We start from the raw sequence: 122,776 nt of genomic DNA, 5'->3' as shown, positions 1-122,776 counted from the left end.
CAATTTCCCACAAATTCCACATTTCCTCATTCACAGGCAAACAAGTATATAAATGCTTACTCGTTTGAAATGATCAATATGTATGTTGCATGTGCAGTGAGAGTCTGAATGAAAGCCAATTTAGGTCAATGGAAAGAATCCCTTTGACTTCAATGAACTTTGGGTCCAGCCTCAAGCACATACACAAATTGGTCTTAGTGTTTCCAAATGTGGCTCTTAAAGCTATCCAGATCCATATTTTTTATTTAATAACCTTGGATACTTTAAAATATAGGAAAGAATGAATCATCTTTTATGATCGGTTATATAAAATTTATTATTGACATAAGATACAGAATTAACTCTTCTGGATGCATTTAAAACCAGACTGCACAAAGCAGTAGGAAATATAGTAGAGAATAATCCTGCAGTGTCAGTGTGGATGGAACTGAATGACCTAAGAGGTCTAATTTACATAAATCAAATTCACTCCAGTAAAATTGAATCAGCTTACTCCAGTGTTGACTTTAACTCTCTGACTCTATTGGCCATGTTCTTGGCTGCACCCAGTATCCACCAAAGAACAGGTATGAAGCAACAGAGCTCCAGCAGTGCCTTTTTCCCTGCTCATGCTCCCATTGCCAGGGGCTGCAGGGGCATGGTGCAGTGGCTGGGTATGCCATCTCTATGACATCTGGGAAATGTTCAACCCTGAGAGAATCCTCAGCTGGAGAGAGCCATAATTTTTTCTCTCTCTTTGCATCACAGAGAAATCAAAGGGGCTGGATCAAGGAAGATAATTTGGTCCTATGATTCCAGTAGGAAAATAAAGTTAAGACTATGGATAAAATTTTCAAAAGCGTCTAAGGGCTTGTTTATATGGCATGGCAAAAGGTATCAGAGGGGTGAGATTTGTAAAGCACACTAACTGTTCTCTGGCATGCTCTAAAAGGTACATAGTTCGTGTTAACATGGTCATGTTTCAAACAAGTTTCAAACAGAAATACATTAACCCAAACTAGTTATTTTTTGGAGCAGGCCAGCAGGATCTACATGGGGCAGTTAGAGTGCAACACATCAAAGTGCTTTACAAATCATACCTCTTCAGAGCTCTTTAATGGTACCATGTAGACACCATTTTCAAAAGTGACTTTGTCCCAGATCCTTGACTGTATTTAGGTGCCTAAGTCATTTTTTAAACTGGGCATTTAGGCACTTTTGAAATGTTATCTCATTTCTTGCTCTCTGAGTAGTTACTTGGACAGAACATCTCTTGACCTCATGGCAGGGTTTTATAAGGTCTGTTGTAAGAACTATATTAAGTAAAGTACTAGCCCATATTGAGACAATTGTATATTTAATAGGCTGGAAAGTCTTTGAAAGCGTGCATCTAAAAGTATTTTGCTACTTAAATAGTAGAATGATAAGATACATTGTTTACTTTTATGGTCAATAAAGTAAAGCCTGTTTTCAGATGTAATGCTCTTATGCAGTTGCCAATAGCTAACATGAGACTTTAGACCGATTTTATCCTTGTGACGTTCAATGGAACAAATATCCCATCGTTTGCAGATAAGAATCATTGAGGGATCAGTTTCAGAGTGACACAGTTGTTTCAAAATTCACCTTGGTATAACTTTTCCCTCAGACTTTATCTAAAAAAAGCAATCTGCCTGGCTAATGAGTTAAAGGGGTTAAAAGAATATATATGGTCCTTGTTCTTATGTATGCATATGAATAATTATTATTAAAATACTACATGATTCTTGTATTTACACATACAGATATATAATGTGCAACAGTTCATAAAAACATATATTATGTTATTATTTTTATATTTAGGTAATATAAAATCAATACATTTATTATATGTCTGTACGATTCATAACTTGGATGTCATCCCCAGAGATGTGGTGAGTTTATATACTGGAAAAAATTAATCAAACTCTTAAATACATACAAAAGGAATGTAGTGGGGAAACTTCAATACCAATATACTATAAGGAAAACCCAGAGCTTTATTTATTTTACCGTCAATCTCTTGATTTGTTCCCACTGCATTGTGTGCTAAGAAAGTGAAAGTGCTTCATATTTAGTAGACAAGATTGCAATAAGGCTTATTTGAAGGTGAGCTGCATTGCTTTAAAAATTGTTTGAAATCCTTAGTCATTCAGAGTTTGATCCGGCTCCCATTTTAGCCACTGGAAAAGCTCCCATTGGCTCGAATAGTACAAGATCAAATCTGAAAGACTTTATCCTGTATACCTTATATATTGTGACGGTGCAAGGCCAGATGGCTATAGAAAAGAAGTGGGAGATAGATATATTAGCCTCAGGTTAAACAAATCCCTGGTACCAGGATAAGTAAATGGCAGCTGCTCCAGCTCAATTAAGACACCTGGGGCCAATTAAGAGCTTTCCAGAAGGCAGGGAGGATGCTAGGTTTATTGGGACACCTGAAGCCAATCAGGGGCTGTCTGAAACTAGTTAAAAGCCTCCCAGTTAGTTAGGTGGGTGTGCATGTCAGGGTCTGTAAGAAGTTGTACTGTTGGAGAGACTGAGCTGTGCACACCATATCAATCACAAGGAAGGAGGGCCTGAGGTAAGGGTGAAGTGGAGCTTGAGGAAGTGGGGGCTGCTGTGGGGAAGGAGCCCAGGAAATTGTACATGTCCTGTTCTTAAAAGGTCAGCTACCATAGCTAATACTATTAGGGTCCCTGGGCTGGAGCCCGGAGTAGAGGGTGGGCCTGGGCTTCCCTCCTTTGCCCCCCTGATTAATCACTGAGACTGGGAGACAACAGAGACTGTGCAAGGGAGGGTTACTTCTCCTCACCTCCCTCGCTGGCTTATGATGAATATGGCTCAGTAGACTGATCCTTGTTCCTAGAGGGAGAAGGGTTAAGTGGAGGGTCACAGTGAGCCTCTGAGGCTAGCGAAATCTGTCAGGAAACGCAGGACCCACGGAGACAAGGACAGAGCTTTGTCACAATATGTAAGTAATTTCATAAAGGCAGTGAAATTAGTTGTGTGACTCAAGTGTTCCAGAATCAAGTGCTAACAGAATATGGGCCTGATCCTGCAACTGTCACTTACATGAATAATGCTTGTGAACATGAGCTCTGGTCCTACTGAAGTCAATGGTAGAGCTCCCTTTAATTGCATGCATGCAGGATCAGGCCCACCAGTAGTCCCATCAACTTCAGTGGGGCTACTCATCTGAGTAAGAATTAATCATGTTAGTAATGGTTTGCAGCAGCAGGTCTTATTAGTGAAGACGTAATGAGACAAAATGACTTCTGTTTGCTGTGAGTACCAAACATGAAACCATTTTTGGCAACTTATTTTGACTCCTACACAGCCCCTAAACAACTAGATTGGCTATTTATAACCTGAGCCAATTATCCCAAACTGGCTAGGGTTGTACTGAATGTTTACTTTCTTAGATTGTAACACCACTGTCCTTGAACAGAAACTTAAGAAGGAAAGGAGATGAAAGGACAATGTGAATACATTTTCTTTTTTTTCTTGCAGTTGCTGTGGACTTTCTCTTTAATAAATCTCTTCTGAATCCTCACTCATTGTAAGTAAGTGCAGATTGATCATACATTATCTGATTGTATTTAACAGAGATGAATCAGTAGAATTGCACACATGCAGTATATAGCACATGGATAGAGATGGCCTAAGTGGCAAAGATTGGATCTGGATCTAGCTCCAAAATCTGGGGTGTTCAGATCCAGGCATTTGTCTCAAGCCTATCTCTATATGCCAATATTTGATTTTGAATTTGATAGTAAGCCAGCAACTGCAGTGATTCTTGTGGGCAAACGGGAAATCCCTCAGTTTTCTAAAAGCTTTCATCTTGAGTCACCACTCTCAGAAATCCCTTCTCCTTAACTGAGTGATTATATAAAGGGCATGGTTCTTTAGTTCTTGTCTCTGTAACAAGTCTTGGTTTTACAGCAGTTGTGTTAGTGGCAGTGGAGAAAGAAAAGGGACCATTGGCCTCTTGGGACAAATTTCCATAGGGTAATGTTATGGGAGCACTTGGTTTGTACATGCCACTATATCTATATGTAGAGGTGCTGGAACTAAGGGTGCTGGGAGTGCTGCACTCCCTGGCTTGAAGTGGTTTCCATCATATACAGGGTTTACAGTTTGTTTCAATGGCTCTCAGCACCCCCCTATACAAATTATTCCAGTGCCCCTGCCTATCTGTAAAAATTAGTTGCTTGCACACAGGGCCGGTGCAAGGATGTTTCGCGCCCTAGGCGAAACTTCCACTTTGCGCCCTCCCCTCCCTGTGCCCCCGCCCGGAGGCGCCCTCCCGCAGCAGCTTCCCCCCCCCCCGCCCTGAGGCACCCCCTTTGCGGCAGCTCCCCACCCTGAGGCACCCCCCTGCCCCAGCTCATCCCTGCTCCATGCACGAGCACCCCAAGCACGCCATCGCTGCTTCACTTCTCCCGCCTCCCAGGCTTGCGGCGCCAATCAGCTTAGGTGTGCTCGGGGAGGAGGCGGGGCAGGGGTGAGCTGGGGCGGGGAGTTCCCCTGCGTGCTGCCTCCCCCCAGCCCTGCTCGCACAGCTACCTGTTCATTTATATGATTATTTGATTCACATTTGCAAATACACAAATGCTGATTTTTATGTTTTTAACAGCTCTGTGTAAATTTCTGCATATGTTCATGTTACCTCTGAACATTTGGCTTTTTGTGCTGTGTTTCAGGTGGGGTGGGATTTTTTTTTTCCTTTTTGTTTTTTGCTCGTTTTTTTTGCTGGACAGTACCCCACTCTCATTGTAGCTACAGCAGAAACAGAAATTGAAGAAGCAACAGCAGACCCTCTAGGTCTGCCTTGTTTGATGTTTAAGAACTGCAGAATAAGAGTCCCACTTAGGGTGGGAGATCCATTTTCTTTTATCAGCTATTAACTGATAAATCATTGTGATCAATTTTTGCTCAGTGGCTGGGTGTGACCTGTGAGTGGTTTTTCTGTAGTCTCTGGAAGTTCATATTGAAATGAACTTCTGAAGAGGAGGTCAGAGCAGAGCAGTTCTATCTGGGTACATTTTAGCATAAAAGGATGTGACAGGTGAATCTTATGCTTGTGCTATGCTAATGGAAAATGAAATGAATGGCAAACTAGAAGGAAAGTGATAATTCTTTGATCTTATATTTATATAAGGATTCTTATCTGAAGTTTCTTAAAGTACTTTAGAAACCAAAAAGTACAAATTATACACAGGGATTTTTTCATTTTTCACTAAGACCTAGTCTACACTACACAGTTTTGTTGACAAGTCAGGTTTCATCAACAAAATAACAGAGCTGTACACATTACAATCAGGGCCGGCTCCAGACCCCAGCACGCCAAGCAGGCGCATGGGGCGGCATTTCGTGGCAGGGTGGCATTTGGCTCCAGCATGACTGCGGAGGGTCCCCTCTTCCCGCGGCTCCACTTGAGCTCCCGCAGGCATGACTGCAGCGGGTGCGCTGGTCCCGCGGCTCGGACGGAGCTCCCGCAGGCATGCCTGCGGATGCTCCACCAGAGCCGCGGGACCAGCGCACCCGCCGCAGACACTTCTGTCCCGGCCGCGGGACCGGGGAAGGGCGGCGCGGCGCGCTGCCCTGCTTGGGGCAGCGTAATTTCTAGAGCCGCCCCTGATTACAATGTTCCCCCCACCGATTTAACTCTCCTGCTACGCCGACGTAATAAAACTACCTCAACAAGCAGCATAGAGCTTTTTTTTTTTGAGCTGCGCAATGTCGGTATAGACATTACACTTTCTTATGTCACCCTAAGTGGCCTCCAGGAGGTGTCCCACAATGCCCATCATGACCGCTCTGGTAAGCAGTTTCTACTCTGTTGCCCTGCAGCCAGATACACAGACATTTGCCCCTTCCTCTTTAAAGGCCCAGGAATTTTTGAAATTCCACTTCCTGTTTGCTCAGCTCAGAGAGCTCACATCGCATCTTCCCAGCTGACCATGCCAGCTTTCCTCAGAAAATGGGCTCCAATGTGGAGTACACTGGAGTTACTGGATCTGTTGGGTCTGTGGGGAGAGAAAGCAGTGCAGACACAGCTTCGATTCAGCTGTAGGAACTTTGATGCCTACAAGCAGATTGCTCATGGCATGGATGAGAAGGGGAACAAAAGGGACACACAGCAGTGCCATGCTAAGATCAAGGAGCTGAGGCAGGCATACCAGAAGGCTAGGGAGGCCAACCATTGCTCTGGTGCAGCACTGAAAACATGCCACTTCTACAAGGAGCTGCTCGCCATCCTCGGTGGCGACCCCTTCTCTATTGCTGAGAGCCCTGCAGATACTTCAGGGGGAATGAAGGCAGCAGCCAGCAGAGTCAACCCTGAGGATGAAGTAGTGGATGAGGAGGTCAAGTTGGAGGAGAATGTGGGACAGGTAACAGGCTCATCTGGTGACGTGGTAAGCCAGGAACTCTTTTTGACTCAGGCGGGATGTAGCCAATCCCAGCAGTCTGGCTCTGGCATACTTGAAGCAGGAGGCGGGAGCTGCAGTAAGTACTCATTTTTCTGCAGCCCATGCAGAACTGCCTTCCTTGCCATCCCCAAATTCCCCACACACATTGCGCTCATGTTCCCAGCCCATCGCAGTACCCCTTGCACTCCACTCATAGGGACATTTTCCATAGTGACAGCTGGATTTACACACAGATGTGAGATCCTCACTTCAGAGAAATGTAAAAGCAACAAAGAATCCTGTGGCACCTTATAGACTAACAGACGTTTTGCAGCATGAGCTTTCGTGGGTGAATACCCACTTCTTCAGATGCAAGTGGTGGAAATTTCCAGGGGCAGGTTTATATATGCAAGCAAGAAGCAAGCTAGAGATAACGAGGTTAGATCAATCAGGGAGGATGGGGCCCTGTTCTAGCAGTTGAGGTGTGAAAACCAAGGGAGGAGAAACTGGTTCTGTAATTGGCAAGCCATTCACAGTCTTTGTTTAATCCTGAGCTGATGGTGTCAAATTTGCAGATGAACTGGAGCTCAGCAGTTTCTCTTTGAAGTCTGGTCCTGAAGTTTTTTTGCTGCAGGATGGCCACCTTAAGATCTGCTATTGTGTGGCCAGGGAGGTTGAAGTGTTCTCCTACAGGTTTTTGTATATTGCCATTCCTAATATCTGATTTGTGTCCATTTATCCTTTTCCTTAGAGACTGTCCAGTTTGGCCGATGTACATAGCAGAGGGGCACTGCTGGCATATGATGGCATATATTACATTGGTGGACGTGCAGGTGAATGAACCAGTGATGGTGTGGCTGATCTGGTTAGGTCCTGTGATGGTGTTGCTGGTGTAGATATGTGGGCAGAGTTGGCATCGAGGTTTGTTGCATGGGTTGGTTCCTGAGCTAGAGTTACTATGGTGCGGTGTGCAGTTACTGGTGAGAATATGCTTCAGGTTGGAAGCATGGTGAGAATATGCTTCAGGAACTCTCACTGAAGGACTGTCTGGATATGTGGACTCTCTACTCAGACCCTATGCCACCAGCACGCCCAGCTATCTCCGTGACACCACTGATTTCCTGAGGAAACTACAATGCATTGGTGAACTTCCAGAAAACACCATCCTGGCCACCATGGATGTAGAGGCTCTCTACACCAACATCCCACACGCTGATGGAATACAAGCTGTCAGGAACAGTATCCCTGATGATGCCACAGCACAACTGGTTGCTGAGCTCTGTGCCTTTATCCTCAGACACAACTATTTCAAATTTGATGACAATATATATCTCCAGATCAGTGGCACCGCTATGGGCACCCGCATGGCCCCACAATATGCCAATATTTTTATGGCTGACCTGGAACAACGCTTCCTCAGCTCCTGTCCACTCACGCCCCTTCTCTACCTACGCTACATTGATGACATCTTCATCATCTGGACCCATGGGAAGGAGACTCTGGAAAAATTCCACCAAGATTTCAACAGCTTCCACCCCACCATCAACCTCAGCCTGGACCAATCTACACGGGAGGTCCACTTCCTAGACACTACGGTGCAAATAATTGATGGTCACATTAACACCACCCTATACCGAAAACCTACCGACCGCTATGCCTACCTTCATGCCTCCAGCTTCCATCCCGGGCACACCACAAGATCCATTGTCTACAGCCAAGCACTGAGGTACAACCGCATCCGCTCTAACCCCACAGACAGAGACCAACACCTACAAAATCTCCACCAAGCATTCTCAAAACTACAGTACCCGCACGAGGAAATAAGGAGACAGATCAACAGAGCCAGACGTGTACCCAGAAGCCTCCTACTGCAAGACAAACCCAAGAAAGAAACCAACAGGACTCCACTGGCCATCACATACAGTCCCCAGCTCAAACCCCTCCAGCGCATCATCAGGGATCTACAACCCATCCTGGAGAATGATCCCACACTTTCACAGGCCTTGGGTGGCAGGCCAGTCCTCGCCCACAGACAACCTGCCAACCTGAAGCATATTCTCACCAGTAACTGCACACCGCACCATAGTAACTCTAGCTCAGGAACCAACCCATGCAACAAACCTCGATGCCAACTCTGCCCACATATCTACACCAGCAACACCATCACAGGACCTAACCAGATCAGCCACACCATCACTGGTTCATTCACCTGCACGTCCACCAATGTAATATATGCCATCATATGCCAGCAGTGCCCCTCTGCTATGTACATCGGCCAAACTGGACAGTCTCTAAGGAAAAGGATAAATGGACACAAATCAGATATTAGGAATGGCAATATACAAAAACCTGTAGGAGAACACTTCAACCTCCCTGGCCACACAATAGCAGATCTTAAGGTGGCCATCCTGCAGCAAAAAAACTTCAGGACCAGACTTCAAAGAGAAACTGCTGAGCTCCAGTTCATCTGCAAATTTGACACCATCAGCTCAGGATTAAACAAAGACTGTGAATGGCTTGCCAATTACAGAACCAGTTTCTCCTCCCTTGGTTTTCACACCTCAACTGCTAGAACAGGGCCCCATCCTCCCTGATTGATCTAACCTCGTTATCTCTAGCTTGCTTCTTGCTTGCATATATAAACCTGCCCCTGGAAATTTCCACCACTTGCATCTGAAGAAGTGGGTATTCACCCACGAAAGCTCATGCTGCAAAACGTCTGTTAGTCTATAAGGTGCCACAGGATTCTTTGTTGCTTTTACAGATCCAGACTAACACGGCTACCCCTCTGATACTTCAGAGAAATGTTAATCTGTGTACTTCTGTTTAATAAAAATTTAGGCTTTACTTGTGACCTACACAGGGTGGTTGCAACAGAAATTCATACACAGGCAATTGGCACATTTGAAGACTACAGTTAATGCTCAGGAAGGAATCATTCATACAGGGGTCATTCAAGGTAGCAAGTAAACAATGCCTGGCTCAATTCATTGCAGAAAGACATTCCTGGTACTGGGGCTCACTGTCAAAATGCTGCTTCAAATCCACCCTGATTTGACTAGCCCATCATTGGGTGCCTTTAACAACCCTGGTGTCTGGCAGCTCAAAATCAGCCACAAGGCTATCCACCTCAACGCTCCCCCCCTGGGGAAACTTTTCCCTCTTGACTTCACAAATGTTATGCAGAGCACAGGGGGCTGCTATGCCCATGGGAATATTTTCCTAACTGATATCTAACCTGCCAAAAAGGCAGCACCAGTGACCCTTTAATCTGCCAAGCACACATTCTGTGGTCATTCTGCACCTGCTGAGCCTGCTGTTGAAGTGCTCCTTGGCACTGTCAAGGTTTCCAGTGTATGACTTCATGAGCCAGGAGAGTATGGGGTAGGCTGGATCTCCCAGGATCACTATAGGCATTTCCACATCTCCTGTTGGAATCTTCTGTTCTGGAAAGAAAGTACCTGCATGCAGCTTTCTATACAGGCTAGTGTTCCTGAAGATGTGTGTGTCATGCACCTTCCCTGACCACACTGCATGTATGTCAGTGAAATGACTCCAGTCATCCACCAGGGCCTGCAATACCACAGAGAAGTAGCCATTTGTTGATGTACTCCATCACAAGATGGTCTGGGGCCAAAATTGGGATGTGTGCCATCTGTCACCCTGCTGAAGTTAGGGAATCCCATGGCCGCGAAGCCATCCTCGATTTCCTGCACATGGCCCAGAGTCGCAGTCCTTTGTTGGAGGAGGAATTAATGGCCCTGAACACTTGCATGGCCACAACCCCCACAGTGGACTCCCCAACTCCAAAGTGATTTGTGACTGATTGGTAGCACTCTGGAGTTGCCACCTTCCACACAGTGATTGCCACTTGCTTTCCCACCATTAGGGCAGCTCTCATTTTGGGGTCCTTGTGCCGCAGGGAAGGGGTGAGTTCCACACAGAGTTCAAGGAAGGTGGCTACTGCTCATCATCCCATACCTGCATCACAATCCAATCCCACCGTTTGGTGCTTGTTTCCCGAGCTCATAGTGATGGTCCATTGTGTGCAGCTGCTCCGTGAATGCCAGCATCAATCTTGAATTGTTTCTTTCCATGGCACACATCAGGGCAAGCCCTACGGATTCCTGTTCAAATTCACAGCTCATGAAATACTGCAGGATCAGCCGCGTTGTGTTCATAGTGCTTATCACAAGACTGGTGAGCAGTGCAGTATCCATGCTTTCAGGCAAAGACGGTGGGTGCAAAGTTTACAGGGGCAGTTGAAAAATGGCACAACATGCAGATGTAAGCCCTTGGAATTATGGGATGGAGAAAACTGCATCATGAGATGTGATTCCACCCCCATGATGCACTGCGATCCATTCCCAGAATTCCTAGCAGGAGAAGGTGGTGGTTTGCACAGTGGGATAGCTACCCATGGTGCACTGCTCTCTCTGTCAGTGCTAGAGCACCAACTGTGGATGCACTTCATCGACACAAGGAGCATTGTGTGAACATGCACAAGCAATGTACTTACAGCAGTTTATGATCATCTATGTCAGTGGTTCTCAAAGCTGGGCCACCGCTTGCACAGGGAAAGCCCCTGGTGGGCTGGGCCGGTTTGTTTACCTGCTGCATCCGCAGGTTTGGCTGATCACGGCTCCCAATAGCCGCAGTTTGCTGCTCCAGGCCAATGGGAGCTGCAGGAAGGGCAGCCAGCACATCCCTTGGCCTGCACCGCTTCCCGCCACGCCCATTGGCCTGGAGTGGCGAACCGTGGCCAGTGGGAGCCGCGATCGGCCGAACCTGTGGATGCGACAGGTAAACAAACCAGCCCAGCCCACCAGGGGCTTTCCCTGAACAAGCGGCAGACCAGCTTTGAGAACCACTGATCTATGTAACTTAAGTCAACTTAACTCTGTGGTGTAGACATGGCCTAAATTGCAGCCACCAGCTGTACCTTGTAAAACAAGCCAGCTTATTAACAATACACAGCAGCACTACAGTGAAGAATATGCTATCTAGTAGAAACTGCACAGGGAGGTTAGGTCAGAAGAATGTAATTATCCAGTTTTACCCTAGGTATTGTGGCTAAGACAAGTGACATAGGATCTGTAAGTAGCACATGTCAAAACATTGATGTCGTCTCCATCAGCACAGTGCTCTTTAAACCATGGTAGAGCATTGGTGCAGTACATACAGAAATCACCTAATGTTGCTTTTTTTCAAGGCAAATAATGCAAAACTACTGAATTTCACTTGGTGTTTTTCCCCTTACGCTATACCCCACAAATTGGCCTAGGTTAGCACAAAAATTGGGCCCAGTTTGGTGTGTTTCTTGCCGAGCCGAACACTAAAGTTCAATAAAATATGTGTGTAACTGAGGAAAAAGTGGTCAGTTTTGGGTTTGTAATGAAACGGAAAACTAGGAGAATTTAATTTGTACTGGATGTCTCTACAGCAGTTCCCCGACAGCTCTGGTGGATGGAAAAATTCCCATATGTTCTCCATCTCTAATTCTTAGGTCACACAGTGTACAACCCTGTCCAGTTTGTAAACGTGCCAGAGCTTTTTATGGCCAGCCAATGATTATTGCCTTGGAATTGAGCCCTATGGATATCCAGATTGCCAGTCCTCCCACAACTGCACATATGTCTGGCAATTATCAAGTTTAGGTCTAGACCTGATGTAAACAAATAATGAATGTTTGTTCGATGATAATTAAATGTTGTCAGAGGCTGGATTCTAAAAAATGCAATTGTGTATAATTGTGCTGGTTTCCATCAACACATAATTTACTAAACAGTTGCCAAGGTGTTCAGTTAATGAAGAGCAGATTAATCAAAACACTCTCATGCAAGTACATTTGTTTCAAAGTTAAGCATTACTTAGAGTTTGCTAATAAATTTCCTGCTATGTTAGTACTTATTTAAGAGAGCACAAAAATAAGAGATGCACAAAGAAAACAGTACTTATGTGTGCTCCTTCTAATTAATCAGAGCTGTTAATTAAAGTACAGTTCTGTTCTGAAAAGCTATTGTGTAGAAATGGTATTTTCATACTTCACAGATCTTCTGCCTATCTATATTCAGAGTCATAGCTGCTGACTTTAATGCCAATACATATTTGCTGGTTTTTACTCCTGCTAGCCCTAGATAGCCAACCTTGCGAAAGAGGGAATGAGCAGTATTCTATTCCTTTTAGTGTATCAGCAACAGAATTGCTTTCTAAATTCCAGTCAGTGACAACTGTGCAACCCCGCTGTTGTCAATGGGGTTGCAAAGGTGTCACTGAAGTCATAATTAGAACACAATGGGGTTCCACAGGTGTAACTGAGGTCCTAATTTGGCCTGGAGTACCTTGATTACTGTTGATTATGTGCCAGGAAGGAAGAGCCCAGTTTGACTCAGAGCCCATGTTGAGTTTTCAAGACTGGCCAGTGGAGGGGGGAAAAAACCCTCTTTACTTGTAAATTGATCGCAGTTAGGATGGAAGTCTTTGAGAGATAATAAATATGGAGCCTAACCATGCTAATTTTACAGAGCAGAACTGCACTTTAGATGAGGAAGAGACCCAAGTTAAAAGACTGTAGGAAGAAATTAGTGTGCAATAAATGGTCAAAGAGACTGAATGCAGGATTCAGAATAATAAGACTAAAATTTTATTTTTATTTTGGTAATTATTTCCTGGATTAATCCCTGATTTATGGGCTGAACCCTCACCCTACTGAATCACTGGCGGGGGGGAAAACTCCCAGTGGCTTCAGTGGGACAAGGCCTGGACACTAAGGGCTAGTCTACACTAGAAGCACTACAGAGGCACAGCTGCATTGATGCTGCTGTATCCATGTCTAAGCCAATGGGAGAGAGCTCTCCTGTCGGCATAATAAAACCACCTCTGCGAGCAGCTGTAGCTATGTTGACAGGAGAAGCACTTCTTCCGATATAGCGCTGTCCATATCAGCGCTTAGGTCGGTATAACTTATGTCACTCAGGGTATGTCTTCACTACCGGCTGTATCGGCGGGTAGCAATCGATTTCTCGAGGATCGATATATCACGTCTAGATGAGACGCGATATATCGATCCCCAAACGCGCTCCTGTTGACTCCAACTCCACCAACGCGAACGGCGGTAGCGGAGTCGACAGGGGGAGCCGCGGACGTCGATCCCGCGCCATGAGGACGGTAGGTAACTCGATCTAAGATACTTCGATTTCAGCTACACTATTCACGTAGCTGAAGTTGCGTATCTTAGATCGATTTCCCCCCCCCCCCAGTGTAGACCAGCCCTCAGGGGAGTGGCTTATTCACAGCCCTGAGCAACATAAGTTATACTGACACAACCTGTAGTGTAGATAAGCCCTAAGAAAATAAAGAGTTGTTTAGACATACATAAGCTGTGTTAATATTTGTATGTACACTCTTCAATGCACTTGTAACTTTATGGGAATGTGAATATATATATAAACCAATTTGGAAACCAGTGGTAGTCATTTTCCAGACATATTCCATGACTATATAGGGCTCATCCTCTTGTTGCTCAGGAAGATTCTCAGGGTATGTCTACGCTGGAGCTGTAAGGTATAATTTTCAACTTGGGCAGACATATACATGCTAGCTTTGACTGATCTGGCATGCTAAAAATATCAGCATAGCTGCAAGTGCATGGGTGGTGGGATGGGCTAGCTGTCCTGAGTACAATCCCATCGGAAACCCTAGGTACATACTCAGGTGGCTAACCCATTATGCCACCTGTACAACCATGGCTATGTTTCTATTTTTAGAGCACTAACTTGATCAAAGCCAGGCAGGTTATATCTACCCAAGCTGGACATTACACCTCTTGCTCCAGTGTAGATAATCCTATTACTTGCTTCAGGCTTTCCAGAGCAGTTTCCCCCCAGCTATCAAAATGGAATGTGCAGCCTCACCCAAGTCTATTAATTACTCATCCAGTACAGTGGACACCTTTTCCCCCAAAGATCAAGAACATCTCCTCTGCAATGTATCTACTCTAAACTGGATTCTAGCACATTCAGAGTTGCAGGTTCACTGGCACATGTACATCTCCTGCAATACTACCCTATCTCCAAGCCTCCACATTACACCCAGAAACCTGTAACCTGTTTATTTTCAAGCTAATTTTATGTCCAGGCCAGTTGGGCGATTAATGAATATCTATCCATCTATGGCATTTCTGAGGTGTGTATCACCAGGGTATCTAAATGTCATTATAACTTTAATGAACAGCTGCTTCCCATTAAAAATAACTCTCACTCCTATTGCTTAAATTAAACTAGTTTAAAGTAAAAGGAACATTTAGTTTAGGCAGGGGTTAGCTGCTATTTATATCCAAAAGTCAAACTTATCCTAGACTAAGGGTTAGTTTCAAATTATGCTTTTTCTGCTGCTTTGATAGCTTGCTTGAAAGTGCTCCATGATAGTGGGATCCAGACAGAAGAGATGTTAAAAACAAGTCCATGCATCACCATTTTTGTCATCTTTATAATCTGGATATTTGTGCAAGGGGACTGAACTGTGCTCTTTATTAAAGCACTTCCAATGTTTGCATTTTATATTTAAGATATCAACATAGGTGCTGCTGGACAGAGGATAATTGGGCCATTTTATCATGTCCAGGCACTATGTCTTTCCTTAGAAGGCTAAATAAAATTGTCAGGTCTTTAGTTCTTATTATCTCTGCAACAAGTCTTAGTTTTACAGCAGTTGGTTTAATAAGGAAGGAGAAGGGTTGGAGCAGCTTGACAGCAGAATGGCATCAATTAGTGGCTTTGATGATTTTTGAATGCTCAATTATCAAAACTCACTAGGGTGCCAGATACAAACTTACTTGAGTTAGATATGCTAGGAGTATTCTAATCCTTCTGCCACATGATTAAGGGCAGCAAAACAGAGCCGGGTTCAATATACCTAGGGTACTTTTTGACAAATAACTAAACCAGCTCAAGCCACTGACCAGAAACCTAGAAAATCTAATTTATCCTCCCTGAGTTCCTTTAAGAGGCAGAAATTCCCCACTCTCACTCTGAGACTGTATACAAAGAAATCTTTATTTGGGGGAAGGGAACAGTCATAATTTGGCAAAACACAGCAACAGAATCTATATGCAAAGAAATAATAAAATACCCTCCTTCCAGTAACTTTAGCAGGAGTCTACCTAACTCCCTTCTCACCCAACAGTGAGTGGTGGTAGTCCTTTGGCTGCACAACTTCATACCTCCACCAAACCCCATTCCTGCAGCTAGCAGCAGTCTGTGAGCCTCTTTACAGGTCCCAAACGAGCTGCTTGCCTAATCCCGCCAGGAGGTGCCACCACCTAACCCAGTACAGTGATTCAGCTTTATCAAGAGGTTGAATAGACAGGGTCTCACTGGAGTCCACTCAGCTCTGCTGCTGTCCTCCATGTCATCTCCTGCCGTGGAATTCTCCGTGGTAGCTCTTGCAACAAAGTCCTCAGTCTGAGTCGTCTCTTGCTATGGAGCCTTCTATGCTATCTCTTGCAGCAAAGTCTTCACAGGAGGGGAAGAAAAACACTTACAACTCTTGAGCAGAGTCCTGGCTGTTTGGAAATGAGCTCTTTGCCACAAGGACACAGCTCTTTCACCAGAGCATTTCTGGGAGCCCAATATTCCCTAAAATACAGGTTCATGTATATGATGATTTCCCATGTGCTGTTAGAGGAATTGTGGATAGGTAGCCTAAGCAAATGAAGCTGTGCATGTTAGCACATTTCCCCAGCTGAGGGAGTAGAGAGCTCTTTCCCCTTTGAAGCTTCTGGCCAGAGGGTTTGCATTATGCATTTCCGGTGTCGTCTTCCTCTGCTTTTGAGTGCTTTGCAAAGTCAAGAGAGGCCCAAATGCAAATCCTGTTCTAAACATTCTCAAATTTTGAAGTTTTAAAAAGAGGATTTGGAACCAACGTTGTGGCTTATGTCCATACCTTGTGGTGGCTCACACCAGAAATCAACTCAACCCTAGTTCCAGCTATGTTCCATGGAGGCTCTACCTTTGGGTACCTGAGCATTCTCTCCCTCAGAAAATAAGAAAAATAAAGTAGAGTAAGATAAGTGTACTTTTATTGAAATCCTATGAGTCATTCACAGCTGTTAACGCACTGGAATAGCTCCTAGAGATGAAAGATGCAGCTGCTCTGGGGACCCAGGGCCTGATTCTGTTCTCACGCCAGGGTAAATAGAGTAACTCCAGTCAAACCAAAGAAGTTATACCAGTGTAAAGCTCAGGTAAGTCAGAGCAGAGTCAAACCCCCAGACTTGCACTGGGGGGCTCCAAAGCAGCAGCAGCTGCTGGATTTCATTGAACAACCATGCCAGCAACTATACTTAAGGGGCATCTGCAAACCTAAAGCAAATTAGAAGGCCCCATCTAAAATCTGGACCTGGAGTAGCAACTGACAATATCCTTGAACCAGCCAAGGTTCACTGAAAATTTGTTTATGGCTGCAAGTTCTCCATGGAACATATTTGAGATTTCCCTTCCCCACTCTACCTGGATATCTGTGAACGTTTCTAGGCTGCTTGTAGTGCGCAGCTAAGTTCTAATTCTTTGAAACATCTGGATAACTGGAGTTACAGATAAATTCATATAGAAATGGATTTCATTTTGGATTGGGGACAGGGGGGATGAATCTATATTTGGGATCTTCTGAAATTCAGATAATTAGAGTTTACATGCATTTGGAATATGAGCCTGGTTTGTTGGGATAAAGGTCAAGTCAGATGGTAGAAATTACATAATACTGCTGCTAGGCTCAGCCAATCCAGACCGATCTCATGTGATCAGGAGGGTCAGCACAGCACAGCAAAAGTCCATTTCTGTCAGTTTCTCAAAAAGAAAAAGAAGCCGAATTTCAGTTGAATTGTCTGTGCTAGCTGGAAAAATCTAACTTTTCCCTCTCAGCCCCCAAACACTCCCCAACCCTAATACCGCGCCCCCCCCCACACACACACTCTTTCTCCTAGTCTAGCCCCTGTGCCTGGCTGGCTGGCAGGCAGGCATTGGCCTAGTTAACACAGTTATTACCTTCTATAATTCCTTTAGGATCTGACTTTATATTTGGCCTAGCAGTTACTCTAGTTATTACAAAGGGATATGTACACATTCTCTTGTGATATCAGCCTGTGGCCTACAGCATATTATTGCTGGATGGAAGCCTACACACAGTACACTCTTGTAATTTCCTCAGTTATTGGGAAGTATTTTTAGTATTGTTACAATTTAACATTTAATCTGGTAGAATTATGTTCTATTTTTATAGGGGAAATGTGTTGATACCATAGATAGGAGTTAAACATCAGACTGAAGGGGTAGTGCATTATTCCTTGATGGAGTTTGGGGCATGGGATGCGAAGCAGGGTGGGGAGAGAGCCCCTCCCAGCCTTACCAATTACACTGCATGTCTTCATATCAATCAGTCCATCATTCTATCTATCGGATATCTTATTATTAGATACCAGAAGCTGAAATGTGAGTTGGATTTGGCTGGGCCTTTATATCTGATATCCATATGTGGTGGTGGTAGAACAGTAGTTACTGGAGTCAAGGACACTGACTTCTGTCATGTGCTGGTGGTATGAACATTTTATAACCCTAGCCAATGTCAGGTGATTGGGGCTAGAAAATATAGTTCAGACTCACTTGTCAGCACCCGTGCATAACTCACCTTTATTCCACAGTGTAAGAAGAAAACTAAATCCTTGGCAAAAAATGGAGGAGATGAAGCCACTTGAATCTCCCTCTCTGAAGGGAACCTAGTAGATAGCTGTAAGAGGATGGTTGCAGTGCTTCCAATTTTTCCCGGAAGCAAATGTCATTATCAGACAAGGAAAGGCCTACATCTGCCAGGTCCAGAGGCACTGGAGAGCTAAAGTTCGGCTTAACAATTGCAGATTGTTTTCTTTTCTAAAACTTTTGATTTGCTCATCTTCAGTCCTGTGACTGTCTGAGTTTAGTGCACAGGTCAGATTCAGCAGTGATTGGCAACACTAGCAACACTGCCTCTTGCAGACTCAGAGGCTGACTACACGTGTACAACAAAACACAGTCTTGGGTAAATATGAACATGGGATTGTGTGTTGGCACATTGTTTATGAATATGTGGCTGTGATGCATGAACAAAACCAGACTCCAGGGATCACTCAAAAGAATGTTGTATGATTTGGAATTTGGAGGCAGAAGTGTCTGGGATGGTTGGTAGGGGAGATGATTGCTTAAAGATATTTAAAAAATGTGTATGGGATTTTAGATTTCTTCCAAAAGTCCCTTTTGAATGTTCAAGAATCTGTATCTGATGGTCTAGTTTATGTGTATGCTATCACTGCTACCCACTGCCTGGTGGGTGTCACTCCTGTTCATTATCTGAAGAAGTGCATCCTGTCTTGCATCTGAAGAAGTGGGTATTCACCCACGAAAGCTCATGCTGTAAAACGTCTGTTAGTCTATCAGGTGCCACAGGACTCTTTGCTACTCCTGTTCATGTGCATGATTTCTGTTTACCGAGAGAGTTAGCAAAGCTGCTCCTTTAATTCACCAGATACAGGACTGAATTTTGAAGATGAAATTCGTGATTTCTATTCCTGATACCATGTGTATGCAGTTGGGTTGACTTCTGTAGTAATTATACGTTTGAGGCCATGGATCATTAAACACACTTCAAACAAGCAGCTCCAGTAGAAATATGCATTCTCTACATCTTGGGACTGCACCTGAATTCAACCTCAGAATGACCTTGGCAGCTTGGATATAACTTCGGATTGGAAAATTTCAGTGCTACCTGCAAAACCAGATATTTTTGAAATGACTGAAAACCATCTCTGGGAAAATTTGCAATTATTGCAAGTAGTCATTGATCTGGAGAGAGTGAATGTGTGAGAATGATTCTGTAGTCCAGTGGCTATAATACCCCCTGCTCCAATTAATATTCAATTATTTATGCAAAGTGGAACAGCTTCAGCAGAATAGACTGAGAGAGCCCTGCTCCACAGGCCAGTGGTTAGGGCATTCTCCTGATACATGATGTGGGAGCTCTACATTCAAATCCCTGCCTTGTATCAAGCAGAGAGGGGAATAGAATCTGTGTCTTCCCACATCCTGGTGAATGCTCCAATGATTAGGCTAAAGGGGGGAAGGGAGGGGATGGTTACTGGGTATTCTTCTGGCCATTTTCTGTGAGTTTAGCCAAGCTCTGAATGCATCTATTGGACTGGTCCCTGAAGGCAAGCTAGGTGGGGAATGTCTCATTTGTGAATACCACTAAGGTTTGGGCATAAGTAAGGTGGAGAGTTGCTGGGGGGTGTCAGGACTTAAGCAGCTATATGTGTGCTCATCCACTGAAATTTAGGCACCAAGGGGAACTTTAATGATGGAAACCTAGGCACCTACTGGGTTAGGCTGAGCAGTGGTTTTGTGAATATCAGTGCTGCCTCAGTGTTGGACATAGGCATTTAAAATGTCTGTTAGGCATCTCAGTTCCCTTTTTGAATCCCACCCTTAATGGAATCCCTGGACGTGATGGGAAGAGCAAAAGATTTCCCCCTCCCTTATATGAATAGGCAGTTCATTATGGGAAAATATTTGAACAAAATGCTAGCAAATACTTCTAGGATTATGTATTGAAACCCATTCAATGGTAACCTGGAAATACTGTAAACTTATTTTGTGCAATTTAAGCCATTAAATACATTTTGTTTCTTCAGTGGTACATAATTTCACACATTACAACAGTTGCACTGGCCTGAATCATTAGTTAATTGATTCTGCAACAGTTTTTAATTAATGGCCATCCATCTATAGAAGCACCATGCAAAGGGAATGGTTTTCCCCCACACACTGTAAGTAAAGCATCGGTGACAATGTTAGAATAGATTCCTAGATTTTAAGACAAGAAAGGACCATTATGATCATCTAGGGCTTCTAGGCTAATCTCCTGGAGAACATGGAATGTCACTCAGTGATGCCTTGATCACGACCACTAACCTGAAGCTGAAGTAAAGCACTTTATTTTATAAAGAGACATCCAATTTTGATTTAATGACTCCAAGTAATGGGGAGTTTAATAGGCATGAGATCCCGAAAGGCAGGAGAGGTGGCAGGAAAGTAATATCTAACTTCTAGAATCCAAACGACTATAACCACAACACTTGGCTTCAAAGAGAAAATTCGACAACAAATGATTAGTGTGTGTCAAAGTGCTTTTTGCTGAGTGCATGAGACACTGGAAAAAAGCCTTGGTAAACAATACTATTTCCTTATCCCAGGCACCTGTGCATCTCTGCAGTTAGGTCGTTTGCTCTTTAACTTGGAAGTATAAAGTGTCTGGACGGTGCTATTAGAGCTAATTATTTTCTAGAGTCCCTGCTGCACAGTCAGCAAGAATACTCTTACAGTTCTTTTTTATGAGCGTTTGGAGACATAAACACCTCCACAGGTTTCAGTGCTGTGTCGTATGACAGTTAGCAGCAGGGCGGGGGAGAGTGTCTAGGCAGTAAATACACCAGCAATCTGATTACAGAGAAAGATCTGAAACAACAGCTACGCCGATGGAAAGTTCAACAGTTGTCTTTGCACTGGTTGGTGCATTTTTTCAATAAGAACTGGAAATAGTTCTTGTATATCAACATCCTGCTATGAGAAAATTTAAAAAATGAAAAAGAATAGAGATCAATGGCAGGAGGCACCAACCACATAAATGCGTCTCCCGCTAAAAGGTGTACCTTCTTATATACAGAATCTTTCATCTCTAGGTAACTGGGCCAGACCCAACCCTTGGCAGTAATGATAAAAAAAAAAAAGGGTATAAAACGATGTGGGAGGATGAGGCCTTGAAACATAAACCCTTGTATCAGAGACCCAGTATGAGGCCTAAGGCCTGAACTAAAGTAATGGTCAAGACTTTGCTAACATAAAGTAAAGTTAAACTGTGAGCCAGAGGCAGGCTCTGCTCACAGAAGCTGGCAAGGAAAGGACTGATGTTGCAAAAATATACATACCTAAAAGGTACTGGACACTAGAGATACCAGAACACTCCAATACTTGCACATTCCATAAACATAACAAGGAACAGGCTGACCCATCCTAAAGACAGGGGAAAAAGGGTAATATGATGGATAGAGTTGTTTTGTTCAAACCAACATGTACAAGGTGAGAGGCGGCACCTTGCTATGTGGAGGAGTTGCACCTCAATATGTCAGGAATGATGTGTAACTTGTTTGTACCTGTGTATAAGAATGCATCCCTGGGGCAGTGTCTCTGTCCAGCCTAGGGGGCAGTGGAGTGTCCCACCACTGACTGAGCTGTGTCCATTGTCAGGGAGCACATATGTACTAGCAGAACTGTAGACATCTGATCTGGGGAGCTAGAGGCTGTGTTTCATTTGGCAATAAACCTGGCCAGGTGCCTTTGTACCTTATCGGAGTCTGTGGTCATTGGGGGTTCTCTCGGGGTCTAATTTGTCGGTGATCCGCAGAGCCGGAGCAGTTCACAGAGGGAACATACACATATATCAACATTGAACAGACCAGAGCACCATACTGGTGATGTCTGACAACAAATGATGGCTATTTTTTTGACCTATTGGAAATAAATTTCTGGTCTCTGTTCAGTTCCGTATGAGCAGAGAACTCTACATCACAAAATTCACTTCTCCACCTGGCACTCATTGGCCTGGTTGTTGAAAGCCTTAAAAGAGATACGAAGGCTAACTATCCCTGTCAGCTATGAGATGGTCCATTTAAACCAGGATTGAGGGAAATTGGCAGGTCTGTTTAAGGGAAGTTTGCCTTCAGGCTAACCTTCTTCTGTTAATAAATGCAAGATATGTGTCTCCTGCTCTGCCAATCTGGCACTTAAAATGTGAAGAGTGTCTTGTAACATCAAGATATACTGTATCTCCAGCTCTGGAGAATTTACAGTAGACATTGGGGCTGGGAGGCAAAGTATTATTTAAAAAGTGGCATGTTAATAGAAATATTTTATAGATCAATCATAGCCATGAGAGCTTTAGAAGTGAGGGAAATATGATTTCTATATCAAATATCTGTCAATGCAGAAATGTTCTTAGTGAGTACCTAACATTTACTGTTGACTATGTAATAATGTTATCAGGATTACATTAGCAGTGAAATACACAACTATTCCATGAAAGAGCACCTGGTATCCTTGCCACAACCTCTGGTCCATACGTCCATAAATACATTCCCTAGCACATGGAAAAGAAGAGCATAGTGAACATGAAGGCAAAAGCTGTTTAAACAGAACATAAGAATGGCCATATTGGATCAGACAAAGGTCCATCTAGCCCAGTATCCTGTCTACTGACAGTGGCCAATGCCAGGTGCCCCAGAGGGAGTGAACCTAACAGGCAATGATCAAGTGATCTCTCTCCTGCCATCCATCTCCACCCTCTGACAAACAGAAGCTAGGGACACCATTCCTTACCCATCCTGGCTAATAGCCATTAATGGACTTAACCTCCATGATTCCTGGTCCTCTGCTTATGTGGGCGGGAGTGTAGAGGGGCATAAGAACAGAAAGGATAAGGAGCTAATCCTGAAGTCCTTCCTTGCTCAGGCTCAGATTGCTTCTTCACACAGAGATAGTCACTAACAGGAGAGGAATTCAAAGTCCTATAGATGTCATATAGGAGTGAGATCTCCCCACCTGTGGATCTGCAGGGAAAGGACCTCAAGTATGTCAAGGCAGGAGCCAGCTGCCAATGATATTTCTGATTTTTATTCTAGTCCATGACCCTCTCCGCTACCTCCCAGCCTTCTGTCAACGCAACATAGCTGGATTGGCCTAAGGCTGCTCAACAGCAGTCAGATAATGGACCTTATCACAAACTTAAACAAAGACTGTGAATGGCTTGCCAACTACAGAACCAGTTTCTCCTCCCTTGGTTTTCACTCAACTGCTAGAACAGGGCCTCATCCTCCCTGATTGAACTAACCTCGTTATCTCTAGCTTGCTTCTTGCTTGCATATATAAACCTGCCCCTGGAAATTTCCACTACTTGCATCCGAAGAAGTGGGTATTCACCCACGAAAGCTCATGCTGCAAAACGTCTGTTATGGCTTGGCTACACTTACAAATTTGCAGCGCTGCAGCAGGGTGTGAAAACACACCCTCTGCAGCGCTGCAAATTGCGGCGCTACAAAGCGCCAGTGTAGTCAAAGCCCCAGCGCTGGGAGCCGCGCTCCCAGCGCTGTCCGTTATTCCCCACAGGGAAGTGGAGTACGGACAGCGCTGGGAGAGTTTTCTCCCAGCGCTGGCGCTTTGATTACACTTAAGCGCTTCAAAGCGCTGCCGCGGCAGCGCTGCCGCGGCAGCGCTTTGAAATGCAAGTGTAGCCAAAGCCTGAGTCTATAAGGTGCCACAGGATTCTTTGCTGCTTCTACAGAACCAGACTAACATGGCTACCCCTCTGATAACGGACCTTGGGATAGTTAGTACTGCTTCAGCCAGCATTAACTTTCATTCCATTGTCATAATACTTACAAATCACTTCTGCCTGATGTGATGGAACTGGAATGTCTCTGTAATAACTTATGAATACTATATGTTGACCTGGCTATTGAGTTGTTTACCATATTACTATATTGGTTTAGTTTAATAGGGGGCTGTAAGGAAAACCAACCAGGAAGGGAAAGAATGACTCAGGATAAGCCACTTCTTCACAAATACTGCAGGGTTATTAAGGGAGAGTGCCAGGACAGGAAAAAGCCCAGGAACACAGGAGAGCAAAAGGAAGATAGCAGTTTGAAAAAGAGCACTCTCTCAAGACGGGGGAGTTGTTCGAGGGGAGCAGACTGACACCAGCATCTGCTGGGTTGTCTGAAGAAGTTAGGCCTGCCTAGGCTGCTAACAGGGGTTGATAAGAATTTAGGTAAGAGACATGCATGTAGTAGACTAGCTGAGGGTTAAAGTTCTTTTTCTCTAATGCTTTGTTCCTACAATGAACATAAACAGTACTTTGGTTTGAAGAAGGTTGTTCTGTCACTGAATACCACTGGTCAGACTCCTGAAATGAAGACCCACAGATATCTGAACTCAGTCAGACTTGCTGGGTAAGCGTGGTTGATACACCGGATACTGTAGCCCAAGGCTGGTTTAAGAGGGGGGAATTGTGGTTCCACCACAAGAGAGGTGAAGGGGTGCCAGGGACAGAGGTGCAGACAGTCCTGTAACTGGGACACCTGGCCTTGGCTAGGCACCTGGAGAGTTGTGACTTCTGCTGTTCTGCTAAACTTTGTTTCTTTTAGTGTAACATTAACCTTGCAACTCACTCCCACCCATTTTCAGATTTATCAACCTGTTGCAGCCTGTCTGACATGGACATTGTGAGCTGTCTGTGGCAGGGGCTGTCTTCTTGTTAACTGCACAGTATTTAGCAAAATGGGGCCTGGTCCTTGACTAGGATTCCAGGGTAATATAATACAAAAAGAATTCTTATTATTATTAGCATTGGGCTACCTCTAGATGGTGCTATGGAGCATGACCAGACCCTCACTCTGCCCTTTTCACCTTTCACCTCATCACCAAACTCTCCAATTCTTTTCTGAGCAGAGTTCCAGTGGAACAGCTGTGCCTGGAAGGGGGAACTGGGCCTGGAGTGAAATCCTTATAGTGTACAGATCCCTGGAATAGGGTCTGAGCCTTAATTTCTACTTAGTCCTTATTCAGATAAAATTCCCACAGACTCAGCAGGAGTATTGCCTGAATAAACACCTCAGGGTTTGTCCCATAAAGCTGTTACATTTTAAAATATATCTTAAAGAAATTTTGCCTCATCTAGAAATTCACACTGAAAATCTGCAGAGTCATATAAGATCTTTATAAGGGTTTGAAAGCTGATGGCTGTATTGCAAAATAGCCTTTCTCCCACATTCATGTTCAGATCTCAGGCACTGAAATTGCTGAGGCGCCTGAAACTTTTGGAAACTGAGCGGCCTGGTGTTTGACATGGTAAAATGTGCAGGATGTTTAAAAAGGATGATGAGATGGTTGTATGCTGCTCTGCTCGCTGAAGGAAAGGATAGAAAGGGTGGAGGTGGATGGAAACTGGAAACATTGGCTTGTTTGAATTTGTATTGAGAGTTTTGTTTATGATCTTCTGTATGAACAGCAGTGTATGACTCAATAAAAGAAATTGCTTGATTCTTTTTTAAGACATTGCTATTGTATTTAGTGTTGGCACTTGAGTTAAACTCTGCAATTTGGAATCATAGAATCGGAGTTGAATCAATACACTAACATAAATGAAACTTTTTCCTAGAAGCAGATAACATGAAATTATCTCTCTGAGCTAACTGAATCTATATTTAATGTCCCATGCCCCTTCACCATGCTGTTAGCCTGACAATACCATCTTGTTTTATAGTATTGTCAGTGGTAAATGGAAACTCAGGGACCTTAAACTCTCATTTCTTCCCAGCTTTTAAGAGTTTGTTCCACAGCGGAAGTGTGTGTGACTGGGGCAAGGTGCAAAATGAGCCAAGACAGAGGGGAATGCAGTAACTTATTAAGGGATTTGTCAGTGAAATACTGTAATCTTCCACCTATCCTGCACACTCACTCTGTGTAAAATAATTGTTAGATTCTGGAAATAAACCAGCACAAAGCGATAGGGAAGCTGGATGCTGTTATTTATTTCCCCTCTAGCAGTAAGATTTTGGGAGGCCAACAGCTGTTACGGAAGATAAGTCCCTGATTCCTTTTAATCTTCACAGCTATGGCTGACTTCCATCTCACCTTCTGAACAGAAAGTTGCACACTACACTATTGAGGAAGTTTTCAAGGTTTATGTTTAGGAAACTGATGTGGTGGCATTTTGTTTCTCCTCCTGCTCTCTTTTTTCAGTAACAATACCCCAGCTGCAGTATTTACAGTTAAGTGAAAGGCACTGCAGGTATAGTGTGACACAGAAAGGTTAGGTTAAAGACATCTCAGGTATAGCGGAAGGCAGGAAGGGCAGGCTAAAGACACTGCTGTGGAAGATCGTGTAATGCAGGAGGCTGTGCTGGCCAGTGGCCACAGCTATCTAGTTTCCCTTCCCAGTAAATTAAAGGCTCTTTTCTTTATTGTCACCTATTTTTTTTCATTATCATAAGAATCTCTGATTCTGGCCAAATAGCTTCGCCTATGCATAAATTAAGGGGATCGTCCTAGTGCGGTAATGTTTTCTCTCCTAAGTAGGAATGCAGAGGAAATTCCTATTTACCTAATATGGACTGCTGCTGTTTGTTAATCTATTAGCATCTTCAAAGCACCTATTCAGAATCTGACTCCATGGACCTCACTTTCTAAGGTGTGCTGGTGACTAATTTCCCAATGGAGGAGTAAATGGATAGCATGAAGCTTGGTATTATTTTGTTTGAGAGTTAAAATACAGAGGGAGAGCAGAGATTTCCTCCCCTCCTTCAAACTTAAGTCATTATAGGAGACTCAAGCTGACAGTCTGACATCACAAGTGAAATAAATTATCCAAGTCTCTGGGAGTAATTGTCCATGGCACAAAACAGCCACACAACTCATAAATCAAGGGTTCTGCAGGTAGAGGGGGATCTGCACCCATGGAGATACATGGCAAAGCCTGCTTGCTATAGGGTTCTAGCCGTGCAATTCTAGGCAGCATGGCTTACGAATAAAATTGGCTGATGGCCTTATTGATTCAGATACTATGGTGATGAATACAGTATAAGAACCTATTTAGAATGGATTAGAATAGAATTTATCCAGTGTGTTAAATCCAAATATTCTTAAGGGGTCAGGTAGGAAGAGATAAAAGTGGTTCTCTCTTTTCCTTTTGCTCTCTTAACTTCGCATTTCCCCTCTATTTTATCACAGTCCCCATACCCAACTCCCAACCCTACTCTGATTCACTCCCTAGTGTGAAAAAAGACTAAATAGGAATATCAGTTCATCTTCCTTTCAGTTTTAACAGACAAATAGAAATGTAAGGGCTATGGAAAATATAGCAATTTTAAAACAATTTTGATTAATTATTTTTACCACATTTTACCCTGACCTTCAAACCTTTCTTCCACTGCAGTAATTCACAAGGGGAGCTTTTCTAAAGCCAAAAATAATTTTCCTGGTATAAAATGAACCTGCTTTTCATGCAGACGCAGAGGCTAGGTAATGGGACATGGATCTTTTCACTTTCAAGTCAGTGAATCAAATCTGACCCAAGGCCAAAAATCTTTACATTCTAATAGCTACCCAGCAGCCAGTATGACGAGAGTTGGTGATCTCAGTCCATTTCTTAATGGAAAGGTGTCCTCACCATAAAAATACCCAATGTCACAACTGGTTTCTTTGTTGGCAGTTTCAGCAGAGACCAAAGACTGAATGAGCCCCAGAGAATTAATTACCTTAGCAGTGATCCTGTTCAGACTGGACTAACCCACACTGATGAGAATCCAATTACCAGTTCACTGCCAGTCCAGGGCTTTTCAATTCACTAGTAGACAAAATTGCCTCTCACTAGAAACTGAGATCTGGTCTACACTCCAGACTTACATTGGTATAACTACATTGCTCAGGGGTGTAAAAATCCATAGTTATACTGACCTAACCCCCGGTGTAGGCAGCACTATGTTGGAGGGAGAGCTTCTCCCGTTAACATAGCTACCACTTCTCAGGGAGGTGGATTAAGTATGGGCGGGAGGGCTCTCTCCTGTCAGCATAAAGTGTCTTCATTAAAGCACTACAGTGGTGTAGCTGTGCCAGTGCAGCGTTTTAAGTGCAGACCTGGTCTCACAGTTAGCACTTGTTATTTATACAGCTCTCAGAAGTTTGCTAGGTGCTTCCCAAGACAAACAGAAAGTCCAAATCCCTGCCTCAGTGTTTTTTCCAATCTAACAACAACATAATCAAAACTCAGCAATGAAGATGTTTTTTTCTGAAACCAGCCAAAAGTTCATTCCTTTATTTCACATGCAACTCTTGTTTGAATCACATTAGTATATAATTGCATAATATGAAAGAGCTGCATTCCTGGGGAGGTGGGGGAGTCATCCATTGCTATCTGTCATTCATTCTGGGCCTTGAATCTCTCTATTTTTGTGCTTCCTGACTTATTAAGCTAAAGCTGACACCAGCTGTGTAAAATGGCACAAAATTGCTATTCTTCCACAAAAAGTGAGTCATTGACATGACTAAAAGAAATAAGATTATCTTTCCAAACAGACACTAAATAAAAAGAGTGGGAATACAAAATGGAAAAATCAGCACTTCTTTTTTAAAAAAAAAAATCCCTCCAAACTTTTGTTTACTTTCAATCTTGCACAATATGGACCTGACCGAAGAAGTGCTGGACACTTACAGGTGCTATAGAAACCAATGGGGTTTTCAAATAGTCAGCATGTCTCTGGCTTAGGCCCAGTAAAAGTTAAAAGTAAGGTATGGCAAAGCACTTGGGATAAGATTAGTACCAGCTGAAGCCTTCACCCAAAATTTGTGTTAAGTCTTTAATAGAGTTTGGAAAATGTATTTTATATTCTTACCCACCTCATATTGTCTTCATTTTTTGGTGCCTCTGTGTATGTTCCAGACAGGACTGGTAGCAGCAGTACCTAAATACCACGAGAAAGCCTGGTCTCATGAGGTCTAGACCACACTATAAAGTTCAGGGCCCCAATGATCCCTTGGAGCCCACGGCATGATTTTACGTGTCCCCCAGGAATGAAAATGTGGTTCTTAGATGCTCCACAATTGATTTCCAGTACAGCAGCAGCATGAATGGGATCAGGCCAAATCCAGATCTGCTGTGATCGGAGAGTGATAAGTAAAACTATTCTAGCAGGAGAGTCCTTACTGCATCGACTGATGAATTAATCAACAGAATTTGTAAAGCCTCAATGTATGCAAAGCTTGCTCTATGCTTGGGGTCTTACCAGATCCTCTTAGCAGGAGATTCTGGATATTTAACTGCCTTTAACCTTCACCAGGGACCTTACACTCCAACCTGCATAGAAAGAGAGAAGTTACTCCAAATAGATAGGTGGCTTTTGAAGAGCTACTTCTTATCCTTGCCTTGTACTATGGGATAGGTGGGGGTGTAGAAGGAATTGGGCTACCAAACTATATGTAGGCCAAGGATCTATAGGTAAAACTGACAGAAGACTCTTACAGCTGAGGCACTATGCAGCTATTGTACATGCCACATTTATCTTTGTTCTCCATCTGTATCAGCAGCACAGGGGGCTCTTTTACTGTTGTTGATTCCTCCTGAAAACCAAAAGGGCCAACTGGCACGGGTTTTGCAGGACCCAAAGACTGGCTTTGACCACCATCAAATCTAGGTGATGTTCAAAATCCAAACTTGCTCCTGGACCAGAATTTACCAGTGACCCCTAACTCTATACTGTGCTGAAATGCAGGCTGGACTACTGGAGGAAGGATTTGTCTTGTGGTTAAAGGACATCACTGGCATGCTCCCCGATTGCTCCCTGAGGATGTGTGCACTCAGCAGCAGCACTTACTGCTGTCTTGAAAAGTAACACAGGTTCCCTGGGCCTTGATGGTAAATGCTAGCAGGGATATGTTCCCTTGCACATGCCCTCAGCCTGACTGGCCATGCCCCCTTAATATGAAAAGTCCTAGTTGATGCATTTATTCTATCTGCTTTCCCCTGGATTTTATTCCCCCTGTGTTCTTTTGCCAGGTACTCAAGGAGGGAAAGAAGCTGTCTGCCAGCACTCCTTCCCCTGCCCCTCAGGTCTAGCCAGAAATACTGGTCTTATGCTGGCTGTTTCTGTTGTTTCCTGAATGTTTGAATCTAATGTGAAAGCACTTGATCTGTCAGCTACAACTCCCTGGGTCAACATATTAAATATTTGATCGACTTCTCATTTTATCACCAAATAAACTGTATAAAGATGAATGAACTTCTCTTAGTTCCTCTCCCTTCCCTCCCACAAAAATCAATCAAGATGAGTCTGGTTCCCTCCCTCAACACCATAAAGCCAATTTTATTACAGCTACTGAGTTTTGCTCTTACTGGCCTATTTCTGTTACAATATATTATTTCGTATATTCTATGGATCATCCCCCAGGCTTTGATTTCTGACAGCAGACTCGGCCTCACTTCATCAATGAAGATTGTAAAGGTTACAGGCAGGATTCCTGCTGAGTTAACGATTGGCAGATCATTACAGCTTTCATCAGGCTTAGTGGAGAAAGAAATGCTGAAATGTGCCCACTGTATCTCCTCAAGTGTGACTTCATCTGATTTTACCCGTAGCGCAGAGTCTAGCATGGTAGGACTAAGCTAGAAGCTCTCCAAGGAAAATCCGTGGAGGCACAGAGAGTAGTGTTGATGATTCAATAGGTGACACTTTTGACTTGAGCCAGTATCAAGCCACTGCCTTCGCCAGTTATGCGGTGCAGCGCTATCATGTAAGGTGTAACACGAGTCCCAATTTTCCTTAAAATTTATAGGCATTTTTTTGCAAGACTGAGCAAAAAATGCCTATAGAGCCAGATTCAGCCAGAGATTTGGGAGAGGTCTGGAAAATGCTGGAATAAGACTAGAGTGGGGGGAGTTTCTGGAGTAATTGTTGGCATAGGTATCTAATATAAAATAACAAAACTCTGATCATTCATATATAATGTAAGTAAAAATATATTTTATACTAGTATCAGCAAAAACATGGGACAGCATCAAAGACTGTAAGGGTTAACTCTAGGGATGGGAAGACTCACTTTGCTAGAACCCACTCAAAAATTACAGAATGAATTCTGGCCAAATTGAAGTTTAACGACAAAACCCCCATTGAATTCAATAGGCCCAGGATTTCACCTGCAGGCCCTAAATTTAGAAGAGAACTTGAACTATTCATGTACAGCAAAATGTGAGATCTAAGATGTTGGAATTTAGCCTCAGCCCCAGACATCCCGCCTTTTTTGGCACCAGTTGGCAAGAGCAAACAGGACAAATGACCAGTTTTGCCGAAAAGGGGTGAGTGTGTGGGGATGGGGTGAGCAGTGGGGCTCAGGCCAACCCTGCACAGGGGGGGCGGAGAGGCTTGGGCCAGCTCTGCATCACACAGGGGGTAGAGGGGGAGGGCGCTCAGGCCAACTCTGTGTGGAGGCCAGGAGTATGGTCACCCTACCACTGACTCCGTCTTCTGGCCAGGCCAGGGCCGGGGCCTCAGGGGAGAAGAGGAGGGCCAGGGTGGCAGGGGCCCCTGAGGTGCAGAGGAGGAGCAAGGGGTGGAGTCAGTGTTCCAGCACACCTGCAGGGTCCCCAAATTGGCTGGGGTCCCCTCAGCCCATGCGGTAATCCGCCACTGGAGACAAGGGCACAGAGCTCTTGCAAGCTGAGAAAGATGGGTCCTTCAATTAAAGGGGGATCAATGTCTCTGGAAACTGAATATAGGTGAGAAACCTGCTTAGGAAAGATAGTACCTTGCTAGACTAAGCTTTTGACTTTTAGATGTGTGTGTTTGCTTTGGTTTTACTCATAGCGCTTTCTAACATTATGCCTCTTACGTGGCATCATTTAACCAATATCCTATTGTTAATAAATTTGTTTTATTTTTAATAAAAACCAATTCAGTGCTGTGTTTAAAGGGAAAGGTGTTAATAAATTAATTAAAGTTAATAAATTATTCTATGCTTTTTTTTCCTTTAGAGAAAAACGGACCTTATCATTTCTCTGAACTGTCCAGGAAACGGCTAGACATTACAGTACACATGAATTTGGGAAAATTCAGAACTGGAAGTGTGTTGGGGTCACCTTGCTGCCTAAGTGGGGCTGTGGACAGGCTGTTGGGGCCAGAGCTGCTGAACCAGGGCTGTCTAGCACACACAGAGGGTATGACCTGCATGCTTTTAGGCATAACATCCTACGTTTGGAGCTACAGCAGCAAAACATTGTGAGGTACCTAGGGTTACAGGGCAAATGGTGACACAATCCTTGACTGGTCTGTATTGCACTTCAAGCCCCATAACAAAGTCACCTGATATAAATAATTCCAGAAGATCTCAGTTTGGTAGTATTCAGTAATTACTGCTTCTTCAGTTATTCATCCTGGCTTCTACCCAGGCATGAGGAGGGATTTCTTGATTCTTTATCAATTGGAAACCCAAGAACTCTTATGAAAATTTATTTTCCTCCTCTTTAAAAGGCAGCTATATAGCAAATTGTTCTGCAAAGAATAATATTAGTGCATCCTCTTCAATCAGCTCGGTCTTTGTGCCCAGAAACTGTGAATAGTGCAGAACTGGATCCCCCAGTGGCAAAGTTGTTGCAGGCACAACTGGTTACTTCAATGAAGAAAGCACAAAGACAAGCATTAAATCTGCTGAATTGCCTGTATGTAATTTCACCTTCTCAAAGTGTCTCTACCTTTGATTTTGTGATCAATACAGTATGTGGGCCATCATCAAGGAGTGATTCTTTGTATTTTGGGGATCAAGTGAGGTCAAATGGTCAATGGCAGAGTGGGGGCAATTGCAGTAACCACAGTAAAATTTCCCAAAAGGCGCTGCAGGATCCTGTGGATCTGTGTTGTTAATAAGTAAATGCAAGGATTCTCTTCTGCCCCATCACCATCAATCCAATTCAGTCTTGTGGAATTCGAGAGATTAGTCTGATGAGGGGCAGGCATAACAACTGAATCAGTAGATAGTATATGCAATATTTAAAACAGGGCTGACTCAGAATTGTACAAGAAGTGTTTTTCCCAACTGTTTATGTCCTGTGTAACCCCTATTAGTGGCCTCAAGACTTAGGTCACTAGTGATCAAGCATTTTCCAGTGCTCTCTATGGGTATGTCTACACTACGGGATTATTCCGATTTTACATAAACCGGTTTTTTAAAACAGATTGTATAAAGTCGAGTGCACGCGGCCACACTAAGCACATTAATTTGGTGGTGTGCATCCATGTACCGAGGCTAGCGTCGATTTCCAGAGCATTGCATTGTGGGTAGCTATCCCATAGTTCCCGCAGTCTCCCCCGCCCATTGGAATTCTGGGTTGAGATCACAATGCATGATGGAGCAAAAACAGTGTCGCGGGTGATTCTGGGTAAATGTCGTCACTCAATCCTTCCTCCAGGAAAGCAACGGCAGACAATCATTTCGCGCCCTTTTTCTCTGGATTGCTCTGGCAGATGCCATAGCATGGTAACCATGGAGCCCATTTAGCCTTTTTTCACTGTCACCGTATGTGTACTGAATGCTGCTGACAGAGGCAGTACTGCAGTGCTACAGAGCAGCATTAATTTGCCTTTGCAAGGTAGCAGAGACAGTTACCAGCCCTATTGCACCGTCTGCTGCTTTGGGAATTGGCGATGACGGTTACCAGTCATATTGTGCCGTCTGCTGCTGCCATGGGTGCTCTTGGCTGGCCTCACTGAGGTTGGCCAGGGGCGCATGGACAAAAATGGGAATAACTTCCCAGGTCATTCCCTTCTTTATGTTTTGTCTAAAAATAGAGCCAGTCCTGCCTAGAATATGGGGCAAGTCTACTAGAGAACCAGAGAACACAGCCGCTCTGGGTCAGAGCCCCAGATATCCCACAGAAATGATGAGCTGCATGCCATTCTAGGGGGTGCCCCTGCAACAACCCCACCCGTTGCTTCCCTCCTCCCACACCCCTCCTGGGCTACCGTGGCAGTTATCTCCCATTTGTGTGATGAAGTAATAAAGAATGCAGGAATAAGAAACACTGACTTTTTAGTGAGATAAAATGAGGGGGAGGCAGCCTCCAGCTGCTATGATATTCCAGGCAGGACATCTCCATTACTCATTAAAGGGTGTGGGGGGAGAGGAGCACAGCCTCCCGCTGCTATGATAGTCCAGAATCTCCATTAGACATGAAAGGGACGGGGGGGAGAGGAGCTCAGCCTCCAGCTGCTATGATGAGGACGGTTACCAGCCCTATTGCACCATCTGCCAGGACTGAATCTCCAGGACACAAAGCTTAAAGAAGGGAATGACTGGGAGTCATTCCCATTTTTGCCCAGGTGCCCCTGGCCGACCTCACCAAGGCCAGCCAGGAGCACTCACAGGATGATGATGAGGACGGCTATCAGTCATTTTGTACCGTACCGTCTACCACCGGGGAGGGGAGAGGAGAGGAGACGATGCTGCTGTTTAGCGATGCAGCACCCCTTCTACCAGCAGCATCCAGTAGACATACGGTGACATTGAAAAGAGGCGAGAAACGATTTTTTTCCCTTTTCTTTGAGGGGGGAAGGAGAGGTAAATTGATGACATATTCCCTGAACCACTGGCGACAATGTTTTTGACCCTTCAGGCATTGGGAGCTCAGCCAAGAATGCAAATGCTTTTCGGAGACTGCAGGAACTGTGGGATAGCTCGAGTCCTCAGTCCCCCCTCCCTCCCTCCCTTCATGAGCATCCATTTGATTCTTTGGCTTTCCATTACGCTTGTCACACAGCACTGTGTTGAGTCCCTGCTGTGGCCTCTGTCTATCATAGCCTGGAGATTTTTTCAAATGCTTTGGCATTTCGTCTTCTGCAACGGAGCTCTGATAGAACAGATTTGTCTCCCCATACAGCGATCAGATCCAGTATCTCCCGTACGGTCCATGCTGGAGCTCTTTTTGGATTTGGGACTGCATGGCCACCCGTGCTGATCAGCGCTCCACGCTGGACAAGCAGGAAATGAAATTCAAAAGTTCGCGGGGCTTTTCCTGTCTACCTGGCCAGTGCATCCGAGTTCAGATTGCTTTCCAGAGTGGTCACAATGGTGCACTGTGGGATACTGCCCGGAGGCGAATACTGTCAAATTGCGGCCACACTAACCCTAATCCGACATGGCAATACCGATTTCAGCGCTACTCCCCTCGTCGGGTAGGAGTACAGAAATCGGTTTTAAGAGCCCTTTATATCGATATAAAGGGCTTCGTTGTGTGGACGGGTGCAGGGTTAAATCGGTTTAACGCTGCTAAATTCGGTATAAATGCGTAGTGTAGACCAGGCCTATGACAAAACATTCAGGAAACTTGGAGTAAAGCCTTGTGTTTGATATTCACACAGATCTTCAACCTCAAGCCCTGTCAGTCATCATTTAAGACCAAGTGAAACACTTGGGAAAGTACTGCATGTGCTATGGGTGTCTGTGACATCAAAGAAAGTTTTCTGAGGCAGCCTTCTTAGTGCGTTTGATGCTAATATTCACCCATTACCCATCTGCACAGTTCAGTCAAATTATGTCGAGCCAAATTCATCCCCGCTGTAGCTTCATGCTTGGTTTCTTCTTGGAACGGTCTAGTTTAGGGCCTTTATTGTGCCTTTAAGGCAGAGCTCAGAACTAGGAGTGATAGGGAGCCAGGCCTCTCTGTTGGGAGCTCTGTAAAGCATTGCTCCTCAAGGTGGCCTGCTGCCTTTTGGAGCTGCCCGGTAACTGACATATACTCCCCTCCATGGCTGGTGATTTTATCTGCATTCTTTGTCAGGATATCAAGTAGCTGCTGAATTACTGGTTCCCTTGCTACAGTAACCTGAGAAAGAAAGTAGCCCTTAGGAAGGTCTGCCACATGCTGACTGGGGGAACAGGACTTTAAGAAGTTACTTATGTCCTTTTCTATCCCCACTCTCCCCAGTTTATAGAGTACAGCAAACTTGTCTTTCTATAAAGGGCTTTAACAGATTTTCTCAACTATGGCCAAGGAACACTTGCCGCAGCAAAGAAAGGGAGGGTGTAAAGGTGCCCATTGCAGTTCTTGACCCTGGGCTGCTCCATGCTCAGCCAGTCCCCTGGTACACCTTAAAACAGCCTGAGCTTTCTAAGGGCAGGTCTACACTAAGGGCGGGGGTTGAACTAGGGTACGCAAGTTCAGCTACATGAATAGCGTAGCTGAACTCGAAGTACCCTAGTTCGAACTACTTACCCGTCCAGACACCGCGGGATCGAAGTCCGCAGCTCCAAGGTCGACTCCGCCACCGCCGTTTGCAGTGGTGGAGTACCGGAGTCGACCGGAGCGCACGGGGAGTTCGAACTATCGTGTCTAGATTAGACGCGATAGTTCGAACTCTGAGAAGTCGAACTCACCGCGTTGACCCGGCAGGTAAGTGTAGACTAGCCCTAAGAGTCAGAAGTTTGATCTGATAAGTATTCAGAAGACTGGGTGCATAGCCTCCTAATTTTCTAAGATGGGAAACCTCAGCAGCTCCCATTCCTCACCATGACCTGGTACGTCCCCATGGTCTATCTTGTGATTGCACTCTCAGAGAGCTGGGCACAATTTTTTGGCCAAAATCTTTTCCTCCAAAAAAATGCAGATTTGGGTTGACTGAGGAATTTCATGAATTTGGGTTGAATTTGTTTTGGTTGGGGGAAAAAAACAATTTTTTTGTTTGTAAAAATTAAAACTTAATATTATGATGCTTTGCTTGTATTATCATAGTACAGACCAGACCCCCATTGTGTTAGGGGCTGTACAAACACAGAGCAAAAAGGCATTCCTCGCCTCAAAGAGCTGACAATCTAAGTATAAGACAAGAGATGACAGATGGATACAGATAAGGGAATGGAAGGAAACAATGAGACAATACTGGTTGGCATGATTGGCAGTAGTCTCAACACAGCAGCAGCCTAACCGCTGTCAAGTTTTTTGTGGGCATCACTGCAAAGGAGAGTGTTAAGGAGGGATTTGAAAGAGGATAATGAGTTCAGTTTGTGGATGTTTATAGGGAGTTTGTCCCAAACGTGAGGGCACCAGAAGCAAGCAGGTGCTTGAACATAAAAGCGGCCATACTGGGTCAGACCAAAGGTCCATCTAACAGTATCCTGTCTACCGACAGTGGCCAGTGCCAGGTTTTTCAGAGGGAATGAACTGCAGGGCCGGCTTTAGGGCAATTCCACCGATTCCCGGGAATCAGGCCCTGCGCATAAGAGGGCCCTGCAGCATCTGGAAGAGGGGCTCCGCACCCTTCACTGAAGTGCCGCTAGAAACAGCAGCAACTGATTGAGCTACCACCGAATTGCTGCCACTATCTTCGGCAGCAGCTCAATCTCTGCTGCTGTCTTTGGCGACATTTCGACGGCAGCTCTTTCAAATCAGGCCCCGCACATCCTAAAGCCGGCCATGATGAATAGAACAGGTAATCATCAAGTGATCCATCCCCTGTCATGCTTATTTGAACATTCAACAAGTGGGCAAACAAGAATGGCATCACGGGCCTATCAGAGGCCAGAGTTGATCACTCAATATTTTCTAAATGAAACATTTTGATTTTTTAATTTGAAATGCCTTTTCATTTCACGTTTTACAGCAGGTTAAAAAAACCCTCAAAACAAAATGAAATGTTTTGTTCAAACCCATTAGTCCCTAACTTCTTCCCTCCTTGAAAACCAACACAACAGCTAAACTAGACCTCCACAAAGCCTACCAGCTCCCCTAGACCCACTCCTCCTCACGCCAATGGCCTCTTACTGTGATGATCTGATTTGCAGGGTCATCCCCCCATGCATACTCTCTCAGTACGGTAGGAATCTTCTAGGTTTGGGGGAAGCTCCAGCCTCTTCCCCTTTCTGGAACGCAACTTTCCCTTTTCCAGGGAAGTTATTGAGAAGTTTGTGACAAGTTGCCATCTGAAATTCTTAGATATCCTTACCCCAGCCAGCTCCCCTGAGTATAGCATAGCAAATAACTGCGTCTCATTGCATGATAGCCTCTTCCTGGCAAAGGAAAATAGCGTGGTGTCCATGCTGATTCTTTTGTATCTGCCAGCAACCTTATATATCATCAACTACTAGGTTTTATTAACTCATCTATAGACCCTGGGAGGGATCATATCATTCAGCAGCAGCTTTGTTCTTTCCTTGCTGCATGCAGAGGTTGCATGGGGGCAGTTTTGAGTAATTGCTCATCTCTGCTATATGATCTCTGAAGCATGGTTCCAGGAAGCTCTGTTTTGCTACCTTCTCCTGTTCCTTATGGGTGTGTGGAAATTGTGAAGGGATTTGGACTGCACTTCCATTAGTGTAAGGATGGCACTCAGCTCTAGATTTCAATTTAATCAAGTCCAAATAATGAGATGTCTTTGCTTTTTCAGTGCCTAGCTGAAACTGGGGTTTGGATGAGAGCCAGATGGCTAATGCTTAGTCTGGACAGCATGGAGGTTATTGTAGTTGAGTGAGGAAGGATCTTGAGGTGATGGTTTCTGCACCCCCAGTATTCAAGTGTTTGTCCACTTCCTACCAAAGTGGTTCTCAGTTTGGGGTGACTTTACTTCTTCTGGAATCCCAAGTGGCACTGATGGTCAAGAGTGCCTCTTTCTGTCTGTATTTAGCTATGCATTTATGACCTTTTCTTTCAGATCCTATGGCCCATGCCTTTGTGACTGCTGGGAAACAACTGTTCATATAGCATGCAAATGCTCACCTCTTGAGTTGTGTTAGCTGGAGGGTACACAATACAAAAGCCCTTTGCTAGCTGTGCTAACTTCCTATTTGGTTCTGGATGCAATTTAGGTGTTTTAGAGTATAAACAGGGCTTAGGCCCTAGGTATCTGAGACACTGCCTCTCTTCCTATGATCTTCCCTGCTCAGGGCTAGGGTTAAAGCTACTACCTAGCCCCATATATTTTTAGAATTGTAGGACTGTGGTCTAGTTCATGTCTTTCATTATATTTAGGGCTCAGTGTACTACCATGTTGTTTATCAGCGTCCAGCTAGGCATTCATAGCTTTGTTCTTCCAATATGGATTTGCAGTCAAAACAGAAATGTTGGCAACCTAGGAAAAGGAGGTAGGCGTTTGGTGAAGCAGTGTCATCGATGCCCATCAGAACTTACCTTAGGAGATGATGGTAAAGAATCATACCATTGCTTGTCTCTATGTATGATGCCCAGGGCAGTGGCATGTGAATTTGTGGTCTTCTAAGCCCTCTAACATTACTTGCAGCTATAGTCTCTGCCTCTCAGCCTGAAAATGCGAACAATAATGTCAGAAAGCAAACTGGTTCTGATGATGGTGTTTATTTTGTATATACAATGGATGAGAGTCTTTCTTATCCATTATCAACATTCGGGCCATGTCCATATGTTTATGTATTAGTCTATTTGTGCCCTATACATCTGCCCTATACATCTTTTGCAAATGCCCATTCAGTGCAAGTATGTGTATTTATTTTGGGGACATAACAGGTTAATATATTCCTGTGCATGCTTTATTTTGTTCCTATTTAAAATTTAACATTATCCTGTGGTGTTAAGACTGTTATCAGATTTCTAGGCTTAATGAGCCAGAGAAACTAGAACACAACAAATGTTCTTCCATGGATTTAGAACAATGTAGTAATTTTTTAAAAGAGACCACTTGCTGTTCCTTGGGTTTCAATTTTTTTTCTTAAATAAAAATGTGGATTATGTTGATTCCAAGAACTAAACATAGAATAATACATTTTAGGTGCATGTTAATTGATGCATTGGTTGCTGTGGTGAATATCTCTCCTGGGTAAATAACACTGACTTATATGGCACGTAAAGGCTGGCCTCATGTCCTGGTGGCAGAATAATGCACCATCACCATATGAGGGTACAGTTTTGGGTCCCAAGCTCAGTTTTGCTGAGCTTGCATTGCTTTTGAATGACATGATACCCTCCACTGGCCGATCGACAGAGCAACATTATTAGGGATCCAGGACCAGAGGGAGCATTGTACAGCTTTTTTTGGCTATTCTACAGAGAAGGTCATTGCTGTGCCTCTTAGACTGGGGGAATAAAGGAGGAAAACTTCTATGAACATTGAAAAATGCTCACCAAAAATATCCAATGTGAAATACTTAGTTTATTTATATCTTAACATTTTTTAAATAAATCTATAGGCGCCTATCCAGTAATAGCCAGACTTCAGGTAAGGAACTCTGCCCCCTTTCTTGTCTTTATTATTATAACTGCTTACATTTTGTACCCCAAATAGCTGAAGTTCTGTACAAACTTCTAGGAAGACATAGTCTCTGCCTTGATCTGAGGGTGAAATCCTGACTCTGTTGAAGTCAATAGCAACCCTGCCCCACTCACTGACTTCTGCCTGGCCATCATTCCACCCTTACAGTCAAAAGAAAGCTAAGAGTGGAGAGGGAACAACATCAAAGCACTTTTCAAAAATCTATCATGTTACGCCTGGCCTCAATTCTGCAAATATGCAAATGAGTTAGGCATGCGACTAAATGCAAAAATGGGATTGGTGCAGTGTTAAAGTCACAAGGTTAAAGACACAAAGTCAGAAATGTGAAGTATCAACAGCAGTGTTATGTCAGTGTCGAAGAAAAACTTAGTTCTCGCTTTTTGTTTGGGTGCAGCAAAATTAAATACTTTATTATTTCTCCAGTAATTACCATGGAGGGAGAGAGTGCCATAGGACACAGGGTCCTGGACAGGTCTCTCAACTGGTAAACAATTACATCAAGCCTTTATAACTTCGTTACAGACAAGCTTAGACAATCATGGAGACAGTAAAAAGCAACAAATACATTTTGTTTATACATAAGCTTTTCTGCTATCTTACTAGAAAAAGCAAGACTGCACATTGCAAGGTCGTAATACTTTCACACAGTTCACTCTGTCTTACATTATCTTGCTTCTACAAATCTCACGTCATAAGGGTCACAGTATGGCCTGACTCTTGCTAACTAACATTCATTAAGATCTCTTCAAAACCTTGTTAATTATTTACTGGCTTCCACATCAGCCAGACACAGGTGTATTACTTTCTATTTTCTGATAAAAGGTGCAATATAATACAATATATTACTCTTTTCCAAAGTAAAATGCATTTAACAAAATGCTGATTTCTTCATTTTCTTTTTGCATGACATTTTCTCATTTAACTGTGCAACCTTACCATTTCATTCCCATTGTTTGTAGTTAATGTATGTATGTGATCAAGCAAATGCTTGCTTTATTGCCAAAGAGGTCGCTTAACTAATATTTACCTTTCTGCCACTCTTACTATTGATTTACTTAAGAAAAATCTACAACGCTGTCTTTATTATCTAGATTTACTTTTATCTCAAAACAACTCACTATTATAAATAGACAAGGCTACAAACAAACCCCTTTGAAACATGGGTACCTGAAAGATTGCCATTATTAAACAGATTCTGAAGAGAAGAAGTGCTAACAATGATTCAATGTAACTGTATTCAATGGCTTTCAAAAAGTGAAATGGGACAATAGGAATTTAGTTGAGTAATGCAGTCAGCCATTACTGCTAGGTTTGCTGATCTGAAATTATTCTGCTGACTTCTATAAATAACAGAAGTCATCTGAATAAGTGGGGTTTTTACTCACACACGCTTATGCCCAAATAGAACTGTTAGTCTTTAGGGTGCCACCTGACTCCTTGTTGTTTTTGTGGATACAGACTACCACGGCTGCCCCTCTGATACTTGGCAGTAATTTACCTTGGCTCAGACTGTGCTCTTTTTCCTTATAAAAGAGATTCCATTGCTCCATATTCAGAAGGGAGTCTAAGTCCAGGGTGGGCCCAAGTTGGTGAAATGTACATCTTCTTCCAATACCCTCAATGAGTGTTATACAATCTAGACTCTCTATCTCACTCACACACACATTAGTACATTATTGTAAGTGGTCTAAAATGCCAATTATTTTTCTGCAGAATGCTTTCAATCATTTTTCTTCTTTTTATAAATTGATTGTGGATATTTTCTAATGAAAACATTAAATGAAAACCTGAAACACTGTTTGCTTCTGAAAGCATTTTTCAGTTAAAAACAAAGCTTAGTTTTCAAAAAACAAACCCTTAAATTTTTACCAAGAATGCCCCCCCCAAAAAAACAACCGATATTTGAATGAAAAAATGACAATGTTTATGATAAATTGTTGCATTATGATTTCTGGTTGTCAACAAACAAAACTGGAAAATTGTGACCAAAATGAAAATTTGCCATTACAATTTTACAATTTTATTGAAAAAATGTTTTGTGAAAAAATGTTGACCAGCTCAAGGAAGTAGATCTAGAGGAATCCATGTTAATGTAAGGAGTCTAATTTAAACCACTTTGCACATCACCTCTGAATCGGAACTAACCTATGTGATTCTTCTTTCACTCCATGAAGTAACTCCATGAAAAGAATGGAATTGCACTGGTGGAAGTGGGAGAAAAATTACGCACAATAGTTTCAGTGGATTACTCCTTTAAGAAAGGCAAGCAGGAATTGTCCCCTTTTTGAGGCATCCATACATTTTCAGTTTTGTTTAATAATAAATGGGAGGGTTTCCAAAAAGCTGGTTAGGTGAGGCTAGTGTGTGGCTTTAAAACCTTTCACTGGATTTTTCTTCAGCTCTGTGGAAAATGGTTTGTTCAACAGTTGTGATTAGTTTCTGTAAATGAATGAATTTTTAGTCATTGGAGTTCCATACTATTTAAGTTTATGCAGACATAGGGTATTTATTAAAGCCTCTCTGTTCATGGTAAATTATAGGTGGCAGAAATATGAGGCAATATATGAAAATACAATTTAAACAAAGCTATTTTTACCCCTAGTAGGTCTGATTTGCTTGAATTCACTATTGGATCAAATCATCACAAAAGATAGGGCTGTGCATTCTAGTTCACAGGAGCAACAGCATTCTGGTAAAGCTTGGTATTCATATTTGCTTCTTACCAGCCATTTATAATGTCTTAGAGAGTCATTTATGAGTGCAAAAAACACAGGAACTAGTGTCCTCATTATATTTCCATCATACATGAACTGAAATATCATGAGAAGATTGGATCCTATGTTGTTTTAGCCCCAAAATTGGTTCCCTTGGGTGTTTAAAAAGCTTTTGGAAAAATGTTAACACAAATACACATATTAGACCCTAAGTAATTTGTCCTCTACAGACCAAAATAGAGGACTGTGTTTTGTATTCATTATTGATAAAAATAGAATTAGTTGCATTGGTGAAATATATACAGAAGTATTAGGTGCATGGTGTGCAACTGATACATACCAAAGTTGAAACATCCGTTTCTCTTTGTAAAGAGAATATGAGTAAGTCTGTAAAGGTCTCATAATGCTCAACTCATCCTTAATACAAACCAGAAAAGTGTCTTCTCCTGTTAACTAAATGGAGATAATCTAGCATTTCAATAATTAATGGCAACATAGTCAATTACAGGCATAACGTACGGTTATGGCAGTGACAGACAATCATTAAATCAAAGATAATTGATGGCTATCAGATCTGCAAAAAAGATGTTTGAAACTATTTGGACTATGCCATTAAACTGTGTGTGTGTGTATGTGTGTGTGTATACGTACACAGACCTGCACTGACTCCTTTATCATTATCATATAATTCAAGGACTGATGCTGCAATTCCTTACTTACATGAGAAGGTATTTCCTCACACAGGTAACCCCACTGGATTCTACTGGTGCACTTTGGGGCAAAGACATTGGCCCAGATTCTACGGTCCAGATGAGCAGTGTTTGGTGTAAGACTGGAGAGGCATGGACAAAGGTGGCTTTCACCTGTTCAGTCCCCCAATCCTCATCTGTCAGGCTGGTCTCCTAGTGCAAATTAAAGCCATATTAAAGCAGCTAAACTAAACCAACTGTCAACAGTCTGCCGAGGCCATTCTGCAGCTGAGGATAGTCAGGGGGCAAGGACAACCTATGTACCCTTTTTCTCAGGTATATTTCTTACATGACGGTGGTGGGAGGGTGGGGTTCCTGAAAAGAAGATGGCATAGGAGGTGTTGTAGCCACAGCTCCTACACCAATGGAGGATTCTTGCACTGATGGGACACTGCCTATCCTGATGCCAGGACCCCCATGGTCATGGTTGCCCAGGTAGGACCAAAGTCCATGACCTAAGTTTCTTGCCAGGTCTGTAGATCAGAGAATCGGACCAGCAGGGTTAAGTAGCTGGCACAGCAATACAGCCAGAGCTGTTTAAATTTCAGGGCCTAGTTGCCCCTAAAAGAAAACAGGATGAACAAGAGTATGGCTGGTGGTGGTAGAAAACCCAAGGAGACAGTGGTTTGCATTGCTGTACCCTGGAAAGGGGAGAACTTTGATATGGAGAAGATTAAACCCAGGAAAAGGAAGAATTCTGTGGTTTTTCCATTAATTTGTGTGCGTTGGAACCACACTCACTGGTGGGGTGGGAGAACACCAGCTAATGACAGGTGATTTTCATGGGGGTGTGGATTTGTGTGATCCTAATATGGCAGTTGTGATTAGCAGCCATTAGTGTATTAATTGGTTACTTCAGCAAATACATGGCCAGACTTGTGCTTGATTCATCACTTCTCTGCATAGCCATTTGCTCCCATGCAATGAGGGTGTAAAATGTTACTGGATAAACAGAGTGGTATTTTTCACCCTTTTTGAAGTCATTTTGCACTGGTGTCAGGACAGTGGTGGCTTAGGCCTTGTCTACACTACAAGACTATTTCGAATCTACTTAAGTCGAATTTGTGGATTCGACCTTATGAAGTCGAATTTGTGTATCCACAGTAAATACACTAATTCGAATTTCTGAGTCCACAGTAACGGGACTGGCGTCGACTTTGGAAGCGGTGCACTGTGGGAAGCTATCCCACAGTTCCCGCAGTCCCCGCTGCCCATTGGAGTGCTGGGTAGAGCTCCCAATGCCTCCTGGGGGAAAAATGTGTTGAGGGTGCTTTTGGGTAACTGTTGTCATTGAACCGTCAATCACGCCCTCCCTCCCTGAAAGCTCCGGGGGGAAATCTGTTCGCGCCATTCTCTGGTCGGTTACAGCGCGGACGCCACAGCACTACGAGCATGGAGCCCGCTGCGATCATCGCTGCACTTATGGCCGTTGTCAACTCCTCGCACCTTATCGTCCACCTCTTCCACAGTCAGCTGCTGAGAAATCGGGCGAGGAGGCTCCGGCAGCGCGGTGAGGACAGGAATTCACAGAGTGGCGCAGACCTCTCACAAAGCAGGGTACGCCACGCCGTGGAGATCATGGTGGCAATGGGTCAAGTTCATGGTGTGGAACGGCGATTCTGGGCCTGGGAAACAAGCACGGACTGGTGGGACCGCATAGTGCTGCAGGTCTGGGATGAATCACAGTGGCTGCGAAACTTCAGGATGCATAAGGGCACTTTCCTTGAACTCTGTGACTTGCTGTCCCCTGCCCTGAAGCGCCAGGACACACGGATGCGAGCAGCCCTGAGTGTGCAGAAGCGAGTGGCCATAGCCCTCTGGAAACTTGCAACGCCAGACAGCTACCGGTCAGTAGCGAACAACTTTGGCGTGGGCAAATCTACCGTGGGGGTTGCTGTGATTGAAGTAGCCCACGCAATCGTTGAGCAACTTCTCTCAAAGGTAGTGACTCTCGGAAACGTCCAGGACATCATAGATGGCTTCGCCGCAATGGGATTCCCAAACTGCGGTGGGGCTATAGATGGGACTCACATCCCTATCCTGGCACCAGCCCACCAGGCCAGCGAGTACATTAACCGAAAGGGCTACTTTTCAATGGTGCTGCAAGCACTGGTAGACCATAGGGGACGTTTTACCAACATCTTCGTTGGGTGGGCGGGCAAGGTTCATGACGCGCGTGTGTTCAGGAACTCCGGTCTGTTTAAACGCCTCCAGGCAGGTACGTTCTTCCCGGACCACAAAATAACGGTTGGGGATGTGCAGATGCCTACAGTGATCCTCGGGGACCCAGCCTACCCGCTAATGCCCTGGCTCATGAAGCCCTATACAGGCACCTTGGACAGAGAGAAGGAACTCTTCAACTACCGGCTGAGCAAGTGCAGAATGGTGGTGGAGTGTGCTTTCGGACGTCTCAAGGGGAGATGGCGGAGCTTACTGACTCGCTCGGACATCAGCGAAAAGAATATCCCCGTAGTTATTGCTGCTTGCTGTGTGCTACACAATCTCTGTGAGAGGAAGGGCGAGACCTTTTTGTCCGGATGGGAGGTTGAGGCAAATCGCCTGGCTGCAGTTTACGCTCAGCCAGACACCCGTGCCGAGAGAATATCCCAGCGGGAAGTGCTGTGTATCCGGGAGGCTTTGAAAGGAAGTTTCCTCGGAGAGCAGGGTAACCTATGACTCTCCACTTGCTTTCAAGAGAAACTGACCCTGGGCCTGTGTCTGTATGTGTCGATTTCGATCTGCGGTTACATACCCCGTTCTCCAAGTTTCCCCCACTTCCAAAGCACGTTTTAAAGCAAATTAATTGTTACACTCATTATTAATAAATCTTTGTTTTACTTTGCATTTCTGTTCAGGTGTTGAAACATGGACGCATACTGTGCTGGGCACGGTGTGCACTGATGTACAGACCGCTTGTTCCATAGAGGAATGACATCCTCCTGCTCCTACATATGTCTCTGGGGTGGGGGACGGTTGCAAGTGGTTGTGCATGAAGGGGAGGGATTGCAGGAAGGGGTGGGTTTGCAGGAAGGGGCGAGTGGTGTCTTCTTTGGATAGGGGTTTGGGTGACAGCAGTGGGCTGCGGGTTTGGGCGTAGGAAGGGGTGAGGGGTGTGGGGGAAGGGTGAGTATCTGTCCGTGGATGAGGGCTCTTGTTGGGGCTCAGGGCAGCGGAGAGGCTCGTTGCTACGGTGGAAGTGCATGGTAAGGGCAGCGTGCCTTAACATTAAGGGGGTGGCAGGCGCTAGGACCCTGGACAAGCATACACATCACAGAATGACCCGGGGCAGCATACACCACACAGAGTGACCCTGGTGCCTACTGACTGCAGTGTGTGTGTGCCCTGCAGTTGATCATGCCCCCAAGTCTGTACCCTGGTAATGTAGGCTATACCGTGCAATTATAAATCCCCTCCCCCCCCCATACACAAAAAAATCCTCTGACACGAAAGATGTGACCGAAACAGTGAATAACAGCAAACAGCTTTTAATAATCTAATACACAGTGGGGGGATGAAACTTGGATTTGGGACTGGGTGAGCCTGTAAGGGAAGCACTTCTACAAATTTATAGCGTGAGAGGTGTGTGGTACATTAGCGCTATGCAGTGGTGCAGTGACAGTTCTCACGGCCCCTACCGCCCCTCCGTCTTGTACTTTTGGGTGAGGGGGGGGCAGGACTTCTTGGCGGGGGAGGGCGGTTGCAGATACACTGCAGGGGGGCTCTGTCCTCCTGCCTGCGGTCCTGCAGAACATCAACAAGGCGCCGAGCGTGTCCGTTTGCTCCCTCATTAGCCCAAGCAGCGTTTGAGTCGCCTGCTGGTCTTCCTGCCGCCACCTATCCTCCCGTTCGATGTGTGTGCGATGCTGTTGACATAGGGTCTCCCTCCACTGTCTCTGCTCTGCCGCCTCGGCTCTGGAGCAGGCCATCAGTTCCGCGAACATCTCGTCCCTAGTCTTTTCTTTCGCCGCCTAATCTGCGCCAGCCTCTGCGAGGGGGATGCCGGGGCAGTCCGGGAAAGAGCCGAAGCTGTGTGATGGGAAAAGTAACTGATTTCCTTGAACAGATACATGTTTGCGAACAGTGAACACAGTCTAGTCAGTTTCTCTGAACAAGACCATACAGGGCAACAAGTCTCACGAGATCTCAGGACAAGTTCGAGATTTCGGAATACGCTCTCATTGGCTGCGGCATTGCACAGGAGAGCGGACAAGTGGGGAGAGACAGCTGAATCCGTCTAGCAGACAGTCCTGGTAAGCCTTACAGTACATTCTGCTTATCAGTTAATGGATAGCTGTGCCCTCCCGCTAAAGGCAATCTGGAAATCATATACTCTGACCCTTTTCCAGCCACTCCCGCCAGTGCACGGGAAAGATCAATGTATGCTTTTCCTATGTGGCCTACAACACGTGGCTGTTAAGCGAGGGTCATTGTTATGCAAAGTAAAAGTCAACCATTCACAACAGTAACAATACACTAATTGCCCTAATTAGATGCAGCATTTCATGAACGAGATCACCCTGATGCGGGTCCCTCGGAGTCACAAAGAGCGGATGCTAAGGGAAGCCCTGCAGAGACCAGGACCATATGCGGCCATGCTTGTGGAGGCGATGATTCCCATCTACATAAGGATGTCCTGGCGCGGAAGAGTGTGCTTCCACGGAGCACCCAACAAGGCACCTCTCCCCAGGAACCTCCTGCGGAGGCTTTTCGAGGACCTAAATGAGACCTTTCTTGAATTGTCCCTGGAGGATTATTGTTCAATCCCTATATGTGTGGACCTACTTTTCATATAGTTTTTCATTGAAAATTTTATATATAGTATTTCTATTTTTTTATACCTGTTTTATAAAAAAATAAATGTTTACATGTTTATAGCACTTACCGCCTGATCCTTCCCCTGATTCAGAGTCCGGGTTAACGGCCGGGGAGGGTTGGTAGGGGATCTCTGTGAGGGTGATGAAGAGATTCTGGCTGTCAGGGAAAGCGGTATTGTGTTCGCTGTCGCCTGCACCGTCCTCCACAGACCCTTCCTCATCTTCCCCATCGGCGAACATTGAGGAGGAACTGTCCAGGTTCACTATGCCATCCACTGAGTCCACGGTCACTGGTGGGGCAGTGGTGGCAGACCCACCTAGAATGGCATGCAGTGCCTCGTAGAAGCGGCATGTCTGGGGCAGGGCTCCGGAGCATCCGTTTGCCGCTCTGACTTTTTGGTAGCCTTGTCTCAGGTCCTTGATTTTCACGCGGCACTGCATTGCATCCCGGCTGTATCCTTTCTCTATCATTGCTTTGGAGACCTTCTCGAAGGTCTTTGCATTCCGCTTGCTGGAGCGCAGCTCCGACAGCACAGACTCCTCGCCCCACACACCGATCAGATCCAGGACTTCCCGGTCTGTCCATGCTGGGGACCTCTTTCTATTCTTGGATTGGCCGGACTCCTCTGCTGGAGAGCTCTGCATCGTTGCAGGTGCTGCAGAGCTCGCCCTGATGTCCAGCCAGGACATCAGATTCAAAGTGCCCAGACAGGAAAATGAATTCAAATTTTCCCGGGTCATTTCCCGGCTGGTCAGAGAATCCAAGCTCCGACTGCTGTCCAGAGCGTCAACAGAGTGGTGCACTGTGGGATAGCTCCCGGAGCTACTAAGTTCGATTTGCATCCACACCTAGCCTAATTCGAGCTAGCCATGTCAAATTTAGCGTTACTCCACCTGTCGGGGTGGAGTACCGAATTCGAACTAAAGAGCCCTCTAGTTCGAATTAAATGGCTTCCTGGTGTGGACGGTTGAGCGGTTAGTTCGAATTAACGCTGCTAAATTCGAATTAAAGTCCTAGTGTAGACCAGGCCTTAGGCCCCGAGAGTTAAAGTCTCAGCTTATCTTCATAACAGTCCTTGTTAATTTTCACTTGTGAAGAAAATGGATGAGACACAGTTTGACAACAGACCTCAGTTCCCATCCAAGAAATATGAAGGCTTTCTGAAGGAGAGAAATATTAAGTACAGACATTCTTCCATTTATTATCCTCAGGCCGTTGGGGAAATAAACCATTGTAATCGAGTTTGAAAGACAGTTTGCAAACTGCTGACCTAGAAGGAAATCATTTGTTATCAGGTTTCTTCAAGAACTACCAAGCAATCTGACATGCAACAGAATGGCCCACATGTCTCCTGCTGCAGGGAGGAGGCTGCAGAATAAGTTACATGTTGATATTCCCAGAAAACCTGATAAAAAGACACAGTGGACTAGAAATGACATAGTTTGTCAAAGGGGATTGAAGTAAACAGTTCACAGGTACCCATAATGAGCCAGATGCTGGCAGTTGGCCCATCAGTGCTCAGCACAGCTTGTAATGTGGAACCATTCTGCTGGCACTATACCACCCGGGGACTCTCCTTACATAAGGGAAATCCTCCAGAGGAGAGTGATTAAGCTAGCTAGGCAGCTGCTCTGTATTGCTGGAATGGTGCAAAAGCAGCCTGGCCCTGTAATTCCAGGTATTCATAATTTCAGCATGGCTCTTTTTTAAGGGTCTGTAAACCCAGACTGTTTGAGTGCATGTATATCAAGTAATTACATTTTTCTGATTGTGGGATAGAATTTGTTTCTGAATATGATATTTTAGATGTGGGCAATATGAAGTACTCTACAGTATCAGGAAAAGCAGCTCCTAGCTGTTGGTTCCCTTGATGACCTGAAGTTGGATTTTTTTTTATATATATTTTACAGCACCATGAAGTTGTGCCAGATTCCACAGAATACTGAAACACCTGTATGGGTCAGAGGTTTATTGTGACAAAAATCTGTAAATGTACATGAACTCTCTGACTGCTGTATCTCAGAATGCATGTGAACTCTCTGACTTCTATATTTGGAATCAGCCAGAATTCCTCCTGTGAACGCCTCGAGCGTGCACACAGAGTGGTAGCTCTGCCGCCCTTAAGGGGAAGTAGTATACTCTGCACTCCAAGCACAGTCAACTCTGGTGGTTAGTGTTATGTCCTAGGGGCAGCCGGTGTAGGAAGCAATCACTTGAAGCCAGAGAGCAGACAGCTAACCAAAACCTCCATTTTATTTACAGGAACAGAGAGCTCACTCAGCCGGTTGAAACCGGCTGAGCTATCCCTTAATAGTCTAACTCAGTTGCCATAGTAACAAAACCCATGACAACCAAATACACAACATATTCCTCCCCCCCCTAATAAGAACATCCCCTAAATAAAACACACACTAAACTAGAGAAGGAGGGTAGACTGCCTCCATTCCCGGCTAAACCCTGGGGATTATTTTGCCCCATAACCGTGGGTTCGCCCTAACTAAAGATCCAGCCGATGAGGAGGCCTTCTGTCTCTAGGTGGATTACGGCGAACTTCTGGTGTTGTTGCACCCGAAAGTACTAGGGACTCAGGGTCCGCAGCACGAATATGTGAGGAGGTGGTATCAGCTCGTGCTGGGCAAAGGGGTATCTCAGCTGCCGGCAGTAATGGAGGAGAACAGTCAGGAACAGGTGACTCATGATTCGGTGTCTCACCAGGAGGGGTGAAGTCAGACCCATCAACTGCAGATGGGTCCTGAAGACTGGCATGACCTGGCAACAGCTGATCTACATGTCGCCGCCAGGTAAGATTCTCTGCAGTCCGGACTGTATAGGAAACAGGTCCTGTTTGAGTGATGACTGTGGCCGGGACCCATTTAGCTCTGGAAGTATAATTCCGAGCCAAAACTGGCTGCCCTGGGCTAAAGGTTCGGTCTTTTGCTCTGGGTGCCCGTCTGATTACTTGATATTGCTGCTGATGTTGCACAGTTTGTCTGGGTTCAGAAGGTTTCAGCAGATCAAAGCAAGTGCGCAGCTGTCGTCCCATCATTAGAAAGGCTGGGGAAGCCTGGGTCGTAGCATGAGGTGTGTTTCTATAGGAAAGTAAGAAGGTATCCAGACGCTTTTGAATGGAGTGTTGTCCCTTTGCTGATTTCAAAGCGGTTTTCATTGTCTGCACAAATCTTTCAGCTAATCCGTTGGTGGACGGATGATATGGTGCTGACGTGATGTGGTGTATCCCATTTGCCTTCATAAAATTTTGAAACTCCTGAGAGACGAACTGCGGTCCGTTGTCGCTCACAAGTTGTTCTGGCAGACCAAAACGACTAAAGAGTCCTCGTAGTTTTTGGATAGTACTCTCTGCAGTAGTGGACTGCATTATAGAGACTTCTGGCCATTTAGAATGGGCATCTACTGCCACCAAGAACATGCTTCCTTCAAGGGGGCCAGCAAAGTCAACGTGAATACGTTGCCACGGGTTTTCAGGCCAGTCCCATGGGTGTAGGGGTGCCCACTGGGGTGCATTTCTTACACTCTGACATGACATACAAGCTTTTGCCTTCTCTTCAATAGCACTGTCCAATCTAGGCCACCAAAAATAGCTTCGTGCAATTTCCTTCATGCGCACTATTCCACAGTGACCGGAATGTAGCTGTTCTAACATCTGTGATCTCAGGGGTGGTGGAATAATGACACGCCTCCCCCACAACAAACAACCAGATTGGACCGATAACTCCGTCCGCCTGGACATGTAGGGAACAAGGTCGGGTGAGACCGGAGAGGTTTGTCGAGATTTTCCATGCATCACCAGGTCCATAACTTGGGATAATACTGGGTCAACGCGGGTTGCCTTCTTTATCTGAGTAGCAGTGATGGGTGTATTCTCTACCTGTTCAAAGTAGAAGATTTCCTTTTGGGCACTATCTTGATGTTTGACCGGTAAAGGCAACCTTGAGAGGCCATCTGCATTGCCGTGCAGAGTGGATTTCCAATATTTGATTTCATATGTGTGTGTAGAAAGTATCAATGCCCAACGTTGCATACGACTAGCAGCTAATGGGGGAATGCCTGTGTAGGGTCCAAAAATTGATGTCAGAGGTCAATGGTCTGTAAGAAGAGTAAACTTTCGCCCAAACAGGTACTGATGAAACTTCCTAATTCCAAAAACAATTCCTAATGCCTCACGTTCGATTTGGGCGTAGTTAGTTTCTGCTTTGCTTAGAGTGCGTGAAGCAAAAGCAATAGGTCTTTCTTCTCCCGAAGGCATAATGTGTGACACGACCGCTCCCACTCCATAAGGGGAAGCATCGCAGGCCAATTGCAGGGGTAAGGATGGATCAAAGTGCGTTAGAACTTCAGAATTTAACAATGCATCCTTAACTTTGTTAAATGCAACATCACAGGCTTCAGTCCACTTCCAGGCCTTGTTCTGCCCAAGGAGCTCATGAAGTGGTTTTAGCAGTGTGGCTAACTGTGAGATGAACTTTCCATAGTAGTTCAGTAGTCCTAGAAATGAGCGTAGCTGGCTTACATTTCGAGGTGGGGGAGCCTCCACAATAGCTTTAACTTTTGCAGGGGCCTTATGAAGACCTGCAGAATCGATGATGTGTCCCAAATATTCAACAGAGGGCTTGAAGAATTCACACTTGTCTTTGCGAACTCGTAGGCCATACTCTTCCAGTCTTTGTAGGGTAGCCTCTAAATTCTTTAAGTGATCCTCTTCATTTCTTCCAGTGACCAGGATATCATCCAGATAGCACTGAACTCCTGACAAGCCACACAAGATCTGGTCCATAGCCCTCTGGAACAGGGCGGAAGCCGATGTGATTCTGAAGGGTAGGCGACAGTATCGATAAAGCCCCTTATGAGTCACAATAGTCAACAGCTCTTGGGACTTTTCATCGACGTGCATCTGTAAATATGCTTGACTCAGATCAATCTTACTGAACTTTTGTCCCCCAGCCAGGCCTGCGAAGAGGTCATCGATGCGGGGAAGTGGGTATTGCTCTGCACACAACACTGGGTTGACAGTGACTTTAAAATCACCGCAAATCCGGAGAGAGCCATCTTTCTTCACTATTGGAACGATAGGAGTGGCCCATGAGCTATGGGTAACTGGTATTAGGACTCCATTGGTGACCAGGCGCTCCAGGTCTGCTTCAACTTTTGGCCTGATGGCATATGGCACAGTTCGGGCTTTCAGATATTTTGGTGGACTGCCAGGTTTAATGTTCAATGTCACAGTGATTCCCTTCATACTTCCCAAATCATCTCCAAAAACAGCAGCATGTTTCCTTAGTATAGGGGTTAGACTGGTTTCTTCTTTAGTCATCCGGTGCACTTCTGCCCAGTTCAGCTGAATCTTCCCAAGCCAAGACCTACCCATTAAGGCTGGGCAGTCACCTCTCACCACAAACAGTGGCAATTTAGCCGCCTGTCCATTGAGCTCCACCTTAACATCAATAGTGCCCAACATGGGCACAGCTTCACCTGTATACGTCTTCAGAACAGTTTTTGTTGCCTTAAGCGGAAGATGCTGTAGCTTTTCCTTATACACAGTCTCAGGAACCAGCGAGACAGCTGCACCAGTGTATAGTTCCATGCGTATAGGTTTGCCCTCCAATAAGGGGGTTACCCAGTATTCATGTGAGCCCGCTGCCAAAGACAAAACATGCAGTGGCACTTCCTCTTGTGAGGAGGTGTCACCTTGATCATCTTGGGTCTGCTCTAGGGTATGCAAGGTTCCTCTTTTTGTCATTTGCAATACCAAAAAGCTCAAAACGCTCAAAACGCTCAGTATACACATGCCACTGCTCTGTATTCTCATCAAAAGGCTCCAGGGGCCTGGTCAGAGTAGCCATGATTTTTAGTTTCACTTTCACAGTCAGTGCAAACAAGCAGCTTTTTTTCTTTGTTTGGTCTTTACTTTGACTTCTACTTCCTTCTGTTACTGGAGCAGCACCAGGATCCCATCCTCGTCGCCAGTGTTATGTCCTAGGGGCAGCTGGTGTAGGAAGCAATCACTTGAGGCCAGAGAGCAGACAGCTAACCAAAACCTCCATTTTATTTACAGGAACAGAGAGCTCACTCAGCCGGTTGAAACCGGCTGAGCTATCCCTTAATAGTCTAACTCAGTTGCCATAGTAACAAAACCCATGACAACCAAATACACAACAGTTAGTGTGAAAGGAAAGAGGCCACTACCCTTCCTTCCCCACAACCTCTCAAACAACAGTTGCCTGTATGAGTGATAGGGGCTGCACTCCCCAGTGGGATTCTGGTTAGCCATCCTGTGCAGGGCTGTATGAAATAGTGGGGGGAACTGCTTGTATCCCACCTCCCTCCATATGCACTTCCAAGAAAGGCTGGTCAGAGGCTGGCTGTATTTGAGTATGTTTGCATGATAATATACTACACCAAGCGAGTTCTAAGCTTTAGTGACTTACTGTTTTCTTGCCTTTAGGCATGGGAAAGTGAGAGTCACACACTTAGATTTCTCTTTTCCTTTTATTGCAGCTGTGTCTCCGTTCTCCTGTAAATAGTACCCATTCTTATTATGCTTCTCCTAGCTGAAAGGTAAGACACTCTTCTCTGACCAAAATCACTAGAACTCCTAATAAGAGTCCAGTCGAAATGGACGGGGTACCACTAGCTCACATTCCCCCGGGAGATCAGTAGAGGCAGACAGCAAGGGCAATGGCAGTTCCACATGAAGTGCAGAGCCTATCATGGGATGCGCTAGTAAGTTTCATGTTGATGTCAGTGAGATATATAGGGCAAAGCAGAATTTGGCCATAATAGTTTAGGGGGAGATTTTCAATGGCACAAAATGACAGGCTCCTAACTCCCATTGAAAGTCCATAGGAGCTGGGATCTGAACTGTCATTTGTGCCTTTGAAAATCCGTCCCTTAACTGAGAAGTTTCAGGAACTTTGCAGCTACCTGAAAAGAATTCGTAGCCACAGTTCTGAGGTTGCTGCAAGAGATTGCCCCCTTGGTAGTTTTCCTGACCTCTTACTACAAAAATGATGTGAACTCCAGAGCCTGCATGCAGTTGCCATTAATTTAGCATATATTTATCATTATTGCACTGGTTCTCCCCGAAGTGGATGAATATTTAATTGGAAAAATTTGTCTGTTTGATATTTCAAATAATTGTTAATGGTGAACAGGCCTTGTTTAAAAAAAAATTCTTTACACTCAGCATTATTCCATAATCTGAAAGATTTGACATCAGATAGTATACTTGCCTCCCACAGCATTTGTTCTAGTCTCCAAAGTAAGATTAGAAATATTTATTTGATCATTTTGTTCTATATAAACAGATAACACCACTGCAATTCTGTCTTGGGTAAGCATACAGTTCCCTGGCTTCCAACTGCATCAGATTGCATAATTACCCACAAACTACTCCACAGTATGCAGTGTGGTTGATTCCTAAACATGGCATGTGGATGGTACAGATTTAGCTGATGTTAAAGTAAACCAGGTCATTTTATTTGATAATGTTGTTTCTTTGTAAGGTTACAGAATGTAACAATGTGTCCTAATAAGAGCTGCTTCTACTGTACCAAGGGAAGGCTATTTTTAACAAACTCTTTAATTGCCTTGCTATCCTTTCTTATACATAGCAGCAAATCTTGACTTGTCTCAAAACTTTTCATGGATTCCTTATTTCTTTCTCTCTCTCTCTCTCTCTCTCTCTCAAAAATCTCTACTCATTTTCTGTTTTAAAAAAAATCTGTACATGCCATTCAGTGATATAGCTGATCACTTTATTTCTGAGATGAGCTTCAGCAACATTGTTGCAAAGTGAAAAACAAATAGATCTCTCTGTCTCTGTGATTCTCCCTTTGTTTAACTGGTGTATGTAGAGAAATTGACTAAAACTTCTAACACAGAATAGGTGGAATGTGCCTGATTCTCTCATTTCCATCTCCGCTACTGTTTTGATTTTGCTGTCTCAGGGGCTGTCTGCTTTAATAACCCCTTTTAAGATAACTGTTAAAAAAACAAAATGAAACAAAAAACAACAACCCATAAATAAGAAATGAATCTCTATGGTCCAGATTCTGCCTGCTCCTTATGCAGGTGTGCAGTGGGGGAAGCTGCACCAGATAAGGAACCTTCTTCCAGCTTTTAGAGGCCCACAGAAAGTCTAGGCAGAAATGGCACTCCCTGGGCTCAAAGGACCACGCCTGACCTTTTTCTAATCCCCCAGGAAAACATGGTCCCAAAGAGAAGTAGATTTTCACCTATAACTCCCTGAACTGGCTCCCAAAGGAGGCTGGCATGCAGTGAGGAGTGGGCTGCATCCTCGTTGCATGCTGGTGCAGTGGTGGGTATATTCTCCTGGCATGCTGGGGAGTTCTAGATGTTGAGATGATTCACAGAAGCAGAATGACTGATGGTGCTCCCTCTGGGACAGTATAGTTCTCCACTGTCCCTTTCTCTGAGCTATGCCTAGCAGGTACAATCTAGCCCTGTGTGGCTGAGAGAGTGTTTTTCCCTGTCTATATTTAATCTTGTGTGCATCTGATTTGAAGACGGTGAGAAATCTATTTTCTTTTCTATACACAGAGGATTTACCTTGCAACTTGCAACAGAGCAATTAATGTTATGAAGAGTTAGGTGCATAAATTCCATCCCCTAGGTATCAAGAGGAGAATTAATCTCCTGATTTGGAATTAGGTGCATTATATATATCTGTGAAGATGTTCCCCAAGATAATCACCAAATGTAATTGTAGTTCTTTTTTCATAAATACGCAGGTTAAAAAAAATCAAAATGGGAGAGGGCAATTGATTGACATAGTCACAGGACCCCTTGCTTGTAATAAGCTGACCTAGGTTATTTTCAGATAAATGTTAATATTAAAAGTGGTCCTCATTTTTTTGTCATTGCCCTGTTGTCATACATTCCAGTCAGGCAAATGGACATCACAGGATTACACTTTATTTTTCACTTACAATGTATTGTCTAGCCCTAAAATGGCTGCACCTGGTTTTACAAGGCATATTTGCACTGGAGAGAGGGTTGGAGGCAAAGCAAACTAGCTCCATTCCCCAAAGCATATGAGTTAACATTTTCAAAAGCATCTAATGATGTAAGAGCCTAAATCCATTGACTTTTGATGAGACTGAGGCTCCTAATCATTTAGGCACTTTTGAAAATGTTATCCATAGCCTGTGGAATGACTCCAAGGGTGCTGGGAGAGAGCATGCTCAGAAGCAGTGTCTGAATGCATCTGCATTGCCCTCTTCCCCCCCCCTCCCCGCACACACTTGCCATCTTCACTTGTGAACAGAAGGGGACAGAGACATACCCTTGCCCTGCACTCTGCCCAGCACTCCTTGAAATGTCTGGTGTTGGTGGTGGCATTGACAGTCCTTGCACTCACAGGCTGGTATCTCCTCCAGCAAGACATGAGTAACTTTTATTGATGGAGAAGAACTGGGCCCAGACAGCTCATGGATTGAGATTGTGGCAGCCCTTTATGCACGTGTAGCACGGAAGGGAGCCTTGTGCACCCTCTCCCCACTTTGTGGACTTGCTCAGGCCATGGTCCAGCCCTAAACTCAAATAAGGTGTGCAGAGCTATTTTTCACACACAAATGAATGTCATTTTTCAGATATGCTGAGTAGGCAACAGAAGTTCAAATAGTTAAAAGCAGGTACAGTGACTGCATACTAGCAGAAGGATTCAACCTGCTTTTTTTCCAAACCATGCCCTAGTACTGTACTCAGGCTGAGGTACTGTACTCAATTGTAGGAAACCCAATACACACAGATATTTCCCAGGGCCTAGCAAAGGAAGCAGTTGGAGCCCTTCATTCACAAGCTGTGGTGGAGTAGTCACCCAGTGGACCTGAATGAGCAGGGGCTCCACATTTATTACGGAGATGCTTGTAGCGACTCTATACTTAAGGTTGTATTCTGAATTGGGCTTAAAATGGGGCATAAAGGCCTGTTTTCTCTAAAAGTAGGTGGCCACTCAGTGTGAAATTTCACAGAGTTAGTTTTACACCCTTTGAATTTTCTATGTATTTCTTGGTTCCTTTCTCTTACATTTTTAATTGGAAATTTGATTTTGGGTGTTGGCTAAAGTTTTTCCTTGGCAGTATTACCTTTCATTGTTGACAGATATCTCTTATCAGCACTATCTGCACCGAACTTGGCAGAGAGGTGGATCCTGATTAGATCCAGAGTCATATGTTTTTAAAAACAGTGTTGAAGGTAGATTATTTTTAGCCATTTTTCACATTATAGCTGAACGTTTTTTTTGGTCAAAAATATCCATTTGTCAAAATCAAAATCTTTCATGGGAAAGAGCAGTTTTCAATAAATTCCTCGACTCAAAATATTTTTGAAAAAAAAATTGAAATTGTCAAAATGTGCCATTTTGCTATTTTCAAAATGAAAAATTCTGATTTTCCAGTTCAAAACTGCTTTTCATTTTGAAACTGAAGCTAATTAGAGTAAAAAAAAAAATAAATGTTGAAACCGAAATAAAACAACTTTCCAAATTATTTAAATTTTGATTGCCCCAAACCAATATTTTTGAGGGGGGGGGTTGCAAAAATTTTTGAGAGCCCCTATTGTCTCAGTTTGGACATGAATATTTTTTTAAATCTTGAAAACTTTTATGGGAGGGAGAACCATTTCCTGCCCAGCTCTACTTAGATGTTGAAATTTCAGGGTGGCTGAAATTTGGCTCTCTCTCATTGTCCTCAGTTCTCTATTCTCATTGTCCTCAGTTCTCTCTTGGTTTACATTACCATGGTTCTGGCCAAGCTGTGCCTTTGACTCCTCAGTCAGTCTCTCTCTGGGCACCTTTCCAAGAGGCAGGCCCTGCACTTTCACTTCTCTCAGGGTGGAATCCCACAATACTTCCATCCACAGACTAGGTCCCCAGGCTACAGCACTTCTATTTATCAACTGTGTTTCCTCAGCAGGTCCAACTGGGTTTGGCCCTTGCCATAGTCTTCCTCCAGGAGCTGTGACCACAGGTATGTGCAGTGACGCAGAACTGTTTCTTCAAAACAAAGTAGTATTTATTTATCCATAGGAACATAAAAGAGAGGAAAGAGTTAAAACAACAACTGCCTAAATGCATATTCTCTAACCTAAAACTTTAGCTTTCCTCTCAAGAATTAGGTAGGCTCAGCTTATCCCAGGTATGAAAGCTTCTGAGAGTGGAGGATCAGTGAATTCTTGGAAGTCACTTGTTCCCTTCTGTTTCCCTCTCAGCTTCAGGGCTGAGACTTTAACCCCTTCCCCCTCCAAGTCCTTTGCTTTATTTTGCCCTTGGATTACCCTTGTCCCCACCCCTACCACCCCAGAGTATTCAGCCAGTTATTGATCAGACTGTGATGGGAATACCTTCAAAGGAAATGACACCTGTATAGTTTAAGTATCAGTGATTGGGGGCTATCTAAAACGATTGTCTGCCTTCTTGTAGATGTATAAAACCAGCCAGAACTGAGTTAACTCTGCACCCATGTAGCAGACAGCATGGTAGTAATCAGATAGCCAGAGATACTCATCATTTATGAAAAAATAATACAGATATCGCCATGTTTTTTTCACAAACATCTGTAACTATTAACAATTTTATGGCCACCCAGCCATTCTTCATGGATGGACTTGTAGTATTCCAAGGAAACTCTCAAGCAAAATTAGATCTGAGCAAAGCTTTTCTCAGTATCCCAAAGCATTTAGAATTAAAAGAAATACATCAATTTCCCATAGAGGGTAATAGTGATTGGCATTAGTTCCTAAGGTCCTTGGATGTGAAATCCTCATTGGCCTACACAGTGTTTTGAATGCAGAAAAACTCCCAAATCTGCTATCCTAGTTAACACCTCATATTTCTGAAATTCCCGGTAAATACAGAATAATCCTTTTAACCCAATTTCTCAGATTAGAATTCTTGAGATTCACAGCAGATACCACATTCTTCCCTCTAAACATCTCCTTTTCTAAAAGGAAACCATAAAAAAATAAAACCCTCCATCACTCTAGCAGAGACCACGGGATCTCTGGTAGCTCTGGCCCCTACCTTGCCCCTGGTTGCCCTCTGCTACCAAGGCCTATGGTAGCTTGCTGGAGATATGGAAAAAAGTGACCAATTGAGATAACAAGCATGAGCCTATCTCAGGTCACTTGGCTGATCCTACTGCAGATGGAGAAATATCTTTGTCCCCTTCCTTCTCCACACTCTTTTCTAGATTTAACTGCTCCAGAAATTCTAGAGGCAATTGCCTCAATTAGGTTGAGGTGCCTCCTGTAGGCAACAGAGGTAAACAAGCTGTGAGACTGTGATCAGAGGCTGTGATCAGTATAGGCCATTTAGGGTTCCTTTCAGTCTGGAGAGCTTCCACGTGCCTAAGAATACCCATATTTTTATATTGACAGGCAAAGCACAACGGTATCTTGCCTTACTCTGCTAGAGGGAAACCGATCAGAGAAGATGATTGACCCAGCCATAAAAACAGGAAAACTCTGTCAGGCAAAAAATTCAGCCCAGTGTATTCCAAGGGAAAGGACAGTGATATCCAGGGCTTGGCAGAGGGGAAAAGGGGTGTGGATGGAAGCCTTCTTGCTCTCAGATGTATTACACCAGTTCTCTCAGCAGTGAGGATTTCCACAGCTGGCGCTATTTGCCAACTCTCCTGGCCACTAAACTGCAATGGAAAGCAATTTAGGAAATTGTTACATCACCTGACTTGTTCTTAGCCCAGCTGCCGACTCAAGTGTTTTTTTGTATTTTGTTTTGTTTTTTTGACACCCAGGGATTGTTAGCACATTAATTTACACAGCAGTTCAGTTCTGCTGCTGGGAAGGTGACCTTTCTATTCTTGCTGTGTGCTGTATAAATTATAAAATGACTCTCTTGGGTACTATTTAAGGCCTGGCTTTTTCAGTCAAGGTGGATAGTGTTCTAGAAGATAATAAAATAAAACCTTAGTGACAGAGACTCTCCTGCTTTAGATAACATTAATGGTGTGATCCTTGTAGCTCTCAGTGGGTTGCTGGTATTTGGCATCTCTCAGGATCAGGCCCAATATTTACAGTACAACTGTCAGAGTGCTGGAAATATCAAAATTATGGCTTATATCCTTAGCTTGCCTGATTTTTAACAGTGACTCAAAACCCACCAACCAACCATGCTTATGTGAATGTTAATATTGTCTACTCTGAAGTCTAGCCTTTCCGGTAAACATATATTTAGGGTTATATACATGTACACCTCTACCCCGATATAACACGACCTGATATAACAAGAATTTGGATATAACGCGGTAAAGCAGCGCTCGGGGGTAGGAGGGCTGCGTACTCCGGTGGATCAAAGCAAGTTTGATATAACGCAGTTTCACCTATAATGCAGTAAGATTTTTTGGCTCCCAAGGACAGCGTTATATCGGGGTAGAGGTGTATATCATTTAAGTATCAGAGGGGTAGCCGTGTTAGTCTGGTTCTGTAAAAGCAGCAAAGAATCCTGTGGCACCTTATAGACTAATAGACGTTTTGCAGCATGAGCTTTCGTGGGTGAATGCCCACTTCTTCGGATGCAAGTGGAGGAAATTTCCTGGGGCAGGTATATATAAGCAAGCAAGAAGCAAGCTAGAGATAACGAGGTTAGATCAATCAGGGAGGATGAGGCCCTGTTCTAGCAGTTGAAGTGTGAAAACCAAGGGAGGAGAAACTGGTTCTGTAATTGGCAAGCCATTCACAGTCTTTGTTTAGTCCTGAGCTGATGGTGTCAAATTTGCAGATGAACTGGAGCTCAGCAGTTTCTCTTTGAAGTCTGGTCCTAAAGTTTTTTTGCTGTAGGATGGCCACCTTAAGATCTGCTATTGTGTGGCCAGGGAGGTTGAAGTGTTCTCCTACAGGTTTTTGTATATTGCCATTCCTAATGTCTGATTTGTGTCCATTTATCCTTTTCCTTAGAGACTGTCCAGTTTGGCCGATGTACATAGCAGAGGGGCATTGCTGGCATATGATGGCATATATTACATTGGTGGAAGTGCAGGTGAATGAACCGGTGATGTTGTGGCTGATCTGGTTTGGTCCTGTGATGGTGTTGCTGGTGTAGATATGTGGGCAGAGTTGGCATCGAGGTTTGTTGCATGGATTGGTTCCTGAGCTAGAGTTACTATGGTGCGGTGTGCAGTTGCTGGTGAGAATATGCTTCAGGTTGGCAGGTTGTCTGTGGGCGAGGACTGGTCTGCCACCCAAGGCCTGTGAAAGTGTGGGATCATTGTCCAGGATGGGTTGTAGATCCCTGATGATGCGTTGTAGGGGTTTTAGCTGGGGACTGTATGTGATGGCCAGTGGAGTCCTGTTGGTTTCTTTCTTGGGTTTGTCTTCCAGTAGGAGGCTTCTGGGTACACGTCTGGCTCTGTTGATCTGTTTCCTTATTTCCTCGTGTGGGTACTGTAGTCTTGAGAATGCTTGGTGGAGATTTTCTAGGTGTTGGTCTCTGTCTGCGGGGTTAGAGCAGATACGGTTGTACCTCAGTGCTTGGCTGTAGACAATGGATCTTGTGGTGTGTCCGGGATGGAAGCTGGAGGCATGAAGGTAGGCATAGCGGTCGGTAGGTTTTCGGTATAGGGTGGTGTTGATGTGACCATCACTTATTTGCACTGTGGTGTCTAGGAAGTGGACCTCCCGTGTAGATTGGTCCAGGCTGAGGTTGATGGAGGGGTGGAAGCTGTTGAAATCGTGGTGGAATTTTTCCAGAGTCTCCTTCCCATGGGTCCAGATGATGAAGATGTCATCGATGTAGCATAGGTAGAGAAGGGGCGTGAGTGGACGAGAGCTGAGGAAGCGTTGTTCCAGGTCGGCCATAAAAATATTGGCATATTGTGGGGCCATACGGGTGCCCATAGCAGTGCCACTGATCTGGAGATATATATTGTCAGCAAATTTGAAATAGTTGTGTGTGAGGATAAAGCCACAGAGCTCAGCAACCAGGTGTGCTGTGGCATCATCAGGGATACTGTTCCTGACAGCTTGTATTCCATCAGTGTGTGGGATGTTTGTGTAGAGAGCCTCTACATCCATGGTGGCCAGGATGGTGTTTTCTGGAAGGTCACCAATGCATTGCAGTTTCCTCAGGAAATCAGTGGTGTCACGGAGATAGCTGGGAGTGCTGGTAGCATAGGGTCTGAGTAGAGAGTCTACATATCCAGACAGTCCTTCAGTGAGAGTTCCAATGCCCGAGATGATGGGGCGTCCAGGATTTCCGGGTTTGTGGATCTTGGGTAGTAGATAGAATAACCCTGGTCTGGGCTCTAAGGGTATGTTGATTAGTTCTGGTGTTAGTGTTGGGAGTGTCCTGAGTAGATGGTGCAGTTTCTTAGTGTATTCCTCAGTGGGATCTGAGGGAAGTAGCCTGTAAAATTTAGTATTGGAGAGTTGTCTGGCGGCCTCCTTTTGGTAGTCAGACCTGTTCATGATGACAACAGCACCTCCTTTATCAGCCTCTTTGATTATAATGTCAGGATGGTTTCTGAGGCTGTGGATGGCATTGCGTTCTGCACGACTTAAGTTGTGAGGCAAGCGATGTTGTTTTTCCACAATTTCTGCCTGTGCACGTCGGCGGAAGCATTCAATGTATAGGTCCAGACTGTCATTTTGACCCTCAGGAGGAGTCCATGTGGAGTTCTTCTTCTTGTGCTGTTGGTGGGAGGGTAACTGTGTATCCGTGCACTGTTCAGTGTTGTCCTGAAAGAATTCTTTGAGTCGGAGACAGCGAAAGTAGGCTTCCAGATCACCGCAGAACTGTATCATATTGGTGGGGGTGGCAGGGCAGAAAGAGAGTCCCCGAGATAGGACAGACTGTTCTTCTGGGCTGAGTGTGTGGTTGGATAGATTGACGATATTGCTGGGTGGGTTAGGGGTACCACGGTTGTGGCCCCATGTGGCAGGTAGGAGTTTAGACAGCTTACAGTCCTTTTTCCTTTGTAGAGAGGTGAAGTGAGTAATGTAGATCTCCTGTCTTATTTTAGTGAAGTCCGTTTGTATGGAAGTTTGGTTATTGATGAGAGTCTCCAGGTTGGAGAGCTCTTTTTTGATGTTTTCCTGTTTGCTGTATAGGATGCTGATCAGGTGGTTCCTCAGTTTCTTTGATAGAGTATGGCATAATCTCTCACTGTGGTCTGTGTAGTATGTAGATAGTAGTGGATTTTTTACCTTTAGTCCATTAGGTATGATGTCCATCCGTTTGCATTTGGAAAGGAAAATGATATCTGTCTGTATTTGTGCAAGTTTCTTCATGAGGTTGATGGATTTCCACTCCATACGGCTAAATGCAGTGCCTTGCATGGTGTCAAGTATCAGAGGGGTAGCCGTGTTAGTCTGGTTCTGTAAAAGCAGCAAAGAATCCTGTGGCACCTTATAGACTAACAGACGTTTTGCAGCATGAGCTTTCGTGGGTGAATACCCACTTCTTCGGATGCAAGTGGTGGAAATTTCCTGGGGCAGGTATATATAAGCAAGCAAGAAGCAAGCTAGAGATAACGAGGTTAGATCAATCAGGGAGGATGAGGCCCTGTTCTAGCAGTTGAAGTGTGAAAACCAAGGGAGGAGAAACTGGTTCTGTAATTGGCAAGCCATTCACAGTCTTTGTTTAGTCCTGAGCTGATGGTGTCCTACAGCAAAAAAACGTTAGGACCAGACTTCAAATTTGCAGGTGAACTGGAGCTCAGAAACTGCTGAGTGTAGGGTACATATCCACAGGGTGCAGGTGTGTCTTTCCTCTACTTACCTAAGCAGTGCCTCACCATCTACATTGCTATTTATACTGTGGTAGAGGGGCGTGCAGTGTATGAACTCTACACGTGGCCATAAGGAGTGTGCAGTGTAGATCTACCCTCCCTGAATGCTTTCATTAGCTCCCTGTCTCATCACATTAATTCCAGTTTCTGAATCTGCAAAGCCTTCCACTGCATAGCCCCCAGCTACATGTCTGCTCCCATTTCCCCCATTCCTACTCTTGCTCCCCAACCTACTCTCAGTCCTTTCACCTTTACTGCTGCCTTCTTGTCCTTCTCACAGTCTCAATTTTGTCTCTCTAATCATGTTATCTCCCTACTCCCCCAAGAACCACCTCCTCCCCATTTGAATCCCTCCTTAAAACCCACTTCTTCCAGCAGTCCTTCCTCTGTTTTTTACATCAGCAAAAATTGCCTCAACCTCCCTTGCTGAGTTATTCTTTAAAGTTGGTCTCTCTTCTCTATCTTAGAGTGTAAACTCTTTGGGGGCAAGGAAGGTGTATTACTCTGTTTTGTGAAGAGCTCTGCAAACTTTACAGGGCTCTCATTGCGATTTATAATAAGAAGTATGGAAACTGAGGAAAGAAGTGGTTCTTTTGTCTCACAGCAAGACTGATTGCACATTCAGAGTTGGATATACACTGAGTGTATGTAGTTTTTTAAAACCTTTTTAATAGTAGATAAGATATGATCTGTGTAAGCAGATATTCCCTGTACATGTGACGGGGACACCACTGGGCCTGGTAATGACTTATCTACTTGGAGGAAAGGTCACTGTCATGGGAACCAGCATTGTGCTTGGTAAAAAAGTGTAAGCTGCCACAATGTGATAGCATTCCCATCAGATTGGTACATGAGAAGCAGAAAATCAGACTGGGGATGACCTACTTTACCAGTTGCAGCCGTGATATCCTTACTCATGCTGAAATGGTACCTTACATTACACGTATACCATTGGAGTCAATAGAGCTAAGTGTGGAGTAAGGTATTACTCAATGTGAGTAATGATATCATGGTCTGGGTCTAACATGGGTCTACTTGTTCAACTATTCCAGGTGCAAGGTGATATATTTTGTATGATATAGGGGTAGGGTGACCAGACAGCAAATGTGAAAAATCAGGACAGGAGTAAGCAGTAATAGGAGCCTATATAAGAAAAAGACCCCAAAATCAGGACTGTCCCTGTAAAATCGGGACATCTGGTCACCCTATATAGGAGGCTAGTAATCTGAAGAAATGTTTAAGTGTCCTGTGGATAGGAAGTGCATGCTGACAAATTGCTGGTGGAGACAGTTCCTTCTGGAAAATGGCAACATTTCAACCCCAGTGCATCAATATTTTGAATATGTTGATACCAGATCATTGTATTCAAACAGCCACCATTTCTATCTCCTTCTACCTCAAACCATCTTTCCTCAGGAAATATTCTCTGGCTGACAGTTCTGCCTCTCTCAGAGCTCCAGTACTAAGGAATCTTGCAACCCTAAACTCTTTTTTGAAAATAGGACTGCAGGCCATTTATCAAGTGCCATCTTTACTGGCCTTTTTAAGACTCTTTCTTTACGTGATCATGCTTTAGTGAAACACAAGCAACGTAAAAGCATTCTCTTCAGGTATTCTGAATATTCACATTTGATGTTTTCCAACCACAATCAATATGGATCATAATCAATTTACTTTTCTGTTCCATCATGGATGATTGTTTCAAGAATATAAGTGACAATATTCCAGCTTATAAACCAAACTCTTAATTGCTTTGAAAAACTTAACTGCAGACTGTGTCCCAGAAGTCATTTCAGTGATTTATTTTGGATCTCTTCATTCCACTTGCTCCATCTTTCATCCAGTGGCTCAGCTGTCAACTTAACCCAGACTGTTGATCTTTCCATTTCTTGTCATTATTTTATTCTCACGAGCCATCTTTCTGTAGTGAGTATTTGTTTTTGTAGCCAGTGGGCTGAATCCTAAGGCCCTTGCTCGGTTTTCACCCCTATTCAGGCAGGCTCCCATGGAAGTCATAGTGCAATGTACATTTGTTGGTTGCTCTCACAGGAATTCTAATGGGCCCAAGCTGCAAAACGCAGCTCTTAATCTGCATTTCAAAGTCTGGGGAAGTTCAGTTGTGGGGGTTGGTTGGGGCTTCGCTCTCAACTTTGTATTTGTGCTACTGTAAATACATTGGCTCTGTAAATATTGCTGCCATGCTGAGTGCTTTCTTTCTGAACACTATTATTGTCCATTGTTTTCCATCCACTATACAAACATTTTGTTTGTTTCCCATGTTTAAAAGAGCTGCATCGCTGCCCTCTTAAATAAATGGCACACTGGTAAGTTTATACAGTATAGTCTTGTATAAGCATATGCTAATGCAAATATATGGGGCTCTGCTATGGCTTTTAGCCATGGCCTGAAACCGGGGATGGCTAGGAGCTTCCTGGCATGCAACGAGAGCAGCCTACTGAAATGTCTCCTAGTTAAGGGCAGCATATGCTTCCCCGTGTGGCTGGCCTGCTCTGCACTGTGGTGAGGACAGTATGCAGGTCCCTGGCACTGATTTCTCCCCTTCCCTCTCTTCCCTAGCAGAAGAGACTGCATTTTGTGATAGGTGAAGTGATGATCCCTATATAAAGGACTCAATCCTGCCAGGTACTGAATGTCTCCTGCCATGTGCTCAGCTGCAAGAGTTTTATCCCAAAAGCTCCCAAAGCACTTTGTGAATTTCTGCCCTGCAGGGTGGTGATCTTCCATTGATTTTGAAATGCTCAATACTTCTCAGGGCCAAGTCCATAGGACATAGTTAAGATCTCTGATTTTAAAAACTCCCAGACTGGATGCTGAATGCCATGCTGTGTGGGCAGACAAGTTATCTATAAAGGAAGATATTTTGTCGCTTACTGTATTCCAGAAACAGAATACTGGGAGTCAGCATATATCACAAGCAAAATGTTCTAATCAGAGATGCTGTAGACAGGGGCGGCTCCAGGCACCAGCACGCCAAGCGCGTGCCTGGGGCGGCAAGCTACGGGAGGTGCTCTGCCACTCGCCGAAAGGGTGGCAGGGAGGTTGCCTTCGGCGTTATGCCTGCGAAGGGTCCGCTGGTCCCGTGGCTTCAGCGGACCTCCCGCAGGCTGCCGCTGAATCCGCGGGACCGGGGACCTCCCGCAGGCAAGCCGCCGAAGGCAGCCTGCCTGCCCTGCTTGGGGCGGCAAAATACTTAGAGCTGCCCCTGGTTGTAGACAAGAAGGGGGAGGGCACTGTTGCTTGCTGGACTGATTACTCTCCGAGGGAAGGTAAAGCAAGAGATCCCTAAGTGACCTATCACCGTAAATCCTGTCTACAGTGTGTTTCCGGATTACCAGATGAAACAGGCAAAGCTCCACTGTAGGTGAGGCCATACAGTTGGTATTTCTGCAGTGATTATAGAATTATGTAACCAGTGAAGCAATCCTAGCTGGCAGTAGTTTCGTAATGTAAAACTCAAATTCTGCTATTTACATATGGGAGACAATAGTGTCATTAATATACAAGTATGATTGTTATAGATACATATCTCCAGGTTTTATATATCTAAACTATGAGTGCATAAATAGTCACCTATATATTGCAAAATAGTGACCAGTAAACTACCAAGTCAGGCACACAATCTCTTACCCTTTCCATAAAGAGGGGGTGTATTAAAGAAAATTAATATTTTACACAGGTATCAAAAAATTGCCCCTAGGTGAGTGGACAGACAGAATTTTGTAGGCCTGCTAATCTAAATATATATATATATATCTATGTCTATATTAGGATTTTGTGTGTATGTACATTATATACACATGCACAAATTTATAGTGTATAAGATCATTTAAATATGAAATGTTTCTGATACAAACCTCTAGTGATAACGATTCATTATCAAATAATTGATAATGAAGGCCAAAATATTAACTTTGCCAAGATCTCTTTAAAAATCAGTGTTTCTGCATATATTCCCCAGGATAAGTATAGCTTTAAATAATGAACATTTAGAAAATGAAACAGAGCTTGCAATACTATTCCATTGCAAATTTGCACCTTGTTTTGGAAGAAGAAAGGTGAGGCTATCTCTCAAACTGCACAGGTTTTTAAGGTTTGAATTCCTGAAAATGCTCACTGAAAAGAGAACCGAAGCCAGGTCTTTGCCAGCCCAGTTTCCTTACCTTAGGGACAGTGTGTGTGATGGAATCAAAGGTTTGACTGTGCAGTGAGCTGTGGCACAGTAATACTGATTAGAAAGTGACATGATCCAACACACATGCCATCCACCTGAACCTTAATCCCTTGATTTTCATCTAATCACACAAACATGGAGCTGTGAAACATGCATCCGCACAGATTTAAACAAAAAGGGAACAGTGTATTATAAACCCTGAATAACGTTTGCACCAAAGCCCATTATGGAAAGACTAGTGGGCTGCAACCAGGATTCCATTATTATAAAGTTGATTTCAGCTTTTGAAATAAAGGTCTGTATGTTTTCTGACTATGAAGGAGGGTTTGGGTTTATTTTTTTGCAAGAGCAGGTGGGAAGTGGTTGGATAACATTTGAATTAAATCAAACAAACCGGTTTAGAATTACAGATATTTAAAAAAGAGTTTGTTTCAAAATGTTGACAGAAGTTTGAAATCCAAGCTAAATCCAAAGTCAACATTATATTGGTAAATAATCCTATGAAGGGCTATTTTTTTTAAGTAAAGCAATAATAAAGAATGGTACTTTAGCATTGTTTGTTGCTAATGCATATGTGTCCCACAATGAAATACATAGAAAACAGGATTCTTTGCTGCTTCTATAGAAAACAATGTGGTAGAACTTTATTTGCTTGCACTTTGTGTGGGGCTGATATAGTCTAGCCATAGTGAAGTTTGTGTCCAGAGTGCAGACCTGGTAGGTGAACTTGGGCAGTGCTCTGGGGAGCAGAAGGCAGTTTGGGAGGCCTACAGGATCAGGAGTCTGTGCTGAGGCTCATCTGTATTCTGCAGGGAAGGTACTTTCCCTGGCTATGGGGCACCTATGGTGCTCAGGAGCAGAGTTCTATCCAGTATACCAAGAGGTTGTCATAGTGAAGCTGGAGCAGGTGCTCTGGGGATCAGTGGAAAGCATGGGTAGGTTTGCAGGAGGAAATGAATATCAGGGTTGGAAGGGACCTCAGGAGGTCATCTAGTCCAACTCCCTGCTCAAAGTAGGGCCAATCCCAAGACAGATTTTTGCCCCAGATCTCTAAATGCCCCCCTCAAGGACTGAACTAACAACCCTGGGTTTAGCAGGCCAATGCTCAAACCACTGAGCTATCCCTCCCCGCTAACATCTTCTGTGCAGGCACTTTGCCCAGCTGCAGCATCCCTACAGTGGCCAGAAGAAGAGATTCCTTGTGTGCAATTTAGGAGGCCTGCAAGAGGGCAGGTGGGCAGGGCATCCAGTGAGGGTTCCTCAGATTGTATATATGAAATAGTTTTAAGATGACTTCTAGCACTGCTTTGGAAAGATGGGTGTCTAGATCCATCCTCCTCCTGCATTTTAAGTTTAATAGCTCCTTATTTCCATTTCCCTTCTCATCTTTCCCCCTACTTAGACCCACATGAGACTATGTGCTGTGTGGATCACTAGCATGTGTCTGCTGGGGAAGTAGAGTGCTGAGAGCTGGCTTGTGGCACTAGGTCTCCTTGACCAGGATATGAAGGGAAGAGAGGCTTGTGACAGTGGGGTTGGAGTTCTCTGCTATGTTAAGTGTTGACTGAAGTGACAGATCCTCTAGTACAATATGCCCAGTCTGGCTTTGGACACATACCGTGGAGGAGGAGGATCCATTCCTTTCCTTTCCATACACACATTGTCTGGCCTATGCAAGGGCCAGGCAGAACTGCAGTCCTTGCTCAGGCTGAATCTAAACGAACCAGTAAGGAAGACTGAAGTGGATGTAGCATATGTTTTGTATCACTTGCAATAAATTTGTTTCTTATGTTGCCCATAACACTGTTTAATAATTAGAAGAGGGAAAGGGAGGACATAATGCTGGTTTGCTCTTTATTTTGTGTTCATTGTATTTCTTTATGCAAAGAAGCTCAATGTGCGATAAATAAAAATCAGGACCTAGATGAGTGGTTCTCAAAGCCGGTCCGCTGCTTGTTCAGGGAAAGCCCCTGCTGGGCCGGGCTGGTTTGTTTAACTGCCGTGTCCACAGGTTCAGCCCATCGCAGCTCCCACTGGCCGTGGTTCGCTGCTCCAGGCCAATGGGGGCTGTGGGAAGCGGCGCAGGCCGAGGGATGTGCTGGCCGATGCTTCCCACAGCCACCATTGGCCTGGAGCGGCGAACTGCAGCCAGTGGGAGCTGTGATCAGCTGAACCTGCGGATGCAGCAGATAAACAAACCGGCCCAGCCCGGCAGGGGCTTTCCCTGAACAAGCAGCTTTGAGAACCACTGATCTAGAGAGAATAGCAGCTCACAAAGACTCAGTTTCTCATTCTGTATCTGAGGGAAGAACTTCCATCATAAATGTTATGAGCCCAAGCTCAGATCTTCCTCAACGAACCCTGCTGTTGCTCCTCCTCGGGCCCTTTGAGCCGGCAACATTCCCCTACGTGGGTTTTACCTGCAGAGGGCTAGTAACTGATCATTGCATTACTACCTCTTCACTTGTTTTCTGCCAAGTGCCTACTGAGCTTTTGGGTTCTCAAAATAATAAATCAAAAATGTCTCTCTACCTCTGTTTACCCATTGGTGAAATGGCAATAATAATACCTATCTACCTAGCAGGGTTTTAGAGAAGACTGGTTAGCTACTGCATGCAACATGCCTTGATGATGAACAGCATTGTATATATGCTAAGCATTATTGTTGTGGTATCGTTATTACTTTCTCCATCAGTTCTGGATGAATATCTTTCCCTGTCTTTTTATTTTTGAATCCTGTCAATGATTCCACTAACTATCAAGAGATCTCCAGGGACTTGCTGCAAAAGCTGTCAAGAAACCTTCTCTTTGGTTGTGTGTCTGTGGTGAGGGAGTCATGCAGAGAGTGTGTAAAGATCAAATTCCATCCAGTGCTGTATTTTGACTCTGTAAAGCCTCTTGTGGACAATTGAGTACTACATGATCCACAGGTCCACTCCACTCACTGTCCCTAAACAGCACCTCCCTCACAGCTCCAGATTAGGGCATTTTTTTTGTCTTTAATGATCACTATTGTTTCTTCTTATAAACTCAGCTGACTCTATAGTCGTTTTAGCCTTCTTTCTTTAAAAAGAGGTGCTAATGATTTTTATTTAAAGCTTCTGACCAAAGGCTGTGTTACTTAAAAGGGCCTCAGATACACTAGGCATATATCCTTTGTAGTACATGCAGGGTAGGAAATGCACCAGTCAGTCATAGGCACTATGGGTGGGTTCTTGGCAACAGTAATCTAGATCTATACATTTGGCGAGGGACTGAGCACTGCAGACTCTCATCAGAGCGCGAGTGTAAGTCAGCTGCAATAAGTTAGGCATGTTCATTTACCGACCTGTTGCTTTTGGGAATTAGGGTTGGATATGCAGTTCTCAAACTGGGTGAAATTCTTTGGGATTTTGGGCCCGTTGTGAAAAATGGATGAGGTTTTTGTGAATCATTTGCCCAGTCTTTTGTCTGGCTCTGGATTGGAGACAATAAACACAGGGAATTAGATGAAAGATTTGCTCCAAACCGTTGAGTCTGTCACTAGTGATTCATTGTTAAACATCATCTTTACAAATGGAACTTGCCAGTTTTGTTTGAATTTGATATCGAATTCATACAACCATGAAAGGCTAAGCAAAAGGAAGGGGTTGCAAACCCATGTAAAATGAGTTTGTCAGTGTCCCATCAAAACTCTCTCAAACCAAAACATAGGGGGTTTGACAGGTCTAGGCAGAATCTTGATTTTCTACTTGGTCATATATTCAGTAACTGTCAGGGAGTTAACACTGAAAGTGAAATATGGAACAAAAGATAGCAGAGTGTCCATGATGATTCAGTTTCAGGACAGTCATGAAGTTGGGACTTGTGGCCTGGTGAAGCTAGGGTGACCAGACAGCAAATCTGAAAAATTGGGACAGGGGTGGGGGGTAATAGGAGCCTATATAAGAAAAAGACCCCAAAATTGGGACTGTCCCCATAAAATCGGGACATCTGGTCACCCTAGGTGAAGCCCTGTTAGCAAAGATAAAATACATTAGATTTTTATATGAATAAATAAGAACATTTGCAGTTGCATTAGGTGAGATAAATATTTATAAGTGGTATAAACTCATATGCTTCAGGGCATTAGCTAACCACAACTGCCTGGGAAAGGAAAAATCTTCCCATATGGGCAGGTTATGCCATAACTGTATATTATGAGGATTTTTGCATCTGGTAATGGCCACTATCGGAGATAGGAAACCAGAAAAGATGGACCCCTAGTCTGGTCCACAGTGGTATTTATTATGTTCCTCTGCAAACATTTCGGTATTGGATATTGGACCAAAACAAGTAAGTAAAATAAAAACATCCTGAAAGAGTTACATGAATGAGTTTAATTAATTATATGATGTCAGTATTTTAATCAACTATTCTTTTTCACTACGCTCCTAAATGAGCTCACACAGGCAAATGATAAAAGACAAAAACACCCTATCACGTGTGGTTGACCACTTTTCACCAAGCAATCACTCTATATCTAACCTATCAGTCCTCATCTGCAAAGGAAACTGGCACAACACTTTCAAAAGACACGCCTATGAGTTTAAATTCATTATTTTGATAAACACCAAAAGTCATGGACTGAACAGAGACACTGGATTTATGACTTATTACAAAAATCTGTAACCCATGAATCCCCCTTTTCTCCTATGACTGCAGAGATGTTTATGGGCCACTGTACCTTAAATGGTCCCTTACAATATGTGTTAACACCTTGTCTTTAGCTCTGACCCTTGGAGTACCTTTTCCAGACCCGAAAAAGTGCTCTGTGTGGCTCGAAAGCTTGTTTCTCTCACCAACACAAGTTGACCCCCCCAAAAAAAATTACCTCATCCACTTTGTCTCTTGCATCTTTTTCAAATTTCAGTTAGTGTCTTGTAATCAGAAGACTCAACACAGTGCAACAAATAACCATTTAAAAAAAAAAGGTCATATACACTGCAAGTGCGGTCCCAGTAAAATGCAGTGTTGCCATCTATGCTAGATCTATCCTCCCCCTCCAACCCACCCCACAATCCTGCTTTATATATCTCTGTGGCAGACAATGGCTTTTGGTATGGAAGAGGGGAGAAGCAGGTTAGTGGTTTTTTTAGGTTGCTATTTGATTTCCACGTTCTCGGTCTGCAGAGTCCTTGCTCTTGTTTTGCACAATATGCAGTGCTGTGGCTTTTAGTGAGATGGACTGCTGTCTGCTTAGGAACAATAACATAACATAAGAATGGCCATATTGTGTCAGACCAATGGTCCATCTAGCCCGGTATCCTGTCTTCCAACAGTGGCCAATGCCACATACTCCAGAGGGAATGAACAGAACACACAATCATTGAGTGATCCATCCCCTGTCGTCCACTCCCAGCTCCTGACATTCAGAGGCTAAGGAAACCCAGAGCATGGGGTTGTATCTCTGACCATCTGGGCTAATAACCATTGTTGAACCTATCCTCCAGGGACTTATCTAATTCGTGTTTGAACCCTGTTGTAGTTTTGGCCCCCTGGCAACAAGTTAGGGTGACCAGACCCTCCTGATATTTAGGCATTTTTGTCCCGCGTCCTGACTGATCTTTGGTTGGCAGCACTTTTTTTTTTTCTCCACTGGCGACCCCCCCCCCCGGCCATTTTCTTCCTTTCATCTGGTCACCCTACAAGAAGTTTCACAGGTTGACTGTGCTGTGTGAAGAAGTACTTACTTACATTTGTTTTAAACCTGCTGCCTATTAATTTCATTGGGTGACCCCGGGTTCTTGTGGTATGTGAAGGGGTAAATAACACTCCCCTATTCACTTTCTCATGATTTTATAGACCTCTATCATATCCTCCCTTACTCATACCTTTTCCAGGCTGAAAAGTCCCAGTCTTTTTAATCTCTTCTCATATGGAAGCAGTTCCATAACTTTAATCATTTTTCCGCCCCCATCTCTGTATCTTTTCCAATTTGATAGATCTTTTTTGAGATGTGGTGACCAGAACTGCAAGCAGTATTCAAGGTGTGGATTTGTATAGTGGCATCATGATATTTTATATCTTATTATCTATCCCTTTCCTAATGGTTCCTAATATTCTGTTTGCTTTCTGACTGCCACTGCACATTGAGCGGATATTTTCAGAAATCTCTCCACAGTGACTCCAACATTTTTCTTCAGTGGTAACAGCTAATTTAGACCTCATCATTTTGTATGTATAGTTAGGATTTTGTTTTCCAATGTGCATTACTTTGCATTTATCAATGTTGAATTTCATCTGCCATTTTGTTGCCCAGTCACCCAGTTTTGTGAGATCCCTTTGTAGCTCTTTGCAGTCTGCTTTGGACGTAACTATCTTGAGTAATTTTGTATCATTTGCAAATTTTGCCACTTCATTGTTTATCCCTTTTTCCAGATCATTTATGAATATGTTGAAAAGCACTGGTCCCAGTACAGATCCCTGGGGGACACAATTTACCTCTCTCCATTCTGAAAACTGGCCATTTATTCTTACCCTTTGCTTTCTGTCTTTTAGCCAGTTACTGATCCATGAGAGGACCTTCCCTTTTATCCTGTGACTTGAAGGATCTTGTCAGAGGCTTTCTGAAAGTCTAAGTACACTATATCCACTGAATCACCTTTGTCCAAATGTTTGTTGACCCTCTCAAATAATTCTAGTAGATTGGTGAGGCACGATTTCCCTTTACAAACTTACAACTTAAAAGCAAAGTCATGGCACGGGGGCTGGTTAAACTGAAGCAGCAATCTGTCTGACAGGTGAAAGGCTGTTGCCTTATTTACTAAGCCCTATAATCCTTTGGCTTTCAGTCCGCCGCTGAAGAAGATTACCTAAGAACTACAGCCTGTATCCAAGTGTTACAAGTCTATATTAGATACTAGACTAAACCAAAATAAAAAAGATTAAATAAGATTAAAAAAATTGTGAGATCTGTCATAGATATCCTCATGTGGCTGCATCTGCACAAGGTATGAAACAAGAGCTGCCACTTCCTAAAAGAACTGTATCTTTGAAAAATATCAGCATATGTATTCTTGAATGGCCATTTCCCCCTAACTTTTCCAAAGTTCAGTGTGAGGCATTAACAGCATGTCTCTAATTAAAGTCAGTGGATGTCACATAGCTAAAAAGTCCTGAACCTACTTCCAAAAGTAAGGATAGATTTCCAAACTGAGGCAGTAGGACATTTTTGCACATGCCCAAATGTATGCTCACAAATATTGGGTGTCCCTGCACAAATTAGGTGAACCTGATCCATGCACACACAAACAGCTGAAAACAAAATCGAAACATACTTCATGACAGTGTCACAGTAGCCACTGGAGCTAGTGTTTACTGAACTCTGCCCTGTGACAGGACTATGACTTTTTATAAGCCGACTCATGTCATGTGACTCAGACTAGGAAATAAGAACCAGTCTCTTCAATACTCCTATGTGTCACTTCTTTATCAGAGTAGGAGTTTTCCAAGTGTTTTGAATGTACTAGGGATTGTTATATCAGAGCGTAATCAATCAAGACATGTCTCTGCAGAGAACTGAGCCACATGCATGCTGGATTAGAGGGGCTGGGCATTGTTGAGCTGCTCAGAGTACTCCACAGGGTGCATTTCTTGCCACACCATGTTGACCTTTTACTTCCTTCTTCTGCACAAATGCTGAAAGGCCGAAATAGACATGTGAAAGGACAGAGTTAGGGTAGGGTTCGAATCCCAGCCTAGTACTTGAGTGTGACCCCATGCATTTTAGATAAATGCACAGTGGCAGTAGTGCTCCCTAAAAGTTCCTGTGGATCTCAGACTGCAGTAATTTCTTGTTGGCATGTGCTCAGTAGCAGGATTTAGGTATTCTGTGGACCATAATGCAAAACCGATCAGAGGCAGCCTGTGGAGCACCAGCCATAAGAAAGCATAGCCATGGTCTGAGACATGTTGATGAAGCAAATCACAGTGATCCCTTTAAAAAATTACACATCTTTGGCTTTCTATTACCAGTTTTTAAGGTGCAGCTTGTTTTCCTTTACACCTCATGTTACAGCCCAGGCTGAGTCTCCTTTGTGGCTGCTCACCAGCATGTTGTAACTTGACTCAACCTTTGGATCCCCCATGAATCCAAACAAGTTGAGTCTGGGCAGAGTCCAGACACTGTTTTTAGCTTTAGGCCTCTGAGGTGTATTCCCGTGGTCAGCCCACCTATCTGGCACACTTCCATGGGATGCAGAACACCTCATTCCAACTACCCTATGCCCCCAAACCCATGCTAAGACCTCCAAGGCTCTCCGTTGTTTTTTGCATGCTCTCCCCAAGAGTTTCACCTCAGTGGGCACTTTGGGCTTTGATTCTGCAGGGACTCCATGGTGGTTAATGTAAAGCATGCAGGCTTTGCACAGGCATTTCTTATCCACAGGGACTTCTATCCTTAAAGCATCCACGAGTTACAGATCTTTAGGCAAAACAACAATAGCTGATATGCTCTCCCCACAAGTCTATGCACTTCTGCGAGTCCTTAGGCCCAGTCCTTGTGTCAGGCCCCTCCTGCCCTCTGCCTCCTGCAGTCCTTCTGTTGTCTAGGGATAGCCAACTGTGGAGAAGGAGCCTGGAGCGGATCCTGCCTTTAGTTAAGGTTTTTGCCCCTCTGATCATCTTCAGAACACTTTTTGGGGGGTTAGCCTCCTTGTTGTCTAAACTGAGAAAACCAGTTTCCTTCAGTCTGGACACTCTCTGTAGCAAAACCACTGTTCTAAGGGTGGACCCCTTTGACTGGAAGATAATCACAGATGTTGACTTTTGTGTTAGCCTTTCAGGGAGGTGTCAGGTGTCTGTGACATCTGTAGGCAGTGACAGTTACATACTCAAAATGTAGGACATGAAAATGGTGATTCCAATATCAGTTGAAGGTCACAATGGGATACAGACACTTACAGACATTATACCAATCTGTCACACCTTATAAGCACATAACAGTGTGTGAGCCTCTGGAGAAGAGGCAAGAGAAATCTCCATGCCCCAAGCATCCAAACTCACGTGCATGCAAATTCTGTGCATAGGATATGTTTACACCACAAAAAAAGGTGTATTTTTAAATTGGGTTAGCAAACTAGGGCTAAAATAGCAGTGAAGACATGGCAAAGTGTGTTAGGAGCTTAAGTTCAACCCCAGGCTCCCCTATAGGTTTTAATTTGAGCTGCTAACCCGAGTGAAAAGCTGAGTTGCTTTGTCTCCACTGCTATTAAATTAGCTAATGTGGATTAGCTAACCCAAGTTAAGAACACACCACTTTTGCAGTGTAAACGTACCCATACAGAGCACTAATAAATAGAGACCCCAGAATTAGTCTAGAAAAAGGTGTAGCAAATATTATGAGTAAAACTGGAAAATACCTATTTTCCCCCCTAAGGGTGTTTGCTCTTAAAAATTTGAATTTCCTTTCCGTGATTGTGCATATTTTGCATTTGCTTCTGGTGAATAGTCTAATAAAGTAGTTTACCAACTGAAATAATTTTAGAAACAGAAAACTTCACATGGATAATAGAGAATATTTGTGGAAAGAGAATTTTGAACTCCTAAATGGAGATATTCACAATGAAAAGTGGATTTTAAGAATTATGGCTGTCCAGTCAGAGAACATGAACAATACCATGTGACCACTGTGTCCAATCAGAATTAAATTTCAGGTATCAAATACTGTCAATAAACTGTTCATAGACCAAAAATGGCAAGTAACTTACAATAATGAATAAATCCCAGCAAATTGTAAGTAACTCCATGACAATTCACAAACAGATACAAGACAGATTGGAAGATTATTCACTATTTGTTCATTTCTGACTATGAAAGACAGCAGAAGAATCAGTCTGACCAGGAATTCATAATATATACACACATCATGGATCTCTGCTCACATGGAGAAAACCTAGGCCTTTGGTGTTAAAAACAAAGGTCTGTATCTCTTGAAATAAAGGTGAATCTCTATAGTTTAATTGTGTTCACAAATATTTATTTGCAGGCAGCGTTACCTATTTATAAATGCAATGGATAGAGTTTAGCATGCATGTGCAGGTGACTGGGCATATATTGTATACATGTACCTAAGCCCCTACTTTATAAAACATGTTGACCTTGTAAGTCTAGACTCTGGTTTCCCATAATACATCTCTGAGATATTCCATGCCCTGAAGACTTTATTGTTCTTTCACTTGCAGGATAGTCTTGTTATACAGGTGAGCATTTGCCTTTGCAGTCAATGGTGGCAACACCCTCAAATAGCAACATCAACATCTGATATATTGAAAATTCTCCATCTAATCAGAATGGATGATACAAACCTTTGTGGAAAACAAAAAATGGATGAGCCCAGAAACCGTGCTGATATGTAGTGCCACCTAGAGGCTGTATAACAGCTAGAGCTGGTCGGGGAATTTTCAACTGTTTTGCACTGAAAAATGCTGATTGGTTGAAACTGTTTGAGAAGCTACCATTCAGTTATGATGAATCTCCAGACTCAAAAGTTTTTTTAGAAAAAAAAAGTTTCAAAACAGGCAAACTGGAAAGTTTGGGGTTTGGGAGTCAAAATTACTTTATTTTGAACATTTAGTAAACTTAGATTGGAAATCTAAACAAAATGCCTTGAATGATACAAATCCAATATTTTTGTATTGTTTTCAAAACTTTGACTTTTCATCCTGACTGGGGACAGGGAATATTTTTTGATGTCACAAATATTTGGTGCAGAACTAAGAAGGACTGAAGTCATGCATTTTTCATGGGAACAGTAGTCCAGTAACAATCCATGTCACTGAGTTACCATGATCTCAGTTTGCTGTTTTTAAATATTGTCCATGGGCTTTGATTAATACATAATTTTAAAAGGGAAACTGACTTAAAGGTATATTTGAAAGCCCACCTGAACTCGGTGATGACAACTGCCCTAGAAACTCAGCAAACGAAAACATCTTTATTCTAAGATCAATGTATGTCCAAGGCTGAGTGCAATATCTGAAGTAAATGTGTATGTCATGGTAAGATTGAAATCCAGGCATCTTTATTTAGACCTCATCTAGAAGCAATTCATCCCCAGAAGTATGACGATCATTGACAGTTTGAAAAGACTGAGAACACCTGTGTATGTGCCCAACCTGATCCATCTGTAGGACATGACATTTGTACTTTGGGTAGGGGCAAAAAGGTGTGAATCAGTGCAATAGCTATGATCTGGTTGCAGCTACTTTTTCTTTCCTTTAATAAAAGAATGCAAGCAATCTGAAATAGTGCAAATTATTATTATTAATGTTTGTTATGCTAATATGTATAGGTCATAACCAAAATCAGGGGTCCATTGTGCTAGCACTGTACAAATATGTAGTAAGAGAGAGTCTGCTGCCCTGAAGAGCTTAAAGTCTAGATAAATAAGACAAAGGATAGGAAAAAATGAAGTAGTATTATCCCCACTCTACAGGTGAGAAATAGAGGCAGAAACAGATTAAATGACTTGACCAAGGTCACATAGGAAAAGTCTGTGGCAGAGCCAAGGATTGAACCAAGATCTGCAGTGTCCTTCTCAAAGAGAAGATATAGAAGTGACTTCATTATGGTCTGTAAGCACCTACATGGGGAAAAGATTTTTGAAAGAAGACAGCTCTCCAATCTAGCAGACAAAGGCAAAACAAGATCCAAGCTGAAGGTAGGCTAATTCAGACTAGAATTTTTAAGTGAGGGTAATTAACCAATGGAACAATTTATCTAGGGGTGTGGTGGATTCTTCATCACATGGATTCTTTAAATCAAGATTGGTTGTCTTTCTACTGTAGCCTAACCAGTAATTATAGGCTTGATGCAGGAATCACTTGGTGAAATTCTATGGCGTGTGTTATGCAGGAGGTCAGATTAGATCATCAGACTTGTCCCTTGTGGCCTTAAAGTCTATGAACTGCAAGATCATCCTCCCTCTCCAGGTCTTTAGCTCCCAGCACCAGGATGCTCAGCACTTTTAAAATCAGGCCCCTATTTAGGACCCTAAATATGGGATTAGGAGCCTAACTTTAGACTCCTTTCCCCCTTGTGTTATTCTCCCAGGGGATCCTGCCCATCAGTTTCCTGAGGGAGTCATGAATGCGTCCACACAACCAACCCCATTCCATCGACCTAAAGGGCTCTTAAAATCGACTTCTGTTCTCCTCCCCGGCGAGGGGAGTAGTGCTAAAATCGACTTTTCGGGTAGTGCGGACGCAAATCGACAGTATTGGCCTCTGGGAACTTTCCAAGAGTGCTCCATTGTGACCGCTCTGGACAGCACTTTGAACTCCGATGCACTAGCCAGGTACATAGGAAAAGCCCCGGGAACTTTTGAATTTCATTTCCTGTTTGTTCAACATGGCGAACTCAGCAGTACAGGTGACCATGCAGTCCCCCCAGAATCGTAGAGTGTAGAATGTTTCTACGCCCCCCCCCATCATCTCCATCTCTGGGGTTATCGCAGATTAGAAGGTGAAAAAAACACATTCGCAATGGCATGTTTTCTGAGCTCATGCAGTCCTCCCGCACTGATAGGGCACAGCTTAATGCATGGAGGCTCCGGGTACCCCGAACGCGTGGGAGGCTCCGGGTACCCAGCCACTCCACTGCAGAGGATGGCCCAAGCAACTGAAGGCTGTCATTCAGTTTGATTTTTAGTGTGGCTTCAATAAGCAATGTGGCCTTGTCCTTCCCTCCTCCCCCACCCCACCCGGCTACCTTGTCCATTATCTCATCCATCTATAACAATCAATCTCTGACTGTCTGCCAGGGCTGACCCTGCTTTATTTCATTTGGGGGCATGTTTATTCTTGAAGAATTCACAAAGCCCTACCCACTATTGAGGGAGGTTCTTTGGGCTGCAATATGCAGGAGGTCAGACTAGATGATCATAAATTGTTCCTTCTGGCCTTGAAATCCATGAATCCAAGGGCTTGTCTACACTTGAAATGCTACAGCGGCACCTCTGCAGCTGTGTCTCAGTAGCGCTTCAGTGTAGATACTGCCTTTGCCGATGGGAGGGATTCTCCCACTGCTGTAGGTAATCCATCTCCCAGAGAGGCGATAGAAGAATTCTTCCATCAACCGAACACTGTCTACACTGGCTCTTAGGTCACTTTAACTTCGCAGCTCAGGGGTGTGGATTTTTCACACTGACCAACGTAGTTAAACCAACCTAATTTTCTAGTGTAGACAAGGCCTAAACCATCAGGGCTTTTTCTCCCCTTTATTCTTGCCTGATCTCCTAGCAGAAGCAACAGCCCTCTAAGTATAAATGATCATTACAAGTGCAGTCTATGTGTTAATCTACTTGTTTTGGGGATTTTTTCAAACATACATTTGTACTGAGTGATTGATTGTAGACATTTACTGTAATTTAATTACCCTTTTCAAATCACATTCAAGTGCTGATATAGCACAATATTATTGCATATTCAATTACAGATAATGCATATTTCTTCTATTTAGTTTATGACTTACATAATGAAATGTTGGGGAGTGGGGGAACTGGGATGAAAAGATTGAGAGTCTTTTTTACTCTGGAAACGGCAGTGTGAACTCAGTCAAGCTAGATTTCAATTACAAGCCAACCATCACATCATTTTCCCCCAGTTTTGTTAAGCTAAGCTATAAAAAAAAAAAAAAATCCCAGGAGGTGTCAAAGGAAGAAGTTAGCATAAAGTAGAAGCTGCCTCCTTTAGTCTGTGACAATGGATCCCAGGTAGCTCCAGGACAGAACTGTTTGACTTGGACAAGTGAACAATGCAAAAGATAAATGAAAGGAGAGCCATGAGCCAAGCAAACCTCCCTCCTGCCTATTCACTGAAAATATATATAAACTGCAGCAATGTGGATCATAGGCCTTATCTGCACTTGGAATTAACTCCGATATCAGGCCTTGATGATCTCCTACACAGCCTTTTTCTAGTCAGACTAGAAATACTACCTGAACAGCCTCTTGCTGTATTTCTACTTCTGGAGACAATCAGGTCGCAAAAATGAAACATAAATATCATTTAGTACTTTCAAATAAAAAACAAATACTCAAAATAAAATAATCTTGGATTCAAGATGTTGATAAAGACTCACCTGGGTACTTATTTTATCCAAATTACTTTGCTTATCTCTGCAGTAGGAGGCTGAATCACATTGTTGGAAAAAGGCCCCAGAACAGGGAAAAGAGCAATTGTTCTAGTAAAAAGGGTTCAAAGCAGTGGTGCCAGTAGATTTTAACTCTTACCGGTACGGTACTGCCCTTCCCCCCCACCACCCCCAGTGTTCCGTGACTAGATCCCTGCGCAGATACAAATCTATACCCACGGATGCAGATATCCGAGGATAGAAATTGGTTTCTGCTGAATCGCAGGGCTCTCCCAGCAGCAGCAAAAGGAGCAGAACATGGGGCCACCACGCCCAGGAACCAGCGCCCTGTGTTGGCAGCTCCGGCACGGCTGTACTGGCCCCAACCCCTCCCCCAGCCCTTCCATGCAGCTGCATCGCCTGTCTGGTGTCTGTACAGCCCCGCCGGACCAGAGGACAGGGCTGGGGCTGGGGTTGGGGGCAGTACAGCCGTGCCGGAGGAGCTGCCAGCATGGGGGAGTGGCAGCCCCACGTTCTGCTCCTTTCATTGCTGCGGTTCCCGGGAGAGCCCTGAGGTTCTGAAAATGGGTCTTTCTGGTACGGCGTATGTCTTAATGGTATGACGTGCCTGACGGTACTGGCTTACTTGCACCACTGGTTCAAACCAGTATAACTGCAGTGATCCAGCCTCTGCAGACAGCAGAATCATACAGCAATCTGAAAAGGGACCAAGTGTTGCTTATGCCAAAAAATGTTCCTAAATAGATTGAGGGCCTTCTTTGAGAGGCCGTCCACTTATATGGGTGCAAAATCATACCCACTTTGCTGAGGAAACACATTACATGCACTTTAAAAGTCTGACAACTGAGCCAACACTCTAAGTTATTTGACATCTGCCTGCATGGAAGCATAATGCATGAACTTGTGAATGTCTGCGTGCAAAAGATGCTGCGGATGCAAATTCCAGCATTTCCATGAAGTCTGGTTTTCATCATGAGCACAGGTGTTTGCACCTGCAAAATGCTAGTAGGTATATATGCACACACAATTTTGTGCATGTGCAAATGGAGCTGTTGTTAGAATAGTAACCTTCTTTGGCATGGAAAATATAGGCATGGGATAAGAGGAGACAGGCAGAGTCAGCAGTAACCAACTGCCAGGAACATTACAGTTTTCTACTTGTTAAAGAAATAAGCCTGTTAGGATTTCAGATATAAGCACAAGATCAGATTGTTGCACCCAGATGTCTCAAGGTAACTTCCAGACAGGAGGTAGAGCTAAATGGCTGATACAGTGGTCATCCAGTGTGTGATCGTCATCAAATGATCTCAGCTAATGTGGTTGCATGGAGAAACCAGATCAGAGAGTTCACTCAGGCCAAGAGTCCAAAGGGATTTATTTAACAGAAAACCTCTTGGTTTATCTAAAATGGGGTTGTAGATAGAGGTAATATTTTGTTATGCCTTGTTGGTCTGTTACTGTCACTTGCCCTTCTGCAAACAGGATGATTTTATCTGTGGGGCTGGGTGTGTAAGAAGAGATGGGGAAGTTCCTAGTATAACAACTGGCACATGAAATTAAATGATTCTCAATGGGCTTGGTAAAAGCCTATTCACTGGCCAGGTTTCATAAGCCTCTTTTTAAACACAAACTTAACACTCCATTGAGCTCTTTGAATAAACACTTCACAATTAAAGTGCTTTAAAGCTTGGTTTTCTTGTTATGGTATTGATGTGTTGTGTTTGGAAGTGTAACCATCAGGAAAGTGAGTGGGAGGAGGTGGCTGCTTAATAAAACCATTTAGGACTTTAGCACAAGAGCAACAAAGAAGCAGGGCAAACAATGAAACCATCAGCCAAAAATTCCCCAGGGCTGTTGAGAGGTTGAGAATGGCAAGGAGACCTTGGTCCTGAAAATCTCTGTCTCTTAGGCCTGGTCTACACTACGAGTTTAGGTCGAATTTAGCAGCGTTAAATTGAATTAACCCTGCACCTGTCCACACAACAAAGCCATTTTTGTCAACATAAAGGGCTCTTAAAATCAATTTCTGTACTCCTCCCCGATGAGGGGAGTAGTGCTGAACTCGACATTGCCAGTTCGAATTAGGGTTAGTGTGAATGCAATTCAACGGTATTGGCCTCCAGGAGCTATCCCAGAGTGCTCCATTGTGACCACTCCGGACAGCAATCTGAACTCGGATGCACTGGCCAGGTAGACAGGAAAAGCCCCGCAAACTTTTGAATTTCATTTACTGTTTGCCCAGCATGGAGACCTGATCAGCACAGGTGACCATGCAGAGCTCATCAGCACAGGTGACCATGCAGTCCCAGAATCGAAAAAGAGCTCCAGAATGGACTGTACGGGAGGTACTGGTTCTGATTGCTGTATGGGGAGATGAATCCGTGCTAGCAGAACTACGTTCCAAAAGAAGAAATGCCAAAACATTTGAAAAAATTTCCAAGGCCATGATGGACAGAGGCCACAACAGGGATTCAACACAGTGCCGCGTGAAACTTAAGGAGCTGAGACAAGCGTACCAGAAAACCAAAGAATCAAACAGACACTCTGGGACAGAGCTGCAGACATGCTGCATCTACGCTGAGCTGCAGGAAATTCTAGGGGGGGCCGCCACCACTACCCTACCCCTGTCCATGGACTCCGATGATGGGGTCTGAGCGAGTCAGTAAACTGCACCAGTGACCCTTTAAACGTCCAAATGCACATTCTACTACCATTCTGCACTTGCTCAGCCTATAGTTGAACGGCTCCTTACTACTATCCAGGGTGCCTGTGTACGGCTTCATGAGCCATGGCATTAAGGGGTAGGCTGGGTCCCCAAGGATAACTATAGGCATTTTAACATTCCCAACAGTAATTTTCTGGTCTGGGAAGTAAATCCCTTCCTGCAGCCATTTAAACAGACCAGAGTTCCTGAAGACTCGAGCGTCATGAACCTTTCCCAGCCATCCCACGTTGATGTTGGTGAAATGTCCCTTGTGATCCACCAGTGCTTGCAGCACCACTGAAAAGTACCCCTTGCGGTTTATGTACTGGCTGCCTTGGTGGTCCGGTCCCAAGATAGGGACAGGGGTTCCATCTATCGCCCCACCACAGTTAGGGAATCCCACTGCAGCAAAGTCATCTATTATGACCTGCACATTTCCCAGAGTCACTACCTTTGATAGCAGCAGCTCAGTGATTGCGTTGGCTACTTGCATGACAGCAACCCCCACAGTAGATTTGCCCACTCCAAATTGATTCCCGACTGACCGTTAGCTGTCTGGCATTGCAAACTTCCAGAGGGCTATTGCCAATTGCTTGTGAACTGTGAGGGCTGCTCTCATCTTGGTATTCTTGCGGTGCAGGGCAGAGGAAAGCAAGTGACAAAGTTCCAGGAAAGTGCCCTTATGCATGCGAAAGTTTCAGAGCCACTGGGAATCATCCTAGACCTGCAGCACTATGTGGTCCCACCAGTCTGTGCTTGTTTCCCGGGCCCAGAATCGGCGTTCCGTGGCATGAACCTGCCCCATTAACATCATGATGTCCACATTGCCGGGGCCCGCACTTTGAGAGAAGTCTGTGTCCATGTCCTCATCACTCTTGTCACCGCGCTGCCGTTGCCTCTTCACCTGGTTTTTCAGCTTCTGGTTCTGCATAAACTGCACGATAATGAGCGAGGTGTTTACAACGCTCATAACTGCTGCGGTGAGCTGAACAGGCTCCAGGCTTGCCGTGCTATGGTGTCTGCTCGGGCAATCCATGGAAAAGGGCACGAAATGATTGTCTTCCGTTGCTTTCACGGAGGGAGGGTTGACTGACGACATTTACCCATAACCACTGTGACAAATTTTTGGCCTCATCAGGCATTGGGAGCTCAACCCAGAATTCCAGTGGGCAGTGGGGACTGTGGGAACAGTGGGATAGCTACCCACAGTGCACCGCTCGAAATGTCGACACTTGCCACAGTACTATGGATGCACACCGCCAAATTAATATGCTTAGTGTGGACACATGCACTCGATTTTATACAATCTGTTCCCAAAAATTGACTTCTGTCAAATTGGAGTAATTCTGTAGTGTAGACATACCCTTACACACGTAGTAGGTAGGGTTGCCAGGTGTCCCGTTTTTGACCAAAGGAACCCTGGTGGCTCTAGTCAGGCCGTTAAAAGTCTGGTCAGTGGTGCAGTGGGCCAAAGCAAGCTCCCTAGCTGCCTGGCTTCAGGCGGCTCCTGGAAAGCTGCCAGCATCTCCCTCCGGCTTCTAAGCATAGGGGTGGCCTCCGGGGCTCTGTGCACTGCCCCCAGGGGCGGCTCCAGGCCCCAGCACGCCAAGCGCGTGCTTGGGGCAGCATGCCACGGGGGGCGCTCTTCCGGTCGCCGGGAGGGCGGCAGACAGGCTGTCTTCGGCGGCATGCCTGCAGAGGGTCCGCTGGTCCCGCGGCTTCGGTGGTGGTGAGAAAAGCCAAATGTCTAGAGCCGCCCCTGACTGCCCCTGCCCAGATTGGTGGCTCCACAGCTCCCATTGACTGGGAACCATGGCCAGTGGGAGCTGCGGGGGTGGCGCCTGCGGACAGGGGCAGTGCGCGGAGCCACCTGGCCATGCCTCTGCCTAGGAGCCGGAGAAAGATGCTAGCAGCTTTCCGGGAACAGTGTGAGGTAAGTACTGCCTGGAGCCTGCACCCCAAACCTCCTCCCATGCCCCAACCCCCTGTCCCAGCTTGGAACCCCCTCCCACACCCAAATTCCCTCCTGGAGCCTGCACCCCACACCCTCTCCCATGCCTCAACCCCCTGCCCCAGCCCTTCCACACCCTCACCTCCTTCCACACTCCAACCCCCAGCCAGGAGCTCCTCCCACACTCTGAACCCCTTAGCCCCAGCCTGGAGCCCCCTCCTGCACCCCAAACCCATCATCCCTGGCCTCCCCCCAGCCGAAGCCCTCATGCCCCAACCCTCTGCCCCAGCATGGTGAAAATGAGCAAGTGAGGGAGGGTGGGGGAGAGTGCGAGATGAAGGGAGGGGAGTTGGAGTAAGTGGGAGGCGGGGCCTCAGAGAAGGGGGCAGCGTGGGGGCGATGTAGGGGGCAGGGCAAGGGTGTTCAGTTTTCTGCAAATAGAAAGTTGGCAACCCTACTAGTAGGCAGCATAGGCACTTTAGGTCTAGGGTGACCAGACAGCAAGTGTGAAAAATCGGGACGGGGGTGGGGGCTAATAGGACCCTATATAAGAAAAAGACCCAAAAATTGGGACTGTCCCTATAAAATTGGGACATCTGGTCACCCTATTTAGGTCTGATTTCCCTTATAGCTCTAACCTCTTTAATAAGGATCTTAGTTTTAAATCTGACCACTGCAAATTCAGATGACTCATTTAAAGCCAAATTATGGCTGTCCCAACACAGCTGTGCTAAAAGCTAGAGGGGCTGCAGAGAGCCCCTTTGGCTTTGTAGGGCTCTGCCAGGGAGGCAGCCATCATTTGGCTGCAGGTTCTGGGGACGAGGAAATACAAGGTTGTGGTGGCTAGTACTTGTCTGCAGCACTGAGGATTCCAGATCAGCAAGCCTGGGCTGGGGGCCAGGGCTTCCCTCTCACGCATTACTAGTACTAGCAGGAGAATAGCGGATGGGGTGCAGGCTACGCTTTATGAGAGGTGTAGCAAGTCCAACTGCTTACTTGCACTCCTCTTTCCTTCCCCCGCCACCACACACCCATTACACTACATGCCTTAGAAAGGCCTAGGATCTCGTACCACTGCCAATTGTGTGGTGCTCCTCTTTCTCCCCAACCTGGCTTTGCTTGGTAAGGTTAGATTAGTCCCTCATATGAGTGCATACATTCTGTGACACTCCATTTGTCAGCCAACCCCCATGGTGTCATTGACTGTTACACCTCATCATTATAGAGTAAATCAATTAATATTTCCCTGACAGATGTCCTCCAGATAACGGAGGTGTGCCCAATAATTGCATAATCTGAACACAATCCTGCTTATGCAAGAAAGAAAATCCTACCCTTGAATGGGCAAGCTGGAGAGTGTTTCAAATAAAACAGATGCAATTCAGATGCTGAAATTACCAGCAACATTTCTGTCAAGACTTGAGGTAGCAGAAAATCTCCATTAGCACTCAGTACTAGGAGCACTGCTATCCTATAGCCATCACCAATAATACCAGGGTCTGATAATTGCCTATAATTTCTCCATTTTAACAAAGTACTCAACCCAGAGCAAAGCAGCACACAGCACTCTTGCAGTGCAGGGAGTACATGGGCATTCAAGCAGTTGTATATTTGCTAAGTCAAATCTTGATCTCATTGCATAGAGTATTTGACTATTTCAAACACTGCACTCTAATTTCTGGCATTTCGATACAATAGGGCAGAACACTTCTCAATTGATACTTGGGAATTTTGGCCTGCGCTGGAAGAGAAAGACATATGTAAAGTAAAGCTTTTAATAATGGAGGGGTGTGCATGTGTGTGTGTGTGCATGAAGCTGCTCCTGCTGATAATCTATCAAAATTAGAACCTATCTTGGAGGAACACACATTGTTATTGACATTGCTGTTCACAGTGGCTATATGTTGCTCTGACATACCATGATTCACATACCTTAGAATGTTTTATCTCTGAATTCAGTAGTCCCTGGTATGTCTGCCGTCTCTGGCTATCCAATGCAATAGTCAGTCTCCAATAGCCTGAGTTTAGTGTGTGTTGTTATATATGCAATACTAAAGCTAGGCTGTGCTACCCCATTGGCTTACAAATATGCTCTCTCTGACACCTATACATTCCCCACTAGCCTTCACTGCACAAATGTATACATTGGTTACCTTGGAAAGCCGATGAATCAGAGGGGACATGATAAAAGTATATAAAATGATAAATATCACCGCAAAGAGCGATCAGGAACTTCTGCCCTCCCTGTGTCACAATGGAAGAGTAAGGAAAAGTTCTATGAAATTAAAAGGGAGACATTCAAACCCATAAAAGGAAATACATTCATGCAATGTGTAATTAATTTTTTTCTGGAACACACTGCCACAGGAAGTTACTGAAGGCACAAATTTAGTATTCAAAAAGAGATTTTATATGGAAATCAAAGATATCCAAAGTTATTAATGATAACAAAATGTTGTGGAAGGGCTATTAAACCTCATGGTTCAGGGCTTAAATCAATCTCTAAATATTAGAGCTCAGGATAACACCTAATGTTGGAATCAGATTACCCTACATCTGCCTACAATAGGGTTCTTACATCATCCTGCATACATACCGTAGATGGATGAAAACACTGTATAAAAAGTCAAAGTCACCAAAGGTTTACTGGACCATTCTACCTTGTCTCTCTCATATTCAGCTACAACCCCACTGAAAATTAAAATAGTGTTAAGTAGAAAATTAAAACATGTACATCTAAGGCTGTAGAAAAAGTTCTATGAAATATTTCTCAAATGGTACCAGTATGGGATCATGTAATTGAAGGCTAATGTTGGCATTTTCTGTCTTTTTTTTAGCATAAACAGGCAAACTATGCTTTCTCAACATAGTTTTATAAAGTTATATAGCAATTTCTGTACCAAAAAGGAAAATAGTCTGAAATAAATGACATTTTTACTAAGGGTATGTCTACACTACAAGAGTAGTTCGATTTAACTTAGGTCGAATTTGTGGATTCGACCTGATGAATTCGAATTTGTGTATCCACACTAAGGACACTAATTCGACTTTGTGAGTCCACACTAACGGGGCAAGCGTCGACATTGGAAGCGGTGCATTCTGGGCAGCTATCCCACAGTTCCCGCAGTCCCCGCTTCCCATTGGAATGCTGGGTAGAGCCCCCAATGCCTTCTGGGGGAAAAATGTGTCGAGGGTGGTTTTGGGTAACTGTCATCATTCAACCGTCACTCCCGCCCTCTCTCCTTGAAAGCGCCGGCGGGAACTCTGTTCGCGCACTTTTCTGGTCAGTGACAGCGCGGACGCCACAGCACTGCGAGCATGGAGCCCGCTGCGATCATCGCTGCACTTACGGCCGTTGTCAACTCCTCACACCTTATCGAACACCTCTTCCACAGTCAGCTGCTGAGAAATCGGGCGAGGAGGCTCCGGCAGCGCGGTGAGGACGTGAAGTGTGAGAGTGGCACAGACCTCTCACAAAGCACGGTACGCCGCACCGCGGAGATCATGGTGGCAATGGGTCACGTTCATGCTATGGGACGGCGATTCTGGGCCCGGGAAACAAGCACGGACTGGTGGGACCGCATAGTGCTGCAGGTCTGGGATGAATCACAGTGGCTGCGAAACTTCAGGATGCGTAAGGGCACTTTCCTTGAACTCTGTGACTTGCTGGCCCCTGCCCTGAAGCGCCAGGACACCCGGATGTGAGCAGCCCTGAGTGTGCAGAAGCGAGTGGCCATAGCCCTCTGGAAACTTGCCACGCCAGACAGCTACCGGTCAGTAGCGAACCACTTTGGCGTGGGCAAATCTACCGTGGGGGTTGCTGTGATGCAAGTAGCCCACGCAATCGTTGACCTACTGCTCTCAAAGGTGGTGACCCTGGGAAACGTCCAGGTCGTCATAGATGGCTTCGCCGCGATGGGATTCCCAAACTGCGGTGGGGCTATAGATGGCACTCATATCCCTATCCTGGGTCCAGCCCACCAGGCCAGCCAGTATATTAACCGAAAGGGCTACTTTTCAATGGTGCTGCAAGCACTGGTGGACCATAAGGGACGTTTTACCAACATCTACGTCGGGTGGCCGGGCAAGGTTCATGACGCGCGTGTGTTCAGGAACTCTGGTCTGTTTAGACGCCTGCAGGAAGGTAGTTTCTTCCCGGACCACAAAGTAAGTGTTGGGGATGTGGAGATGCCTACAGTGATCCTCGGGGACCCAGCCTACCCGCTAATGCCCTGGCTCATGAAGCCCTATACAGGCGCCCTGGACAGTGAGAAGGAACTCTTCAACTACCGGCTGAGCAAGTGCAGAATGGTGGTGGAGTGTGCTTTCGGACGTCTCAAGGGGAGATGGAGGAGCTTACTCACTCGCTCGGATCTCAGCGAAACCAATATCCCCATTGTTATTGCAGCTTGCTGTGTGCTCCACAATCTCTGTGAGAGCAAGGGGGAGACCTTTATGGCGGGATGGGAGGTTGAGGCAAATCGCATGGCTGCTGATTACGCTCAGCCAGACACCCGTGCGATTAGAAGAGCCCAGCGGGAAGCGCTGTGTATCCGGGAGGCTTTGAAAGCTAGGTTCCTCAGAGAGCAGGGTAACCTATGACTGTCCAGTCTCTTTACAGAGAAGCTGAACCTGCCCCTGTTTCAGTTACTATTCACTTTTTTCAGTGGTTACATACCCTGTTCACCAGGTTTCCCCCCTTCCAACAGACGTTTAAAAATAAAGTTATTGGAACATTTTTAATTAACAAAGTTTTCTTTACTAACGAATTCTCGTTCAAGGGTTCCAACAGGGACGCAGACTGTGGTGGGTACGGTGTGCAGTGATGTACAGACCGCTTCTACACTCGAGGACTGACAGGCTCCTGCTCCTACAGCGGTCTCTGGGAGGAGGACGGTTACCGGAGGGTGTGCAGGAAGGGGTGGGTTTGCAGGAAGGGGTGAGGGGTGTGTGGGAAGGGTGAGTAGGTGTGGGGGGATGATGGCTCTGGCTGGGGCTCAGGGCATCGGAGAGGTTCATGGCTAGGGTGGAAGGGCATGGTAAGGGCAGCCTGCCTTGCCATTTGTGGATGCCAGGCGCTCGGACCCTGGGGCAACATACACCTCCCAGACTGACCTGGGGCAGCAGACACCTCGCAGAGTGACCCGGGTGCCTAGTGACTGCACTCTGTGTGTGACCTGCTGTTGATCCTGCCCCCATGTCTGTACCCTGTTAATGGTGGCTGTCCTATGCAATTAACAAACCCCTCCCCCCCCTTCACACAAAGTCTTCTGCAAAGAAACATGACGGAAACAGTAATGAACAGCAAACTATTTTTAATACTCAACTACACAGTTGGGGGATGAAACTGGGATTTGGGATCGGGTGAGCCAGGAAGGCAAGCAATGCTCATACTTTAGGGAATGAGAGCTGTTTGGTACATGAGCGCTCTGCTGGGGTGGAGTGACAGTTTTCACGGCCCCTAGCGCCCCTCCTTCTTGTGATTTTGGGTGAGGGGGGGACAGGACTTTGTGGCGGGGGAGGGCGGTTGCAGATACAGTTCAGGGGGGCTCTCTGCTCCTGCCTGCGGTCCTGCAGAACATCCACAAGGCGCCGGAGCGTGTCCGTTTGCTCCCTCATTAGTCCAAGCAGCGTTTGAGTCGCCTGCTGGTCTTCCTGCCGCCACCTGTCCTCCCGTTCGCTGTGTGAGCGCTGCTGCTGAGAGAGGGTCTCCCTCCACTGGCTCTGCTGGGCCGCCTCGGCTCTGGAGCAGGCCATCAGTTCAGCGAACATCTCGTCCCGAGTCTTTTTCTTTCGCCGCCTAATCTGCGCCAGCCTCTGTGAGGGGGATGCCGGGGCAGTTCAGGAAAGAGCCGCAGCTGTGTGATGGGAAAAAGGAAGTGATTTCCTTCCAAAGATACATGTTTGCGAACACTGAACACAGTCTACTCAGTTTCTGTGAACAAGACCATACAGGGCACCTAATCTCATGTGTTCTCAGGACAAGTTCGAATTTTCGGCATTCGCTTTCATTGCCTGGGGTCTTGCACTGGAGATCGGACAAGCGGGGCAGGACAGCAGAATCCGTGTAGCAGCCAGGCCTGGTAAGCCGTAAACTTTAGGCTGCTTAACAGTTAATGGATAGTAGTGCCCTCCTGCTGCAGGCAATCTGGAAAGCATAAAGTCTGACCCTGTTCCAGCCCCTCGCAGCTGTCCCCGGGAAAGATCTCTGTATGCTTTTCCTCTGCAGCCTACAACACGTGGCTGTCGACGGTCATTGTTATGCAAAGGAAAAGTCAAGCATTCACAATAGTAACATTAAAGTAATTCCCCTAATTAGATGCAGCAGTCGCCGAGCGAGATCACCCTGAGGCGGGTCTCCAGGAGAAACAGAGAGCGAATGCTGCGTGAATCCCTGCACAGACCAGGGCCCTATGCTGCCATGCTGGTCGAGGCGATGCTCCCATTATACCTCCTGATGGCCTGGCGCAGAAGAGTGTGCTTCCACGGAGCACCCAACAAGGCACCTCTCCCCAGGAACCTCCTGCAGAGGCTTTTCGAGTACCTCTCAGAGAGCTTCGTTGAACTGTCCCAAGAGGATTTTTGTTCGATCCCTATATGCATTGACCTTCTTTTTATATAGTTTTTATTCCTGTTTTGTTAAGAAATAAATGTTTACATGTTTATAGCACTTACCGACTGATCCTTCCCCTGATTCGGAGTCCGGGTTAACGGCCGGGGAGGGTTGGTAGGGGATCTCTGTGAGGGTGATGAAGAGATCCTGGCTGTTGGGGAAAGCAGTATTGTAACCGCTGTCGCCTGCCTCGTCCTCCACAAACCCTTCCTCATCTTCCCCATCGGCGAACATCGCCGAGAAACTGCCCCTCGACACTATCCCATCCTCAAAGTCCACGGTCACTGGTGGGGCAGTGGTGGCAGACCCACCGAGAATGGCATGCAGTGCCTCGTAGAAGCGGCATGTCTGGGGCTGAGCTCCGGAGCGTCCATTTGCCGCTTTGATTTTTTGGTAGCCTTGTCTCAGGTCCTTGATTTTCACGCGGCACTGCGTTGCATCCCGGCTGTATCCTCTGAGTGCCATGGCTTTGGAGACCTTCTCGTAGGTCTTTGCATTCCGTTTTTTGGAGCGCAGCTCCGAAAGCACAGACTCATCGCCCCACACAGCGATCAGATCCAAGACTTCCCGGTCAGTCCATGCTGGGGCCCTCTTTCTACTCTGAGATTGCATGGACTCCTCTGCTGGAGAGCTCTGCATCGCTGCCAGTGCTGCTGAGCTCACCACGACGTCCACACAGGAAATGAGATTCAAAATGGCCAGACAGGAAAAGGAATTCAAATTTTCCCAGTGCTTTTCCTGTATGGCTGATCATAACATCTGAGCTCGGACTGCTGTCCAGAGCTTCAACAGAGTGGTGCAGTGTGGGATAGCTCCCGGAGCTAGTAAGTTCGATTTGCAGCCACACCTAGCCTAATTCGACATAGCCATGTCGAATTTAGCGCTACTCCCCTCGTCGAGGTGGAGTACCGAATTCGAACTAAAGAGCCCTCTAGGTCAAATTAAATGGCTTCCTGGTGTGGACGGGTGCACGGTTACTTCGAATTAACGCTGCTAAATTCGAATTAAAGTCCTAGTGTGGACCAGGCCTAAGAGACCAAAAGTGTGTTGTTACTGTTATATACAGGACATCAGTGGTCGTAGAGGTCCCACCTGAGATCAGGGTTGCATTGTGCTGGGTGTTGTACAAACATATAGTAAGAGAGAATCCCTGCCCCAAAAAGCTTGCAATATAATAATAAATTCATAGATTTTAAGGCCAGAAGGGACCATTGTGACCATCTAGTCTGACCTCTTGTGTATCACAGGCCAGAGACCTTCATCCAGCAATCTCCACCTCAAAACTATGACTTCTGTTTGAACTATACCATATCATTTAGAAAGATATCCAGTCTTGATTTAAAGACTTCAAGTGATGGAGAATCCACCATGTGCCTAGGTAAGTCATTCCAATGGTTGATTATTCTCGCTTAAAATTTTACACCTTAATTCTAGTCAGAATTTATCTATTTTCAGTTTCCAGCCATTGGATCTCACTCTTCCTTTTTGGGCTAGATTAAAGAGTCAGCTGCTATCAGAAATCTCTTCACCCTGTAGATACTTGCAGACAACAAATCAAGTTGCCTCTTAACTTTCTCTTGGGCAAACTAAATAAATTGATCCTCTTTAGTCTCTCACAAATGCTTTCCAGACTTTGAATCATTTTGTAACTTTTTTCTGAATGCTTTCCATTTTCTCAACACATCCTTTCTGAAGGGTGAACATCAAAGCTGGACACAGTATTCCACTAATGTCACGTATAGAGGTAATACTATTCTCCTTATCCCTATGTATGAATCCAAGGATCCTATTCACTCTCTTAGCTCTAACATCACACTGGAAACTCATCAACAATTGATGGTCTATTAGGGCAATAATCAGTCAAGAGAGACAACAGGTAGGAAGGGAAACAGAGGCACAGGAAATTGAAGTGACATAGTTAAGATCACACAGCAGAGCCAAGACTAGAACACAGGTTTCAAGAGTACCAGTCTAGTGGGTAATCCACTAGACCATGCTGTCTTATATATGCAATTCTTTCATAGTCAACTATTTTGAAGGAATGGGTTGACCCACCATTTGGAGGGAAAAATCCATGAATTTCCTTATATTGTCATACAATGATAAACTAAAATATCAACTTCCCTCTTGTTTATGAACCCAGGGTGAAGCTAAAGGGAAACTCTATCTGCCAAATATGGTTTGGTGAAAAAGGAAGTTCTAAACCCAAAACTTTCTTTATTTCCCATTCTGACATCTTATTCATCTCTTCACATGTACTGATGGAAGCACCAGCTTCCCCACATTAAAAGAAATCACACACAGGCTTCTACCATGGGAAATGACATATTTCCAACCTTCCAAGCCCTGTGGCGACGGACTAGTGGTGACGGGGACAGGATTAGTGAATCTGGCAGTTCCTAGCCACAAATCTGCACATAGACAGTGGTAGTTAGACGGTCATCTGGCACCTGGACTGAGACAGGGGTGAAATTAGGCAGCTACTATTGCAACTGAGCAGTCCTCTTTAGGACCCCTCTGCTCACCTCACATGTGAGGAGAGCTAGAAAAGGTGCCCTAAACCTCAGCTGTCTCACCCACTCCTGGCTGGATTATTGCATTCAGTGGGATCACTCTGCCTGCGGTTGAAGCTATAACAAGTCAGTGACTTTTGCAACATGGAATGTTCACACCCTGATGGATAACAAAGATAATGTATGACCGGAAAGAAGAACTGCTATCGTCTCCAGGAGCTTGTGAGGTATAACATCAACATCGCTGCCCTGAGTGAGACAAGATGCCCAGATGAAGATCAACTGAGAGAAGAAGGTGGAGGCTACCCCTTTTTCTGGAAAGGAAAATCTGCAGAGGACAGGCAAATTCAAGGTGTCGGTTTTGCAATTAGGAATAAGTGTCAGTCAGCTTACAGAATTTCCTGTAGGAATCAATGAACGTCTTATGACTCTTCATCTTAAGCTCAGCAACAACCAGTCTGCTGCTGTTATCAATGCGTATGCCCCTATGCTCAATGCTATTGAGGATATCTGAACAATTCTATACAGATCTTGACAGAGTCTTGACCAACATTCCCAAGGAGGACAAGATCATTCTCCTCAGAGATTTTAACACTAGAGTCAGGCGGGAGTCTGATCTCTGGAATGGCACTATTGGAAAAGAAGGAGTAGGAAAGGCCAACTCCAACAGCATCCTTCTCCTGAGCAAATCGCCTGGTCATCACAAACACCCTCTTTAGACAAAGTGAGAAGTATAAGACCACCTGGAGACCAGGGGTGGCTCAAGGCCCCAGCACCCCAAGCGCGTGCTTGGGGCGGCAAGCTGCGGGGGGCGCTCTGCCGGCGCCGCGAGGGCGGCAGGCAGGCTGCCTTCAGCGGCTTGCCTGCGGAGGGTCCACTGGTCCCGCGGCTTCAGAGGACCTCCCGCAGGTGCGGATCCACTCCCCCACCAAGCTGCGGGACCAGCGGACCCTCCGCAGGCAAGCTGCCAAAGGCAGCCTGCCTGCCTTGCTTGGGGCAGCAAAATGCCTAGAGCCGCCCCTGCTGGAGACACCCTCGCTCCAGGCATTGGCACCTTCTTGACTATGTTATTGTTAGAGCTCAAGATCAGAAGGATGTCCACATCATGAGGGCCATGCATGGAATGATGACTGTTGGACAGACCATCACCTTGTTAGATCTATCATGAATTTCCAGATCGGCTCAAGGCATCACAAGCAGGCAAAATCAGTATGAAAGAAATTCAACATCAAATCCTTTGAACATATAGTGATTTGGGAGAAACTCCAGCAGTGTCCCCAAGATAGGATCCCCACTGTGCCTACAGCTGACTAGGAAAATGAAAATTTCTGGAAGAGATTAAAGACTGTCCATTGGCTATGTCACCCGCCATCACCAAGATTGGTTTGAAGAGAATGATGCTGAGATTTTGGGCTTGCTCGACCAGAAAAGAAAAGCTCATTGCATATGGCAAAGTGATATATTACACCATCAGAAGAAAGAGTCATACAAGCAACTCAAGGCTGAAGCCCAAAGGAAAATCCATTACATCAAAAATAAGTGGTGGTGAGAAAAGGCCAAGGAGAATGAGATTTAAGCTGATAAACATGATATGAGAAACTTTTTTTCAGGAAATAAGTGCCATTTACAGGCCATGCTCCCGTGGTTCCACACCACTCCGAGCCCAAGACAAGTCAATGTATTTTAAGGACAGCGAAGTCATCAAAGCCAGGTGGAAGGAGCATTTTGAGTTACTCCTGAACTGTGAGTCAACTGTCTCTGATGCCACTATCAACATATATAACTCAACGACATGAAAGAGAACCTCTTTCTGATCTCCCCGCCCTTGAAGAAGTAACATGAGCCATTATACAAACCAAGAACAACAAGGCAGCAGGACCAGCTGGCATACCAGCTGAAGTGTACGAGTTTGGAGGTGAAGAACTGGTAGGGAAGCTCCACAAACATTATCTTCATATCTGGTATAATGAGAAGATTCCAGAAGACTTGAGAAATGCCAACATTGTTACAGCCTTTAATAAAGAAGATAAGTCGGAGTGTGGAAATTATCAAGGCATTGCTATCTACAGCAGGGAAAATTCTTGCCCATATCCTCTTAAACCGATTACTTTCTCTTGCTGAGGAAATATTGCTGGAAACTCAGTGCCGTTTTAGACCATCCCACGGGACAACCATCATGATCTTCATTGCCCACCAAATCCAGGAAAAGTTTTGGGAGCAAAATCAGGACCTGTACATGGCCTTCATTGATTTGACAAAGGCCTTTGACTCCATCAATTGAGAAGCCCTATGGAAGGTGCTGGCCAGATTTGGCTGACCTCCAAAATGTATTAAGGTCCTCCATGATCAGATGACTGCCACAGTTCTCTGTGATGGCCTTGAGATAGACCCTTTCATCATCAAAAACTGGGATTAAGCAAGGATGCATTGCTCCAACCATGTTACCCATCTATTTAGCAGTCATTTTGGTCCTCATTAAAGATTGCATCCCCAGTGGAGTTCACATTCAATATAGAATGGATGGGCAACTTTTTAATTTTTGATGTCTCTGCTCGAAGTCTAAATTCCTTGGCATGTCCATTTCTGATCTTCAGTATGCTGATGACTGTGCCATCCTCACGCACACTGAGAATGACCTTCAGTCCACACTGGATGTTTTTTGCACAAGCTTACCGAAGCCTAGGATTCTCACACAATACTGAGAAGACTAAAGTTCTCTATGAGCCTGCTTCAGGCCTTGCACATGACCCACCACAAATCACCATAGCAGGATAGACTTTGGAGACAGTCAAGCATTTTTGCTATCTCGGTAGCTAACTTTCTCAAAATGCAAAAATCAACAGTAAGATCCTGTACAGGATCCAGCGTGCAAGTGTTTCCTTTGGGAAATTGCTCCAATGCATTTTCACAGACTATGACCTACAGCAAGACACCAAGATCCAGGACTATAAGACAGTTTTATTCCTAAACTCCTTTATGGATGTGAAACCTGGGTGATCTATCGACAGCACCTCAAAAGACTGGAGAGGTACCACCAATGACGCCTCCTGAAGACCCTTTGCATCAAGTGGGAAGATCGCTGCACTAATGTCAGCATCCTTGCTGAAGCCAATGTCACCAGCATTGATCCTCATGCACCAACTCTGTTGGGCTGGACATTGTGTGCGGATTCCAGACTCAAGCCTCCCTCTACTCTCAGCTCACCCATGGCCAGAGATCCCATGGTGGTCAGAGGAAATGCTACAAAGACACACTGAAAGCGTATCTCTAGAAAACTGATGTAGACATCACAAGCTGGGAGGAGTAAGCCACCAATCAACCCCAATGGCGCCACATTCTCCATCAGGCAGTGGCCCACTTCGAGAAGAAGCACCTTGCCCTCAAAGCTGAAAAGCGACTAACAAGGAAGGAAAATGAAAGATTTTTTTCCCAGCAGGCAGCTGGCCTGCTAGGAAATGTCTGTACCTACTGCAGGCAGATCTGTGGTCCAGGATCGGACTCCTGAGTCATCTCAGGACCCATATGTAAATCTGTGATAGAGATCATCCTTGAATGGAGAGATCCCCGATGATGATGCACAATGGGCTGATAAAGTAACATGCAAATTAACATTTGCCTGATGTTCTGCTAATCACAGTTGATAATATTTGGCTTGAGAGGGTTAAACAGAGATTTGCGTAGAATGGGCAACCATTTTAAGTGATTAAAAGAATGAATGAAGAAAAAAGAGAGCTGGTTTCCATTATCCTAGAGCCTAAGCCTGGGTGGTCAGAATAGAATATTGTACAATACACGGAAAATCCACCACCAATTGAGAGACTTCATTGCTTACATTTTTGTGACTCAGTTTTGGCATCCCCGGCTAAAGAAATGCCCCTGCATGTATATATAGTAGGAGTTATGATATCTCTTGCAGTTACACATTGTGCTATGTGAAGAGATTAGATGCAGCATATGTAACAGATTAAAAGATCAGATAGCTGTTAGAGGTTTGCATGTCAGAAAACCAGCTTTGGCTGCTCATGTGTCATTCAAGTTCAGTGAAGAAGAATGGTTTGTTTCCCTTTTAAACAAGGGCAATAAATGCCAGATAAGGGACATTCTCAGCTCCAGTCGTGAATATTTAGTTTTGCCTGTTAAAAAAACAAACCAACTATCTTCTTAAATATAAAAACTAAGAGGCCACTAGTCTGGTTTCAGAACAATTAGTTTTGGTTTCTACTAATTGAAAACCTATAAGAATAATGCAGAATAAAGCAATCCAAGTCTCACAAGGTGTGTGCACTGCCAATAAAAACAGTGTGTGCATATGTAGAGAACAAGCTCTTGGGGAAATAGAAAATTCAACTAGTGCACACCCTTGTGGCTAATTAGTGAAGATAGAACATGAATCTGATGATTGTGCACACAAATGTTATTGCAGCTATCACATTTAAGTATCACACCATCAGGGGCGGCTCTAGGCATTTTGCCGCCCCAAGCACGGCAGGCAGGCTGCCTTCGGCAGCTTGCCTGCAGAGGGTCCGCTGGTCCCGCGGCTTCGGAGGGGGGCAGAGGGTCCTCCAAAGCTGCGGGACCAGGGAACCCTCTGCAGGCAAGCTGCCGAAGGCAGCCTGCCTGCCGCCCTCGCAGCGCCGGCGGAGCACTCCCCGTGGCTTACTGCCCCAAGCACGCGCTTGGTGTGCTGGGGCCTGGAGCCGCTCCTGCACGCCATGAAAATAAAGCCTAGTTTATCTTCTAGTATTTATCCTATGTTCCTCTGTTCATATTTGTACATGATATATATAAGTCCAGTCTTTTCTAGTACAAAGTTTTAGACAGTTATTAGCAAAAAGCTTGTCTATTTGAATGATGAGCTGAAAATTCCTCTAGGTTTAGGTAGGGAGCATACAAAGGCAGGACAAATTATCTGGTATTTGTATTAGCATGCTTGACCTGAGTTCAAGGACGAATCCTACTCTCTTGGTTGTTCAGAATGCAGCCAATGTATAATCTTTTGTGGTATCAGTTATTTCTCTCTCTCCTTGGGGCCCAATTCCTCAAACCAAGGTGCCTATTTGACAAAAAGGGTACTAGTTACACTAGGGTGACCAGATGTCCTGATTTTATAGGACAGTCCTGATTTTGGAATCTCTTTCTTATATAATCTCCTATTACCCCCTGCCCCCTGTCCTTATTTTTCACATTTGCTCTCTGGTCACCCTAAGTTACACCCAGCCCTCTCAGGGAGAGTGCAAGTGACACCAGGACACAACTTCACTCTGAGCAAGGCACTAAGAATGTGTCTGTGCTGAGGATTTGTCTCAGTTGCAGCCATTTGTGGCTGCCCAGAAATGTAACTGCAGCAGTACAAACCTTTAGTAATTTGCATCAGTGCAGGCCTGGTTTCAAGCAGCCTGGTTTCAAGCAGCCATAAGCAAATTGCATCTTGTAGTGCTTCTACCTAGTCTGCTCTGCCTGATTTCCAATGGCTGCATCTAGGGTGACCAGATGAGATGATGAAGAAAATATTGGGATGGTCCCGATTTTATCAGGACATCTGGTTACCCTAGCTGCATCCCCAGTGTAGCCCAGGCAATAACATGGTTCACCACCTGAATTGCTCACTTTTCCAATGTACTATAGAAAACATGAGTGTAGTTTTTCAGAAAGCAGGAGTGACCAGGACCAAATCCTTCCCTTGGGGGCACTCCCCTCCAAAAGCAGTTAAAACTAGGGAGAAAGTCAAAGCTGTATACAGCACTTGTAATGTGAGTATTTCTCTTCCACAGGACCACAACAGATGTTGGTGCTGGTGTAGAGTTATCAGTCTTTGGGGAAGAGGTTCTAGGTATGTGAATACAAGTCAGTTATGATATGTCTGTCGTCTATATAGTAAGGGTATACTGACAATATGCAAGAAATACAAATTCCCTGGTGATGAGTGCTATCTTAAAACCCGTGGCTGACAGGCAGATGCATATGGGCATAAGGTGCCATTTTGTGCTCAGGTGTGTGTAACTGAGTGTCCATTACAGATTCATTCACTTTATTTTTCTAATTTATTTCTAAGGCGGTAAAGTATCTAGTATGTATGTGCTCCCTATTCATTTTACTGCCGAACTGAAGTTCTTGGTGGCGTGGGACCATACAGTGAATTTCCAATAATGCGTGTCAATAAGAACATTTATTCCAGACTTGAAGAGCTTTTGTGGAGACAGCAAAATTAATGCCGTGTGTTCAGCACAATTAGACATGGTCCACAGCAACAGTGTTTGTGCACACATCTGAGTCAGCTGATCATTCCATTTCATACACCCCGGCTTTACATCAACTATAATTATATTGCCTGAATTTTGGGACTGCATTCTCATCATCCACTGGTATTACACACACATACTGTCTGTCTTCCTGCACCTGCTTCTGCTGATACTATCAGCTGTCACTACCTTTGTCCTAGGCATAATAGAGATTCTGCACACCTGAGTTGGTTGCTATGTTTATGGGTAATCAGCTGTCTGGTGAGTCTCCAGGAGCCAAAAATGAATGTGCTTACCACACAGATGAACACAGCCTCATCCTTGTGTGAGACATTCATTGTCACTGAAAACATGCCCACTGGTATTTCTGTTCACTTTGCAGACCCATGTGGATTTGATGGGTGTATAGAGTTCAGTTGATAGTGTCTTGTTTTGGAGTACTTTTTGAAGCATATTATTTCTTTGTGCACCTTTTTCACTCTAAAGGGGAGATTAAGGCCAAAAACTTGTATATTGCTATTGTGTCTTCCCTAGCCATTGCTTAAGCAATCTACCATATCCCCATCAGAAGAGTAATGAAAACGGAACCACATGTGACAGATGCTCACCACAGTGATTCATACACCTTGAAGGCTCTCCGATACCACAGTGATAGGCTTTGGTATAAGAACCTGAAGACAATTGAATATTTAGCTCTTTTAATCAAGCTGTGTTAATCAAATTTCATTAATGTGGTGTGTTTACCCCTTTTCCAGATTGCTACTGAAGATGTTAAATAAGATGGGACATAATAGTAATGGTATCCCATTAGAGAACTCCCACTAGCTAGATATATTGCTGTTATGTGTGCTAATATGTGTCGTTTGTCCTTCAGTCAGTTTTATAGTTGTCATATCCAAGCTGATTTCAATTAATTTTGAGTAAGAATTCATGAGCCTCTCTATCAAATGTCTAACTAAAATCGATTTCCTCTACTACAGTCCCATCATCTACTAATTTTGCAGTACTATTAAAAAAGCAATCATCATGTTTATCTGATGTCCTTTATAATCCCATGCTGCTTATTGCTCATAGTTCCATTATTCTACAGTTGTGTTGATTTTTTTATCTTAATATACTAGAGTCAGCAGCTAGATTTATTTTCATTTTATTTCACTTTATTATTTACATTTTATCAACAGCTGTTATTACAAGGTCTCCATCACTTCATAATTGTTTAAATTGCTCATTTTTAAAAACCAATATCTTGGTTATTTTTGAGTCAGCATTAATGTCATGCCTTATCTTGTGTATTAATGGGCTTACTTTTTCTTTAGTCTGATTCCCTGATTTATTTGCAAAAGCCCTTCTTATTATTCCCAACTCCTTTAGCGAGCATTAGCTCATTAAACCTTTTTATTCCTCTTTTCTCTACAAATGATTATTGATCATGTATTCTTGTTTGCATGTCTCCCCTCATCTAGGTACAGTACTGAATACTTTTTAACCTCTGTTTTTTGAGCATTTCCTTGTGAAGTCATGTCACACCTGTCCCTTCTTCCTGCTATTCTTTTTAATACTGTGTTTTCCATTTCTTCTGAGGCTTTGTAGAATTTCTCCATCTTCTTCCACAGTGGTATAAACAATTAACATTAAATTCTAAACAACATTAAATTCTAAACAACACTACAAAAGGAAAAGTGGTGTCCCTCAGGCATTTCTCCTTTTGTGGTTGCCAATGTCGGTTGCTGGTAGCTTTACAGCAGGGAAACACTACGTTTGTAAAACAGACCTGTTATGGTCCTTGTAGAATGCACAGCAATTCAGGAAGCCAGGATGAGTAACTGAGGGTATGTCTACACTATGGGATTATTCTGATTTTACATAAACCGGTTTTGTAAAACAGATTGTATAAAGTCGAGTGCACGCAGCCACACTAAGGCCTGGTCTACACTAAGGGTGGGGGTCGAACTAGGGTACGCAAGTTCAGCTACGCGAATAGCGTAGCTGAACTCGAAGTACCCTAGTTCGAACTACTTACCCGTCCAGACGCCGCGGGATCGAAGTCCGCAGCTCCAAGGTCGACTCTGCCACCGCCGTTTGCAGTGGTGGAGTTCCGGAGTCGACCGGAGCGCGTGGGGAGTTCGAACTATCGCGTCTAGATTAGACGCGATAGTTCGAACTCCGAGAAGTCGAACTCACCGCGTCGACCCGCGCAGTAAGTGTAGACATACCCTAAGCACATTAATTCGGCAGTGTGCGTCCATGTACCAAGGCTAGTGTCGATTTCCAGAGCATTGCACTGTGGGTAGCTATCCTGTAGCTATCCCATAATTCCCGCAGTCTCCCCTGCCCATTGGAATTCTGGGTTGAGATCCCAGTGCAAAAACAGTGTCACGGGTGATTCTGGGTAAATGTCGTCACTCAATCCTTCCTCCAGGAATGCAACGGCAGACAATCATTTCACGCCCTTTTTCCCTGGATTGCCCTGGCAGACGCCATAGCATGGCAATCATGGAGCCCGTTTTGCCTTTTGTCACTGTCACCATATGTGTACTGGATGCTGCTGACAGACATGGTACTGCACTGCTACACAGCAGCATTCATTTGCCTTTGCAAGGTAGCAGAGACGGTTACCAGTCATATTGCACCGTCTGCCATTGTAAATTGGTGATGAGATGAAGGTTATCAGTCCTTCTGTACCATCTGCTGCTATCATGGGTGCTCCTGGCTGGCCTCGCTGAGGTCGGCCGGGGGCACATAGACAAAAATGGGAATGACTCCCTGGGTCATTCCCTTCCTATGTTTTGTCTAAAAATAGAGTCAGTCCAGCCTAGAATATGGGGCAAGTGTACTAGAGAACCAGAGAGCACAGCCGCTCCGTGTCTGAGCCCCAGAGATCCCGCAGAAATGATGAGCTGCATGCCATTCTAGGGGGTGCCCCTGCAACACCACCACCTGTTGCTTCCTTCCTCCCCCAACCCTCCAGGGCTACCGTGGGTTAAATTGACGAGCTATACCCAGAACCACCCCGGACAACGTGTTTGACACTACAGGCATTGGGAGCTCAGCCAAGAATGCAAATGCTTTTCAGAGACTGCAGGGACTGTCACGCAGCACTGTACTGAGTCCCTGCTGTGGCCTCTGTCTGGAGATTTTTTCAAATGCTTTGGCATTTCGTCTTCTGTAACGGAGCTGTGATAGAACAGTTTTGCCTCCCCATACAGCGATCAGATCCAGTATCTCCCGTACGGTTCATGCTGGAGCTCTTTTTGGATTTGGGATTTGGGACTGCATCGCCACCCATGCTGATCAGAGCTCCACGCTGGGCAAACAGGAAATTCAAAACTTCTCGGGGCTTTTCCTGTCTACCTGGCCAGTGCATCCGAGTTCAGATTGCTGTCCAGGGCGGTAACAATGGAGCACTGTGGGATACCACCCAGAGGCCAATACCGTCGATTTGCGGCCACACTAACCCTAATCCGATATGGCAATACCGATTTCAGCGCTACTCCTCTCGTCAGGGAGGATTACAGAAACCAGTTTAAAGAGCCCTTTATATTGATATAAAGGGCCTCATTGTGTGGACAGGTGCAGGGTTAAATCGGTATAACCAGTGGTGAGCTCCAGCCGGTTCGCAGCGGTTCGCGCAAACCAGTTGTTAAATTTAGAAGCCTTTTTAGAACCGGTTGTTCCAGGACAACCAGGTTCTAAAAAGTTTTTAAATTTAACAAAGCTCGGGCAGCTGTCTGCCTGGCCCCCAGCCCCAGCTCACCTCCCCCTCTCCCCTGAACGCTCCTCCCCTGCTTCCCGCGAATCAGATGTTCGCGGGAAGCCTGAAAGGAGGAGCAGGCAGGTAAGCCAGGCGGGGCGGACGGCGCGCGTGGCCCAGTCTAGCTGCACTTGAGCGGCTCCCCCTGGCCCCGGCCAAGCTTTCCCAGCCTGGTCCCGGCCAAGCACCCCCGGCTCGGTCTGGTCCCGGCTGAGCGGCTCCGACCCGGCCCAGCTCGGGACCCACGGCACCGGCTCCGGTGCCGGCCCAGGGAGTCGGGCCCCGCGGCTCCAGCCCCGATGCCAGCCAAGCGGCTCGGACCCGGTGCCAGCCCGGGGAGTCGGGCCCCGCGGCTCCGGCCGAGCGGCTCGGCCCCGGTGCCGGCCCGGGGAGTCGGGCCCCGCGGCTCCGGCCGAGCGGTGCCTGCTCTGGTCCAGCCAGGTTCGGGGAGTTGGGCCCCGTGGCGCCGGTCATGGTCCTGGCGGAGTGGACCCGGTCCCGGCCCCAGGCAGTGTGGTAAGGGGGCAGGGAGGGAGTGGTTGTGGGGGGGTGGATAGGGGTCAGGGCGGTGAGAGGGCAGGGAACAGGGTGAATGAATGGGGGCAAGGGTCCCGGGGAGCAGTCAGGAAAGAGCAGGGTTGGATGAGGTGGTGGGGGCACTCAGGGACAGAGAGAAGGGGTGGTTGAATGGGGTAGGGGTCCTGGGGGGCCATCGAGAATGAGAGGAGGGGTTGGGTGGGGCGACAAGGGGCAGTCAGGGGACAGGGAAGGGGGGATGGGTCAGGGGTCCCAGGGGGGTGTCAAGGAACATGAGGGGTTGGATGGGGCACGACCCCCCCCGGGGTGGCATGACCCCCCCGGCGGGGGAGGAGGGAACCGGTTGTTAATATTTTGGCAGCTCATCACTGGGTATAACGCTGCTAAATTCGGTTTAAACGCGTAGTGTAGACCAGGCCTGAATGATCTCTATTTCTATCTAAGTGGCTAGCCTAGACATTCATGCAGCTCCAATCTACACAGTGGTTCTAGGAAGTCACAACTAACACCAAAGAAAATCATTGTGGTCAAACTCAAATTCATTTTCAAATCTGAATGAATGTTTGTGAAAAACTTTTCCCACTATTCACTCAGCTCTAGTCCCTTCTCTTCTGTTTCAGAACAACACCATTTTCTCTCATCCTTTGGATGTTAGAAGTACAGTGTTTGCAAGATTATTTGAGTTAAGCAAAAGGCGATCCCCTGTCCTAATTAAATATGTCTCATGTGTCCTGTTGATTCTGAACCCAAGAGGCTGGCACTTCATCTGAAGACAATGAAAAGGTTCCTGTTCAACTTCAATGGGCATTGGAACAGACCCTAGCAGACTGACCCAGATAAGAGAAGGTACAATGGAAAATCCAGCAGAGGGAGTCATTTTAAAAAGAACAGTTATTAACAAACTTCTTATGGGAATTGTGAAATAAGTGAGTCTTTAGGAGTTTATTTGAATGTGAATGGGTAGGGCATTTGGTCAACTAGGATTCACTAATATTTGAGATGTGTTTGAAATATTTTTCTTTAAAAAATAGAAATTGTAAAAAAACATATTCCTATAAGAGAGCAAAGGACAGTTTGTTGCAGATACATGTTCTAAACCACTCAGGACTAGATTCTCTTCTGTACAGACATCTGATAGGGTGGAGGGGGTTAGTGGGTGGGGGACTGGAGGATTGGAGTGTCATCAGGGAGCCAGTTCTGGCATCTTGATTCTGGTACCACAGCTACTCTGACTCCAATGTATCTTAAAGGAACATACACCAGTTGAGGATTCATGGAACTCAGATGTACTCCACCCCACCCCCCTCATGCTCCCTCCCTCCCATGACATGTCCTCTATGGGTGGGTGGCTGCCCTCCCTTATCTCTTCATGCTAGCTAAGCGTTGTCCCACCAAGTGGATTCTCAGCTGAGCAGCTGAGGCCCTTTGCACTACTAAGGCAGAGGTGTAGTTTGACTTCTATATTTGGGGGGGTGGCAGTTCCAGTCAGACCAACGGGCTACATATGGAGGAGGTAAATTCCACACCTGCCCAAGGCTTGTAGTTTGGGGGGACAACACTCCCCCTGCTCCCCTCCATCAAAGTACACCCATGTGGTGGAGCAGAGGAGTTAGGCACAGCAGAGAAAACCTGGTGTGACAGGGGCCCTGTGTCGAGCTAGGGTGCCCCTGTCGGCCCAGTGTGGCGTTGGTGTACCTCATCACCCCATCATTGGGATCCCCCCATTAAGCGGGTGATTTTGGCCAAGTGGGTCCCAGCCCCCTGACAGTCACTTAGACATATAGTCCGTAGTCTCTGGGCTATATAGTCGGTAGCCCTGTGGCCTCTTGGCTGGGGCAAAATGAACAACCGGTCTAGAGCCCTGCAGTCTCCAGGCTGAGCAGGCAGGAACACTCTGGGAATTAGTCCCCTGGGAGGGCAAAGCAGCGAGCAGGCTGCAGCCCCTGGGCAGAGCAAAGCAAACAAACAGTCTGTGGCCTGCAGCCTCCTGGCTGGGGCAGGCAGTTGCCCTGGGGGAAATTAGCCCTCTGGGCAGGGAAAAATATCAATCAGTCCATGGCCCCTGGCAAAGCAAACAAACAGTCTATAGGCCTTACTACTCTCTTGGCTGAGATGTAGAACAGGCAGCAGCATCCATAGCGGGTGGTGACTTGGCTTCCCAGGTAGTCTCTGCAGTCGGTGAGTCAACTGCCATTGACGACGAGGCAGTTGACTTGCGTGGCAACAGGTGAATGTTGTACTTGTTTATAAATACAGCTTTTTATTTTATCAAGAGAGTTTAGTGCTGTCACTACATCACATCATACAATGTGTATTAAAATAAAGGTAAACACATGGTCAGGGACAATTAGGAATTAGTATGCAAACACTATTCCTCAATACAGTTAGCTACATCAGTCCATACTTCAATCACTTCCTTACATCAATCCATACTGTGAATCCATGCTCACACCTCCCCCTCCCAACATCCCATTTAATAAGTGGTCATGTCATTCATAAGTACGTTGCATGGCAATCAACCTCCCTCCCCTTCCCAAGCACTGAAATCCATCACAAGCAATGAGTCCGATTCCTCCCATCCCACAAGCACATTCATAGCAGTGCTATCCCCCCTCTTAGGAGCACAATGAGTCCCTAACTTCTCCTGCCTGGGTGAATCCAGCTGCAGCTGTAGTGGGTGCACTTTCTGGCTGAGTGATTCAGTGGCCCCTAGTGGCTGTAGGTCCATTTAGGGGATTGGCTCACCTCTGGCTTCACAAAGATTGTGAAGAACACTGCAAGCCACAGTAATGTGACACTTCAATGCAAATGGGTCTGTAAACATCACTAATGGGATTTCAATATGCCAAAAGCACATTCAACAATCATTCTACACCTGCTAAGAGTGTAATTAAATGTCATTTGGCAGGGCCTCTGAGATCAGGGTACCATTTCATAAGCCAAGGGAAAAGGTGGTACAGGGGCCCTCCAGAATAACAGTGGGAACAGTAACTCCACTGATGTCATTTGGTGGGAATAGTGTCCCAGTCTGTCCATCAATGTAGACTCCCAATTGGTGAAAAACTCTGGCATTGTGAACTTTTCCAGTGCAACCCAGGTAGTCATTCATAAATTGCATTCTTTGGGCCACAAAAGCCTGCATAACAATAGAATAGTAGCAGCCATTGTGGTTTATGTACTCATGTGCTACTTGAGGAGAGCAAACTATGGGTACATGAGGCCCATCAATGATCCCAGTGCAGTGTGGAAACCCATTTCCCTCAAAGCCAGCATTATTTCATGAATGTCTTTTATGCCGGCCATGTTAGGGTAAACCACATGCCTGATTGCCTCAGAAATCCCCATCACCACTTACCCTACAATTGACTTTCCAGCACCAAACTGGTTGGCAACAGAGCTGCAGCAGTCTGAGAGAGCCCACTTCCAGACAGTTAAAGTGACCCACTTCTGGACCAGCCTGGCCTCTCTCATGCATGTGTCTTTATGCTGGAGAGTTGGGGCACGATGCTCACAAAGCTCCAGTAATGTGGCTTTCTTCATGCGTCATCCCAGATCTGCATGACAATGCGGTCCTACCAGTCTGTGCTTGTGGCCCTGTTCTAGAGTGCCGGTCTCATATCAGCAACTGTATCCAGTGTCATAGGCAGCATCAGCCAATTCAAGTCTGTCATGCATGTGTCCTCATGCTCCACTGTAATGCCGACAGACCTTGGTCAGTGCTGGCTGGGGTCAAACCTGGGACACTTCTGGAGCGTAATGCATGAGCATCAAGTGCCTGAGCTAAAAGTCACATGTCTCTTAGCCAAGGCTATAGCAGGCTCATCAATCTCTAGCTTGTATAGCTGCCACTAGCGGGGGACAGAGTGCTACACAAAGCAGACATAGGTTACAGCATCACAAGCATTGTCAGGTGTCTTCGGTGGGTCAGAAAACGCTGCTGAAATCACTGCCAGCATCCCTCGGAAGCTCTGCCTGCTTCCTGGCACAGGAGTGAAAGTGCAAGCAGGAGAAGTTCTTCAAAAGGCACCTCCTCCATGTTGCTCACTCTGGTAGCGGGGCATGCACAGACCAAAATGGTGGCTCAGCAGGATGTGTTGGCAGGTGTTCAAACTTTCTGTAGCATGCGAGATGAACAGTCAAGTTTTCCCATAGTGCACCATGGTCAAAGGGCTAGAGTGGTCACCTTTTGGGAGTGCACTAGGGAGTCTTGGATATTGTTGGATTGACTTGGGTCTGCATGCTGCAGTGTGGATTCCAGAACCCCAGGTCCAAGCCTAGGTTAGAACATCCTTCATGTAGAGTTAACAGTCAGTGTAGCTACTCAAACTCTGAGTTCTCTAACCCAGGATCAGCTGACTGGAGTCCCACTAACCCTAGGCTTACACTGCAGTGTAGACATAGGTTCATTCAGAGCTTGGTTCTAAAAGTGTGTGAAGGCTTGAGGGTGCAACACTGGTTTGCATCCCTAATGAATCCCATATTCTCTCTTGTAGTAACTTTCTATGGATCATCTTGATGTTGGAATTTAAAATAATCATGTGTTTGCTGAGAGGTGCTTGTTAAACTGCATGCAGTTGAGTCCAGCTAAGCATCACTGATGTGCTTTGCTCAATGACTCATGCACAGTTCTAATTTGGCAGCACAATCATTAATTACATTTTGCAGGATTTCAGTTTTCATCCTGCTAATTTGGAGGGCATTCCCATGGTTGACCTTCTTTTCACTTTTTCATCCCATCAATACCATGTCTGCTAAAAGATAAAAATCCCACCACTTGTGTAATCCATGGTGTCCTGTTACTGTAGCTGCAAGATCAGTGCTCAAGCCTTGAATATAAACATGACCAGAATGTTTTTTTTTTAATTTCATTTGCTGAGGGGACACAACAAAGAGGAGTTCACTTGAAGCATTTATGATTTCATCACATTGACCGATGTTCATCAAGTATACGGAACCAGGTTAGAAATGACTCCATAGTGTTAATGCCTGACTTCCCAGATGATTATTTACCTGTGTGTAGCTTCCACTGGAGTCAATGGGAGTAATTTTCATGGACTGCATCTCAGGATCAGGCCTTTAAGTAAACCCACCCAGTGAATATACTCTTCATTTCCCCTCCTCCCATCCACATTCCCCAACAATGTTGCTCTGCATTAGTTATACTGTTGTTTGCCCTAGAAAAATATTGTAGGTTGCCAGATTTTTTCAGGGAGTGGCAAAACATAGTCACTTCCCCTCCATGGGTCAGCACAGCCCAGGTACAGCCCAGCCCAGGTAGTTTTACTGTGCAAGTGGATCAGGAGTCCAAGATTAATGTAGGGGATACATATGTCCTGCAGGCTGCCATGCCCTCTTCCTTTGAAACTCCCTTTGAGACTCCCAGAGAATGGTTTGAGCATGTGGACAGTTGAACAAACAAGGCAACACAACATACCTGAGGCAAATACCAATGTCCCCTTAAACCATTTTATTGCTGATCGCTTGCAGTACAATACAAACTATTTAACAGGGAAAGGCTGTTTCAGTAGAGCAGTTCTAGACTATGCAGACACAGTTTCTTGAGTTTGTGTAAAAAGCAGAAGGAACGATGGAGTATGTGATATAAAAACTTCTCACCCAGTCCTTCCGCGCACACTACTCCCATTCACTTTGATAAGCAATGCGCAAAAGAGACCACAGCACTGAACCCATATATCAAAATAGATGCCGGAAAGGCTCAAAGCCTAAATCCATTGTGTGCCCCAGGAAACTGATCAGATGATTATAGACATTGTCTGGACAGGTGAGCCATGCCCAGTGCTTACTTGTTCCGTTGATTTCTCTGCTGATGGAGCAAGGTTGGGCTAATTGTCATTTTGATGTGTAAAGATAACAAAGGGAAGAATAGCTAAGAAGAAATCATGCAGATAGCAGTTCATATTTTATATTTAAACAAAACCCATTAAGAAAGGAAAATCTACGGGGCACATCATTAGTTGATGTAAATTGTCACAGATCCAGTGAAATCTTTGCAGGGGACGGGGGATCTGCCCCCAAAAGCCCAAACTTGTGAGATACCTGGGAGGGGATTCATGAAGGAGATCTCGGTGCTGTTCCAATGCTGACCATTTTGAGGCCTAGAAAATCCAGGAATAACACTGCAATCCACAAAGTCGAGTTAGGTAGGTGAGCATGTCTATCAGCTCAGGCCCCATACGTGACTTCGGAGGCCAAACACCTGCTTCTCCTGGTTCATGAATTGCTCTGGGGCTTAGGTGGGATGCCTAAAGGGGCGCCGGGAGCCAAAAGGGAAGTAGCAGTGGCATGCCCAGAGGCTAAAACATACGGTGTGTCAGGGAACTTTTACCCAAAAAACTTAGGTGCCGAATGAGTTTATGGACCTACAGAGTTCAGTGAGAGTTTTGTGGATCTCAGTGCAGTCAAAACTGGGACTTAGGCACCTAAGATTGGGGTTTAGGCACCTAAGTACTTTCATGGATGCCACCCTGAGTGCTTCCTTGGACCCGGTGCTTCTTTGGAAGGAGAGGGCATTCTCTCAGAGGATCCTTTGTATATTGCAGGATCAGGCTCTCAGCTTATCGTTCTGAGAAAGATGCATTTCTGTCAGTTTCATTTCATGTTTAATTAGGCAATATCTGCTAAGGGTTAGTTAATAATTATTAGTGCCTGTGCACCACTTTGAAAATGTAACACACTACATAAGTGTTATGTTTTTATTATTAATTGTTATTATTATTATGCCTCATAGGCTGTATTCAGTTGCATAATGTTAAAAAATAGCTGCATACAGATGTTCATGAACAGGTCAGAGCATCTCTCAATCAGTTATGAAGGCACTGGGTATAGTTTGTCTCCTAGAGATCTCGCTGATAGAAATTACATTTTTTAAGACTGCACCTACAAAGATGATATACTAATGCCTACTAAGCATATCAACACCAGGAGTTGTGAGTTTCCAGTAGAGGCAAAATATGGTAGGCTACACTGCAAGAACTGTGCATCCGTTGGTGACAAGTGTTTTATCTGATCATGCTGTCTCACAGAAATGTATCTGAAATGTACCCTTTCCCCAACTCCTTTAATCCCTGTACAAGATACTTTTTCCTATATTATTTTTAAAAACCCATATTCCCAGGCCTTTGAAATAACAAATATATTGACTTGGCCCCTTTATTAACAACTTGAGCTGGTTGGGAGATGTGCTTTTGCTGAAAACATTTCAGTGGAAATGTTTGACTTTGGCAAAAAATCAAAAGTCAATTTTTTTTTGCCTAAAAACCAAAAATTTTTGTTTAAGAAATCTTGTCAAGGAGCCTCATGGGAGTTGCAGTTCATGCTCCTATTTGTCATAATAGGCCAGACTTCCTGATCACACTACATCTCCCATGATGCATCACAGTCTCCCTCCACGGTGAGAGGGAGGTGGCTGCATTGTTGGAGTCTCTGATTGTGGGGTCTCACAGGAGTTGGAGTCCTGCAAGAGAACTTTTCCCATAGAGGAAAATGGGGACATGAAGACACCAAACTAAAACTCCCATGAGGCACTGCAGCAAGGTATCCAGGTTAAAATATTTTGGGCTTCATGTATTTTTTTTTAATATGTTTAGCTAAAAACTCTGTTTTCTATTTAAAAATGGTTTAGATGGAAAATTTTTGCCCAGGCTTATTTACAATGTTTTCATCATAAGCCTATCTGAAGATAGAGCAACAGAAAAAAAGGAGTACACATGCTGTAATATTGTCAATTGTTCTGGACTATTAAGTGTAATTTATTATGTTTGCATGACGAATAAAACAGGGTTGGGGGAGAAGTAATTTTTTGTCATAAGTGTAGAGCCTCCTATGTATTTCTAGTGAATCAGTTGACACAACACTGCTAAAAATTCCTGTTCCTTGAAGCATGATTACTTATTAAAATCCAATTAGTCTTTGTGTTTAAGTCAGTGAAGGAGACGCTGCCAAGAACTTTGCCGAGCACAGAGTCATAATTGGCACCCCAGAATCAATTAGAGGATAATTTTCCAGCTGCTCTCCCTTGGCATTCCTAAGTACGTAAATATAATTAATATAATTCATTAATAACTAATGGCAGAAAATAGGCTCAGGGAAAATGAGAAACACTTCTGGTATATGTTTCAGGTAGCAAAGATAGTATCACTGCAGATATTTAGTCATTTATTATATCTTTGTACAGTGCCTAGCACAATGGAGCCCAGACAAATTTGAGGCCTCTAAGTGCTATAATATAATATAATATAATATAATATAATATAATATAATATAAATTTTAAACAATAACAACATCAGCAGCACATTGATCACATATTTCTACCACAGTAAATGGAAGAGTTAGAAATTCAATTATTGGCTGGCATCCCCATACTCTCTTGGATTTATCAGACTACCTCTGTAGATATGACACCAGATTAATCAATTTTAAGAAAAAATGGAAAGTAATCTACCCCTTACTAGTACATTAGTGATTCTGAACAAAGGTAGGACTCAGGCAGGCTTTGTCAGCTGCCTGGACAGGACCCATCTCCTTATATTCACTATCGCTTTCACATGTGTAGTGTCTGCAGCCAGGGTATGTGAGGTATCCACAGCAATACTACTGCAAAAGTCATGAGATCTCTGTTGCCATCCTAAGGGGTAGAGAAATCTTCCAAAAGCCTGAGTTCCAAGCCAAAACCCCGAGTTTTTAGCCTTACATTTTTCTTCTAAAACCAGGAACTAATATGAAGTGTTGACTCTTGGTGATGATTACTGTGGGTTCTTGGGGTCTAATTCCAAAAGGTGCTAAGTGTCTCCAACTTCCATTGACTAGGGGCATAATCCTGCAAACCCTTACTTGTGTGAGTAGTCCCATGAGTAGGGATTTTCAGTAGAAAAGTCTTAAATGAAAGCTGGGGGCATTGAGCACCTTAGAATCACAGAATCATAGAATCTCAGGGTTGGAAGGGACCTCAGGAGGTCATCTAGTCCAACCCCCTGCTCAAAGCAGGACCAAACCCAACTAAATCATCCCAGCCAGGGCTTTGTCAAGCCTGACCTTAAAAACCTCTAAGGAAGGAGATTCCACCACCTCCCTAGGTAACCCATTCCAGTTCTTCACCACCCTACTAGTGAAAACGTTTTTCCTAATATCCAACCTAAACCTCCCCCTCTGCAACTTGAGACCATTACTCCTTGTTCTGTCATCTTCTACCACTGAGAACAGTCTAGATCCATCCTCTTTGGAACCCCCTTTCAGGCAGTTGAAAGCAGCTATCAAATCCCCCCTCATTCTTGTCTTCTGCAGGCTAAACAATCCCAGTTCCCTTAGCCTCTCCCCATAAGTCATGTGCTCCAGAACCCTAATCATTTTTGTTGCCCTCCGCTGGACTCTCTCCAATTTATCCACATCCTTCTTATCGTGTGGGGCCCAAAACTGGACACAGTATTCCAGATGAGGCCTCACCAGTGCTGAATAGAGGGGAATGATCACATCCCTCGATCTGCTGGAAATGCCCCTACTTATACAACCCAAAATGCCATTAGCCTTCTTGGCAACAAGGGCACACTGTTGACTCATATTCAGCTTTTCGTCCACCATAACCCCTAGGTCCTTTTCTGCAGAACTGCTGCCCAGCCATTCGGTCCCTAGTCTGTAGCAGTGCATGGGATTCTTCCGTCCTAAGTGCAGGACTCTGCACTTGTCCTTGTTGAACCTCATCATATTTCTTTTGGCCCAATCCTCTAATTAGTCTAGGTCCCTCTGTATCCTATCCCTACCTCCAGCATATCAACCACTCCTCCCAGTTTAGTGTCATCTGCAAACTTGCTAAGGGTGCAGTCCACACCATCCTCCAGATCGTTAATGAAGATATTGAATAAAACCGGCCCCAGCACCGACCCTGGGGGCACCCCACTTGATACCGGCTGCCAACTAGACATGGAACCATTGATCACTACCCGTTGAGCCCGACCATCAAGCCAGTTTTCTATCCACCTTACCGTCCATTCATCCAGCCCATACTTCTTTAACTTGCTGGCAAGAATACTGTGGGAGACTGTATCAAAAGCTTTGCTAAAGTCCAGAAATAGCACATCCACTGCTTTCCCCTCATCCACAGAGCCGGTTATCTCATCATAGAAGGCAATTAGGTTAGTCAGGCATGACTTGCCCTTGGTGAATCCATGCTGACTGTTCCTGATCACTTTCCCCTCCTTTAAGTGGTTCAGAATTGATTCCTTGAGGACCTGTTCCATGATTTTCCCAGGGACTGAGGTGAGACTGACTGGCCTGTAGTTCCCTGGATCTTCCTTCTTCCCTTTTTTAAAGATGGGCACTACATTAGCCTTTTTCCAGTCATCCGGGACCTTCCCCGATCGCCATGATTTTTCAAAGATAATGGCCAATGGCTCTGCAATCTCATCGGCCAACTCCTTTAGCACCCTCGGATGCAGCGCATCCGGCCCCATGGACTTGTGCTCGTCCAGCTTTTCTAAATAGTCCCGAACTATTTCTTTCCCCACAGAGAGCTGGTCACCTCCTCCCCATACCGTGCTGCAGAGTGCAGCTGTCTGGGAGCTGACCTTGTCTGTGAAGACAGAGGCAAAAAAAGCATTGAGTACACTAGCTTTCTCCACATCTTCTGTCACTAGGTTCATTCAGCAAGGGGCCCACACTTTCCTTGACTTTCTTCTTGTTGCTAACATATCTGAAGAAACCCTTCTTGTTACTCCTAACATCTCCGGCTAGCTGCAACTCCAACCGTGATTTGGCCTTCCTAATTTCACTCCTGGATGCCTGAGCAATACTTTTATACTCCTCCCTAGTTATTTGTCCAATCTTCCACTTCTTGTAAGCTGTTTTTTTGTGTTTAAGACGAGCAAGGATTTCACTGTTAAGCCAAGCTGGTCGCCTGCCATATTTACTTTTCTTCCTACACATCGGGATGGTTTGTTCCTGCAACCTCAATAAGGTTTCTTTAAAATACAGCCAGCTTCCCTCGACTCCTTTCCCCGTCATGTTATTCTCCCAAGGGACCTTGCCCATCAGTTCCCTGAGGGAGTCGAAGTCTGCTTTTCTGAAGTCCAGGGTCTCTGTTCTACTGCTCTCCTTTCTTCCTTGTGTCAGGATCCTGAACTCGACCATCTCATGGTCACTGCCTCCCAGGTTCCCACCTTGTGAGATCAAAGCCCACCTTGGCATGTACTTTCAAGAGTTTACTTATTAGCCACGTGCATTATCCAACTAACATGAAAGAAATGAAAAATATATTTTAAAATGTTACTAGTTGGGGGGTCTCAAAACTATAGGTTGAGGAAGGAATCCTTATATTGTACCCTGGGATCATATTTACAATAACTAATTTTAGATCCATTTTTAAAAATAATAAATACCAATTTCAAAGCTGACAAATTGCAACAATAAATTGTATTAACACAAGTTTATGTAGATAGTCTAAGAAAAGTAAAACTCAAACCCCATATATATACGCTAATTCTAGGTAGTGGCTTCAAAACATAAAGACTAACTTTCCAAAGGGCTGTGTGAATAACTGAATATTCAGGTAAAGTGCATGTACAAAAAATTGGTTTTGTGTCACCCAGAAATGAAATATCTCAAAATTGTCAACCCAAAGCACTTCAGTCAACCTGAAACAAAATGTTTCGTTTCAGTTTTGAGGGTTTTTTAAAACATTTTATTTCTTTTTAAGTAAAAAAATTGAGGGAAATTCTGAAATAGGATGTTTTTCCAAAACAAAAAGTTGAAACATTTCATTTTGGCAATGCCCAAACATACCATTTAGGCCTTCCCCTGCCTTTTCTTCTGAGTGAAACAATTTGTGCAAAGCTACCTGAAGTTGCAATTGTTTGTCAACTTGAATCTGCATTTTTTGGCAAAAGAAGGTTTCGCACAAAAAATCCTGCCCAGCTCTATTACTATGTGACTAAGTCTTTGCAGGTTCAGGCCTACAGGAAAAGGCCCACTAGCTGAACCACACACATGAAGAGCAGGCTACAGAGGTAGCACCCTGCACTAGGCAGGATGTGGAGAACCCTGCTAAGAGGCCTCGTGGAACTCCCTAGCCGCAGAAAGTTGTGTTCAGCTACCATGGTTCCGAGGTCAGCTCCCCTGCTGTCAGCAACAAGCTACACAGGGGTGCCTAGATGCTCCTTTTTGGAGCAGCAAAAAGGAGCCTTGCTGAGCATGTTCACCAAGGCCTCCCGTGGTGAATAGTGAGGATGGTGATCAATTATTCTCCATGTCCACTGAAGGTAGAGCAAGAATTAATGGGCTTAATCTGCAGCAAGGGAGATTTAGGTTAGCTATTAGGAAAAACTTTCTAACTATAAGAGTAGTTTAACTCTGGAATAGGCTTCCAGGGGAGGCTGTGGTGGTACCTCAGCATTAAAGGTATTAAAAACAGGTTGGACAAACATCTGTCAGGGACGATCTAGGTTTATTTGGTCCTGACTCAACACAGGGGGCTGGACTTGATAACTTCTTGGGGGCCCTTCCCGCCCTACATTTCTAGGATTATATGACTCTGTGTGCAGGCAGGATGGCTCAGGGGCTGTTTACTCAGCAGCTATTGCTCTGCTTCCCCACCAATGTATTTCAAACTTAGCAGGGCAGAATTTTTCCTTTATACTGAAGCTAGGCAATGGTAACACAGTACATCTGGTACACAATGGCTGGAGGCAGCAGTTACACCCCACATTTTGACTAAGAGCTTTGAATGTTTCCAATTTGCTCTTGAACACCGGCATCTTGTTTGTCACATTCTTGGGCACGTAAGCCAGGAAGTATATTTAAGGTCTCTTAACCTCAGGAATGTGTCCTATATCACTTTAGATGTGGGAAACACCCTGGCTGTTTTCGGGGGGAGTGGGAGGGAATAAAGAATCATTTGCGAGGTCTAATTAATTTAAAGTATTTTTTCTGTTTTAAATTTCAATCCTGTTTTAAGCCACATAACTCAGTGTCTCAAACCTTCTACATGTGCCTTTTAAATGTGTTGTCTCGTTGGTACTGCCAGACCTTCCTAATCTCCTCCCTGGTGTCTTTTTCTGTCTTTACTGAAAGAAATAAAATAAAATAAAAAATCTCCCACTCCACATCAGGCTTTGCTGACATTTTATTCAAAGAATTCTTCCCCCCCGCCCAGTTGTTAATGTGCTTGTATCATGAGGCATATGCGCATGCTGTCACTTATTGACACCTTTATTCACGATTTATAGCAGCCATAGACAAGGATGGAGACATTTTACCTGTCAGTATCCCACAGTGTCTCTTCAAATAGCCCCTTCAGTCAAGAGCTTGCAGACCAGCAGGTGCTCCTAGAAGTTCAGGAATGATGTCAGAGCATCAGTCAGCTTTTACCAGGGGGAGAGGAAGAGAAAGGTATTTGTGGGAAGTATCAACAGTGAAAACGCTATTTTCACAAGGTCAGAAGTAACCTGTAAGCAATCAACTATTTCACAAGAACAAAGACCCCCTATAGTTACAGGTGCTTGAAACTGAAACTGGTTCAGTCAAGTTTCATATAGTACATTTTCTATTCAGAATTATCTTAGTCTCTCATTTATCCTATCAGAAACATTTTCCCTCCATATTTTATTCCTTCTCTCACCGCTTTGGTTTAAAATGCATCTGACTTGGTTTCACATATGGAGGTAGTGCAGGGTTTTTGGTTATCTACAGATGGCACATCAGTAAACACTTTAAATCTGCTTAACCACTAATAGATGTCAGCATCCCAAGGGAGCTTGAACATTTCCTCATGTTCATTATACAGTCATATTAAGCCACAAAAGTTGGCAAGGGAAATGAAAGATGGGGAATTAAAAATCAGAGCAATCTCAACCCCAGATTCTGCAGCAAATGTGATATGTCAGCCAGATCATCATCATACAGCACACTGAATTAAAGGAGACGTTCCACCCTTAACTCTGCATGGCTTTCCTTGGGTGGATTTGTCAGACCTTAACATCTGAACTTCACTGGTTTTAGTTTAACGTACCCATTTTTGCCATCATGCAAATAGTGTGGGGGTGGAGTTGGGGCTGGAGAAACATACAGTTGATATGGTGTAGGGTCTCAGGCACCAGTAGGTTTTGTTACTTTGTATAGAAATATCCATGATTTTTCTGAAATGAAGCAGGAGAGTTACACACAAAAGAAATGACTTACTACTTATTTCTTACACTTTTATAACTCCAAAAGGTTCCAGGTTTCCCACCCCTTCAAAACTTTCAGCCTATGATTTTTATTTGTACTACAAAACTGCCGAGAGGCCTCAATAGAGATCGGAGTAGCGTTGTGCTAGACTCTCGACAGAACAGCCCCCCAGTCCCTGTGAGGATGAACAGAGATGATTTGGCCAAGAGCATCTGTCTCCAGGGGTGAGTCCTCCTGCCTAGATAGTTTCAACTAGAAATAACTATTTTATTTAGGGGCAGATTCTGATACCTTACTCGCACTGAATAGCACTTTACTCCACAAGTAGCCTTCCACTCCCAAAGTAGCAGGCATTTTATTATGTCCAGTGCAGTGTTAAATGACCTCATGCCATATACACAATATTAAGGGTTGGTCTCCTACATCCTAATGCCTAGGATTCAGCCCACTGCTAAATCCTCTCACTCTCACCCCACAACGGGAATTAAAAGTACATGACTGGTTCCTTCTTCCTACAGGCTAGAGCAAAGGTTCTCAGAACAAATTATTTAGTGGCCTCAGAGTGCAGCCACCAACTCTTGCTGGTGGCCGTGCTCACATTTTTTCCTAAAA

At 44.7% G+C, this 122,776-nt stretch overlaps 1 long non-coding RNA gene across 1 annotated transcript; it reads left to right on the top strand.

The window, feature by feature from the left end:
* Positions 1–2,480: 2,480 nt before the first annotated feature.
* Positions 2,481–61,502, top strand: LOC123364369. Its single transcript, XR_006577077.1, has 5 exons — positions 2,481–2,581; positions 3,511–3,559; positions 55,112–55,171; positions 59,548–59,604; positions 61,013–61,502. It is a non-coding gene; the product is annotated as an uncharacterized LOC123364369 (long non-coding RNA).
* The last annotated feature ends 61,274 nt before the right edge of the window (positions 61,503–122,776 follow it).

This window comes from Mauremys mutica, chromosome 2, assembly GCF_020497125.1.
Source record: "Mauremys mutica isolate MM-2020 ecotype Southern chromosome 2, ASM2049712v1, whole genome shotgun sequence".
Lineage (NCBI taxonomy): Eukaryota > Metazoa > Chordata > Testudines > Geoemydidae > Mauremys > Mauremys mutica.
The sequence above is the reverse complement of the archived record's forward strand: the minus strand, read 5'-3'. Positions and strand labels throughout refer to the sequence as shown.